The sequence below is a fragment of the Cucurbita pepo genome, chromosome 20 (genome assembly GCF_057944985.1).
Source record: "Cucurbita pepo subsp. pepo isolate OVF chromosome 20, ASM5794498v1, whole genome shotgun sequence".
NCBI lineage: Eukaryota > Viridiplantae > Streptophyta > Magnoliopsida > Cucurbitales > Cucurbitaceae > Cucurbita > Cucurbita pepo.
Genome location: NC_141817.1, coordinates 9,674,850 through 9,777,714, shown reverse-complemented (window position 1 = coordinate 9,777,714; position 102,865 = coordinate 9,674,850). Strand labels below are relative to the sequence as shown.

General features: G+C 36.9%; 11 protein-coding genes and 2 pseudogenes across 14 annotated transcripts in view; 3 read left to right on the top strand and 10 right to left on the bottom strand.

Moving 5' to 3' along the window:
* Positions 1-1,838: 1,838 nt before the first annotated feature.
* Positions 1,839-3,077, bottom strand: LOC111784525 (dof zinc finger protein DOF2.1-like). Its single transcript, XM_023665196.2, has 2 exons — positions 2,974-3,077; positions 1,839-2,843 (listed from the first exon to the last, which is right to left on the bottom strand). The coding sequence occupies exons 1-2, from the start codon at positions 2,998-3,000 to the stop codon at positions 2,064-2,066; spliced, it is 807 nt and encodes a 268-aa protein (XP_023520964.2). The 5' UTR covers positions 3,001-3,077; the 3' UTR covers positions 1,839-2,063.
* A 7,913-nt stretch (positions 3,078-10,990) lies between these two features.
* On the bottom strand, positions 10,991-14,977 carry RPL9 (ribosomal protein L9). Its single transcript, XM_087120361.1, has 6 exons — positions 14,737-14,977; positions 14,477-14,604; positions 13,068-13,113; positions 12,639-12,736; positions 12,515-12,562; positions 10,991-11,199 (listed from the first exon to the last, which is right to left on the bottom strand). Exons 1-6 carry the CDS (start codon positions 14,881-14,883, stop codon positions 11,079-11,081), a joined length of 588 nt encoding a protein of 195 aa, XP_086976487.1. The 5' UTR covers positions 14,884-14,977; the 3' UTR covers positions 10,991-11,078.
* Positions 14,978-16,357: 1,380 nt separating this feature from the next.
* On the bottom strand, positions 16,358-24,346 carry LOC111784515 (actin protein 2/3 complex subunit-like protein). Of its 3 annotated transcripts, none has more exons than XM_023665191.2 (12): positions 24,125-24,346; positions 23,699-23,870; positions 23,567-23,629; positions 23,354-23,459; positions 21,047-21,151; positions 20,883-20,959; positions 20,684-20,789; positions 19,541-19,613; positions 19,216-19,407; positions 18,143-18,263; positions 16,715-16,939; positions 16,358-16,630 (listed from the first exon to the last, which is right to left on the bottom strand). In XM_023665191.2, exons 1-12 carry the CDS (start codon positions 24,196-24,198, stop codon positions 16,583-16,585), a joined length of 1,362 nt encoding a protein of 453 aa, XP_023520959.1. In that variant the 5' UTR covers positions 24,199-24,346; the 3' UTR covers positions 16,358-16,582. The 3 variants fall into 3 exon arrangements, with proteins under 3 accessions (XP_023520959.1, XP_023520957.1, XP_086976488.1); XM_023665189.2 differs by having other exon boundaries at positions 20,684-20,801; positions 24,125-24,345; XM_087120362.1 differs by having other exon boundaries at positions 20,684-20,801; positions 20,883-21,151.
* Positions 24,347-26,055: 1,709 nt separating this feature from the next.
* On the bottom strand, positions 26,056-28,661 carry LOC111784522 (protein NUCLEAR FUSION DEFECTIVE 4-like). The gene is made up of 2 exons (XM_023665193.2): positions 28,232-28,661; positions 26,056-27,615 (listed from the first exon to the last, which is right to left on the bottom strand). Exons 1-2 carry the CDS (start codon positions 28,659-28,661, stop codon positions 26,330-26,332), a joined length of 1,716 nt encoding a protein of 571 aa, XP_023520961.2. The 3' UTR covers positions 26,056-26,329.
* Positions 28,662-31,125: 2,464 nt separating this feature from the next.
* LOC147786535 (protein NUCLEAR FUSION DEFECTIVE 4-like) lies at positions 31,126-32,921 on the top strand. The gene is made up of 2 exons (XM_087120501.1): positions 31,126-31,519; positions 31,594-32,921. Exons 1-2 carry the CDS (start codon positions 31,126-31,128, stop codon positions 32,919-32,921), a joined length of 1,722 nt encoding a protein of 573 aa, XP_086976627.1.
* A 17,131-nt stretch (positions 32,922-50,052) lies between these two features.
* LOC111784523 (protein NUCLEAR FUSION DEFECTIVE 4-like) lies at positions 50,053-51,848 on the bottom strand. Its single transcript, XM_023665194.2, has 2 exons — positions 51,455-51,848; positions 50,053-51,380 (listed from the first exon to the last, which is right to left on the bottom strand). Exons 1-2 carry the CDS (start codon positions 51,846-51,848, stop codon positions 50,053-50,055), a joined length of 1,722 nt encoding a protein of 573 aa, XP_023520962.2.
* Positions 51,849-54,802: 2,954 nt separating this feature from the next.
* Positions 54,803-57,281, bottom strand: LOC111784665 (protein NUCLEAR FUSION DEFECTIVE 4-like). Its single transcript, XM_023665298.2, has 2 exons — positions 56,969-57,281; positions 54,803-56,130 (listed from the first exon to the last, which is right to left on the bottom strand). The coding sequence occupies exons 1-2, from the start codon at positions 57,279-57,281 to the stop codon at positions 54,803-54,805; spliced, it is 1,641 nt and encodes a 546-aa protein (XP_023521066.2).
* A 5,328-nt stretch (positions 57,282-62,609) lies between these two features.
* Positions 62,610-64,540, top strand: LOC111784664 (tetrahydroberberine oxidase-like; annotated as a pseudogene).
* A 4,981-nt stretch (positions 64,541-69,521) lies between these two features.
* Positions 69,522-72,601, top strand: LOC111784663 (tetrahydroberberine oxidase pseudogene; annotated as a pseudogene). The gene is made up of 3 exons (XR_015414669.1): positions 69,522-70,383; positions 71,408-72,157; positions 72,453-72,601. The product of XR_015414669.1 is annotated as a tetrahydroberberine oxidase pseudogene (transcript).
* A 14,560-nt stretch (positions 72,602-87,161) lies between these two features.
* LOC147786534 (protein NUCLEAR FUSION DEFECTIVE 4-like) lies at positions 87,162-88,642 on the bottom strand. The gene is made up of 2 exons (XM_087120500.1): positions 88,067-88,642; positions 87,162-87,911 (listed from the first exon to the last, which is right to left on the bottom strand). The coding sequence occupies exons 1-2, from the start codon at positions 88,640-88,642 to the stop codon at positions 87,162-87,164; spliced, it is 1,326 nt and encodes a 441-aa protein (XP_086976626.1).
* Positions 88,643-91,200: 2,558 nt separating this feature from the next.
* On the bottom strand, positions 91,201-92,922 carry LOC147786533 (protein NUCLEAR FUSION DEFECTIVE 4-like). The gene has a single exon (XM_087120499.1). The coding sequence runs from the start codon at positions 92,920-92,922 to the stop codon at positions 91,201-91,203; it is 1,722 nt and encodes a 573-aa protein (XP_086976625.1).
* Positions 92,923-98,674: 5,752 nt separating this feature from the next.
* Positions 98,675-100,373, bottom strand: LOC111783612 (protein NUCLEAR FUSION DEFECTIVE 4-like). Its single transcript, XM_087120498.1, has 2 exons — positions 99,929-100,373; positions 98,675-99,699 (listed from the first exon to the last, which is right to left on the bottom strand). The coding sequence occupies exons 1-2, from the start codon at positions 100,371-100,373 to the stop codon at positions 98,675-98,677; spliced, it is 1,470 nt and encodes a 489-aa protein (XP_086976624.1).
* Positions 100,374-102,807: 2,434 nt separating this feature from the next.
* Positions 102,808-102,865, bottom strand: part of LOC147786532 (protein NUCLEAR FUSION DEFECTIVE 4-like) — a 1,314-nt gene continuing 1,256 nt past the window's right edge. Inside the window, exon 1 of the mRNA XM_087120497.1 lies at positions 102,808-102,865. This exon is cut by the window's right edge and continues 1,256 nt beyond it. Coding sequence (XP_086976623.1) covers positions 102,808-102,865 — 58 coding nt within the window.

Here is a 102,865-nt window from a genome sequence, read left to right as displayed (position 1 = left end):
AGACTCAAAATGAAACTACTAAAGACATTCCAAGAGTTGTAACCGTAACGGTAATTGTAATTGTAACCTAAAGTAAAAAAAAAAATATTAAAATACATTAATGAAATACAATAACTCTGAATTACTCTAAATTGTAATCCACCCAAAATTTATAACATGAAACTTTATTCTTCTTCGATATGGCATGAATTGAAATATCTTTTGATAATTTCAACAATACTTTCTTCACACCTTCATTGAAGTATTCATATCAGAACCGAACATCTTAGGATCCTTAATCCCTCCAAACCTATTAATTAATTAGTTTATTATTATTATAATTATAGTTAAAAGAAGACAATTAGATTGAAGGAGACAGTGAGAAGACAGAGGATATAATTTAGTTGGAGATAAGGTGAAATGTCAACATTGAGAGCTACTTATGTTTGGAATAAAACACAAACATCATTATTCCTTAGATTTAGTTCTCTCATTTACGACAAAATCTGAGATCTTCCAGGTTTGACCATCAATTGTTTCACATTTTTAGTTTGATCTAATTACTCGAGCCAAATTCAATTAATCTTCAAATTTTACGTCCAAATAAGTGCCACTAAATGACGAGTCAGAGTAGTCGAAATAAAAAATAACAACGACAAATACTTGTTCATCTCGAGGAAAAAAAGTTTGAATCTCAAACCTTTTGATCGTCGTACACATTTTATGCTAAATGAGTCGTCATACTGAATTTGACAATAATAAATTGTATTATAGGTAAAGTAATAGAGAACGTTGAGATTCGAACATAAGTGACAGTAGATATGTTCGTATGACTCGATAACTCTACCAACATAAGCAGTGTTCGAGAATTTAGATCAATAGTAAAAAAAAAAAAAAAAAAAAAAAAAAAAAAAAAAAAAAAAAAAAACTCCCCCGTCAATCTCGACGTTTCCTTGTAACTCATTCTTATAAAAAGCACAAATTTGCAGTGTACCAATTATTGGAATATTCATACATTTATTATTATTAGTATTATTATTATTATTTATAATGATTATTATATAATATAAATTATATATATATTTGTTCTGACAAATAGTTTCTGACAAAATCCTGAGTTGGATTTTGTGCTGCTGCTCATTCTCTTCACTCTAAATCCCAATGCCTTTCATTTTTTTTATTTTCTTTTATCAATTTCTATAATTTCACTATTTTTGTTATTATAATTTTTTTTTTTTTTTTTTTTTTGGTTTACTACCTTCCTAAATTATATAAAATATTTATAAACTTCTTACTTTATTTTATGTTTAAATGTTTAAAAATACACAAAAGTATCGATAAAGTTAATATTTTTACCGTTACGAGTGTTCGTGGGTTGAATTGGGTCGAATTGATAAATTTTTTAGACCCAACTCAATTGTTATTAAATAATGAACTCATCTAGATCCAACCATAGATTTTTTAAGTTTGAATGGTTCGGGTTGTTCGAGTCAATTTATTCAAATTTTTACTTTAAAAGTAAGACGTTATTTATTTTTAAATATTATTTATAGATCTCTCAAAGAATAATTATAAAATAAATATATGTATATATATAATTACTTAGGGAGACAATTAGACGACGAATTATCTACTTGGACATAAACAATCATGACTTAACATTTCCTTTGAACGAAAATATTTCATACACGGACATTATGTAACGACCCTAGTTTTCTATTAACCTAAAGTCATTGGATTGCGAGATCCCACCTCAATTGAAGAGAACAATATTTATAATTATCATAAAAAATTATAAAAGATAATTAAAGAAATTAAAGAAGCAGACATAAAAGAACAGAGATTTGAGACATTCTGACTAAACAACAAACAGAAGAAATATCACTCTTGTTGTCGATAACGATCTCAACGGTCAAGAGATGTCGGCTACAATAATCCGAAGGCCACACCACTAATTATAAAGTAATTAACAAAAATTAATTAAAACTAATAACACATAATTTTTTTTTTTAATACAAAACTTAATTCCCCAAAAAAAAAAAAAAAAAAAAAATTAAATAAAACCCACTAAAACTATTAGAGTATTACATGAGTGGCGTATTGAGAAGACCATGCCATGAAGAAACATTATTATTCCAGCTCTCACGAACACCTCCAGAATCAAAATCCATACCCATCATGTTTGAATCTGTTGAATTGTTGTTCATTTGCCAATTCGGGTACCCCCAAAGCATTCTACTTTCCTCGCCCCCGCCCCCGCCTCCTAATACCTCTTGCTTCGTTGTCGTCACCGTCGTCGCCGTCGCCGTCGTTGTAACATTGCCATATTGATGTTCGTACGAGTGTAATCTTTCGATTCCTCCTCCCATGTTATTGTTGTTGTCGTTGTCGTAGTACACAGGTTGAGAATTATATCCAAATCCGTTAAAAACGGAGAAATCAAAGTCGTTAAATGAAGAGGGTCCAGTCCCAGTCCCGGTCCCGGTTTTGTGAAGTCTGGCGAATGCGAGACTGAGATCATTGGCTTGGTGATCGTAAGCCAAGTGAGGTAGGGCGGGGACGGGAGAAGCAAAGGGATGGTCTTGGGGTTTCTTAGAGGAGGCAGCGATTGCGGAGGACGAGGAAGAGGAAGAGGAGGAGCGTTTGTTTTTACGACAGCCACCGCCGACGGGGACGTTGCGGAGGGTGCCGCCTTGAGTCCAGTAACGGCGGCAGGATTTGCAAAAGTATCTAGGTTGAGAGAGGCTGTAGTTGTTGTAGTAGCAAAATTTGGTGTTGGTTGAGTCACATCTTGGGCATTTCAAGGCTTGCTCTGGCTGTGGCCTTGGCTTTTTGGCTTGCTCCTTTGAATTTGTGTCAATTTGCTGTGAATAATTATGCATAGTGTTAGTACTCATAATCAAGGAAAGTTTGAATTTTGAAAACAACCCAGAAATTATAACAACACGAAGAACACGAAGAACATGAAGAACGCGAAGAACACGAAGCAATTACCTGGTGAGGAGCAGTGGGAAGATCCATGGATGAACTGAAGAAGAAGAAGAAGAAGAAGAAGAAGAAGAAGAAGAAGAGTAAAGGGAATGATGAGAGGAAGGGAAGAAGGGTAAATATATAAAGCAATGATAGGAATGGAAGAATCTTTTTTTATTATTATTTTATTATTTTTATTTAATTTGTTAATATTTTTATAAATTTGCAATTTGGTCCCCACTTTTGCACTATATTTTCCCAATGTCCCAAACATTCATTCCAATACAATCTCTTTCCCTCTCTCTCTAGGATCTTCTCAGTTGGTATTCTTTTGTTATTATTATTAAAAGACGAGAACAACAGACATTCTCCTTCCATGGAGGATTTAATATTCATTTTAATAAATAATATTATTAAATTACAACTATCCGTGTATACGCGCTTGGTTCGGTGAGCTTGGGTTCACAACTCAACCCGTAGAGAGTTGTGTTGTGTTGGGTTGTTGGATGCTTTTATTACTTATCTACGATACATGTTACATTAATAACTAAAATTTCATAAAATTCAAATATCACAACGCATCACTAACATTGATTTACAAACGTCAAATATTTTTATTCTCCATCTTAAAAATAGGGTTAGGTTGGGTTAGGTTGGATAGTAGCCTTATTTTCAGGTTGGTCGGGTTGACTCGACAAAGAATATATAGATCTATGAACTGATCCAAATTTTTTGATTTTTTAAAAATTCAACCTAACCCAAATCGAAAAAAAAATCTAACCCAACCTAGCACTTATGGTTTGGTTGGGTAGCATGAGTTAGTTGAGTTCTCGGGTCATATGAACATCCCTAATTACAACGTTAAATATTCATAATTTTACTAGACCACTCAACCATGATTACAAGTATTATGAAATGATGAAACAAACGAAATATATGAAATACATGCGAATTGGAAATCATGAATTAACTAAACTATCATGCTCGTTTAGATTATTACAAGACATTATTTAAGCAGAAAAAAAAATAGATCGATAAATTTGAAAAATTCATTAAATAGAAAATTTAAAAGGGAAGAATGAATTAAATATTTTTAAAATTAAAAAACAAATAAAATTATAATTTAGGGAGAAATATAAGATGAATAGGTCCCACATAGTATTATATTGAAATTGATTGATGAGAAGTTAAAATAGTTTGTTTGTTTGTTTGTTTGTTTTTATTATTATTGTTGTTGTTGTTTTATTGATTGAAAATGATGACGTGGAGGTCAGGTTAAAGACAAAGCAGCCAAACCATCTACATTGCCGCCAGGGTGGACATCCTTTGTCTTTCTATCCTCTATTTTTTTAATGCTAAAAATTATATTCATTTACCAAACTTATTCATCACATTTTTTTTAACATATAGTTACAATCTTATTTTAATAAAAAATAATTACAAGTGTTCAAATGACCCGACAATCTGACAAACTCGAATCACCTAATCCAAATCATAAAGATTGAGTTGGGTTAGATTTTTTTCGGTTTGAGTTGATTTGAACTTTTGAAAAATCAAAATTCCATACACGTGTTGACATTTTGTTTGGTCAAGTCAATCTAATCAATCAGAAAATAGGGTTATAATCCGATTCTATTTTGCCATATTTTTATAATTATTATAAAATTTCTAAATATTTGATATCTGAGTTTTATAATATTTTTTAGTTTTTAATATAATATATACATTTTTAAGATAATTAAAAAAAAATGAACCCAACTCGAAAATAGAGGGTTGGGTTGGGTTAGGTTGGGCTATGAACTCTATTCGAGTTGCTCGGATCATCAACTTAACCGTTCTGAACCCAACCCTACCCGTGTATACCCTTAAAAACAATGGTAACATAATTAACAAAGCCAAAAGATATTTAATTCGATAATTAACATATACTCCGTCCCTAAAGATGATGACGGTAAGCTTAGCCCCACAAGAGAAGTGATGGAGTTTGATTGGTGGGCTTTTTGTAAATTTTTTAAAACATTAATTATTTGAATATTTGGTAATATAAAAAAAGAAGTAGGACTGCATGCCTAAATAAAAAATTAAATGTTTACACCATAGTCCAAAATGTACTACAATCTCCCAATAATATATACTTCATTCCTTATTATAAAACTATATTATATACAAGCATGCATACTTTTGTACTTTCTGTTCCTATTAGTATCTTCCCACAAGATTTGATTTGAACTTATCTACCATCCGATATCAACTATTAATAAAATACTTTTTTTCTTTTCGTTTTTGAAAATCTAATGAGCAACCTTGCTCTGATACTAATTGTTGAATCGGGTTTTGCAAACTATCAGATGGGTATCGAACGGTACGTAGTAAAATATAAAATAATGTTATTTTTATATAAGAAAAAGAAGAACCGAACAGGTAGGAGATAAAGACGAGGAAGGGTATTGATATAAAGGAAGATGAAAATTGATGGGAGATAAAAAGGGGAATATATTCTTGATCATCTCTTTACGTTTAAAACTATGTGTGATATTATTGTTTGGACACACGATGAACCAAGGAATTTTCTTGGGAAATTCATTTTCAAAATGTGTTTGAGAGAAACAAAGTACGATTACTTTGGGAAAATGAATTGTACTTTCTACATATATTTAGGTTTTATATGATCAAATATTCACATAAATTATATAAAAAAAAAACTATATTATATTTTTATTTAATAAATATTTATTTTTTAAAAAGTAAATAGATGTTTTATAAATTAAGTCGGATTGGGTTCATTATTTAACCATGGTTAAGTTGGATTGATTTTGATTAAATTTAATGTTAATGTTTTTGGGAGATTAAAACTTTATAATATAAGATGAATAATATATGAGGCATGCAATCATGATAGATCTTGGTTATGATTACCATTTGAATCCCTATCATTTAATAAATATTATTGCTTTATTATTATATGCATATAATTAATTAATTTATACAAGATTTTCCATGTATGAATAGACAATCATGGGATTTGGGGAATGAAGATTCTCTTGGGTTTACAAAAATAAAAATTAAGATTAGATTGATTGTCTATTTTTATTTTTTATTTTTTATTTTTTGAAAAAAAATGGAATCTTTGAATTAACTAAGCTAGTTTAGTTTTGATTTTCATTCATTTAAAGACTAATTATGAAATAAAGAATGTTTTGTTCCCCTCTCAAACCAATGTGATAGTTACCTGCGCTCTTAACAGACCTGATCTTCTCTTGATCTATACTTGGAATATTGTACTATGGTTTCCAAATTTCGTGTGAATGACTATAAATGATTTGTCATCGAGGTTCTCTGCTACAAACGAGTTTTAAATTTTAAAAAATATTGTAATTTGGTTTAAAAATTTGTTGATGAAAATATTATTATATACTTTCAACCAATTATAAAATAAAAAAAGAAATTATAAAATTTGAAAGAAAATGAGATTAAAAAATTATAAAAAAAAATGGAATGAAAAGCAAAAATGAAAATAATGAATTAAATTTATAGTCTAATTTAATGAAATGAAAAAATTGGGGGAAAAAAAAAAGGAAATTACTAATTTGGAAATTGGAAAAGAAAAACAGAAAAAAGGGAAATGGAATGAAATAATGTAATAGGAAGTGTTGGAGATGGATAGGATGTGGTGGGGCCAGGTGGGGGAAAAAGAGAGGAGTGGGGCCCACACAATAGCACAGTTGACTGGTCAACAAACTTCCAGTCAAAGAAAACACAAATATAGATAAGAAAAAAAAAAAAGAAAAAAAAAATGATGGGGAAATGTGCAATAGGAGACAATCTCTATCCCTATCTCAGTCTCAAAATACATTATTCAATCTTCTGCCAAAAGCCAAGGAAGCTACCCTTTATGTAATTTCTCTACTCTCACAATTTTAAATCTAATTTTAAAAGAATACATAAATAAATAATATTATATATCACTGGGTTGGATTGATTGGTGACCCGAACCCCGACCCTAATAAAATTTACAATTCAACCCAATGCAATCCTGTATTTTTTGGTTGGAATGTTCGGTTGTTTTTTTTTTTTTTTTTATATATTTACTATATCTGTTACATTAATGACTAAAATATCAAACATACACTAATCACAAACACATCCGGCTGTAAATGTCAAATATTCTTAGTTTTTATAATGATTTTAGAATTAAGATTAGGTTGGGTTGTCACTCAATTTCGAGTATTTGACCGGAAGAAAGAAAGATATATCAACGTATGAACACAGTTATTTATACTCTCAAATTCTAAATATTTAAAAATTGGGTATTAATTTAAAGTTTTGAGAAATTTATTAAATATAAAAATGAAATTAAAAAGAATCAATTTAAAGGGCTAATAAACACCAAATTCTAATTTTGAGGACTTAAAATTAGAAAAATGGGTGGTTGATAAAAAGCATGTGTTTATTTAAAAGTTTAATATAATAATAATAATAATAAATAAATAAATAAATAAATAAATAAATAAATAAATAAATAATGAAATTTAGAATTAAGAAAGAAAAATAGGAATTTTGTGGGCGGGAAAAACGAGGAAGGAAGGAAGGAGGGGACAAAGGCTGAATGAATGGTCGGTGGGAGGTGGGGCCCACTAACTCACACGCATTACGTGGCATCACGAATATTTCATTTTACGAGGAATGGGAACACTCCATGGACCCCCTCCACACCTGATCTCACCCTCTTCTCCTCCCTCCACAAGCAACGTATCTCAAATATTATATTATTTTTAATTCCCATTTATTTTCGCCACGTGTTCTTTCTCTCTCTCTCTCTATGTGGACCATCACGTCAATCCACGTCATTCTTCCATTGCGTCTGGGTCCCACGCTCCATGCAGTTTCTTGTAACGGAACGGAACACCCGACTTTTCTGCGTAATCCGTTGTGGTTCCTTTTTTTTATTACGCAATTCCTGACACGGCGTCGTTTTATCTCTTACGGCTAACGGGTAAGTGGCAATCGTTGTGAAGACGTGATAGAGTGCATGTTATAATATTATAATTTTAAATTTAAACCTTAAAAAATTCGAGTAATTTTATGTTTTTTTATCCAAATATTTTTTAAAATTATTTTTATGTTAAGAAAAATGATAAAAATTAATCAAATTGATACAGCCAACTCGTTTAATAACTTAAGGTCTCAGTCGTAAGCTTTAAAACACGATGTTATACGACTCTCGGAGCTGATTTCAGCCCTCAAACTCATGTAACACTTTTCAATGATCGATCCTCAAGAACAAGCTTTACCAAGTTCCCTCATATCACAAGAGTCATGTAGTCAAGCTCTCCCCGAGCACATCTGGATGGAAGGAATCTCAAGGTTTAGGGATTTTCGTTATGCTCTCAATCATTCCTTTGTTGTCAATCGTATCATGATAAGATGAGGTGTGACCTCCACCATCATCCAACTCGATCTCGTTTCACAAGAAAATCCACTACCATGAAACTAGTTGACTATTCTTAATACCTCCTATATAGTCATATTAGCATGAGAGCGACTCCTCTGCCTCTCGACTATCGATATCATGTAGACTCCTACAATGAATTACCATAAGAGGAGCGACCCGTGCCTCTATTAACTACATGATATGCTATACGGTCCCTCGACCAATTTTTTAGTATGCTTAACCTTGTGGTTTAATAATGATAATAAAAAAAAGAGATTGAAAAAAATAAATTAGCATGCTTTACATTAAAATGAAAAATAATATTAAAGTGTATGAATGTCATTGATTAAATTCAAACTTTAAAAAAAGCATCACGAAAATATTGAACATTAATGTAACGTCAATTATAAAATATTTCAAAATTGACTAAGAGTAACTTTTAAAATATTTCAAAAAGCATAATATATTTTCCATACTATAATACATCCATTTCTTAACCTAGGACTTCTTTTATTTATTTATATTTTTTTTCTCTCAAAAGAATAAATATACGTTAATTATTGTTAAGCTCGGTTCATATAATAAAATAAACTTTTGACGCCATTCTATAGTTTAGATTCAAATTTAAAATTTTTAACGGTTAAACATTTTTTAAAAAACAAATTAGGGACTCAATTTATACAAATATAAAATTAAGGACTAAATTATTTATTTAACGAAAAAAAGGACCCTCATTGTTAGGGGTTTTCACATAACCCGATAACCGGATCAATCTAGACTATTCAATTCAAACTAGATTGAATTGGGTTAGACGGGTTGGGTTGGGTTGGCTTAACTAAACCACGTCTTGAAATTAAAAAAAAAATATATATTTTTATTTTTAAAATTTAACTAAAAGTTCAAATGTTTTTTTTAAGGGAAGATAAAAACCCAAATTAAAGAATTGGAAGGAAAACAAACATTAATTTCAAAAATAATTATTTGTTTTTTTTTTTAAATTATTTGTTTGGTTGTCGATTGTTTAGTCGGCTAAATTAATAAAAATACCCATAAACTATGTATTTTGTCGCAAAAATATTACTAAACTTTCAAAAGTTTCAATAATATCTTTAAACTTTAAAAAGTTAATTTTTTTAGAAATTTGAAAATATCCTTAATGTTTTAACGTTTATACTGTGTTTAAAAAAATACTCTAAAGTTTTAATAGTAACATTAACCTCCTTTACTATTATAAAAAAAAAAAATTAAAAAATATTCTTTTAGTCAACATAGGGACGAAAACTATCTATCGACATCTCATATAGATTATCTCCAAACTTTTTAATGTTACTTTTGAAAGTTCATGAGTATTTTTTTTAAACATGGTACTGATGGTAAGAATATTTTTGAACTTTTTAAAAAAACTTAGTTTTTAAAAAAAGTTTAAGGTTATTAATGAAAATATTGAAACTCACATTATTTTTGAAACATTTTTTGAAAGTTAAATGATATTTTTGAAACCTGTTTTAAAGTTCAAACGTATTTTTGAAACGAGGTACCGTCTCCTATTTTATTATTGTATATATATTTTTTTATTTTTTTTTTAAGTATAAGGGTTTTATTAAAAACTTTTGAAAGAAAGTGCAAAGGTATTTTTATTAATTTAACCTAATTTGTTTTAAAGTTATGGGAAGTTAGACAAATCCCGCTCAATCAGAAGTTTGAATAACTTGGTTATAAACCATCCACGATAATATGACATTGTCTATTTTAAACATAAACTTATAGTTTTGGTAGTTACCCAGTATGATAATTATCATCACTTATACACTAAGAATCCATTTCTTTCCCACGAACGTAGGACTTTGTTTGCACTTTTGATAACTACATAAAATTAGATCATTTCTTGCATTTTTTACTTTTATTTAATAAAGAATTGAGTAAAATGCACGATCTATAGGGTTTACTACTTCATGATGTGTGTCTGTTCACCAAAATCATGTCTATACCTGCAAAGGCTAAAATAGTAGTAACTTCTTCCTATTCAGGTTATATCTATCAAAGTCGTTGTTGCCTAATCGTTTTTAGCTTATAACATTGTTTTCTTCCAAAAGTTTTCAACATATTTCCTCGCTTACATTTTCCTAAAACACTTCTCTCAACCGTGACTCGAGACTCGAGCATACGCTGTCATTGTCCAGAAAGTCCAAATTTCTCACGACTAACTTGTTCGTTGAGTTAGAACAAGTGCTGCACAATCCTGTTCCGCTGCCACAAGTGTGCAATTGTGACACTTATGATCAAAGTGAATATTTATACCATTATGGAAATGCAGGAAGGATTGTTATCCCTAATAAAGTGTGAATCATATGAATGAAAACAAAATTCATGTCGAAAGAACCTGGGTTAATTTGTAGGAATAGTCTTTCATCTTAGAAGAAATATAAAAGAAATAGATAGCGTGACTACATCAAAAGAGATGAGTCACATCAAAAGAGATGTACGAAAGATTTCGAAGCCATCAGTTGGTGAATCCTAGACATAGGCCGTTATATTAGATGGGAAACCACCCGAAATCTCAAATGTCCTCTTAAAAAGACAACCATAATTGAACAGTTTATGAGAATATGATTGAAATGATGAACTGCAAAACGATACGATCATTTACCCTTCAAAAAATTGTGGCTGCTACATGAACTTCTAAAATCTGGAAATAATTTCAGTTGGCAAATACATTCACTCTAACTCGTGCAGTAACTTCAGGGTGAAGCTTCAGCTCTGCAACATATTCTCCTGTTTCCCTGATCTCTGGAAGATCAACGATTCGCTTGTCGATATCCCTGCACATAATTCAATACTTAAATCAGAGGGAAAACTTCATGAATTAGTTGAAGAGTTCGAGATACGGTGTGGATATATTCTCAAAACTTTTAGTTCGAAAAGATCGAGCTTTGATTCTATGGTGTCTCGAATGTGACTACCACGAAACGCCTCAGCTATTTCAGCAATTGTCACTGTCCAGCCATCTTAGAAATGAAAAGTGCATTTGATAGATAGATTAATTTCCTCTTATTTGCTTAGTTTGTTGTTCTATTGGGGATGGCTTGGATACTTATTTTGAAAGGATTGTTGGTGAGCAACAAGCTACTTTGCCATATGTTTCTTAGCTTGCATCATCTTTTAGCTGTGAGGTTGCATTTCGTGGCCTCCGTTTCACCATCCTTGGGTAACTTCCCTTCTGTCATCTTAGGTTTCCAAAGTTCATGGTCAAACTGTGCGATCCCACCGCACATCGGTTGGGGAGGAGAACGATGCATTCTTTTTGAGGGTGTGTAAACCTCTTCCTAGTAGACACGTTTCAAAAATCATGGGGGAAGCCCAAAAGGGAAAGCCCAAAGAGGACAATATCTACTAGCGATGGGCTTGGATTTTACAAATGGTATTAGAGTCAGACACCAGACGATGTGCCAACAAGGACGCTGAGCCCCGAAGAGGAGTGGACATGAGGTGGTGTGCCAGCAATGACGTTGGGTCCCGAAAGGGGTGGATTGGGGGGTCCCACATCGATTGGAGAAGGGAACGAGTGTCAGCGAAGATGCTAGGCCCCGAAGGGGGGTGGATTGTGAGATCCTACATCAGTTGGAGAGGGGAACGCAACATTCTTTATAAGGGTGTGTAAACCTCTTCCTAGTAGACACGTTTTAAAAATCTTGGGGGGAACCCCAAAAAGGAAAGCTCAAAGAGGACAATATCTGCTAGCAGTGGGCTTGGGTTTTACAAATAGTATTAGAGCCAGACACCAGATGATGTGCCAACAAGGAGGCTGAGCCCCGAAGAGGAGTGGACACGAGGCGGTGTGCTAGCAAGGACACTGGGCCCCAGAGGTGGATTGGGAGGTCCCACATCGATTGGAGAAAGGAACAAGTGTCAGCGAGGATGCTAGGCTCCGAAGGAGGGGTGGGTTGTGAGATCCCACATCGGTTTAGAAAGAGAATAAAACATTCTTTATAAGGGTGTGGAAACCTATCCCTAGCAAATGCATTTTAAAAACTTTGAGGAAAAGCCCAAAAAAGAAAGCCCAAAGAGAACAATATCGGTTAGTGGTAGGCTTGGGCGGTTACATTTCCGATCAACAAAAGTAAATAGATAAAGTACCTCTGAAGTTGTGCCTTGATGATATCAACAAGATCCTGTGCCGTGACTCTGCAAAAACAAATGCATTTGAGTAGGCATAATAAAAAGAAAAACGGCCTCATAATACAGCTAAAACCCGACTCACGTTCCGAATATCTGTTTTCCTTTTCCACCTTTTCGCTTCACCTTGAAAGCTCCAACAGTTTCGAAAATCAGAGCCAGTTGCTGAGCCTCCTCCATTACCTGACAAGTTCATTACCATTTGAATAAATCCCCATAGAAAAGGTAGAAACAGTCGAGAAAACAAAATCTCTCTTCTTCCTTATAGCATATGGGTATAGAATGCATCCAATGGACAGTCAAATTTTCAATAAATAAGCATGAGCATCGAGCACGCACTCGTTTGGAACGTATGGATAGTAGTAAAACATGTTCATAGAAAGCACTTAATTGGTCGTTCCAAAAATTGTTATAGAGGAAGTGTCTCGTTCGTTTAATCCTTCGTTGTTGATTCTAATAACAAAAACTATCTCGAAATGTCCGATCAAGAAACAAAAGGAACGGATTTGTTTACTCGTTTTTTCTCAGCTTCGATTCGTTCCTCTTCAATCCGCATTTCCCTGAGAAAAATAAAGATCAATCCCATCAAATTCAATGAATGTGCATTAAACAACATTACTAATCCATAATCATTAATCCTTTTGATAGATATCACCATGCTGTTTCGTTTGAAATGACAATTTTGTGAAGTGTTATTGCTATTCTCATTAAATAAGCAGTTAAAGCAGAGTGTCAATACACGTTAGATTTCAATAACTAGTTCAACACATTCAGCAACTAACAAATATGTTTTTTATTTACATCCTCGTTCAAATGATTAGCCGAAAAAGGCACGAGTTAATGGACCTCGAATAAGACAATTGATCCTGGGGTCTCCATAAGCATATCAGCTATCTGATATGTAGCAAAGATGGTCTTCAAAAGAATTTTCATTTCATACCATCCGTTCGAGAAGCTCAAGCAGTATAGTACGACTGTGAAAACGACAAGGCCGTATGGTCCCTGCCTAGAGACATTGAGCAATTTTACTACTAAATCTATCTTTACCAGCCTTACAAGTAGATCTACCTTCTTGAAGGTTACCTTGGAAGATCTGATTTGGAAGTTCAAATATCTTAAAAAGGTTGAACTGTTTTTTGTGGGTCTCTATCATATAGAAGCTTACTGCAAAATGAGGTAGGTAGCTTTCGGTAATTAGAGAACGGTTTAGAGATTTAGTCTCCTAATTCATGGATACTCAAGCTAAGCTTCAAAGGAAAATCCCTGAACGTTGCCCTGCTCGACCAACTGCTTTTGTTATAGGGTGAATGATACTCAAGATCACATTCCCTGTGAGATTAAGGGTGTGAAAATGAAACTCAAGATCACATTCCCTGTGAGATTAAGGGTGTGAAAATGAAACTCAAGATCACATTCCTTGAAGCCCTCTCGGGTTGGAGCTTAAAGTGTAAGGCAAGGGTTTCGTAGAGTTTGTGCATCATATAGTTTCGTAGAGTGGTCCTCTTTCGGGCTTCCCTTAAGGCTTTAAAATGTGCCTGCTAGGGGGAGGTTTCCACATCCTTAAAAAGAATGTTTCGTTCTCCTCCTCGACTGATGTGGGATCTCACATGAACAGATAAAGACCATTTGATACTTTGTCCTCGAAATACGATTTTTAGTCATAGTTACACACTCCATCGACCACAATGAAGCTACTAGACTCACACCATTCATCAGCTACACAAATTTAGTTCAAAACATTCAATCAACAACCACTCACCAACCCCTCCTGAGTAGCAAACATTTAATCGACCCTATAGCAGCTGAAACATTGAAATTACAGAACAGTTCGAAAATCCCTTTTGAAACTCAGTAAATTCATTTGCAATAGTATAACTTCAAGAACAGAAACCTAGAAATTAAAGGGATTATGTAACACATTACTTGAGCAAAACTGGAGTGACAATCTGAGCCTTCCCCATAGGAAACAGATAGTTTCTATAATACCCAGCCTTCACGTCAATAAGTTGCCCTTTCTTCCCCAGCTCCGGCACATCCTCCTTCAGAATAATCTGCCCCAATCCACACACAGCAGAACCAAATTACGATTGCAGCCATTCACAACCAACAGATAGAACGAAAGAGAAACGAAAGCAGCCATGGGATTGGGGAGGAATTTGAAAAGCTATTATTTGGATCATTACCTTTCGCGACTTCGTGGCTTTCTTTTGGGCGACAACCACCAGGGCGGTTCTTCCATGAGAGAACTTGGCGGTTTCTTCGAAGCTTGCAGCGAAATTTGGAAGACCCACGGAAGATCTCCATGAGAGAGCGGTTGTGAGAGAAGCCATTTCGAATTTTCAGGCAATGAAACGCCTCCCACCCACTTCGCAGTTGTTTCTTGTTTTTATATCGTTGCTGCTGCAATCTTATCTGTAGAGCGAACAGGTAAGGATGGCCACAGACGCAGACAATGTATCATATTTCATCATACAATTTGGGATAAATTTAAATTTTCATCTCATCTTTGGAAATTTGAAGCTGCGCTACTTTTCCCAATTACTCTTCCTTTTTGTTGATGAGTTATGTAAGCTCAATTATTCAACCATTTCACTTCTATCATATGCTTCAACATTCAACAACACAAACCTACTCTACTCATGTTTCTTGGAGTGTTTATAAAAATTTGATAACACCAATCCATCCCTCTAATTAGAATTGGGATTGGGCATTTCTAATTTCTTTAAAACTAGATTGGGATCAACTTAATCTCGAGTGGAATTTATTATTACCTTTAAAATATACATTTTTTTTACTTATTATACGCTTATAAACGTATATTTATTTTACTTTCTATTAATTTCATAATTACTTTTTTATTATTTATTTTCAAACCCGATAATTTTTCAAAACATATATTGGAATGGAGTTATAAATGATGAAAAAAATTTACTAGAGTTTTACATGTTCGGGGTTGAGTTGAGGGATTTTTTTTTTTACTCAACTCAAAAATTGGTGTTGGTTGAATTGGTAACCCAACCCAAACCAAAACTTGTCACAACCCAACAACCCAACCCAACCCTCTATTTTTTTACCCAACTCAAAATTTCGTGTTGGTTGAATTGGTAACCCAACCCAAACCAACCCAAACCAAAACTTGTCACAACCCAACCCAACCCTCTATTTTCAGGTTGGGTTCGGTTGTCAATTTTTTTTTTAAAATTTTATTATAAAATTTTATTAATCCCCAATTTGTAATTATTCGGACTCAATCTTAAATAAAATATATTACATAAATCAATAAAAAAAATTATTAATCCAACATTTATAATTATTCGGATTCTATCTTAGATATTACACAAATCAATCTATAATTATTCACACAAAAAAAAAAATGTAGTGTTAGTTCATTTTTGTAATTCTCTTCTACTTGAATGTCACGAAATACTTAAAATTTTCAATTGTGCGTCTAATAAATCTTGACCTATTAACATTTTTCAAAATTATCAAATTTATTAGATACAAATTAAAAGTTATCAAATTTATTAGATACAAATTAAAAGTTAAGTTACTACTAGACAAAAAAAATTAACACTCACGGTAACAAAAAGTTCATCGATACAACCCTACCTTGCTAAGGCCATTTTTACTTTGTTCTCAACAATTCTCACCTCTAGGGAAGGAGTTCGGGTTGTGTCTTAGTTCTAGTGTGGCTGATCATTCGAAAAGATCAACTAAGAATCATTGGCTAGGTCAGCTAATGACCTAATACTACACAAGTTAATCAAACAACGTTTTTAACTTGATTCAAGATTTGGCCCAAACTGTTCTCAATAATGTTTTTTATACGAATGATGATCCATTCCAAGAAAACAAACTCAGCAACTTAATGAAGTGGATATTTTAAGTGGAAAAAGGGACAAAAAGAGCATTCTGTAGGCTGTACAATCTAAACTAATTGGACCTGTTCATAAGTTCTTAGCAGTTCATGTGAGTCAGCAAGCAAAAGCAGAGCCAGAGATGATACTCAGAACACCTACCCATCAAACGCTATTCCTCAAAAGAGCTTTGCAAGATATATGAAGCTTTGTTACGAACCTGAAAGTGCAAAGAGGTGTTAACAATCAATCCTTCATTCATTTCAAGTCAATTTCAAGTCAAGATTGTGAGAGTTTTCCACACCTTTGATGCATACGACCTCAAATCCGTACTCGCGATTTGGCACGAGCATTTTCTGAGAAACAAACCCCACATTTCGCATATTAACGGCTTCCCGTCTAACATTCGACTACCGACGAGCCAGTTCTCCGTCAACACCAAGTAAATATACAGCTTAAATAGGTCACAACTTTTGTCTTTCACAGTCATGGAGGTAAGTACTCTCAAAACCTCTTCTTCATTAGTAGCCTGTTTAAATCATAACAACTAGTTTTAGCCTTCAACTTTAAAACCAAATATAGTAAGTTAAAGGTTGATTAAATGGTTGCAGGTTCTCACCATTTTCATTTTCTTTTTATATTCACGAGTAGTCGAGCTATACTTATGCACATCTCGAACTCTGGGGAATTGATCTAATAATCTTGTTGAAGAACAAGATCTTTAGATAATTCAAGAACCTCAAAAACGATATGGAATCAACCCAAGGAAAAGTTTTGGAACGGATTATCTTTGTAACAGACCAAGCACACTTATAAAGAATGTTTCCACACCCTTATAAAGAATGTTTCGTTCCCCTCTCAAACCGACGTGGGATCTCACAATCCACCCCCCTTTAGGGCCTAGCATCTTCGCTAGCACTCGTTCCCTTCTCCCATCGATGTGGGAACCCCCAATCCACCTCCTTCGAGACCTAGCGTCATTGCTGGCACACCGCCTCATGTCTACCCCCCTTCAAGGCTCAGCCTCCTCATTGGTACATCGTCCGGTGTCTAGCTCGGATATCATTTGTTATAGCTCACCGCTAGCAAATATTGTCCTCTTTGGACTTTCCCTTTTGGGCTTTCCCTCAACGTTTTTAAAACACATCTGCTAGGGAGAGGTTTCCACACCCTTATAAAGAATGCTTTGTTCCCATCTCCAACTGATGTGGGATCTCACAATCTTGATGATTAAGATCAAGATCAAGAATAAAGAAAACTCGTGATTCGAATCACTTCACAAGAGGTTTGATCAACACTACTTGAATGACTCTAGCATGCAAATCTAAATACAAGAAATGCAAAGGAACAAACTCATGGCTTAAGAAGCATAATATGCAACTTTCATTTTAATATCCAAAACCCTCGTACTAAAGCCAACATGAATGGTTATTTATAATCTTGAAATAAACCTTAAGTAACCTATGGTCGATTGAAAGGTTGTAACTCTCGTGCCCGTCAAACCATAATGACTTAAAACCTTAAAAATAATACTCTAAAATTGAAAAATAGAATGAAATCTCCCTAAATCCAAACATATAGGGTACAACCTTGTCGTCCACCATAAAGTGTTTGTGACATGATTAAAACACCTTATTTCGTATCAATGTGGTTGCTAAAAACTTAACGATATTAAATATTAGGTAGATGGCTATCATAACTTGAACATGCTAATTTTTAGAAAAAGGATCACCTCATTTTCAAAGAAAATAAGAAGAATTTGATAGGCAACTGTACTCCTCAGATATTTACTGCGCTGATCAACTCCAGAAATGCATTCCACAGCTCGCAAACAGTTTAAATCCATTGGAATTCTGCAAAACCAGAACAGAGGCAGCAAAAAGAGTAGTTATGATACGGTTGTAGTTCACATTTGCATCAGGGGTGCAGGGCCAAAACTGAAAAACTGACCAAAACTAACCGAACCGAGTCACACGGTCTCTTTGAAGTATACGTGTCAAACGGTTCAGTTTTCTGAAGTGTAAAACCAAAAAACACTCTGTAACAGCTCAAGCCTACCGCTAGTAGATATTGTCATCTTTGGGTTTTCCCTTTTGGGCTTCCTCTCAAGGTTTTTAAAACGCATCTACTACGGAGAGGTTTCCACACCCTTATAAGAAATGTTTCGTTCTCTTCTCCAACCGATGTGTGATCTCACAATCCACCCTCATTCGGGGCCCAGCGTCCTCGTTGGCATTCGTTTCCTTCTCCAATCAATGTGGGACCCCCTAATCCACCCCCCTTCGAGGCCCAGCGTCCTCGTTGGCACTCGTTTCCTTCTCCAATCGATGTGGGACCCCCTAATCCACCCCCCTTCAAGGCCCAGCATCCTTGCTGGTACACAGCTTCGTGTTCACCCCCCTTCGAGGCTCAGCCTCCTTGCTGGCACATCGTCCGGTATCTGGCTCTGATACTATTTGTAACAGACAAGCCCACCACTAGCAGATATTGTCCTCTTTGGGCTTTCCCTTTTGAACTTCCCCTTAAGGTTTTTAAACCGCGTATGCTAAGGAGAGGTTTCCACACCCTTATAAGGAATGTTTCGTTCTCCTCCCCAACCGATGTGGGATCTCACACACTCAATTGACTTGGATTACATAGATTTTGTTAGTTTTGGTCCGTTTTTGAATAATTGGTTTCGATGCCACTTTCAAATTTTTCTTAACCATACATGTCCGTTTTACCAAAAACCGAACCAAACAGATCGTCATAAGCCTTTAATTTGTATACCCTAGATTCTTTACATAGCAAGGACAAGTCTAATACCTGGAGACGAGAGTTTTGGCTATATTGTCACAACATGCCTTCCAATCTTCATCTGTGAAGTAACGGACGAGCGATTGCAGGCATTCACACAAGAGCACGGTTACCCCTCGAAACTGGCGGTCTAGAAATAAACAAAGAACGGCTTCAGCTAGCCGCTCGACTTCAGAGGATGTAAATATATGCTTTCTCATCCTGAAAAAAAAAAAAAAAAAACAGATACATTCATGGAACAATAGCCACATTATGTTACAAGATTCAAAATTTCAATGAACGCCAAAGGCACGAGTTAAAACTCGCAAACTTTTCCAAAAAAATACTGACTTACTTGGTTTGACAACAAACAGTAACAAATTTGATCCAAGCCCTTATATTCTGCGGTGGCCCTCCACGTCCAGAGCCTAACAATAGTCCATAACTTGTGTAAGGAAGACTAAGGAAACTATAACACAAATGGCAAAGGCTTGAGGGGTTCCTACATGACTTTTGAAGTATGCCTTTATATGACAATCCCAAAATATAGCAACTCATACACACATGGAAAAGAAGTTAAGACAAAGAGTACCATATGGAAGAACTTGTTCTAAAAAGTATGGTCCTTATGGCCCTGTTTGATAATGGTTTCGTTTTAAGTTTCTCGTTTTTGAAATTTATGCTTGTTTCTTCCTAATTGCCCGATTACGGTTTTAACCATTCTTAAAGAAAACTTGTATTTCTAAAATTCTAAAAGAAAAACAAGTTTTTGAAAACTACTTTAGCATGAGGTTGTTTCTTTATAATAGTGTGGAAACCTCTCCTTAATATATGTATTTTAAAACCATGAAGTTGACGACGATATGTAACGGACCAAAGTGGACAATATCTGTTAGCGGTGAGCTTGGGCTATTACAAATGGTATTAGAACAAGACACCGGGCGGTGCGCCAGCGAGGATGCTGGCCTCCAAGGAGGGTGGATTGTAAGATCCCACGTTGGTTGGAGAAGGGAATAAAGCATTATTTATTAGAGTGTGGAAACCTCTCCCTAACAGACGCGTTTTAAAATCATGAGACTGACGGCGATCCGTAACAGGCCATGTAGAGTTTGAATTCTTTTAACCTGGTTAACTTTGAGGTTAGTTCGAGTAATTCGGTCGTTGAACTTGGATTTAGGCATTTTTATGGTTGATTTTGGGTGTTTTGTTACAATCTCTTTTATCTCAAGTGGTACAAATGAAAAAAAGATCATACAGAAAATTCAAACATATTATCAATGCAGCAAGCAAAGGTAGTGCATCAGCAACCCAAAAACAAAGTATGACCATTACCAAAAAGATTGGTCATTCCAAGTTCTAAATATTTTTCTAAAGCATTAATAGCAATCTTGAGTTTTTATGGAACAAATACGAAAACTCGGAGCGAAAACAAACAACCCTTCATAATGTTTCATATTTTTTTCCCTTGGATATGAAGTTTGGTGTCAAAGAAGTTTACCATTGTGAACAAATCCAGGTTTTAATGAGCATTCAAATCTATATCCATAAGTCTCAAGAGCTTCTCCTAACTGAGCATAGGTTGGAAACCACTCGATTCGGAGATGCTGTTGATTTACCTTGTTAAGAATTATAGATAAGCCTCAAAATTGATAAACGAAAATAAATAAAAACCATGTGGTCAAAGGAAAAAGAGAGACCTCATTTGTTGTTAACATGATATCCCTCCAGAAATCACAAGCAGATGTACTTAGTTCTTCTCTTGATGAATATAACACTGAAATATCAAAATAAACATATAAAAAAGAAGTAATGATACTGTTTGGAGTTCCATAAACATGACTGAAACAATAGATGAACTCACTTAAATTGAAAGTCCATATGGCAAGAGGTTTTTCTACACGATTCGTCACAGAAACGAGCGTTGAAAGCCAACCGTTTACCAATAAACCTTCAAGGAAAGCTTCACCTGTAAGAACATATCAAATAAATATTATCAGTAACTTATTTAATTAGTTTTTGATAGGCTTTAGAGTTTAAGAAACATCATGGTTTTCCTTTCTTTTCTTCTATTTTGTATGAAAATGAATGAAATTCTATAAGAATGTATATAACTAAGGAGCATTACAAAAGTATTGGATAAATTATAGATGAGTGTTAATAAAAAGCAGAACTGCAAGACAATTACTCTATTTCCTCGACTTTTTCTACAACCCACCACCCACAAGCTGCTCGACCAAGGGGGAGAGGAGTGAACTCTCATTCATCTTGAGTCCCCCTTCAAACACTGTCAAGAAGAGGGGGGACTTCTTTATCATTTTTTCCTGTTCTTTCTAGAAAAAAAACGAAGGGCCAAAGATCATTCGAAATTTCTTTCAACCAAAAGTACGGCTCCCATGAGAATCTAAGCATCTCTTAAAAATTATCCCACGACTTCACTCTCAAAGGACAGTTATGAGATCTCACAGCGGTTGGAGAAGAGAATGAACCATTCTTTATAAGAGCGTCGAAATCTCTCCCTTGCAGACGCGTTTTAAAAACCTTGAAGGGAAGCCCGAAAGGAAAAGCCCAAAGAGGACAATATCTGCTAGCGGTGGACTTGAGCTATTACAAATGGTATTCGAGGCAGACATTGGGCGATGTGCCAGCGAGGTGGCTAAGCCCTGAGGGGGGGGTGGACATGAGGCAGTGTGCCAACAAGAACGTTGGACCTCGAAGGAGGTTGGATTGGGAGGTTCCACATTGATTGGAGAAGAGAACGGGTACCAACAAGGACGTTGGGCCCCGAAGGGGAATGGATTGTGAGATCCCACATCGGTTGGAAAGGAGAACGAAACATTTTTTTATAAGGGAGTGGAAACCTCTTCCTAGCAGACGCGTTTTAAAAACTTTGAAGGAAAGCGTGAAAAGAAAAATCCAAAAAGGACTATATCTATTAGCGGTGAGTTTGAGCAAAGTATCATAATACAGTGCAAGTCTTCTTGCCTTCTCTCAAAGGATGCACTTACGATAATAGAGACAAGGAAAGGTGGCTTCTTTGAATTCTATTTATAGATAATATAATGTAGCCTCCTAAGCAACAACTCTCATGCAAAGAAATGGACTTCTGAACCTCCACATCAGGCCCTCAAGTCCTTTATTGCATTAACTTTCAGAGTAAATCTACCAGAGAGCTTTAAGGAACCAAACAGAGTCCCCATTACCTGAAATAGTATGATACCATCTAAAGAAGGAAAAGGAAAATTCAACAAACATCCATATTATCTTAGCACTTATCTTTAAAACAATATTATCTTAGCACAAAGTTTTAGTGACAAAATCCAGAAATAGTTGCGAAAGGGAACTCCAAGAGCCGTAATTAATACATATGTTTATTTGTACTCTGCTCAACCAAACCAATTCAAGCTATATTTACTAACAACGATAGAGTCCTAGGCTTGTTAGAAACCACGACTCTCCACAATGGTATGATATTGTCCACTTTGAGCCTAAGCTCTCATGGCTTTCTTTTTTGTTTCCCCAAAAGGCCTCATACCAATGAAGATATATTCCTTACTTATGTCATGATCAACCCCTTAATTAGTCGATGTGGGACTTCTCACCCAACAATTCTCAACAATCCTCCCCTCGAACAAAATACAACATAGAGCTTCCCCTAAGACCTATGGAGCCCTCGAATAGCCTCCCCTTAATTGAGGCTTGACTCCTTCTCTGGAGCACTCAAAGAAAGGACACTTGAGTCACTTTTGACTACACCTTTGAGGCTCACAACTTTTCTGTTCGACATTTGAGGATTCTATTGACATAGCTAAGTTAAGGGCATGATTCTGATACCATGTTAGAAACCACAACTCTTCACAATGATATGATATTGTCGACTTTGAGCATAATCTCTCATGGCTTTGTTTTTTGTTTCCCCAAAAAGCCTCATACCAATGGAGATGTATTCCTTACTTATAAACCCATGATCAACCCCTTAGTCAACTATTTTTTATATAAAAAAGATGTGGAGGAAACAAAAATTGAACTCTATAACTTTAGTATTTATTATACAAGATCAAAATAGTGATGGGTATAAAATAACTCAATTAACAAAAACTATAAAAAAAAAAAAAAAATTAGTACATGATTGGAGAGATTAGGAGAACTCAAACATAAAGGAAATACACACCTTTCTCCACGGTGAGATTCACCAAAGAGTTAACTTCATTATTCAGGAATGTTTGCAAAAGGTAGCAATTTTTGAGTTCAGGACTTTGTAATGCTGGTGGGGGTTTCTGCAATTTACATGCATAGAAACTCAGCTTCACAAAGAAGACCTCTCATATGAAGATATTTTAGACAATCAAAAGCATATAAGAAGCTGTAATGTTGAACCGAAAACCTGTTCTCCAAAAACGTTTAAGCCCCATATGGATGTATCTTCCTCACCTCCCAATTGATTCATCTACACAAAACATTCTCCCATCATTAGTGAAAGAAGGCTGATAATTCTTGGTCGCCAGGCATAATTTACCTTATTTTGGCATTCATCAACAACTTGGGACACCACAGCCTCTTTGCCAAAGTCCTCATCGTCTGAATCGTACTTCTTTTTCTTCTTTGCCTGTTTAGATTCTTTCTCAACGAGTTTGCATTTATCCTTGTAATGATCAGTGAGAAGATCATCTAACCCGATAATCTTTTTCCTAATTGGTAAAAATATAGACATCAAAGGCCATTGGTGCTCAGAGAGCTAAGAACAATCAGCAGAACGGCTATTTCTTAGCTTCCTTTATAGAGTAAATATGCTACTATTGGAATTGCAACACAAATTTGAATGGAAAATAGTATGGAAACGAGAACCCAGATGAAATTAGAAATGAAAAGAGAAACCCATGTCAAAATTATGAAAAAGAAAACACGAACTAAAGGATTTGGGTGATTTCGGAGAGAATGAAACCTCTTCTTGAGAGAAACAGGGGAACTGAGGAGTGGGTCTTCCGACTCGAAGTCTAGCGGACCATCCATTTCCATGGCTTTCAACTAGTCGCTCGCTCTCCAGGCATTCAACGAGGCTCCGGAATTTGAAACAAAAGCGCCAAAATGGAAGCGAACAAGGCACTCCAATGGCGCGTCACAAGTTGAACATTGGCTTCGCCCAAGTGCCCGCTTTTTTTTTTTTTCTCTATTTATTTATTTTAGCTATTTTTTTCTCTCTAAATTTCGTGAGTTTCAAAATGGATTCCGTTGATTATTACATTTTTGGTATCCATTTCTAAAGTTAGAAGGCAAGGAAATTTGGAATTAGATAAAACCTTGGTTAGGGCCAACCAAGTAAGTGGTCTTATTATCGACATGATTAGAAGTTGATGCTTGTATGATGACATGTGGCTCGTGGTTTTGCACGTGTCATATGCTTGATATATGTAAAATGTTTGTAGATTATATGACTAAGATGTGTTTATGAAAAACTATGATATGTTTATAAAATGATATAACTATGATATTTCTGCGATATGATATGTTAATGTTATGAACGTGTTATGATGTGATGTGCTGATGATATGATATATGTTATGGTGTAACACGTTTGACGATATAATACATGTTGTGACATGCTTTATGAAATGATACGCGCTATGATATAATATGATATGTTGAAAGATATGTTATGTGCATGATATGAATGATACGACATTCAACCCCGATATATGTCTTAAAGGCTATGTGGTAAAATGATATGAAATAAAGGAAAATAGAAGAGGTTGTTATACATGATTCAATGAATAAGAATATTGGGACCCGTGCATCATTGTATATTACATGCATTGGGGAATCTCCCATTTTACGATGGTATGGACACGTACGTTATGAGACAGGAAAACGATCATTATTTTATCATAATGCTGCAATGATCACTATTCCTACTGTGTGTTTGATAACAGCACCAAAGAATGCTAATCCGACCAATCCGACCAGGAAAGAGGTCTAGGAGGTGTGCGAACCAACTGATAGGTCTATACTTGCACGTGTGGGGGCGTGTGTAGAATAGTAAATACACATCCAATTACCTGCTTAGGATAGTCGCCAAAGAGAATGCAGATTTAAATCACAAGTCCCACTCATGCATCTAACCCCAATTGTGGACCACTTATATTCCTTAAAATACTCAAGCTATGTATTATTTCTACTTTAGGTAAAGACAAGACACCCTTGAACGGTTGACGATGCCATCGCAAGTGGAGAGCATGACACATACATAAGCGACTTAAGGTAGGTTAGAATAGAGTGTTTTTACTTTTAATGTTTATTTATTTAGTATTTCATTATATTGTTTTAAAGACATTTTTGAACACGTAAGTTAATAACAATGTTTTATGATGAAGTTTCAAATAATTATTTTCGTATAAAATAATTACATTATATATACAGAAGCGACTTAAGGCTAGGTAAAATCTAGGTAAAATAATTATTTTCAAATAATCATTAATATCCTTAATTAAAAAAAAACATTAAAAAACCTTTAAACTTTTTAAAACACCAACATTTTAAAAAATTTCGAAAATACTTTTATTGTCAGTACCACATTTCAAAAATACTAATAAACTTGCCGAGATAATTTATGAGGTGTGATAGATAATTTTTATCCATATATTGTATTGATCGTAAGTGGTGTTTGCTATTTTTAAAATTTCATGAGTAAAGGGTATTTTAAAAATACTATTAAAAATTTAAAAATATTTTTAAAATAAAAAAAACGAACCGTAAACGTATTTTTTAGATTTGTTTAAGTTCAAGGATGTTACATAGAATTTTTTTGAAAATTTATGTGTAATTTTGAGAGAAAGTATAAACTTTGAAAATATTTTTATTAATTTAGCCTAATCCAAATATACAAGTTGAAGAGAAACTAAGATGAGATTCGTAAAAGGAAGAACCAATAATAAGAAGACGAGCTCTCGATATGAACAAAACTTAATTCACAAAATAACTTCAATGATCGTAGACTGAGATCACCGAGGCTATACATTTACATTTACATTTTCATTACGATACAGAGAAATGAGGTTGCCAAATTTGGAACGGGTGCATCCCACATTCTTCAGTTGAGTTCAAATCGAGTGCACGTTGAAAGAATTCGATATCCAACCCAACTTAACCCAAATCACGACTTGATATTAATGCTATGTTTGTCAACAAGTAAATTGCCAATCCTCGTCCTCTTCTCATCGAGAGTATAAAACTCCATTTTTGTCTTCAAAGACTCCATATCTTCTCTAAACTTCTTGTATATATCTCCTCTATAAAACTCCCTCGTCCTCTCCACCAAAATCAACGACACCAACGCTACAAAAAACGTCAACCCAGCTAAAATTACAAACGACTGTTCATAACAAGAATGGCCTTCGCAATGAAGCCCACCTATACCAGTGGAGGCCTTGGCCATCTCATCATAGAGCCTCCCAGTGACCATCACATTCAGAATATAAGACCCAATTGGGCAAAACAATTGGCCAAAATTAAACAACGTGGAGTAATGTTTCAGCCCAAAAAGCTCAGAAATCATGGCGAAATGCAATGGGACTTGAGCGCCCAATGAAAACCCAATAACAATGGATGCAATGTATAGCGAATCATTGAAGGGGAAGGCTACCAAAAGATGGCCAATGCAGGAAACCAAGAGGACAAGCGTGAGCATTAACGGCCTTGGGAATTTGAATTTCTCGAGTAAAATGTCAGAGACAAACCCAGAAAAGATTCTTCCGGCGAAGTTGAAAATACTAACCAGAACGATCAATGAGTTGATTGTTTCAGATGGGTAGCCATGGGATTCACCGATCTGGCGGAGATTGTCGATGGCGGTCAAGCTAGCGCCGACGCCGATTAGCATGGTGATGCATAAGATGAGCATATCGGCGCTGAAAATGGCTTGAGGAATGGTGTGGTCTTCTCCTCTGGAGGGTTTGTTGGAGGAAGAAGAAGGAGGATTTGGGGATGTTTGCGGCTGGTGAATCCCGATCGTCCGTTTGTTGAGATTCCATAGAACGATTTCTTCTCTAATGGCGATTAACAAGGGGAGAAGAAGCAGAGACGCGATGGCGGTGACGACGGCGGCGTGGGCGGATTGGTCGAATCGGATTCGTTTCTGGATGAAGATCAAGGCGGCGAGAAACAGAGCGAGAATGACGGAGACGCAGAGGAAGTGGACGAAGACTCTGAACTCGTTAGGGTGTTTGACGGCTTTGATTTCTCTGATGGTGGAGATGAAAATCAAAGAGATTAAAGAGGGGAGCCAGCCGAGTAGCAGAATTAGCGACCTGGTATCGTCGCCGTAAATGGCGGTGTAAATTTGTGTCATGATTGCTCCGCTTAGACCCACGAACCCCTTCGCAAGCCCCAACATTACCCCTCTTCTTTCCGGGAAGTTCTTCACGCACGTGACTAGCACGCCTGTTGCAGTTTCAACCAAAAACAAATTCCATTAAATTTTATACTTTCTCTCCAAAATATATTTCCATTTTTAAAAGTTTAAATCACATTTTATTTCAAAAATACTTAAATTTTATTAATTTTTTTTTTTAAATTTTTTAAAAATATGATTACTATTTAATAGCATTAACATTTTTTATTTTTATAAAACAAACTTAAATTAATGTTAATATCTGGGCGCCTAGCTCCATTTCCTCCCGACATTTTTTAAAAATTTAAAACTAAAGATTTTAAAAAGTTTAAGGATATTAATGAAATTTTTGAAATTTTAAATGTATTTTTTTAAAACAAAGTATTTCTTTAAAGGGTAATTTTTTAAAATATTTTTTAAAATTCATAGATTTATAGGAAGTAAAATTGAAAATTGAGTGTTGATTTTTTAAATCTCAAATATTTTAAATATTTATTACACAAAATTAAAAATTAAAAATTAAAAATTAAAAATTTTGAAAGTTAAAAAAAAAAAAAAATCAAATAATGGGGTATATTTATAATTTAATTATTAATTAATAAACTAATTAAAAGTTTATATTAATTTAATTTGTTTAATATTTTAATATTGATTCATAAGCGTTACCTGTATTGGCGAAATTCTGAGAGTTTGCACCGACCATAATGTAAAAACAAAAATACGCGACGGTGGGGTTGACAATTTTCCCGGTGACGCCTTGCCATATCTTGAAATAGCCGATGAAGTTTAAGGCGGCGCCGATGAGGAGAAGGACCCAAGTCGGCGCCACCTCCGCCAGAAGGCCGGCGACAATGCCAACATTGGATCCCAGGTCTTTGTAAAATCCAATCTTATTGAGCGTCGTTTGGTCGCATTGGAGCGTCGTTTTGATGTCTCTAGAGTAATAAGCAAACAAATAAACTCCGCCGGCGCCGGCCATAACAAGAAACGAAGCGAAAAGAGAAAACCACCGCCCCGCCACCACTTGTCGGACAAAACTGCCAAGCTCTCCACTCCCAATTCCGGCATTGGAGCTCGGCGTTGCTGATACAATCATTTTGTAAGGACGGTAATGATCAGTTCGAGATCTTTACAATGAAATTTAATTTGAATTTTACAATGAATTTAATTTGAATTTTACATTTCATGTTTATGTGTATATATATATATAAAGCTTATGAACTGTGATGAACACTAAATGGCTAATTTTAGTAGGAAAAAGAAGGCAAATGAAATAACAAAACATAGGTCGTTAGAAAAAAAACAACACCCTTTTCAAGAAACTACAACAATAATAGCTTAGAATTACTTAATGAAATAACGGTTCAAATAACCGACCCTGATTCAAAACGACGACGGTGTCAACCATAAAGATATAGATATCGAGATTTCAATTTAATAGATATAAGGGTAGATACATTGATATCAACGAATACTACTATAAATCAATCTTTTTTTTTAAAAAAAATATATTTAAATTAATAATTAAGATTTTTTAACATCCATATAGTGATACTTATTAATGTTTTTTGGGTATTTATAAAAAATATCGAAGACGTTTATTAATTCTTAATATAGATGTTCAACCTCGTAATGAAATAATCCTCAAATAATTGACCCTCAAAAGCTACAGTTATAAAGCTCTCGAATCAAAACGACGTCGGTATCAACTATGAAAATATTGATATCGAGATTTCAATTTAATAGATATAACGGTAGATACATTGATATCAATGGATACTACTACAAATCAATTTTTTATTTAAGCAATTATTGAAATTAATAATCAAGATGTAACATGCAAAAATAAAGGAAATTAGCTCACATAAAAATAAGCTGCCCAGGAAAGATCGAAAGGATCAAAAGGGAAGAAATTAAAGGATTAAGCAAGAAGAAGGGAGTTAATCAAGTCACTTCTATACCCTAACAAGTAATCTTAAGGAGTTAAAGACCTTTGAAAAAGGATCGGAAAGGAAAAAGTAAGTAAAAAGGGCAAAAATGTCATTTTTTTAATTATCAAGAATCTTTCTCGATTTTTAATTCCTTATCTGGAAGGAATTTCAAGAGTGAAAAATGAACAATTAACGAAGAACTTTTAGAAAAATTATGGATTTTTCGAAAAAAAAATAATAATAAAATATTCAAAAAGTGAAAAATTACCAAAATACCCCTAGAAGAATGGATAATTACACAAATGCAACTCTGATCAGAATCAAAGCATCTACTGTGACCATTGAATCTCTTCCAAAATTGAATAGGATCTTGAACATACATCATCACATCCAATGGCGGGTTCCTACATCAAAACAATACACCTATTCCCCATAAATCTTGAGAGACAAAGAATTACGTGAACTCAATTTAGTTACTTCACAAAAACGGTAGCTCATATATCATCACATCGAACGACTGGTTCTTTCATCAAGTCGGTAAAATTAAGCACCATCAATCTTAACTTACAAAAAAAAAAATCATATGAACTCAATTTGGTTCCTTTACCAAGACGGTAGAGTTATTCACGTATTAGAATAATCAAAGTTCCTTTACCAAGACGATAAGACTAGAATTAGATTACCTATTATGATCAAAGACCTAGAAGCAAGATTTGGAATCTAAATCGAGTCACTCCACAATCGAACTTTGATCAAAGCTTGATTGAATGCTCGGATGCAATCTACCATAAGAATTACTTGAAACTTAGAAACGGTAAAGTTGATGCTCGGATTTCTAAGAGGGAAAGTCTTAACTTGAGAGATCAATTTCATTCGTCACCCATCTGATTTTTACATAATAATTTGTGGATATTTATAGTCTGAAACACAAAAGTCATGATTTAATCTTGATCCCTCTAAATCTACATACAAAGCGAAGTCAATTCGATTATTTGATCCTTACAAACTTTATGAAATTAAAAATAATAAATAAAGTTTTCTAACCACTCATGAAACCGATGGTTGCAACTAATTTATCCTTTCAAATATTCACTTATAAAGCTACAAATGGTCATCATATGGTCATTTATGAATCGAATCAGCGTGTAACACATGAAATGATTGTTGAACCGAATCAATCCAATTTTGTAGACGAAGAATGAAGGGTCGTTGAATCTTGTTGGACTTGAATCATGTAGCAGATATAGTTGGAACATTAGTAACACCGTCATTCTTTGTGATTTGCCTGTAGGTGTTGTGATGAGAGTGTAGTGGTGGAGGAGTGAGAGTTGCCTTTTTTTGGGCAACTATCTGGTCCCTATCTTTTTGTGTACTAAAATTAGGCATGAGAGATGTCCCCAAGAAGCATCACAGTTCATAAGCCTTCTGTAATCATTTGAGTTTAGCTGTCCAACTAAGTATGGTTAAATTTATTACCCATTGTTCCACGTATATAAACATGAAAGAGCAGAAACCAAATGATTGTGCAAATCCCATGCTTACACTCCCTTCGCTTCCTTCTCCTCTTCTTAATTCTACGAAATCAAACAAATGGTTGTATCATCAACAATACCCATCTGCCATGGCAGAATGGAGAGCGCACAATTCTCCAACTTCGCTCGCCAGGTGGTGGTGGGGCGATGGTTCTCTCTCTTTGCCTCCTTCCTTGTAATGACGAGCGCCGGTGCATTTTACCTTTATGCTTACTTTCCCGAACACATTAAAGAAACGCTCCAATGTGACCAAACAACGCTCAACAAGATTAGCTTCTACAGAGACATTGGATCAAACACCGACATTGTCTCTGCCCTCCTGGTTTACATTGCGCCCTCTTGGATCCTTCTCCTCATCTCCTCCGCCCTCAACTTCATCGGCTACTTCAAGATATGGCAAGCCGTGGTCGGACAAATTGTGCACCCAACTGTTGAGTACTTCGGTGTTTACATTGCAATCGCCGGAAACTCTCAGATTTTAGCCAATACAGGTGAGAATTGAATTAAGCTTCAAAATAATGTCTCCTAATTAGCATACCTCATGATTCTTGTTCTGTTTCAACAGTGGTGCTAGTCATATGCGTGAGGAACTTCCCTGAAAGAAGAGGGGTGATATTGGGGCTTTTGAAGGGCTTCTTAGGCCTAGGAGCGGCTGTACTGACACAAGTATACCTCGCCATTTATGGCCATGATACCAAGTCTCTGATTCTGTTCATTGCCTGGTGCCCATCCTTGATTACTCTGTTTTTTGCCTTCTCAATCAGGGAAGTCAAAATTGTGAAACACCCACATGAGTTCAGAGTTTTCATTCAGATTCTATGCATCACCCTCGTTTTAGCTTTGTTTCTCACAGTGTTGACCATCGCTGAGCAAATGGTTCAATTCGATCAATTAGCCTACACTTTTGTGGTGGTTGCAATCATTGGTTTGCTTGTTCTTCCATTGCTCATAGCCATTAGAGAAGAAATGGTTCAGCTGAATCTTAACAACATGACCAAATTTGAAAAATCCCAATCAAAACCTCAAAGACCCATCCATGCAATTTCGCATAACCAAAATCATGGAAACTCACATTATTCAAACATTTTCAACAAACCCGAAAGAGGAGATGATTACACAATTCTTCAAGGATTTTTCAGCATTGACATGCTCCTCATATGCCTAACAATATCAATTGGGTTCGGCTCAAGCCTTACAGCCATGGACAACCTCGGCCAAATCGGAGAATCCCAAGGATACTCCACTCAATCCGTCAATGCAATGGTCTCCATCATCAGCATTTTTAACTTCGTTGGAAGAATCTTTTCTGGGTTTGTTTCAGAAATCCTGCTCGAGAAATACAAATTTCCCCGCCCGTTGATGCTGACTCTAACCCTTTTGGTGTCGTGCATTGGTTTCTTGTTGGTGGCCTTCCCCTTTCATAATTCGCTCTACATTGCATCAATCCTAATTGGGTTTTCTTTTGGGTCTCAAGTTCTATTGGATATCACCATGATTTCAGAGATTTTTGGTCTTGAACATTACGCCATGTTTTATAATATTGCGCAACTCTCTTGCCCGATTGGGACTTATGTTCTGAAGGTGTTAGTGGCTGGAAAGCTGTACGACGAGGAAATGAAGACATGGAGTGATTCAACAGAGTATATATGCCATGGGGAACAATGTTACAGAAGTTCTTTCACGTTTTTGACTGGGATATCGCTGTTGGGGGCTGCAATATCGTTGATTTTGGTGAAGAGAACGAGGGAGTTTTATAGAGAGGATATATACAAGAAGTTTAGGGAAGATATGGATTCTTTGAAGGAGGAAGTGGAACTTTACCCTCATGATGTGCGGCAGCCTGAAGTTGAAAGCATACATGTTCACCAAGAAGGTACCATTATCAAGAAGTGATGTATACATATATAACTCTATTGCTTCTTCAACTATGCCACTGTGCCCAAGATATAAGCCTCATCTTTTACCTTATTTACAAACATCTCTGGTTCATATGAGAAGGTGGGTTTCATCGAAACAGAGTTATCGGAGAAGAGGGCTGGTCGAATGAAATAAGGAGCTTGTTTTTCCACCTGGGGGAGATCAAATAGGTACTTAAATGACTGTTTGTGCATTCCATACTCTCCTGCTTTGTAAACATTGTTACATTTAATTATTGAATCTCTTTTGAAAGAATAGCTAAATGTTAAGGCGTTCTTGAATAACATTTCCTTTTTTTTGTATTTAGAGATTTGTGCTAGTTTTTCACGTTTATAAAATGTCACGACCCAATATTTTACTACAGACCATGGTTATAATGGTTATATATATATATAGTAAAGCTATATATGGTAAAGTTATATCCTATATATGGTAGATGGCTAAATCTGGTAAAGCTATATATAGTAAACTAAACCATATATATATGTCGTCCGTAGAGCTTTGAAAATGTACTTTCTATTCTCTGTATTCTCTCTTGTTGTACATACCTGAAGTCATCAATAAATACCTGAAATCATCAATAAAAAAAATCCTTTTAGCCAGAGTTCTCCTTGTAATTTTCTCTATCCCATTCTTTGTGTTCATCTAGATCGAGCATGTGCATTGTTGTGCGATCCTAACAACTGGTATCAGAGCTAACAACTGGTATCGATCCCAACAACCATGACTAATGACAACACACGAATGCACAAAATAATTTAAATATGCAATAGAAAAAATCTTTTAATTCCAATAAATTTTTCGAACGACAAACAAACAAAACACTTGACAGTTTGGAAACAAATTTCGAAAGAATGCAAATACAAAATAAGGATTGGACTAACGCCCCGGGACAAACCATTCCTCTGTGACAATCCCCGTCTCCATCACGCCTGCCCTTGACCGACGCCTCGCGCTCCTGAAAAAGGAAAACATAGCAAGGATAAGTATAAAAATTATACTAAGTAAGCCACCTACTTGTAGGCTCTCTTCGCATCCTAACTTAACAGGTTCCCACGGTCTCCTAATTCGGTTCTAGGACATATGGTTCTAATCTTAGTCCCTTGGGCTTCACCGGTTCATCGTCCTTTCATTAGATACCTAAAGGTTCCTTATGCCCAGCTGTTATGGTCGGTATCTCTTTGTGAAGCGCTACCTTTACATGGCTATCTGGGACTACATGGTATCTAGCCTAGGATTGTGATGTCCCACATTGGTTGAGAATGAGAACAAACCACCATTTATAAGGGTGTGGAAACCTTCCCCTAGTAGACGTGTTTTAAAGTCTTAAGGGGAAGCCCGAAAGGGAAAGCCCAAAGAGGACAATATCTGCTGGCGGTGGATCTGGGTCGTTACAAATGATATCATAGTAGACACGAGGCGGTGTGCCAGTAAGGACGCTGGGCCCCAAAGGAGGGTGGATTTGGGGGCGGTCCCACATCGATTGGAGGAAGGAAAGAGTGCCAGCGAGGATGCTGGGCCTTGAAGGGGGTGGATTGTGATGTCCCATATTGGTTGGGGAGGAGAACAAACCACCATTTACAAGGGTGTGGAAACCTTCCTCTAGCAAACGCATTTTAAAGCCTTGAGGGGAAGCCCAAAAGGGAAAATCCAAAGATATTAGAGCTAGACACCGGATGATGTGCCAGCCTTCTCGCTATTCCCCGAAGGCGGGTAGACATGAGACGGTGTGGCAGTAAGGACGCTGACCCCAAAGGGGGGTGGATTTGGGGGTGGTCCTACATCGATTGGAGGAAGGAAAGAGTGCTAGCGAGGACGCTGGGGCCCGAAGGGGGTGGATTGTGACGTCCCACATTGGTTGGGGAGGAGAACAAACCACCATTTATAAGGGTGTGGAAACCTTCCCCTAGCAGCGTGTCTTAAAACCTTGAGGGGAAGCCCGAAAGGGAAAGCCCAAAGATATCAGAGCCAGACACCGGACGATGTGCCAGCCTTCTCGTTGTTCTCCGAAAGGGGGTAGACATGAGGCGGTGTGCTAGTAAGGACACAGGGCCCCAAAGGGGGTAGATTTGGGGGCGGTCCCACATCGATTGGAGGAAGGAAAGAGTGCAAGCGAGGACGCTGGCCCCGAAGGGGGTGGCTGGGCCCCAAAGGGGGTGAATTTGGGGGCAATCCCACATCGATTGCAGGAAGGAAAGAGTGCTAGCGAGGACGCTAGGCCCTGAAGGGGGTGGATTGTGATGTCCCATATTGGTTGGGAGGAGAACAAACCACCATTTATAAGGGTGTGGAAACCTTCCCCTAGCAGACGCGTTTTAAAGCCTTGGGGGAAAGCCCAAAGATATCAGAGCCAGACACCAGACGATGTGCCAGCCTTCTCGTTGTTCCCCGAAGGGGGTAGACACGAGGCGGTGTGCCAGTAAGGACGCTGAACCCCAAAGGGGGGTGGATTTGAGGGCGGTCCCACATCGATTGGAGGAAGGAAAGAGTGCCAGCGAGGATGCTGAGCCCCAAAGGGGGTGGATTGTACATTGGTTGGGGAGGAGAATAAACCACCATTTACAAGGGTGTGGAAACTTTCCCCTAGCAGACGCTGGCCCCAAAGACGCTGGGCCCCGGGGTGGATTGTGATGTCCCACATTGGTTGGGGAGGAGAATAAACCACCATTTACAAGGGTGTGGAAACTTTCCCCTAGCAGACGCTTGCCCCAAAGGGGGGTGGATTTGGGGGCGGTCCCACATCGATTGGAGGAAGGAAAGAGTGCCAGCGAGGACACTGAGCCCCAAAGGGGGTGGATTGTACATTGGTTGGGGAGGAGAATAAACCACTATTTACAAGAGTGTGGAAACTTTCCCCTAGCAGACGCTTGCCCCAAAGGGGGGGTGGATTTGGGGGCGGTCCCACATCGATGGGAGGAAGGAAAGAGTGACAACGAGGACGCTGAGCCCCAAAGGAGGTGGATTGTGATGTCCCACATTGGTTGGGGAGGAGAATAAACCACCATTTACAAGGGTGTGGAAACTTTCCCCTAGCAGACGCGTTTTAAAGCCTTGAGGGGAAGCCCGAGAGAATAAACCACCATTTACAAGGGTGTGGAAACTTTCCCCTAGTAGACGCGTTTTAAAGTCTTGAGGAGAAGCTCGAAAGAGAATGTCCAAAGATGACAATATCTGCTAGCGGTAGACGCGTTTTAAATCCTTGAGGGGAAGCTCGAAAGAGAATGTCGAAAGAGGACAATATCTACTAGCGGTGGACGCGTTTTAAAGTCTTGAGGGGAAGCTTGAAAGAGAAAGTCTAAAGAGGACAATATCTGCTAGTGGTGGACGCGTTTTAAAGCCTTGAGGGGAAGCCCGAAAGAGAAAGTCCAAAGAGGACAATATCTGCTAACGGTGGACGCGTTTTAAAGCCTTGAGGGGAAGCCCAGAAGAGAAAATCCAAAGAGGACAATATCTGCTAGCGGTGGACGCGTTTTAAAGCCTTGAGGGGAAGCCCGAAAGGGAAAGTCTAAAGAGGACAATATCTTCTAGCGGTGATTTGTGCTGTTACTTAAAAAGTAAAAGGAAATAAAAAGAAAATATAATAAAATTTTGGGAGAGATTTAAAATCAAACAACACCCCAATTAATAAATAAAAAAAATCAATAGAAGTATGTTCGAGTTTATTACATACGGGAAATGAGTTTGAAATACAATTTCAAAATAAAATAGAAAAGACCCAATGAAATATAGATGGACTGACGGCCAGGATGACCCCCCCTGTGACTGCACTGCTCTCAAACACTCTCCACCCTGACCAGTAGTCATTGAATACCTAGAAAAAGAAACGTGGAATGGAGTGAGTATAAATATACTCAATATACAGACCCCATAAGGGTGTGAAAGTTGTTCACCGGGTTCTGACTCTAAATTGAAGGGTAAATTTTTCGCAAAATAAAACAAACCAAATTTAAAACATAACATACATTATATTTATATTATATCAAAATAAAGTTTATACAAAGTATTTAATACACAATACAAGAGTTAAAGTACAAAATAAGGAACGACACAAGACATTTTAAAACGAAAGGGTTGAGGACGATGGGTGAGGTTTGTCTATGGCACTTGCTTCAGAGTCCTCTCCCGACCTCGACTAGCTCCTTATTACCTGAAAATAAAAATGGAGAATAAGGAATGAGTACAAAGACTCAGTAAGCAGCCTACTCGTATGCTCTTAATCGTGTCCTTGATATGCTAGGGTACAACACTTTTTTTTATCTTGTTCTTGTCTTTAGTACTTTGACCCATCATGACCCTAGATTACTCTCCATGATAGACCATAAGGTCACATGATAGATGCATGCATGAATATGGCATCCTGCAAATCTTTGGGTACTCATAACATAGTGGATGGCATCTCATCTAGGTGAGGGAAAAATGAGGCAAAACATGACATCCTACAAAGTAAACATGGCGTAGAACATTCCACCTAGAAGAGGAAACATGACCTCTGAAAGCATCGCATGGTGGGAGGTTATTAGTCACAATTGGATATGCTTAGAGTATTACCTAGCATTCTTAAGTTTCTGAGTCTGAAGATCTTGGTCCCTTATCCTTGAATGGTACTTAGCATTCTTCTTGCCGATAGAGCTTATTTGATATTGTTCTTGGTTCTCAATCTTTTAAACTCCTAAGGTTCATAATTCCTTAAGGCATAAGCTGTTACATGCATTCGTAATCATAGAAACCTATCATAATAACTAGCATGAGTTATTCTAGAAAGTCATAGATTCATAATGAATTTCTTAGAGGGTTCTAGAAGGGTCTTGAATCTTGAGGTGTTTCCTTTAGGCGTTTCCTTTAGATGTTTCTTAAGTTCCATCTTGGTTTAGGTTCCAAACTTGCTCCAATCAACTTGAAATCTTGAACTTGGATTCATGTCATATAAAATAGGCCTTATAGAAAATAGTTGGTAATTTGGAGCATGTCTAGACCTTGAGCTGATATGACTACTTGTTTCGTTTTCAGGAACTAAACCTTAGAGGTTGTCATGTCATGCATCGTATTTTAGCCCTGAAAACTTTTCCAAAATAACCCTTAATTTTCTCGAGTGCATAGGTGGCATCATTATAATCTTGGCATCCTGCTGGCAAAGCATGATGCACTGACATCTCATTTAGGTGAGGAAAATAATATGTGCATCATGACATCCTACTCATGGTACATATAGCAGATATCCCACATAAAGAGGAATAGGGGCATCGTGGTACACTTCATGATCAGAGATAATGGTTACTTCGGACATAGGTCTTAGAAACTTGTTAAGCATGCTATTTGCATTAACCTATGTGTTTTCTTGGATTCTTAGTGATCCTAGGTTTTATGCATAATGTCTTGGGTTAAGCTTGGAACTTATAAGCTCTTCTTAGGAATAGCCCAACATGATCTTGTGCACGTAGAATCTTATTAGAGACCAAGGGTACATGTGGGAAATCTCTTATTTCATGGATACCTCGTTAGTCATCTTAGGAGGTAAAGTTGCATGGATCTTGATGAACGTTTTTCCCCATATCTTGGTTTTGCTACCTAACGTTTTCTAATGACTTCTAAACTTTATTACATCATCTAACATCATAAAATAAAATCTACTACCGAGTTCCATAGCATTTGGAGGTCATCTAAGTCATGAACCGAAGGTAAATTACCTTAGGGGCATTACGATCATTTTACACAATTTCTTAGTTTACCTACTTATTCTTATCCAATGACCACCAAATTTCATATATAATCTCAACATGCTATAATATGCTATCAAAGTTTCATAGGCAGCAGAGTTCATCTAATGGGTTATTTTAACGTTACTTAAATCCCAAGTAATTTGGTCGGTTTAGTGTCGTAACTCACGGTTCTGTGGGTTTCTCTTTCATATATCCTTAATTCATACTTGGTTTAGGGTTCATACGGAAACCCAAGCGATTCCTACTTAAGAAAAGTCCAAGATGGCTACTTACCTCGTCGCGACGTTTGGGACTTCAGTTCTTGAGCTCCTGGTATCCGAATTACTTCAAATTTCCTTCCACAAACTTCTTATTGTGTCTAGTTTCTGGAACCATAAAAATCTCCCATGAGAATCGGTCTGGAAGAGGGTTAAAATTGAGGAAAAATAAGGGATGGTCGGATTTTGGGTTGACTTGGCCAGTTCAATTAAACCGACCACGTCATCGTCTTCTTCCTCTGGACAGGAAGAAGATGCACGTCTTCATTGCACCGTTGTCTAAAACTCGAGCTCCACAGCTCCGATCACGCTATTTCTCCCCTTGATTTTTTCATAAAACTTAAAGATGGTGCTACAAGGAAGAGTTAGGGATCAATTTCATACCTTCTCGTGGATCGTAGCCTAAGATATTGGCCTCCAAAGTTCGTCCAAAAACTTATTTCTTGCTGGAGCTAAAACAGAGGATTTCTTATTGGGTAACCGATTCTATGGGTTTTCAAGGCCTGATTTATTCATGGAACCTCTTCCATATCCTTTCCTCAAGCTAAAGGAATTGGTTTGGAGGAACGTCTTTGAGTGTGGGACCTCAATTTCCAGAAATTGCTCTCGGTGTGCAACTCACCCGAAACACCAGATTTTCATTCTCTTGGGTAGCTTGTTCTACAACATTTCAGCTCTGGATTTCTTTATCAAAGTTACTCAAATTCTTCCTTTGAAACTAAAGGAATCCTTAATTTTAAGAAAAAGTGGTCGTAGATAGGAATTTGACATTTTCCCTCAAATTCTTACCCGAAACGAATTTCATTCAATTGGACATGTTCCTGAGGTTATTCCTCTTCATGGTCTTCTATGAAAACATTCCTTGGAGGTACAGAAACGGATTGGGATCGTTCTTGCTTGACGTATTATCGTGTATCCTCGGATTAGATTTTCAAGTTTTCCTTAAAACTCTTCAATGGCGGATTGGATTGGGGGAATGGTTTCTGGGCACTTTCAACACTCTATTCCTTCATAAAACTTGTGGGTAATCTTGTTTAAAAATTGTAGGAACAAGTTTGAAGGGAAATGATGGAGAATTTCTCTAGAAGTTGGAAGAAATTCGAGAGTAGGACACCAAAAATCTACCAGTGGGTGAGCCTTTTTTTTAATCCCGATTTGACTCTCGTTCGACTATTTTTCATTCTGGATTTGATATTGACCTGAATTTAACCTGATTCAGGATCTACCAGCAAGCTTTGAAGAGATTTGGTGCTCCTAACTAACTGAAAAGCTTGCTTCGAAGGGCACGCTTCATCCCGATAAGTAACCACCTGAAATTTAGGCAAGTAATACTTGTAGGGATCGCTAGGACAAGCTAGCATGTGAGCATGTTTGATCTTAGATGGTTAAAATATGTGTAAATAGAACCGAGAATGAAAAATTTTGGTGATTGTGACATGTGCATGATGAGATTACGAAATTGCCCTTAGAACAAGAGAATTGAGAAACTTGCTTAGTTTAATGTCTTCCACTGTGTATCATAGAGGATGAGATATTCTGATCGGTGCTCTGGGTGATTGATGGATGTTATCCCCCCATTGAACTTGTTTGATTGTTGATTATGTGTATGATTTATGACATGAATTTCATGCATTAAGACTTGGTAGGAATATCTTCTTATATGTGAATGAATAGACATGATTTATGTGCTAGAGATGCTTGATAGATATATTTTTTCCTAGTAGAGCATGCATCAAGATCACATTTAAGATTAGGGTGCTATAGCTAGTGTGATTACATGTAAAACCCGAGGATTGACCTATGTGCACCCAGGGATTGTGGTTAAGCTGAGAGACTAACATAGAATGATTTGGAATTGAGAAAATGGAGTTTAAACCGCATGTACGCCCTTAAAAACCTAGTAGGCCTCCACGGTGTATTGACATTATTTAAGCCGCTTACATGATCATGAAACTAGTTGAGCTAATTGAGTGTAGATTTGGGACAGGTTTGACGCCCTAATCTCGTTAAACCAGTTCTTGAGAAGAACTAGGGACTACATGGGTAGTTAGCTCAAGACATGAACCCCATGTTGAACGTAGAAACAGGTGAACCTGTAAACCAATCCTGATTGGACTAGGGACTACATGGGCAGGTAGAAAGCCCTATTGAGCATAGAAATAGGTGAACTTGTAAATCAGTCCTGGTTGGACTAAGGACTATGTGGGTAAGTGGAGAGCCCTATTAAGTGTAGAAACAGGGGAACCTATAAACCAGTCCTTGTTGGACTAGGGACTAGACGGGTAGGTGATAAGATAAGATCCCGTATTGAGCGTAGAAACAAGTCAAAGTCGATGCTGCGACCTCGTAAACCAGTCCTGGTTGGACTAGGGACTACGTGGGTAGGTGGTTTAGCATGAACAACTCCTATTGAGTGTAGAAACGAGTCAAGGCCGATGCTGCGACTTCGTAAATCGGTCTTGGAAGAGATCAAGGACTACGTGGGTAGGTGGTTTGTCATGAACAACTTCTATTGAGTGTAGAAATGGGTCAAGGTTGATGCTGCGACGCCGTAAACCACTCTTGACAAAGGACTAGGGACTGCACGGGTAGATGAACAATGAGGAATCACTTGGATCATCGTTTAGACCAAAGGAGAGCCGTGGAAACCTACTAGGAGAAGGAAGCGATGAGAGCCTACAAGTAGGTTGCTTACTGAGTATATTTTTATACTCATCTCATTTTTTCCTTTCTTTTTTACGTACCGGTCAAGGTGGGAGGTGTTGGAGAGTTGCACTATCACAGAGGGATGTCGTTCCAGAGCGTCAGTCTCTTTTCACATTTGGAGTCTTGTATTTTCTTTTGTATTTGCATTTCCCATTTGTAATATTTGGATTTAATTTAGCGTTGTTGACACTTCTTTTTCTTGTTTTAAAATTTATAGGATTTTTATCTTCTATTTTTCTTTCTTTTATTTTTATTTTCTTTCGATTTCGTCTTTTTAGTCTTGATTCGATTTTCGAAGTCGGGTCGTGACATAGAAAATTGCTTGTTGGGTATTGTCTAATCGAGAGGGGTCATGTTTTATAAAAGACTGCTAGACTGAAAAAACTCCTTACTTGAGTGACAGTGATTGGTCTAGACCATTTTAAAATTGCTTTAGTCTCAGCAGGATCCACGGTTATCCCCTGCTTGGATACTACGTGGCCAAGAAAGGCCACCTCCTGCAGCCAGAATTCGCACTTCGTGAATTAGGCATACAACTAGTGGGTTCTCAGTGGAGTTAAAACTTTCCTTAGGTGTTCCTTGTGCTCACCTCTGACTTAGAACACACCAGGATGTTATCAATGAACATAATCACAAAGTGTCTAGGAATTCCTTAAACACTCTGTTCATCAGTTTCATGAACACTTCATGAGTGTTAATTAAACTAGAAGACATGACTATGAACTCACGATGTTCATAGCGGCTTTTAAAGGCTGTTTTAGGTATGTCTTCCTCTCTGGTTCTCACTTGGTAATATCCTGACCTTATCGAGACGGTCTTTATTACTCCAAAATAGCCCCGTAGTTTCATCTCATTTAGCCAACTTTCTCCTCAGCGAGAAGCCCTGTTACGTGACTCGCTTAAGTACTAATACTCATCTGGGCTAGGTAAAAGCTCTTTTGGGAGTAAGGATTCTTGCATGAGTTCTCTCCGTTCACCTAGGTTAACCCTTGTAGTATCTTTTATGACTAAGCTAGTCACATTTTCTCTCATAGTGATATCTCATCATTGGCTTTTTCGAGCACATGAACCTTTCAAGTTCTTGTACAGGATCCTAGATAACTCTCTGAAAACTCTTGTTTGGTAGCTAGCCTCCCTCGAACTTCAAGGATGCTATGTCTAGTGTCTTCTCTGAGACATATCATGTTTCTGAGACATATCATGTTTCTGCTAATCCTTCAGGTAGTTTTCAAAATCATGTTGTTTAGAAGTTCTACCTCTACTTGAGAATGCTTCACAAGTCTGACATTACACTCGTGTGTAAAACTGGGGTTCTTGTAACGACCCGACTTATCATATAAGTAGCTGTTAGGGCCGTACCAAAAATAATATGATTTATTTAAAGATTAATGAAAACCATACAAAGATGATCATTTATTAGAAATCAGGTGCGGGGTACCCCTTTAAAAAAGTTTTTAAAAAATGTCACCTAAAGATATTCAAACAACGTAGAAAATTAAAATCAAAAGGAAATCTAGTGTGATCGCCTAGTTCTCATAAACTAGGCATCCACAACATTGTTTAAATTAATAACAAAAGTGTGGAAGCGTCTCTCCAACAAAAATGAGACTACAAAAACATAAAAATCCTTGAATCGCCCCATGACTGACTTTGGCATCCTACTCGTCACCTCAATGCCACAGTTTCGCCTCAAAGATCATCTTAAAAACAGGGGGAGTATTAAAATGCTCAATAAGGAACTCCCCTATTGGGGTCAAATATATAAATCGTCACAAGGCGATCAACCAAAACACGCAGTGGGTGATTATTGTCACCAGAACATCAACGCCACCTTTACTCCTTAAAATGGTTATCCCTGGCTGGTTACCCGAAACACACAGCATGTAACCATTACCACAAAGACATCAACATCCCTCCTTATTTCCTCAAAATGACAATCGAAGGCTGGTTACCCGAAACACATAGCGTGTAACCCTTACCTTGTTAGTCATTTTCTACAATCACCCCAAAGGTGACTATTGGTGGCTCGTTACCTGAAACACACAATGTGGAAACTATTACCACAAGCCCTTTAACCGTTATTACCTACAAGCACAATATGGATGCAATAGGCCATGCGTATGTTGTGTCATACAACTCGCATCGAACCCAATCACCAAATACCACTAACCATAGCAACACAACCTAACCAGATTACTATACAGCACACAACCTAACCAGATTACACAACAGCACATAACCTAATCAGATTACACAACAGCACACAACATAATCAGATTACACAACAGCACACAACCTAATCAGATCACACAACAGCACACAACCTAATCAGATTACACAACAGCACACAACCTAATCAGATTACACAACAACACACAACCTAATAAGATTACACAACAACACACAACCTAATCAGATTATACAGCCTAATCAGATTACACATCACACAACCTAATCAAATTACATAGCACACAGCAATCAGATTACATAGCACATAGCCATCTGTTCGACCCATTTTTCAAAAACAAAACGTTTAGTTTCAACAGGTGTGTCCCTTATTTGGGGAGCTGCTTTCTTAGCCTTTCCTAATCAACAATGGTCCAACTCCACTCAAACTGAGCCTTCTTCCTACGTAGGGATTGATTCCAATCCTACTATCCCAAGAGAAAACCGCGTTGAATCTTTGCTGCGTTTACTCCTCTTATTTTCGATTTTGGCGACGGCGATGGCGTTCCCTCGCAGCGACGATGTGGATGTTGGGCGGCGGTTTTCTGATGTGCGAAGGGCGTGGGGTGGCGTGGGAAATAGTTAGCTGTGGGACGGCGTGAGCGTTGGGTGGCAGTAGCCTAAGGAAGAAAATGACAAAAAATGAGGAAGAGCAGCGACTAACTAAGGGTTTGGCTCAAATGGCTGAACCCTAGGGCTTATTTTTACAATTATTATTTTGTATTGGGCCATGGGCCCAGAACGTGGGCCTTACAGTTCTACTCTTTGTAATCCGCAATGGTTTGTTCTTACCAACGCCCATCTGGACTTTCTTCCTTCAGAGGGCGAAGGCATGGTCATAGCTTGACCTCTTTTTCCTATTGTTCTTAACCCTGAGGATCAATGGACTATCTTGACAGTTCCACATCCTTCACCTTGTGAGCATGCATGTCTTGACCAAAGGATAGGTTAGAACAAGATTTTATGGTCTTGATAACCACGTGCTGCTTCTGGACTTGGTCCTCTCCACCAAGGTCCAAAGCGACTTATCATCTATTAAGTGATAGTTCAGTAGGAATATCCTACACCCCATGACGCATTAGTTGCATAAAAGCGCACATTTCACTTATGGAAGTCCATAAACCTGAACTATCTCGTGAAGACTCCAACCAACCTTGAAGCCATGACCTTCATAGCTTTACTCTCTATGTTGGTGAATCTTATTTCTCGACTTCCAACTTAACCAAACTCACTTGTGAAAATGGCTTGCTTGAGGGGTGCATAATTCCTATAGTGGTCGCCCATGTGTGTAAGAACTTTGTCTAGGTTTACTATGTGGTTTGCCCCAAGACATGCTTTATACTGTCTAGGCCTACTACGTGGTCTCCACGGAGACATGCTCTATACTGTCTAGGCCTACTACGTGGTCTCCACGGAGGCATGCTTGACATCTAGAATTATGGTCATGGGAAGCTGGGTCATAGGTATATCATCTTGTACTAGGCCTTAAAAAGTCTTATGTACATTTCTATGGGTTGGACGTCACATACTCTGCGGAGTCACATTTCTGTCTTCCTAAGGCCAGTACGCTATAACTTGACCCCTTTCGGCCTCCTCACAATAACTCGAATCTCGTATCAATCTATAGAGGGAATATTCACTTTTAACACTCTAAGGTGTTAACCCAAAACATACATCAAGTTCTTACCGGCGTTACCTAATATCATAACCTACTAAACAAGGTTAGACTGCATACCTAGTCGCGGCGAGATGTGTCGTCGAGCTGAGTCACAGAGATATACGACTCTTTATCCTAGGAAAAAGTCTACAGAATCAAAAACCCGACTGCTCTGATACCAATCTGTCACGTTCCGATTTTTTAGGCTTCTAAAAAATTGAATCGTGACTAAAAAGACAAAAGCGAAAACAAATAAAATTAAAAAGAAAATAAAATAGAAGATAAAAATCCAATAAAATTTAAAACAAGAAAAAAGAAGTCAAGAGCACCAAAATTAAATATAAAATCAAAGTCAAATGTTACAAATGGGAAATACAAATATAAAAGAAAATACAAAAGACTCCAAATATGAAAACATACTGACACTCCGGAACGACACATCTCTATGATAGTACAACTCTTGAACACCTCCCTGTATCGACTGTTACCTGGAAAAAAAAAAAAAGGAAAACGGGGTGAGACCGTGGATACCTACTCTTAGGAGGCTTGACCGAACTTATGCAGTGGAATGATCAATGTCCCGAGGTGAGACACGACCTCACAAGTAAATTTGAGGGATCGTATGGATGGATCTAAATAAGTAACTCTGTCTGAACATCATCTGTGGAGGTTAGCTGACAACCCTCCCACGGGACCATACATCCACTAAAATCGTGGGTTGCGATCCCCCTGGGCCGGTCAGCTACTAAGTTATCCTACGTGGTTCCACGTTCCCCAGCTCAGGGACAGGTTTCTACGGCCCAGGAGTCTTGTTCAGAAGACCCCTTAGCTATCACCACTAGGTCGGGGCACCTGTCACACTATCCGGATCTGTCTGGCTCAATGATCTTAGTATCAGAGCTCTATCTCGAAGGTACGGTATCGGAGCAGAGAGAGAAGTGTTGATTCTAGTGACACTATCCACACTACTCAACTCTAGCGGGCTACCTATAGTTACCGTGGTGTCCTACTAGTCTTTCTAGGGCAGACTCTTGGTGGCTTAGACCTGGATGCATTTATCTCTAGGATTCTCGTGCAAGGTCTCACAAACCTATCGTGTATTGAAATGCTGGGTTCTGGATCCGCTAGTAATCATTTCGCGGGTCTAAATGCACGGTATTCTAGAGGTATCCCAATCTAGGGTTCTGTCTAGCCTAAATAGTCTCAAGCGCCCTAGTCTAAGCTCGTAGTTCTTTCCTATTCAACAAGAAAGATAACACAACCAATCATGCATTGGAGTTAACATGCAACAGTTCATGCAATATTAATAAACATGCTCAACAGGAAGATAACATCCATCTTTACCCAGAGCGCAGATTTCACAAGTTTCCCTTCCTCCTCATGCATACATTCGTTATCACATTCTCAATCTAACAGATACATAATCGTTCATATCTAGATTCCATTTGTTTTCTTAATTATTTCATTTCCATGGTTTCATACTCATATGCTAGGTTCGGCTAGCTAGGTTTATCGGTATGGTAGCATGCATGCTTATTCCAAGCGGTTCCTACAAGTACTACTCATGGGAATCCAAATGTCTACTTACTTGGTTGACGCGTGCCTTCCCAAGCTCGAATTATTGGCCAGAAAGGTTCCAAAAATTATGGAATTTCCTTGATAGGTCCTAATTCACATAAAAATAGGATCAGAGTTGAAATCGGGGGGAAAAACAAGCAAACAGAGGCCGAGCGGAAGAAAAATAACTACTCACGCGCCTACACACGCCTACACGCGCCCTCGAGGGCTTCTAACATGCGGCTTCTACGTGTGACTTCCTGCACAGTCGTAGGGCAGCGGCTGGTCAGAGCGTTGGTTCGGTTCGTGCATTCTCGGGTCGTGTGCGGAGCGTCGGTTCAGACTCGGGCTGACTCGAATCCGCTTGCCTGATGCGTGTCGCCTAGCGTGCGGGGCACTGATAACTCTCCAAAAGTAGAGTTATAGTCTTTTTATAGTTAATTTTGCACTCATACTCACTATTTTCTCATTAATTTATCCATTTATTCTAATTAGTATACATGAAATAGTCCATTGTGGTTTAATATGAAAAGAAAATTAATTTGCATAAATCAAGCTTAATTGTATACTTAATGAGTTAATGCTATAGCAAATCTGGAATCAACACTGCTTGCATCTGGAAATAAATTGCTGACTTTAATTCTGAAGCAATTCGGAACACAAACTTTCCGGGGATGACATGGAAATTTAATCCACATCAGCAGTCCATGTGGGTAATTGACTACCAAATTAGAAACATCTAGGTGGACGATTTTATCCTTTCTCAGCCCTAAATGAGAATTGGGAAACAACCATTATAAAAGGAGAAGGATACCTAAAAAGGGGAGACACACTTTGGGAGAAAAATCAGGCTAGGAAAAGGATACTTAAAAAGGGGAGAACCACACGGAGAAAAATCAGCAGCAAGCTTTGCTGCAGTGATCTGCTGTGAAACTAGAGAAGAAGAAAACTCTAATCCAGCAGCTGTTGACAACGGAAGGAAAAGGAGACCAACAAGGATTGATAAGGGCAAAGAGGTGGACGTGAGAGCTCAAGAGAAGGGAACTTCCATTGATGAACGGCAACAAATCGAGATAACTCTCTATTTCCTTAATCTCTTTTCTTATTCCATCAATTTTACATGATTGAGATGCGGATTCCTCTGTTTAATTTAGTTTGTATGGAGAGCTAAACTTTAAATGGAAGGGGAGAGAGTTTTATATAGTTTAAGTATGTTGACGGTATGATTTTAGTTTATTAGAGAGTTGTTGTTAATGATTTACGTGTGTGTTTAATTAGCTACTTTACATACATAGTTGTTCTCTTATTCGGGAGAAGAGAGGTTACAATGAAATCCTTTTTAATACTCTAGTTCAATAGCAAGGAGACTTGGAGGATGATAGAAGGGTTATGAATAATTCTTCTCTTAGAGCCTTGTTAATAGAAATTACAACGATTATGGACACTCGTAAGTGGGCTTGGGAATCTATTAGAAGAAACTAAAATCTTCCACAAAACTCAACTTATCTTTTTAATGTCTCTTAGCCTATTTAATCTCTCTTATCAAAACCCCTTCTTCATTATAGTTGATTTTCTCATCATTTTTTATTATTTTTTTACAACAGTAACACTCTGTTTTAGCTTTGTTTAAGTAGTTAAAATCACCAACACCCACCAAAAAACTCACTTAATTTCCAGCAATAAAATTAACCAAGAAGATAGGTTCTCTATGGAATCGATAATTTACGCTACTTGTAAAATTAACAAAGAAGATAGGTTCTCTATGAAATCGATAATTTACTTATTACTTGCTACTTGTGATAGTGTATACTTGCACTTATTCTTGTGAATTTTACATCATTTTATTATATACATTCACAAGCGATCAAGCATGCCTCACCGGCCGGAATGCGCCATGTGTCTAACACCGATTTTGACACGCTCATTCGTACATCGGCCAACGAGTGACGGCGTTCTTCTCTTTCTCCTCCTGTGTTTTTTCAAATTTTCCAGAAACGTGAGTTTTTTGTGTTTTCGATCCATTTCTTCTACTTTTTATATCTTCCAATCAGTAATTCGAATCAACAAGTTTTCTTCACTAATATTGTAGATCTTATATTCTATTTCTACAATATATTTTTCTTATATCTATTTTTTTTTTTTTTTTTTTTTTTTTGGTAATCACAGGTCTTATTATTAGAGTTTGAATTTGGAGAAAAACACGAGTTCTTACCGAAAATTGTGTTTTTTTGAAACTCCGATTCAAACAGAAATCTCGACCGCCTTCACTCCAAAACTTGCGAGATCACACTCCTGAGGGTAAAAGTCCAAGCATCACTCAAAAATGCCACTAGCACATGAAAATCTCGATAAACATCTCGATCGCGGACTAACCTTGAGTTCTTGGACGTTTTTTATGAAATAGGAAGGTGCGATTCGTGAAAGCACCTTGCCTCTAACTACTGAAGGTCTAGGTCGAGGATTCTCAAATCTCCGACGTCGATTTTTTTATCAGACCTTCTCCTCCAACCTCAAAGCCCTACTCTCCTTTCTCTTTCTTTCTCCTCTCTCTCCCCTCTCTTCTTTCACTTTTTCTGATTATGACCTCAATCAAATCACGCCGTTCAAGTAATAGTAGGGCAAAATGACTATTCCTATATTGACCTTGACTATTCCTAATAGTAGGGCAAAAAGAAAATGTTATTCAAGAACGCCTTAACATTTAGCTATTCTTTCAAAAGAGATTCAATAATTAAATGTAACAATGTTTACAAAGCAGGAGAGTATGGAATGCACAAACAGTCATTTAAGTACCTATTTGATCTCCCCCAGGTGGAAAAACAAGCTCCTTATTTCATTCGACCAGCCCTCTTCTCCGATAACTCTGTTTCGATGAAACCCACCTTCTCATATGAACCAGAGATGTTTGTAAATAAGGTAAAAGATGAGGCTTATATCTTGGGCACAGTGGCATAGTTGAAGAAGCAATAGAGTTATATATGTATACATCACTTCTTGATAATGGTACCTTCTTGGTGAACATGTATGCTTTCAACTTCAGGCTGCCGCACATCATGAGGGTAAAGTTCCACTTCCTCCTTCAAAGAATCCATATCTTCCCTAAACTTCTTGTATATATCCTCTCTATAAAACTCCCTCGTTCTCTTCACCAAAATCAACGATATTGCAGCCCCCAACAGCGATATCCCAGTCAAAAACGTGAAAGAACTTCTGTAACATTGTTCCCCATGGCATATATACTCTGTTGAATCACTCCATGTCTTCATTTCCTCGTCGTACAGCTTTCCAGCCACTAACACCTTCAGAACATAAGTCCCAATCGGGCAAGAGAGTTGCGCAATATTATAAAACATGGCGTAATGTTCAAGACCAAAAATCTCTGAAATCATGGTGATATCCAATAGAACTTGAGACCCAAAAGAAAACCCAATTAGGATTGATGCAATGTAGAGCGAATTATGAAAGGGGAAGGCCACCAACAAGAAACCAATGCACGACACCAAAAGGGTTAGAGTCAGCATCAACGGGCGGGGAAATTTGTATTTCTCGAGCAGGATTTCTGAAACAAACCCAGAAAAGATTCTTCCAACGAAGTTAAAAATGCTGATGATGGAGACCATTGCATTGACGGATTGAGTGGAGTATCCTTGGGATTCTCCGATTTGGCCGAGGTTGTCCATGGCTGTAAGGCTTGAGCCGAACCCAATTGATATTGTTAGGCATATGAGGAGCATGTCAATGCTGAAAAATCCTTGAAGAATTGTGTAATCATCTCCTCTTTCGGGTTTGTTGAAAATGTTTGAATAATGTGAGTTTCCATGATTTTGGTTATGCGAAATTGCATGGATGGGTCTTTGAGGTTTTGATTGGGATTTTTCAAATTTGGTCATGTTGTTAAGATTCAGCTGAACCATTTCTTCTCTAATGGCTATGAGCAATGGAAGAACAAGCAAACCAATGATTGCAACCACCACAAAAGTGTAGGCTAATTGATCGAATTGAACCATTTGCTCAGCGATGGTCAACACTGTGAGAAACAAAGCTAAAACGAGGGTGATGCATAGAATCTGAATGAAAACTCTGAACTCATGTGGGTGTTTCACAATTTTGACTTCCCTGATTGAGAAGGCAAAAAACAGAGTAATCAAGGATGGGCACCAGGCAATGAACAGAATCAGAGACTTGGTATCATGGCCATAAATGGCGAGGTATACTTGTGTCAGTACAGCCGCTCCTAGGCCTAAGAAGCCCTTCAAAAGCCCCAATATCACCCCTCTTCTTTCAGGGAAGTTCCTCACGCATATGACTAGCACCACTGTTGAAACAGAACAAGAATCATGAGGTATGCTAATTAGGAGACATTATTTTGAAGCTTAATTCAATTCTCACCTGTATTGGCTAAAATCTGAGAGTTTCCGGCGATTGCAATGTAAACACCGAAGTACTCAACAGTTGGGTGCACAATTTGTCCGACCACGGCTTGCCATATCTTGAAGTAGCCGATGAAGTTGAGGGCGGAGGAGATGAGGAGAAGGATCCAAGAGGGCGCAATGTAAACCAGGAGGGCAGAGACAATGTCGGTGTTTGATCCAATGTCTCTGTAGAAGCTAATCTTGTTGAGCGTTGTTTGGTCACATTGGAGCGTTTCTTTAATGTGTTCGGGAAAGTAAGCATAAAGGTAAAATGCACCGGCGCTCGTCATTACAAGGAAGGAGGCAAAGAGAGAGAACCATCGCCCCACCACCACCTGGCGAGCGAAGTTGGAGAATTGTGCGCTCTCCATTCTGCCATGGCAGATGGGTATTGTTGATGATACAACCATTTGTTTGATTTCGTAGAATTAAGAAGAGGAGAAGGAAGCGAAGGGAGTGTAAGCATGGGATTTGCACAATCATTTGGTTTCTGCTCTTTCATGTTTATATACGTGGAACAATGGGTAATAAATTTAACCATACTTAGTTGGACAGCTAAACTCAAATGATTACAGAAGGCTTATGAACTGTGATGCTTCTTGGGGACATCTCTCATGCCTAATTTTAGTACACAAAAAGATAGGGACCAGATAGTTGCCCAAAAAAAGGCAACTCTCACTCCTCCACCACCACACTCTCATCACAACACCTACAGGCAAATCACAAAGAATAACCAAGAACATTCAACTATATCTATATGTAAAACCAAGAAAATTCAACAACAATTCATTCTTCATCTACAAAATTGGATAGGCTTGGTTCAACAATCATTTCATGTGTTACAATCTGATTCGATTGAGAAAAGACTCTTTGGAATTTAATATTTTCATAGATGAAGTTGCATCATTGCATGGTGGTTAGAAAACTTCATTTATTATTTTTAATTTTATAAAGTGTGTAAGGTCAAAGGGTGTCTTTTATTAAATTTAAGAGGATTGGGATTAAATCATGGCCACAAATATGTTTTGTGTAAATACTTATTATTTTTAATTTCATAAAGTTTGTAATGATCGAATGAGTCTTTTATTAAATTTAAGGGGATCGTGATTAAATCATGGCCACAAATGTTTTTGTGTAAATACCCACAAATTATTATGTAAAAATGAGATTGGTGATAAATGAAATTGATCTCTCAAGTTGACACTTTTTCCCTTGGACATCCGAGTTTCAAGCAATTCTTATGTAGATTACATCTGAGACATTCAATCAAGCCTTGATCAAGTTCGATTATGGAGTGACTCAATTTAGAACAAGATTCTAAATCTTTGCTTCTAGATCTTTGATCGTAAGAAGTAATCTAATTCTAGTCTTATCTCTGAGTTGATCAGAATTTTGTACAAGGAGGTGTTAATTTTTTTGATTCAAAGGTTCTTGCTTCAACAAAAGCTTAAATCGTTGGGCTGAGGATTAAGGTTGCGTTATCAACAAAGGTAGAGGTGCAATACTAACACACCCATTTCGTCCGATACTGTCCTTTAAAGACCCGTTCAAAGGAAGATGCCCGAGATGGTCATCCTACGATGCTTGCCCACGTTGCGACACACGTATGTGCCACATGATAGCTTGCTTAGGCCAGAGGGCCCAAGGGTGATGGAGGGTTGACATTATGTCTCCCCCTATAGTACATTTTGAGGCATTTCTAATCGTTCTCGAGTAGACGTCATTTTGGCGAGCAGTCATACAGGTCTATCCAGCCTCATTATGTAACTGTGACATAGTGCAACATGGTCCTATGACACAGACTACGTCGTAGGAAACACATGAAACCTAAGCATAGGTATTCAGACTATGTCACAAGAAATGCGTGAAGCCCTGGACATTGGCATGCAGATTATGTCGTAGGAAACACATGAAACCCTGGATGTAGGTATCAAACTATGTCGCTAGTAATGTATGAAGCCTCGGGCATATGTCAAGATTGAGTCATTCACGGACTATAGGACTCCACAGGTCTCTGAGAGGAGTGTCTTAGGGACAAGAACCAAGAACTTCGTTATCCCTAAAAAAGATGTTAAAGAAGAAAACAAGTCATCTTGAAAGCAGTGGAAAAGTTGGGAATAAGTAATTGAAATTTTCTAGCACTAGCATTAACACGAGATGCGGATTTTAGTTAAGAACCTGAGCCATGAACCCACTTCAAGTTGTTAATATTATAGACGGGAAATTGTGTAGAGTTTAGATAGACCAAGCGGTAGATATGCGAGCTAATAAGCTAGGACTTCAAACACCTTAGCATTTCCTATTGCACACATTACTTTTGGCTTCCATGTGGTATGATGCATAATACCTCTATATGATATGACATGCACACTATGTTATCACGATCACTTCAAGATTATGTAATACTGTTAAGCCACGTATGTATTCATGAAAGTTATGTTTAGGAAAGAATGAATCTATGATCTGCATCATACGTTTATGTCATGATTTAAGCTTTGGAAACCTCATGCATTTTTGTATGTCACGTGCATCAAGATGCTTTCCCATTATGATGAGTACAGACACCTACACTATGGTACACCATGATATTATGTGGGCTCCTTTCTCTCCGTTCCTCTAACAGCGTGAGCATGAGTTACCTGAAGGGCAACCCCGAGGGTACATATATCCCCACTTGGTGGGTCTATGTGCATGTACGTGGGCCATGTACTCTACAGAAGTACTACCCATCCAACTTTTGTTGTTTAGGCTGAAAAACAAAGCTACAAAGTCATGAAATATTTTTATGAAAGGATAGGTCTACCATGATTGTTTGTGTATGCATTTCCCAACCTCAACAGTGGGGTTACTTACCATGTATTTTTTAAAAAATACTCAAGTCACATTCTATTCTTATTTTTTTAGGTAAAGGTAAGCCACCTCTTATACAGATAACGGCGTCGCCATGGACACCATACAGTGGCGATCTTGTTTTTATTCGGAAAAAAAAATATGGTCTTTACATGATATGAAATAAATAAATAAATAAATAAATAAATAAATAAATAAATGGGAGCCTTTAACATTTAGCTATCCTTTCAAAAGTTTACAAAGTAGGAGAGTTTGGATTGTGCACATAGTCAATTTGGTTGGCCCTCTCAAACACTTCATTAGCCATTTGTCTCCCCCAAATTGAAAATACTTCCTTCTCACATTCGATGAAGCCTCTTATTTATCTCAAATCCAACTTCTCGTATGCACCATGGTCTTTGTAAACAAGAGAAATGGTGAACCTTCTCTTGGGGAAGTGCCCATCTTGAAGAACCAATAGAGTTGCATGCAAACATCATTTCTTGAAAATGGTAACTTCTTTATGAACATGTACGCTTTCAGCTTCATTCTGCCTCTCATCAAGAGAGTAAAGTTCCACTTCCTCCCTCAAAGAATCCATATCTTCCCTAAACTTCTGGTATATATCCCCTCTATAAAACTCCCTCGTTCTCTTCACCAAAATCAAAGATATTGCAGCTCCCAACAACGACATCCCAGTCAAAATCGTGAAAGAATCTCTGTAACACTGTTCCCCATGGCATTTATATTCACTTGAAGCAATCCATGTCTTCACTTCCTTGTCGTAGAGTTTCCCAGCCACCAACACGTTTAGAACATAAGTCCCAATTGGGCAAGAGAGTTGCGCAATGTTATAAAATATAGCGTAATGTTTAAGACCAAAAATCTCTGAAATTATGGTGATATCCAATAGAACTTGAGACCCAAAAGCAAACCCAATTAAGATTGATGCAATGTAGAGTGAATTATAAAAGGGGAAGGCCACCAATAAGTAACCAATGCACGACACCAAAAGGGTTAGTGTCAGCATCAAGGGTCGGGGAAATTTGTATTGTTCGAGCAAGATTTCTGAAACGAACCCGGAAAAGATTCTTCCAATGAAGTTAAAAATGCTGATGATGGAGACTATTGCATTGATGGATTGAGCTGAGTATCCTTGGGATTCTCCGATTTGGCCGAGGTTGTCCATGGCTGTAAGGCTTGAGCCGATACCAATTGACATTGTAAGGCATATGAGGAGCATGTCAATGCTGAAAATTCCTTGAAGAATTGTGTAATCATCTCCTCTTTCGGGTTTGTTGAAAATGTTTGAAAGATATGAATTTCTTGAATGTTGTAATGTGGAAGAGGAATATGAAATTATAGAGGCTGATGTTTGGCATTTTTCAAATTTGGTCATTTTGTTAAGATTCCAATGAACCATTTCTTCTCTAATGGCTATGAACAATGGAAGAATTAGCAAACCCATGATTGCAATCATCACTAATATGTGTGCTGATTGATCAAATTCAACTATTCTTTGAATGATGGTTAACACTATGAGAAATATAGCTAAAATGAGGGTGATGCATAGAAACTGAACGAAAACTCTGAACTCATGTGGGTGTTTCACAATTTTCACTTCCTTGATTGAAAAGGCAAAAATCAGAGTAATCAAGGATGGAAACCACGCAATGAACAGAATCAGAGATTTGGTATCATGACCATAAATGGCTAGGTAAATTTGGGACAGTACAGCCGCTCCTAGGCCTAAGAAGCCCTTTAAAAGCCCCAATATCACCCCTCTTCTTTCCGGGAAGTTCCTCACACATGTCACTAGCACCACTGTTGAAAGCAAACAAGAATTATAAGCTAATTATGAGACATTACGACTCTTCATAATCGTATATATGATGTGGTATTTTTTTTTGGACTTTCCTAAAAGACTTCAAGAAAAATTAGCCAACGTGGGATGCCCAAGCCGACAACTAACAATATTGATCTCTTTGGTCTTTGGGTTTTCTCTTCCAGGCTTCATTTCAAGGTTTTAAACGTGTCTACTTAGGGAGAGGTTTCCACATCCTTAAGAATGTTTTGTTCCCCTCTCCAACCAATGTGGGATCTCACAATCCACCACCTTTAGGGACTAGTGTCCTCGCTGACACAACGCTCAGTGTTTAGCTTTGATACCATGTTAGAAATCATGACTCTCCACAATGGTATGATATTGTCCACTTTGAGCCTAAGTTCTCATGGGTTTGGTTTTGTTTTGGGCTTCTCGAAAAGGCCTTAAGAAAATTAGTCAATGTAGGACGCCCAAACCAATCCGTAACAAATATTGTTCTCTTTGGTCTTTGGCCTTTCCCTTCTGGGCTTCCAAAACGCGTCCACTAGGGAGAGGTTTCCACATCCTTAAGAATGTTTCGTTCCCCTCTCCAATCAATGTGAGATCTCAGAATCCACCACCTTTAGAGGCCCAGCTTACTCGCTGGCACACCGCTCAATGTCTGGCTCTAATACCATGTTAGGAACCACGACTCTCTGGTATGTTATTGTCCCCTTTGAGCGTAACCTCTCATGGCTTTGTTTTGGGTTTCCCCAAAAAGCCTCCTACCATCATAAACTCATGATCATTTACTAAATTAGTCAACGTGAGACTCCCTCCCAACCATCCTCGCATTACCTGAATTGGCTAAAATTTGAGAGTTTCCCCCCATGGCCATGTAAAAGCAAAAGTACTCAACAGATGGTTGCACAATTTTTCCAACGACGCCTTGCCATATCTTGAAGTAGCCAATGAAGTTAACCGCAGAGCAAATGACGAGAAGGATCCAAGATGGCGCGATTTCAACAAGAAGAACAGAGAAAATGTCGATGTTTGATCCAATATCTTTGTAAAACCCAATCTTGTTGAGTGTTGTTTGGTCACATTTGAGCGTTTCTTTAATGTCTTTGGAGAAATGAGAATACAAATAAAACGCACCGGCGCTTGTCATTACAAGAAACGAAGCAAATAGAGAAAACCACCGCCCACCCAACACTTGCCGAGTGAAGCTGGAGAACTCTACGGTCCCAATTCGGCCATGGTAGATGGGTATCGTCGATACAACCATTTTCTTTATTCAGTGAATGTAAGGAAGGGATTTGTATGATTATTTCATTTCTGCTTTTTCATGTTTATATACTCTTATGGGTAACAAATTTAACCAAATATTGTTTGACAACTAAAATCAAATGATAGCAATATGGCCTATGAACTGTGATGCTCATTCGTGACATCTCTGATGTTTAATTTTAGTAAGGTAAAAGATAGGCCAGATGCTTAGCTAGACTGGTGTTAAAATTGGAGAGTTTTTTTGATGAAGTAATTCAATGGTTTTTCCGAGCAAATTATTCTTCATAAGTCCATTACAAGTCATTTCTAGATCAATCCATGTAATGTCTCACATTTAGTCGGGGAGGGGAACAAAACACCCTTCATAAGGACAATATCTGCTAGTGGTGGTCTGGGCCATTACAATTGATACCAGAGTCAGACACAGGACGATGTGTCAGTCTTCTCGTTGTTCCCCGAAGAGTGGTAGACACGAGGCGGTATGCCAGTAAAGACACTGGGCCCCAAAGGAGATGGATTTGGTACGGTAGTCACATCGACTAGAGAAAGAAACGAGTGCCAATGAGGACACTGGACTCCAAAGGGGGGTGGATTGTGATGTCTCACATTGGTTGGGGTGGAGAACAAAATACCCTTTGTAAGGGTGTGAGCTTTTAAAGGCTTGAGGAGAAAACCCAAAGAAGACAATATGTGCTAGCGGTGGTCTGGGCCGTTACAATCCAGTTCTCATTAATGGGAGAAAAAAACATCAAGAAAAATGACATAAATTTTGTGGTAGTGAATTTTGGACCGTATTTGTTATATCTATTGTGCATCTACGACTAGGTAGAGCGTCTGCTGTTTGTTTGATGTATGAATGCATGATGTTTTTAATTATGAATTATTGAAATGAACGATTAGGTGATGAATGCACATTTGTGAATGATTAATCATAACTATGTGTAAGGCACATGCTACCATAATATAGAGAATGAACGGGCGTGTGTTATGCATGGATAATGGAATAGTTAACTGTTGCACCAAAGTATTTGTGTTAGTGGAACCTCATGCATATTGTGTGATCATTTAGTCACGGAGTACTTCCGTAGTCATACATTGTGCGGACGTGTACATTTATGATATTTTATTTGCATTCACTTTCTTTCTACCGGTTTCAGTCACGTGAGTATGCACATGTGTAAAGTCAGACCTAGAGAATACGGTAATGGTGATTGCCTAGTTCGTCCATGTATATGTGATAAGGTAACCTTAATCCTCAGCCCAACGATCCAAGCTTTTGTTGAAGCAATAACCCTTGAATCAAAGTAATTAACACCTCCTTATACGAAATTTGGATCAACCAAGAGATAAGGCTAGAATTAGATTACCTCTTACGATCGAAGATCTAGAAGCAAGATTTGGAAACCTTGTTCTAAATTGAGTCACTCCACAATCTAACTTGATCAAGGCTTGATTGAATGACTCGGGTGCAATTCTACCACAAGAATTGCTTGAAACTTAGAAATGGCAAATATGATGCTCGGATTTCTAAGGGAAACGTCTCAATTTGAGATCTGAATTACATTCATCCACGAATCTGAATTTTACATAACATATCGTTGGTATCTATAGTCTCCCGACAAAAGACATTTGTGGACGGGATTTATTCGAGATGTTTGTGGACGGGATTTATTCCCGATCCCCTTTAATCTCCACAAAGAATAAGTCAAATTGACCATTTACAAAGGCTGATGTGTGCTTGGCTCTAGACTTGCTCTCCTCTAGCGTGTGGCACATGTAGCTTGAGGACGGCTCAATGGCTCACGATCTAGGTTTAGTGGCTCGTGGCGACTTCAATCGCGACTCATTGACTCATTGAATTAATGAACTATAATAAGTGAAATTGAATTGTGATCAAGTCAAACTTAAGAACGATCAACCAGGTGAGTTTAGGAGCACCAAGTTGAGCTTGAAAGATTAAGTGGACTCGTTTTTGGAATGCCTACAGGCTAGTTGGATGAAATGTTGTGTAGCACAATTAACTCGTACTTTGTGTTTGTTTACTGCATGTTATATTTATATGACTATACATGCTTTATTTGATGTATCGTGCTTCCATGTATGTAAATTTCATGACTATAACGATATAACTATATGTATGATTCCCGAGACACTAATATGAAATGTGTCATAAAATATGACTAAAATACTATGATTATGTATATTAGCCTGGTAAAGAATATATGTCATGATATTCTTTTGGAAGTAATGTATGCATCATCATACAAAATCATGATTTTTAGGTGAGACTTCATGCATGTGGTGTATACATTAAGGGATTTTCTCCTCGTATGCTTGTCCAAATATGTAACTATAAGAATGATTTTGAGTTCTATTTGTTTCCATAGTTCAGTTGCACGTGTGTGCATAAGCCTATATGAAAGCCCAGGATTTACAAAAATGACTGAATTCATGATATTGTCTACTTTGAGCATAAACTGTTGTGCCTTTATTTTTTATTTTTTGAGAAGACCTCGTACTAACAGAAATATTGTTCATTACTTGTACATTTATGATCTTTCTCTTAATTAGTGAAAGTGGGAATACATCTTTTAATAATCATGGACAACTAAATTATTCCAAACTAAAACTCAATCATATTACTTCTTTCGAAATTTCGAGAGTGTTTTAATCAAAGTTTTTTATGAAATTGATTTCGATGTTCATCCTCTATCTCTAAAAAGGAAAACAATTACTCTCTCTTAGTAACATTAATGATGATAATAATAACTAAATTAATTTGTTTATTAAAACACATTTACTTAATTTAAAATTTTAAAAGAACATATTAATGTCGTTAATTTCTCAATTATGAACATAATTAAAAATTTTGTCACTAACAATTTTTTTCGTTGCGCTAAGAGATCTTAAAAAGAAAATAGGTTTTGCAAAACTTATTTTTGTTTTTTAAATTAGTTAAGAATTCAATTTATGCTTTCGTTCATTCCACACATAACTTGTACACGTCATGTCATCTCATAATGTAGTGTATGATATGCAATACAACACTTTCCATAGCATAAACATGTCGACGTGATATTCCGTAACATAACATATCTCGTAATTACATCATAATATAACATAACAAACTTCATCACATAACATACTCACATCACACAAATAAAGTTATAAACATGCATTAAACAATCACAAAGACATGTATGCGAGGGGCCACAGGGCACGCATCGTTCGTACTTCAAACAATAGATCCAACCAAGCTAGTAGAAAAGCCACTTACATGGTCGGCCTAGCCCGGAATTACTAATTTATTCTTGGTACTAGCCTAAATTTGTCCCTTACAGTCCAGTTCAACCTTAGATCCATCATCTTGATGATATTCGTAAAACAAGACGACTACAAGGATCAGATACCTTATAGCCCAATTATTGAAAATAAAAAAATATCTTGACGTATATACTCTTTCTTTCCCAAAGTCACGGATAGTTCGTTTAATTTTGATTCTTAGCTCTTTTTTTATGACGGATTCGTAGGGTAAATCCATAAAACACGACAATCAATTTCGACATTTATTTTTATAGTTATTATAATTTTTCCTAACATCAAATAGAAAGAACAGTGAAAAAAAAAAAAAAATTGAATAGAAGGACATAAAACGAACGAGTTGGAAATTGACTTACCGTGACAATCACTTTCACGAGCTTGTTCTTCGATATCACAGTTTCTCGAGGACCTAGCTATCCTCTTTTTTGGACATGCCATGAGCTATCAAACTATTAGCCCTATAACCATATTAATGATATAATAAAAATAATAACGAGGGCAATTACTTCCATGTTTAAGTTGGCAATTAATACATTAGAGTTCTCAATTCCGCATTATAATGTTATATCATATTGGTGGAATTAAAAGTTTGGTAAATATTTCTCGAACATTTTCTCTTTCATTATCATACAACAACCAACAACCGCTATCATATCATAATCATATTATTTCTGTGAACGTTTCATATCATATTATGCACATATATATCATATGTCGTGTCACAACATGTGTTGTATCGTCAATCATACTACATCATAACATATATCATAACATTCACATATTATATCACGAGCATGTCGTCAAGCATATCATATCTTAACATATCGTATTGTAAAGATATCATGTCATCACATATATCATCTCATTCACATATCATATGTACACATATATTTCATAACCTTTCACATATAACGAGCATATGACACGTGCGAAGCCACGAGCACATGTCAACATATAACATACAATTATAACCAAACTAATAGTAAGGCCACTACTTGGTTGGCCTAGGTCGAAGCTACTACCACCCCTTGATGCTTGATGATGCTTGTTGATACTTGATACTAGCTTAACGATACTCTATGAAATTTAATTATACCTAAGGAGTCCCACAATCATCGATTAGAATTCCAATGTGGTAATTGGCTCACCTAATTTTACATAAAATAATTTAAACTTGTAATACTTTAAACTACTAAGCCTATGCATAAAAACTTACTCCTTAGAGTTTAAACTAGTTAAGCCTAATTGTGCATAAAAACTTACTCCGGGTAATTTACACTACCTAAGCCTAATTGTTCATAAATAATTTAAACTAGCTAGATGGTAGTCATACTAATCTTAAAAGTTTCTGAAAAGTTGAAACTAGAAAGCCAAAAAGTTGAAACTAAAAGGAAAGGGTCCGAGCGTACCACACTAAAGGCCGAATCAACCAAAATGCTGGCCTAGAGTTGTAAGAAATGCATTATCCGACGGGCTTCAAACTGTTCAAGTGGGATGCTAAAATGGAGTGAGGGACCTCTCTTTTACCGTCAAGGCCAACTCCCCACTTCTCATCTGGGAAAAATTTCTCTTCCTTCATTTTTTTTTTCTAATTTTTTTAGATTATTACACAATATGTCACTTTCAAATATTCTTAATTTTCATAATAGACTCAAGGTAAGACAGGGTTGGATTTGATTGTGACCCTATTTCGATGGGTCGAGTTAATCCAACCAAAAAAATATATCAACCAGTAAACCGACTCAAAATTTTGTTTTCTAAAAAATCTAACCCTAAATTGAATTAAGTAGTTTGAGTTGGTCGGATATGAACCCTCAAGTTAAATATTCTATTAAATACACATTACATACTATTATAAATAATTAACAACTTGTTTGCACAAGATCTACAAGAAGGAAATAGAAATGAAAATTTATTGGAGCAATTTTAGTTTCATCTCTCTTCTTCTTCTATCATTTGCATCATGGGGTTGTGGAAGTGACAATCTTGAAGATTTTCTTCACTGTATTTCTCTTCATTCCTCAAACCATCATTCAAATTCAACTCTAATTCACACTCCATCTTCTTCCTCTTACCCTTACGTTCTAAATTTCTCGATTCGAAACCTCAGATTTGCCGAATCCCATACGCCCAAACCGGTCGCCATCGTCACACCATGGCAAGCTTCCCAAGTCCAAGCCACAGTCATTTGCTGCAAAACTCATGGCCTCCAAATCCGAACTCGCAGCGGCGGCCATGACTTCGAAGGTCGTTCTTACGTCTCTAATGTCCCATTTGTGTTGATTGATTTGATCAACCTTAATTCAATTACTATCGACGTTGACGACGAGACTGCATGGGCTCAATCCGGGGCGACCGTGGGCGAATTGTATTACAAAATCGGTGAGAAAAGTCGAACCCTTGCATTTCCGGCCGGGTTCACGGCTAGCATAGGGCTTGGTGGGTTCTTCAGCGGCGGTGGGTTAGGGATGCTGGTTAGAAAATATGGTCTGGCCGTGGACAATATGGTGGATGCATATCTTGTTGATGCAAATGGGAAGCTTCTTGATAGAGATTCAATGGGAGAGGATTTGTTTTGGGCTATTAGAGGAGGTGGTGGAGGAAGCTTTGGGATTGTTTTGGCATGGAAGTTGAAGTTGGTTCGAGTTCCTCCAACGGTTACGTCGTTTGCTGTTCATAAAAGTTGGGACCTCAACGCAGCTAAGTTAATCCATCGGTGGCAATACGTTGCACCCGAGGTAGATGAAGATCTGTTCATCACCGCTTGGGTCACAGGTTTGCTTAATTCTTTCGTCACATATTCGAGTTGACATTTCTTTGGTTGAGTCAACTTAACTAACTCGAAAATATCTTACCAGCTTCAAATTCAAGCGATGGTGGTGGAAGAAGAGTTATGAAGGCTTCATTCTTCTCCTTATTTCTTGGAAAGGCAGCGGAGCTTGTTTCTCTTATGGAGAAGGCTTTTCCAGAGCTGGAGCTCAAGAAAGAAGACTGTCTCGAAATAAGTTGGGTTGAAGCAATGGCCTTTTCAGCAAGTAAGTATGTTTCTCCTGAAAACTTGGAGCTGTTGCTCGATAGAACCCCACTCATCACTGGCAGATACAAAATGAAATCTGATTACGCCACCAAACCCATCTCAGAAACCTCCCTCAATGGCATATGGGAAAGGTTCAAAATTGAAGAACTAGAAACAGTGCAGCTCATACTGATCCCTTTCGGAGGTAAAATGAATGAGATTTCTATAACAGATACCCCCAACCCACATCGAGCTAGCCATCCCATACACATTGGCTACTACGTTACATGGCACCAACCCGATGCTGATTCGAGACACTTGGAATGGACCCGTGAGCTCCATGATTACATGACTCCTTTTGTGTCGAGATCGCCGAGAGCTGCGTATATGAATTACAAAGACCTTGACATTGGAAGAAACAACGAGGACGGGATCCCGACTAGCTATGACGAAGCAAGCGTTTGGGGGTATCGATATTTTGGGATTAATTTTGAAAGGTTAGTGGAAGTGAAGACGAAGATCGATCCTTTTAACTTCTTCCGGCATGAGCAAAGCATACCACCGGTAGCATCGATGGGAGGAATCCAAGCAAAGATGGCTTCTTGCCCGGATGCGTCTTACTAGACCATGCCTAGTGCAATGCAATATCTCTAGCTAAAGATTACTATGCCTACTGTATTTGCTTTGGGATAATAATGTAATTTCGTTTAATTTTCTTATGCATCTTTCATAAAATTTGGGTTTTATATGTATGATGGTGTAAGATTGGACGTGGTAATGGAAATAAATTAGTAGATGAACGAGTCCACCGTGACGCAATACCTACCACTCAAAAGTGTGAGTAGATATGAAAATATTATTACTCAACCAAAGAATACAAATTTAAGAATGAGAAAAAGAATTGGGATGGAATGTTCAATATTCATTGATATTCACAACCTTTTAAATAGGATACAAGATACTAAAAAATATGTACAAACAAAAAATATAAACTAACTAAATCTTGATAATAAAATAAAATATACTACTATTCAAATTCAACTTATTACAAATATCTAATATATATTTCCTAACTAATATATTTTTCAAGATTACGAATATTATATATTCTATAACTAATTCAAACTAAAATAAGTTGCACTAAATTGTGACATCCTCTCTTAGTGCAAGCTTATTTCTCAATAACTCCGAGAGCCTTTACGAAAAACTTCAAATTTCACTTTGGCAAGTGTCTTAGTCAATATGTCTGCAACTTGCTCATTAGTATGTATTTCCTGCAATTCAACATCCTGCTTAACATTTTCTCTCGAACAAAATAATCTACGAAGAATTTCTTCCAGCTAGGCTTGCGTATGGACTTCTTAGACATGCCACCACCTAAATAAGACATTGACACATCATGTTCAATGATTTCCTTCTTAATAAGTTCCACATCACAACGATTCAATCGGGTAATCTTCTGAAAAGATTTAATTTTGAGAGCATTTGACAGTTCCGGTCTCAAAACAGTCTTCTCTCCAATGGTCTTAAACTTTGAGGCTTCAACAATTATAAAAGCTCCTTCACCATTTGAGTCCACGTAAAGTCCACCCAAAATATACAAAGCATCTACATGGCCGAGCTTCAAGTCGATTGCCTTCTGAAACACCTCAATTGCTCGCTCATCTTCCCTCATTGCATGCAAAGCGGATGCCAAATCACAGTGAGCATCAACATAATCTGGTTTCATGAATATGACCTCTTCCAAGGCCTTAACGGCAGGATCCAAATTACTGATATGACCCTCTAATGATTGAATCTGAGCTTTTGATTGCTCCAATTCTAATGACAAAGAGTGATAATTCATCTCAACTTATGCAGACTCAGCATAATCCATACACCGGTGAATTACATCACTGGCAGACTGCAAAAACTCTTGATCTTCTGATTCTTTTTTACCACTCAATATATCTGTCGGAGCTTTATATCCTTGGTCAAGGTCCAAGTCATCCTTACTAGGATCACCAAGGGCATGCTTGAGCTTCTGAGCAAGAGACTCATCTTCTTCAGCTACCCAACCATCATGCTCATCACAAGCACGGTCACTGTTGTCACTAGATACATAGTCCTGACTTAAGAGGGTGTCGAATCGATCATCCAAAAGCCGCCAAGTTCGTGGCTTATCAACATCATCTTCCACATGGTCAACATCTGCATCCTCAAAAATGTTGTCGCACAAAGATTTGTTATTAACAATATTCTGGCTTCTTGTCGCTCTCTCAGAATCCTTAGCCACACTAAACTTATTATCCGTTGAACCATCCTCCCCTTCTTCACACAAATTTGCCTGAACTACGAAATCCTCCTCCAAGTCCTCAACATCACAACCAAATCGTGATAAATCATCATCATCAAGCAGTGCAGCTATTTCTGGGTCAGGCTGGGGCGGAGCATCAGTAGCCGAATCCTGCGAATTGGTAGTTTGATCTAAATTCTCCAAGATGAGGAAATCGTCAGCCTCAGAGGGGAGGTAAAGACCGTCAAGATCGTCAAACGTTAGCTCGACAACTTCATTTTCGTCAAACCTCAAATCCAAGGCCGTGGAGTAAACAGAAGGGTCATCAGGGGCAATAGAATTGACATCGGAGAAAAAGAGAGAGTCCAGATGCGAAATTTGGAGAGAATCAAACTCAGAAGCGTAAGTAGTGGAATTAGAATTTTGATCACCTATAGAGACACCATCTTGATATACGGCTGAAGTCACGTTTGTTGGCTGGTCAAGAACCTCAGTGGTTAAGCAATATTCCCAAATTGGATCTGGAGAACTTTTATTTTCATGTACCGCATTTTCTTCTGATTCCTACATCTTAACTCGGCAATTTGGTTTAATATGGCCTGGCTTTCCGCAATGATCACACACCACTTTCGCTTGACAATCTCGTTTAAAGTGGCCTGGTTTTCCACACCTATAACAAGCTTTAAATGGCTTCTTTGACGACTCCTCACTTCTTAATTGATTCCCATTGCTAGATGAAGGCTTTGAATGAAAATTATGTCTCCTTTGATCTTTGACATACAACACATCTTCTGACTTTCGGGAAGACTCGTTGCTGCTAGTCATTTGCTTAATCAAGGCTTCCTGATTGGAAAGAAGATTCTCCAGTTTAATGACTGTAGGCTGATTTGCCCACCCTTGTATTGAGGAAACAAAGGGCATAAACTCTTTTCGTAATCCACGAATAAGATAACGACGTAATCGGGCATCACTCACTGGCTCCTCAACATCTAATTCTAAAATTTCAGAACACAGATTTTTCACTTTCAAAAAATATTCTTCAACAGAAAAATTACCTTGAGTTACCATAGCTAGTTCATTCTCTAAAAATTGTAATCGAGCAGTATTTTTCTTGGTGAACAACTTTTGAAGTGTATCCCATACTTGCTTTGGTGACTTTAAATCACGAACATGATCAATATACTCCTTGCTAATCGAAGTTCGCAAGGTAAATAAGGCTTTTTCGCATTTGATCTTCCATTGTCGGCATAATTCTGCATTTTGTGTAGTATCTGCTGGAATGTCTGTGTCATCACCTTCAATTAAATCCCACAAATCTTGCCCTTGTAGATAAGCTTCCATGCATAACTTCCAATAAGTATAGTTATTGCCAACCAGTTTTTCCATAGCTATACCCATAGAAGCATTCCCACTATTCATCTCGTTGAGTAATAATATTAAACCGTACCAACTTGGCTCTGATACCAACTGACGCAATATCTACCACTCAAAAGTGTGAGTAGATATGAAAATATTATTACTCAACGAAGGAATATAAATTTAAGAATGAGAAAAAGAATTGGGATCGAATGTTCAATCTTCATTGATATTCACAACCTTTAAATAGGATACAAGATACTAAATAATATGTACAAAAAAAAATATAAACTAACTAAATCTTGATAATAAAATTAAATATACCTACTATTCAAATTCAACTTCTTACGAATATCTAATATATATTTCCTAACTAATATATTTTTCAAGATTACGAATATCATATATTCCATAACTAATTCAAACTAAAATAAGTTGCACTAAATTCTGACACACCGTAATGGTCTTATTTGAATCGATGCAAATGACAGTCATCAAAGAAGGAAAATGGTAGTCATTAAATTACTTAGTTCCACCAACCGAAGAACCAATTGTAGCTCAGTTTACTTTAGGGGTGTACATTGAACTCGACAACCCGAATTACAGAGGTTGAGTTGGATTGTATTAGCATTTTGGGTTGGATTAATTTTTTTATGTTAATTTTTTTAGATTCTTTTAATCTATTTTATTATTTTGTTTAGTTTTTGCTCCAAATACATTTTAAATATTTTATTTTATCCAACGTTGTCTAGAAATATTTTAACTATTGTATTAAATGTGGATCCAGAAGCCACCGTACACATGTGTGAGGATTTTTTATTATCTTAGGAGTCACACCTCTAAAAAAAACTACTAAAACAGTACCCGCTGCTTGCTTGCATAATGAGTGAGTCGGGAAGGGGGAAGAGCTATAGCTGACAATTCAACATTTTTTTGAATAAAGAGAAATTGCTCGGGAACCTGCCCGCCCCTGAACCTCTATTACTTGTCCCTTCTTTCACCCTAAACAAGGTGACACAAAATTGGAGATATTTCTCAATAATCGGTAAGATTTTAAGTCCTTTCAACTCTTTTAAGTCTTTTTCTATGTAATTTTATGTAATAAATATTTTTTTATAATATTTATTATTTTGGTAGGCATATTTCTTCAAACTAATTACTTTTATTAATTTTATAATTTTAATATCTATTCTGGTATTTTTCTTATTTTTAGAGTAACCAACCGTAGAAATGTCGATATTTAGTTCTTTAATTTTATAATAATGTTGAACTATTATTATTATTAGTTCTTATTTTAAGTCCTCGTTTATTATTATTTAATAAAATTTATTTTGGAAGATATATTTTATTTAAAATAATGAATAAAAAAATAGATTCAGGTTGTTACATATTATCGTGTAGTCAGGTTGTTACATATTATCCTATATTTAAATGTGTGATCATAACTTTTCCCATGTGACGGCGCTTTCTCAAATGGGTTAATTATTAATTACATTAAAGCCCTTCCACCCTGTGTCGTATTAAAAAATCTCGAGTAAAAAATAAACAATTTAATTTATTTTGACTCAGATTGAATGCTAACAAATTACGAGTAATTTTAAAGCATATTACTCTTATTTTACGGATTTTTTTGTGTGATTTTTATCTTTGTGCTTGTTGGTAAGCGATCGTGAATGTATTTTAGGATTCTAAATATTAATGTTTTTTTTTCAAAAGTTGTCTAAAAATGTTTTAACAGTTCGTGTGTCTACGGTAGCTTTTGAATTAACGTTTGTTTAGGACCATAAGAGGATTCTTTATTATTTTAGGAGTATGACAATGTTGAACTATGTTATGATGTTACAATTATACTCTGTTGTTATTTAGAAAGAATTTATTATTATTATTGGATGATTACGGATTAATTTGTGTTTTGTTTATAAATTTGATATAAAAAAAAACAAAATGAATAAATAAATATATTGGAAACATTTTGGATGATTACACTTGTTTAATGAAGGGGAGAATCATTTCAAACCAAAAATGTATATATAAATAACCACGTGCAGTACGTGTTTGCTTGTTCCATGGACTGTAATCCTTGCACGTGAATTACGTGTTTGCTTGTTCATCATATTTAAGCAACTCCATGGACTGTAATTGTTGCATGAGAAATGGATAATATCATAAACTATTTGAATGGGGTAACTCTTCTTTTATTTTTTGCAATATCGGATTCTTTCGGTGGAAATCTCGATGATTTTCTTCGTTGTGTTTCTAACGACGACGACTCGAATCCAATTCTCATAAACACTCCATCTTCTTCCACGTACTCTTCGGTTCTAAATTTCACGGTTCGAAACCTTAGATTCTCGGGCCCTAATACCCCTAAACCATTTGCCATAATTAACCCATCTCAAGCTTCCCATGTTCAAGCGGGGGTCATTTGCGCCAAGAATCATGGCGTGCACATCAGAGTGCGTAGCGGAGGTCATGACTTCGAGGGTTTGTCTTACGTTGCGCATGGCGTGCCGTTTGTGCTGATTGATATGGCGAAGCTTAATTCGGTGAGTGTTGACACAGACGACAACACTGCATGGGTTGAATCCGGGGCGAGCATGGGGGAGCTGTATTACAAACTTGGGTTGGAAACGTCAGGCTTTGGGTTTCCTGGTGGTGTGCAGCCGAATGTGGGCGTTGGTGGGTTTCTTAGCGGTGGTGGGTACGGGCTGATGGTTAGGAAATATGGGCTGGCGGTGGACAATGTGGTGGATGCTCAAGTTGTGGATGCAAATGGGAGGCTTGTTGATAGGGATTCAATGGGGGAGGATTTGTTTTGGGCCATTAGAGGGGGTGGTGGAGGAAGCTTTGGGGTTGTTGTGGCATGGAAGTTGAAGTTGGTTCCTGTTCCATCCATTGTTACTTCCTTTACGGCTTTTAGGATTTGGGACCAAAACTCCACCAACTTGGTTCATAAATGGCAGCTTGTAGCACCTGAGATTGATGAACGACTCTTCATTGGCGCCATGGTTACAGGTTGTGTTGACTTTCCCTCTTTAAAATATATGTTTTTGGTTTTCAATTTTCTTTTTTTTTTTTAATTTTCTTAATGCATCTAATCATAAAATCTTATAAAACCAATAAAACTCAAATGATTATTGTATCTAATAAGTTCTTAAATTCTAAATTTTATTACTTGTTAACAAGTTCTTTAACGAATCCAACATATTTTTTAAAAAAATTAAACTTACATTTTGTAACCCTCAGTGTTCATGATTTGGATTAAGATTTGAAATCTACCTGTGTGCCGTGTTGACTTTTGAAGAGAAACAATGGACGGAGTAAAAATAGGTCAACTAAATTTGTGGGAAGAAAATGAAAACAGAAAAGAAAAAGAGAAATCTTCTGATGAAAAAAAAAGGTTTTATTTGTGATCAGATTCACTTATTTAAATAATTATCTTATCTTAAAATGCAGACCAACTAAATTTGTGACACTCCCAAACGGAATAAAAACGTATATAAAATTTACTAGAAGGTCATCTAACATTGAATAAATTTCGTTATGATTGACATGCTTCCTATGAAATTTACTAGAAGGTCATCCAACATTGAATAGATCCAAGTAGAGCACGTTTAAGTTTGAAGTTTATATGATAGAGCCACGGAATAGGAAGGTTCACTATCAAGATACTAACTTTCAATTCTTTTAATTATTTTTAATTATCCTATCCTCAAAATTACTCTCATTCAAATATGTTTACCGTTCATTCATGTATTCTTCCTTTACTCGAGTGTCGCATGCTCATCAACTTTTGCCTTGATTCATCCCAAAACCACATCTTACTAGAAACAGTGTCGCTATGTTACCATTGTAATACCTTGATCTGGATCAGAATTTAGAATCCTACCACATAAAATTCTTAACTTTACTTTAATACATCAATTACTTTTTAAAAATTTTTATCTTTGATTTCCTCCATGTATTGAATATTGTTCAAGAAATTCTTAGACACTTTTGAAAATCGAGATACTAATTATATTTTGTAATCTCGACCCAGCTGCAAATTCAGGCGGAGGAGGAGGAGGAAGAATAATGGGAGTATTTTTGTACTCCCTCTTTCTAGGAAGAGCAGAAGAGGTTATTTCCATAATGGAGAACAATTTTCCAGAGGTTGGATTGAGAATGGAAGATTGTGTAGAATCCAACTGGGTTGAATCAATGGCATATCCAGCAAGTGGGTTCGTGACAGCAAAGGACATGAATTTCTTACTAGACCGAACCCCACTCACCAATGGCAGATACAAAACCAAATCCGATTATGCCACTGAACCCATCTCACAAACCGCCCTCCACGGCATATGGGAAAGGTTCAATGCCAAAGGCATTCAGACAGTGCAGCTCGTACTCATCCCTTATGGTGGCAAAATGAACAAGTTTTCGGAAACCGACACTCCCTCCCCACACCGAGCTAGATATCCCATCAAAATCGCCTATTACGTCACATGGGATACGCCCGAAGGTGACTCGAGACACTTGGAATGGACCCGAGAGCTCTACGATTACATGACTCCGTTCGTGTCGAAATCGCCCAGGGCGGCGTATGTCAATTATAGAGACCTTGACATTGGAAGAAACAACGAGGAGGGGATTCCGACGAGCTACGAGGAAGCGAGCGTTTGGGGTTTGAAGTATTTTGGAGATAATTTTGAGAGGCTTGTGGAAGTGAAAACTAAGGTGGATCCCTATAATTTATTCCGGCATGAACAAAGCATACCGCCGGTTGCAGCCCAAGTAAAGATATCTTCAGGCAATGATGTGGCTTGTGATAAAATGGAGTATCTCCCAAATTTAATTGGTTTGGCCATGTGATCAAAGATAATTTTATTGGAGTACCCGACACAAGTGTGTTGTTGTTTTTTTTTTTTTTTTTTTTTATTTCAGAACCTGTCAGGATGTGTCTTGCAATAAAGTAGAGTATCTCCAAATTTTAATTGGTTTGGCCTGCCATCTGATTAACTTTTGAATTTTATTTCAGTACCCGACAACAGAAGTGTGATGCTTTTTATTTCAGTACTCAAGACTGACACATGTCTTGTCTGCAGCCACCGTCTCCCTCGGTTCGGTTCGGCTTGGCTTCACTCGACTCCTCATCTCAAAAACAACTTATCCAGCTCAAGTTGGCATTTTCGACATCAATTCTAACCTTTTCGAACCTCCCAAAACTGAATTTGACTTTATTCAAGGCAACTAGGAAATTAGAATTGCTAAAGAATTAGGTGAATGTTCTAATAGGGTGAAACACTCGACGATACTTGGAACAATTTCGAGAGACAAAATCAAATGTATTCGAGTTTAGGGAGAACGTCGGCTAAGGTCATCAAAGTAAGTGGCCTTACTATCAGTTCGGTTGGAAGACTTGATTTATGCCCTATGGTCCTTGCATGTGTAATGTAGTCTTATATAATCTGATGATGATGAAATTTTATGATATGACGAGGTATTACGATGATGTTATGATGCTATGATGATGTGGATTTATATGATATAATGATGTATTATGATGACGTTATGATGATATGATGATATGAATTGATACGATATGTTGATGATTCATTATGACATGATGACATAAGATGTATGATAACGATATGACACAATATGATGATATCTCATATTATGATGATGTGCATGTACAAGATGCCATGTTGCATTATGATGAAGAGTTTTCCTAACACCTAACTCTAAATGATGCTATTGATGATGAATGTATGAAGGCCTATGCATGCATATTACCTAGAGCGATATGTGCACGATCTACAGGGTTGTGACATAAGAATAATTTCAGATTACAATTATAGGAATCTTATGTGTATTGTGTGTTCATTTACATCAACTTACTTCCTTATTTATGATGATGAGTACAGAGGTGTACACTATGATGATGATGATCATCATCATGCTTTGCATGATATTCGAGGGTTTGTTGTACCTCCGGACAGTCAACTAGCCCGACTATGATGGGCCCAGGGAGTGTGCGAACCGCCTGGTGGGTTCATGCTAGCACGTGTGGGCCGTGTGTAGGAAAGTACTACACATCCAATATGTCCGGACTGGAGTCCACCTCTATGATGATTTGAAAGATAGGTCTCTAATCATGAGTTGCATGTGTTTGCATTCCCGAACTCCAATAGTGGGGTCACTTACTGAGTATTTTTTTAAATACTCAAGCCGTGTGCTAGTTCTATTTTTTAGGTAAAGGCAAGACACCCTTGTAGGACTGACGACGACATCGCAAGTAAAGACCACGACACATGCGTAGGATAGTTACATTTAAATTCTTAGACCTTATATTAGTATAGTGTGTTGTCATTTTAATATTTATTTTGTTTTATTTAATCTTTCGTTTGTATTTCTTAAAAGACTTTTTCTTAAATAGGTAAGTTCATGACATTGTTTTATGATAATGTTTTAAATGACTATTTTCGTATAAGAGGTTATGTTATAAATGATATGGTTATTTCTTGATACACCTTGTAGATATGAAAGTTGTGCATCAAGAATCTCACTTTGTTTGAATTTGGTATGGATAAAAGATCTTCCTATATTTCACTATTCAATTCTGAACGATGAATCAATTTGATAGTTTCGATTTTATTATTAATGATATGCGCTTGCTGCAGTTCTCCTTCCCCCTTCTATTTTATGCTTCGTTGATGACTTTCTTGTGTCGCTTGCTCAAGATTTCTTCAGAAAAACTACTCAAAATATTAATTGGTACAAGTTTGGCTAATTAAAGAGAATTTAATTGAAGAAAGACTTATCCAAGAACCCTAATGTTAACTAAAGAGTTGATCTATGCACTCTAAAGTTTAAAATGGACCTATAAATCTAGGGATCATGTCACGACTCAGTTTTTGAGACTTCGAAAATTCGAACCCTAAAAAGAAGAAGACAAAAACAAACAAAAATAAAATAAAAGGTAAATATTCAATAAAATTAAAATAAAAGAAAAAGAGGAATATTACAATGGGGATATAAATATTAAAGGAAATTAAAAAAAAAAAAAAAAAAAAAAAAGACTCCAAAACGACTGAAAATGGATTGACGCTCCGAAACGACCTTTTCTGTGACCGCACAGCACTCATACGCTCCTTCACCTCGACCGACAACATAAAAGAACCTGAAAAGGAAAGAAGAACAGGAGTGAGCATCAAAGTTACTCACTTAGTAAATAACTTAAACAATAAGTTTTTTTTTGTATTGTTTCTTGTTTTGAATTTTGAGTACGATGTTGTATGACATTGAATCACCTGAAATTTTATTGTGTTTTTATAATTTTATTTAACAATTGACTTAAAATAATAATTATTTAAAAAACCATAAAATTGTTCATTATAAAGGTCAAGCAACTTGAATAATTTTACCTCTCTCCACAAACCAAAAAAAAAAAAATGTTTGGACAGAAATCTTAAATCTTCACCCTTCACCTCTCATACAAATCAGCTCATTTGCTTCATCAAAATTAAGTTAAACTAAACTAAATTAAATGAATCCGAATACAAAATCTTATCACGAGATCTTACATGATTTTACGTTATAAATCAATGATAGAAATCCTAGTATATGTTAATACATTCATACTCAACGGGGCAATAACATCCCTCGACACACGGAGCGCAGAGTTCACAAATTCTCATCTTCCTTTCAAAATGAAATGAACATATACATACACACACACATATAGCGGAAACATAACACATAAATACATTCTCATAACACTACACATTATGCATTCACATTCATATTACCTAAAATCATTTCCTAGAAAAGCTACCACCTAGGGTGAACATACTAGCATGCATGTATCCAAGCGATCCTTACAAGTATTTCTTCATAAATATTCGTACGATGACTTACATGGTTGACGCGTGCCCTTTCGCTTAGCGTTTCTACGCATATAAGGTGTCCAAAAATATTAGTTTTCTTTAATTAGGTCTTAATTCACATAAAAATATGGTTAGACCTCGAACCAGGATGAGAATTGGGCAAACATAAGTCGAACGGGTCGAAAGCTAACCCTAACGCATGCAGCAAGCGCTTCCATGCGCCAAAGAAATGTCCACGCGCACGTACGGACGCGCCTGAGGGAGAAGGACGAGTGCATGGGTTTGAATCTGGAGGTACGTGCTGGAATTCTGGATTTCCTTACGTTGACGCGTGGCACACATGGTTCAGGTTGGAGCGTCCATCGGGTTGAACTGGGTCGGACATGGGTGCGGGTCGAATCGAGTGTGCAGAGGTCGCATGTCATCGATCGGGTAGAGTCGCGTTGCTCCACGCGGCGTCCGACGTGTTTCTCCACTTTGCTGTCAACACATGTTGCCTTGGTTTCCAAGCCATTTATCTCCTCTTGCCGGTTGACACGTGGCTCACCAGAAAATTTTCTCTCTCCTCCTTGCAGTCCCATAAACAATAGATTAGGTTTTTCCACTTTTCTCATTTTCATATCATTTAATCTTTTACTCAAATCCATTCAACTTCTTCAGTAAAGTTGTAGATCCTAATCTCGATTACATTCTAGTATATATTTTTTTTTTTTTTTGAATTTTACTTCTGACATAAATTAAGTTATGGACGTTGAAAGTAGGTATGTTTTCTTTCTTACTATTTTTGGATAAACTCTCCGAAGTTCCACTCTGAGTCCAAGATTTCAACCAAGCTCATTCACGAAACTCGTGGAGCTCCCTCCCTAGATAAACACATCAAAATATTGGATCTCCATTCGCAAGATAAAGGTTCAAATATGAGGAAAACGCTCAAGATCTTATCTCACGGTTTCTCTATTTTCTTGACGGAAAAAGGGAGCTCCAGCCACCCCAATTTCCTTCTTCCTTCCTAGGTGGAGTTCTTGCAACAAATTCTTGGCTAGAAACGAACTCCGGCAGTGGTCCGGTAAGTTTTCTGGCGGTTCTTTCTTTCATCTCTCTTCAAATTCTCTCAACTCTTTCTCTCTCACTTTTTTTCTTTTGCAGGACTTTTGGTACGGTTCGACCCCATCATGGCAAAGTGTCATTTTTTCCCCTCTGTTGATTTTGACCATTTTTCTATTATTATTATTTTTAATATATATTTGAGTGCTACATATGGACACCATTGACAATATAAGACTTTAAAGGGTATCTCATAAATAGTTGACTGATAATTATTATTATAGGAAAACTTGATCAAGTGCAAGAGTATATCCTAGCTCACTGGAAAGTCTAACACATATGCACGTACTATATCTTCAATGATTTGATTAAGTTGCTCAGTTTGTGTTAGGATCGCGCAACAACGCACACACTCGATCAAGATTAACACAAAGAATATGAGAGAAAATAATTCAAGGAGGAATATTGGCTAAAGGTTTTATTGATGACTTCAGTATGTACACTAAGAAAGAATACAGAGAATGAAAAAAAGTACATTTTGAAAGCTTATATATGCCAGTCAACCCCAACTATCTCTTACTTGGAGACTGATCCAGTCAACAAGAGTTTCATAATCAATTTTCACTTCACCGTACCAATTGAGGCTTTACACAACTTCAATATTCCAACATCAACACATTTTGTCATGTTTGTTGGATTCTTTGCACCCTCTATCTCCTCCTAACACATCACCATCTTCCACTAACCTGCGAGTGAAATGGTATCGCTTTCTGTGTTTCGTCTTTGAATGATAAATCGGGTTCCTCACCAACTGTATGACACACTAACTATCTGTATAAAGAATATTCTCGTGCTTCTTCTTGCCCAATTCATCTAGATAGTCTGTCATCCGTATCATCTTCTTTCCAGCTTCAACTATTGTCACGTACTAAGCCTCAGTAGATGAAAGAGCAATACATTTCTGAAGTGTAGACATCCCATCATCCATAGTTTGCTTCCACTTGGTTGTATCCTCCAACTTTAGGCCTCATCAGAGGGCCTTGGTTCCCCTTCATCAGCAACAAATAATGTAATGAAGGGACATCCCTATTTGGTTCTCTGATTGCTCTGTTCTCTGATTGCTCTTGATCTTTTCAACACCTGCTCAAGCGTCGCTACCTCTCCTACACCATATATCTTTTTAGATATGTTCACAAGAATATAATTTCACAACAATATAATTTCATGAAATATACCATTTATACCATGATTTTTGCTTCTCCATCTTCCTTTTTAAACTCGTCCTAATCTCCCTGATTTATGCACAATTTTTATCTTTCTTGAATTCTATACTTTTTAAAAGTTCCTTAATCTCTCCAAACTTTCACTTTTTATTTTTTAATCTTATTCTTTAGAGAGAGTTGTATTGTATTTTGAGGATATTGTTTTGAGTATTCAAATTGTAAATCTACTCTTCAACTCAGCTGTGTTGTATTCTTCAAAATTTCAATATTTATAACGGTTTGATTTTGAGTCATAGAAAGCATTGAGTTTGCTTCTAAACTTGTAAAAAGAGTTTGTAGTAGTTTTACTCTGATGTGTGAAAAGAGTCAAGAAAAATTATTTTCAAAGTTCTCAATCGGTACTTATTGAGTGGAGTAAGTCGAGTTTGATTGAACCACTATAAAGCTACAGTGTTATATTCTCTTATAACACTATTGAAGTGAAATTAATATTTTGATTTATTCCTTATTCTAAGTCTTTTCATAATTATTTATTGTTTTGAATAGAACTATTATTTTTATACTTGATGTGTTAATTATTAATTGTGATTTTTAATTGATCTAAATAATTCGAAAAATTAAGCATATTTAAATACTTTTTTTTAGAACCCTATTCACCCTCTAGGTTGCCATATCGATCAAATAGATGTGACATTTGACCACAAAGTTCCTTAGAGCACATCTAATCCTTAGGGTTGAGTACAGGATCCTTAAGATAAATTAGTTAGTCACTTTATTTATGTCTATGTCGTGATCCTGTGTATCTTATAATTATGAGGCGCTACCTCGTTTTAGTTCCAATATTGAATGATTTGCTAGTGTCATCGTGGAATAAATTTGATCAATACCGAATTTTTATCTACAAAAGATTACTTGGTGAACAGATTCATAATGTCGTATCAAGTTTTAAGAGGGAACGACCCTTGTGTCTACGAACTACTAAGTACTCATATGACTTCTCTTCGAACTTGCAGGCGAAAAAGTGGAGCTCTATTGGGAGACCCATGTCTATTTTAACATATGATACTAGCACATATCAAGTTCTATTCTTTACCTTCTTATTAAAGTTCAGTTCTTCCCATTTTCATATGTTTTCCACCTAACTCATTTTAACTTTGTCCTCCATCAAAGTGGAAAAGTTTTTCACAAAGAATCTATAAAAATTAAGTTCATACCATTTAATTAATTATGAAAATCTTGGCTCAAATAACTATGAAAAACATGGCTTTTCGAAAGTTATTTCCCTTCGATTTTATTAAAAGAATTGTCTCTTTAAATGTAACAGCCCAAACTCACCGCTAGCTAATATTGTCCTCATTTTGCTTTTCTTTTCGAGATTCGCCTCAAGGTTTTTAAAATGCGTCTGCTAGTTTATGAACAATAATTGTATGATGTATTGAACAATCATTTTTTCCAATACTTCATGTTCTGTTCATCAGAAGGTCTTCTAATAAAGTTTTATCTTAAAAGATCATAACTAGTTAGACCATGAGTTCACTATTTAGAAGTTTCTCTAAGAAGTTTTAGATATTTATATATATTTTGGAATAATATAGAAAAAGACAAATATTTGGTCAACCTTTAATAATGAAATGAATAATCACATTAAAATGAAATTTTAAAAAATTTAGGGATACAAACATTTTAAAAATATCTTTTTCAAAGGACCCTTAGGTGTCCTCAGAGTGAGCATGAGAGGTTTGAAAGATTAATGGTTTGAATTTAATCCTCAATGTTCTTCTGGTTATCTAAGCGATAGAACTCCATTTCGGTTTGTGGAATCCATATCTCCTCGTTAAAGTTCTTATACACATCCCTTTTGTAGAATTCTCGAGTCCTGTAAGCCAACACAAACATAACCACGGCTCCAAACAATGTCGTTGCAGCCAATATTGTGAAAGACCCACCAAAGCAATGAGCTCCAGTGCAAGTTAACCCCTTCCCCACAATCTACTTATCTTCACGTGAAGCTTCCATATCGTACAGCTTCCCGACAACATCCACATTCAGTATGTAAGACCCAAGTGGGACTGCCAATTGCCCACAATTGAACAGCGTCGAGTAACGTTTAAGACCAAACATCTCAGATATTACGTCAAATAGCATTGGATTTTGAGCTCCAAATCAAAACCCAATAATTATGCAGCTAAGTAGACGGAGCCTGGGAAAGGGTAGGCGATGAAAAGCTGATCAATGCAAGTGATGAGAAAGGCAAAAGCAAAGGTTAGAGGACGAGGCAACTTGAATTTGGTCATCAGGGTTTCTGAGATGAAGCCAGAGAAAACTCGGCCGAAGAAATTGAATATGGAAACCCAAGAAACAAGGATGCCTATGGCTCGTTGTGGGTTGCCAAGTGATTCCCCAACTTGACCTAGATTATCTATAGCGGATAGAGAGGACCCACATCCAGAAAATGTAGCTAAGCAAATAAGAGCCATATCTTTGCTGAACACGACTTGCAAGATGGTGAAATTCTCCCCTCTTTCAGGCTTGTTCCATATGTTTTGTCAACACGAGGGCGAAACCTCGGGGACTTTCGAACTGGCAGAGGTAGTGAGGATGGGAGGGTTTTGGTGAAGCATGGAGACTGGGACATAAGGACCAGCGGTTGTTGAGTTTGTAGAGCAACAACTCTTCTCTACATGTGATTAAAATGGGTACGCATAGTAAGCAAACCACAAAAGATGTGCCACCTACGTACCCAGCTTGAGAGAAAACCACTTGTTTTTGTGCAATGGTTAAAAACAAGATGAAAATGACCACTTGTTTTTGTGCAAGGGTTAAAAACAAGATGAAAATAGCCAAAAGAATTGAGACGTAAAGTAACTGGTAAAACACTTTGAGTTCATCGAGATGCTTACGGATACGGATTGGTCGAATTGAGGGGAAAATGATGAGGATTAGGAGAGAGGGGAGCCATGTGAAAAGAAGAACCAGATTGGATGGATCATTGTGGCCGTAAATGGCTAAATAAAGTTGGCTTATGTTGGCACCTCCAATACCCACGTACCCTTTAAGAAGACCCAAAATGATCCCTCGTCGGTCGGGGAAGTTTCTCACGATCGTCACCATAATGGCAGTGTTGGCCCAATTTGAAGAATTAGTACCGAAGCAACTAGAATGAACATTTGCCAGAATTTTGGCTTGGCGATCCAGGCATTTATGGAGAGCCAAATCAAGAAGAAGCCGGTGAAGTTTTGAAATGCCCCAATTATGAAGAGAACCCACGTCGGAGTCACCTCCGCCAGAAGCCCCGTGATAATTTCGATGTTCGACCCGAGATCTTTGGCAAATCCCAATGTGTTAATTTGGGTTTGACTGTAATCAAATTGGGTTTTTATGACTTTGGAATATGTTGGAAACACGTAAGTGGTGCCGTTGCCGATCATCATTATCAGTCCCGCGAATACACTAAACCATCGTCCTGCTACCACTTGTTTGATGAAAGCCCAAGCTTCTGATCCTCCCTTGTTGCCCATATCTTTTCTTGGTGCCAAGCAATTCAGTGCATCACTCTTTTAAAACCAATTCAGTTCGATAGTTTGATGCCTTTGGTAAATTTTAATGGACAACAAACTAAACTTAAACTTCCTCATCTTCATCATTATTGTTAGTGTAACCATTTTCTTTTTGTTACCCTAAAATAACCCAAAGCATAACTGTATGCTCCCACCAAAATAACACATTCATTCATTTGTAGGTTTCAAGTTTAGTCTGTTCTACTTTAATAAACATTTCATCAAAACTAAGCATCAATTTTTCTTAACCCACATTTAATTTCTAATTAATTTAATTGAATGTGATGACACATACTCTAGACAATGTTGAATTATCATGTTTGTGGTTTGAAGAAAAATCTTGCTTTCTGTATCACAAATAACAGATTCAGGAGAGTATGTTCTTTTTGGTCCTAAAGATATTCAAATTCTTTCTAATGTGAAACATGTTGCTGTTGATATCCTGTTCTTTGAAAAAAAGAAAAGAATCCTTGTATGTTTTATCGGCTAGGGATGAATATATCAAGAAAATTGGTCATAATGCAAGCTCAACGTTTTGGCATGCTCGTTTGTGTTAGGTGAGTTTTTCAGTTGTTGCAGAAAATATTCACAAAACAACATCTTGATGGTGTTCCTATTTTTAAAGATATTCAGCATGATGAGATTTGTCTAGGCTGCCAATATAGCAAGTCTCATCGTCTTCCTTTCTCAAGCTCAAGGAGTAGAGCTTCAACAGTATTGGAATTGATCCATTATGATCTTTTGGGTCCAACACAAACAGCAAGCTATACCGGCCTTCAGTACGTGATGGTGCTTGTGGATGATTTTTCTCGTTTCAGTTGGGCATACTTCTTAAAACACAAAAGTGAAGCTTTTTCAAAGTTTATTCAGTTTTGTTAAAGATGACGTATTTGTTTAGATTGTTGTATATGATTAAATCTCCTTAAAACAAGAATGTAAGTTATAAACCGTTAAGATGCCCTTAAGTACCTAGTTTACAATTATAGCATTTAGGAGAAATTGGATAGCTTATCATGCCTATTAACAGTGGTGAATGATATCATTAGAGCCGAGACCCCTTCATATTCCCTCTAAGAAATTATTAGTGCTTTTAGGGACATAAATAGACCTAAAAATGTCCTGTAGCTTCATGATTAGTGCTATTGAGTTTGACTCATTTTGGTCATATAGGTAGTGCATGGAGGTTGTTTGTGTTAATGCTCTTATCATGTGTGGAAACTATTAAGAGTCTCTAAATAGAATTTTGTTCCATAAACCCATCTCAAGACGGACAACGGACAACACAGGGTAGACTTGGTAGTTTGTCTACACACGAGGTCTTTCCTCCATTTTAGTGTCACGTTATGGTTTGTGGAGGGTTACCAGCTATCCTTTTCATGAATATGTTCAAGATTCATTATACTATATCGGCCTTCATGTTATTATGTTTGATGAGGTTGCTCCTCTTCAATTTAGGATACCGATAATTTACTACCTAAGCAATGTGATAAGGCAACCCTAATCCTCAGCCCAACGATCAAAGTTTTTGTTTTAGCAAGAACACTCGAATCAAAGTAATTAACACCTCCTTATACTAAATTTGTATCAACCAAGAGATAAGGCTAGAATTAGATTACCTCTTATGAAAGATCTAGAAGCAAGATTTGGAACCTTGTTCTAAATTGAGTCACTCCACAATTTAACTTGATCAAGGCTTGATTGAATGGCTCGGGTGCAATTCTACCACAAGAATTGCTTGAAACTTAGAAAGGGCAAATATGATGCTCGGATTTCTAAGGGAAACGTCTCAATTTGAGATCTGAATTACATTCATCCACGAATCTGAATTTTACATAACATATTGTGGGTATTTATAGTCTCCCGAAAAAAGACGTTTGTGGACGGGATTTATTCCCGATCCCCTTTAATCTCCATAAAGAATAAGTCAAATTGACCATTTGACTTTTACATAATTTATGAAATTAAACATAGTTTTTTCTAACAAATGTTGATGTGATTGAGTGGCTAATGCGACATGTTTGAAATTAATTGAGCTCTTATAGGTCCATTTGGAACACCGTGATTCTTATCATCTTCCCCCTCTTCAGAAGGATTCGTCCTCTAATCAGAAAAAATCATCTTTCCGTCACCTCCTTTTGAAATGTTTTGATCAAATCTGCATGCTTCACTCACAAAAAATATTAGAAGGAAATTAGTAGGAATAGGAAGCAAATGAAGTGTATTAAATCCATAAACTACTTTCTTAAAGAATAAGTCTCAGCAACATGCTTTGCATCATCCATAAATCTATCTGCCACATGCTTCATCTTTGGCCAACAAAAGTGTTTATACAACATCTTATAAACTTTATTAATCCTAAGATGTCCCATTAAGGCACCACCATATGCTTCTCTCAAAAACAAATCTTTTATAGAGCATTTAGGAATACAAAGCATATTCTTAGTAATTAAAAATTTATGAAACACATAATAATCATCCACCACTTTTTTTTTTTTTTTGCAAGACAAGATGCATAAATAGTTCTAAAGTATTGGTCATCTGTCTATAATTCAATAATATGCTCAACTCCAATAATTTTTGCACTAAGAGAAGTAAAGAGATCATACCTTTTAGATAACACATGAGCTACTGTATTATCTTTACCTTGCTTATACTTGATGACATACGAAAATGTTTCAATAAATTCCACCCACTTTGCATGTCTACGGTTCAGTTTGCTTTGACCCTTCACATACTTCAAATTTTTATGATCAAAGTGGATCACAAATTCTCTAGGTCATAAGTAGTGTTGCCGCACATGCAATATATGAACTACAACCAATTCTTTATCATAGGTAGGGTATTTCAATGTTGCCCCATTTAGTTTTTCACTAAAATACACTAACGGCTTTTCATCTTGAATTAAAACAACACTTATGACCAAACCACATGCATCACATCCAATTTCAAAAGTTTCATAAAAGCTACGCAAAACAAATAGTGATGCATTGCTTAATTTGTTCCTAAGCAAATTGAATGCATCATCTTTCATTCCTCCCCATTTAAAAACAACATTCTTTTTTACTAAGTCGTTCAATAGTGTTCCGTTATGGTTCTAAAATCATTTATAGATCTCTTATAGAGGTTAGCTAACTCATGAAAACTCGAGCTTTACGTGCACTCTTTTGTGTTGGCAAATCCATAATGAATTTAACTTTGTCTCTATCTAATGCTATTCTACTTTTATCAACTATGAAGCCAATAGAGTGAACTTTTTCCATGCAAAAACTACCCTTATTAAAATTAAATTTCTCTTTTCTATGTGTAATCAAAACTAATTTAACATGCTCCACATGCTCAAGCAAAATCTTCAAATAAATTATAATATCATCAATATAAACAATAACATGTTTTCTCATATATTTTCTCAAAACATTATATATTAAGCGCATCGGTGTACTAGGAGCATTAGTTAACCTAAAAGGCATAAGAAGCCATTCATACAATTCAAACTTAATATTGAAAGTTGTTTTCCATTCATCTCCTATGTGCATTCTAATTTGATGATATCCAGATTTCAAAATAATTTTTATAAATAGACCCGAATCATGCAATGAATCATGCAATAAATCAAGCATGTCGTCTAACCTAGGAATAGGATGTCGATACTTTACCGTGATTTTGTTGATTACTCTATTATCCATGCATATGCGCCAAGTTTCATCTTTCTTTGGCACCAATAAGTCTCGTATAGAACATGGACTCAAACTTTCTCGTACATAGCCCTTCTCCATGAGCTCCTCCACTTGCCTTTGAATTTCTTTTGTCTCGGTTGGATTGACCTGATAAGCTGGCTTATAAGGAATGACAGTCCTTGGAATGAAGTCTATTTTATGTTCAGTACCTCTAATGGGAGGTATTTCTTTATCTTGAAACATGTCTTCAAATTCCTGTAAAAGAAATTGAAAAATACTAGGCAAAGCCAAGTTGTTATAGTTAGAGACCAAAAATCTTCCATTGTACATAAGTACAAAGATCGATTTTTGTGAAAACCTTCTCACCTCTCCAACTGTAGCCAAATAAAGCCAAATAACTCTCTCTCTTCCTTTTTTCTTCAATTTCATCTCTTTCTTCCTTCTTCTTTTTTTCTCTTTGATTTTTCTCTCTTTTTTCACTCAACTCTTGTTTTTCTTTTAACTCTTTTTCCTCAAACTCTTTCTTTCCTCCAACTTTAATTGATCAGCAAATACATTTGCAGAACTCAAAGGTACAAGATTGGTTTTTCTACCATCTTTGACAAAAGAATATCTATTCAAATAGCCATCATACATAACCCTCCTGTCAAATTGCCATGGTCGCCCAAGCAATATGTCTCCAGCATGCATTGGCAACACATCTCAAAGAACTTCATCTTTATATTTTCCCGAAGTAAAAGATATTAAAGCTTGGGAAATTACCTTCATTGTTCCATTATCATTGAGCCATTGGAGCTTGTAAGGTTTAGGATGATCTTGAGTTGAAATTTGCAACCTTTTGATCAACATAGTACTTACTACATTGATGCAACTTCCACTATCAATGATAAGACTACAAGCAGTCCCCTTGACTAAACACCGCGTGTGAAATAGGTTGTCTCTTTGATCATCAACATCATTCTCCATAACTTGAGTTTTAAGAAGTCTTCTTGTAATAAGTGCAAAATGAATACCATCTTCTAGTTTTCCTCATTCTTCTGGACTTCTTCAACTAGATCATTGATCTCCCCTCCATTTTTCTCGTCTTGGTTCATGATTGTACGAACAATAGTTTTATATGATTAGGACCTCACACACTCAACTCACTGATTTTACACTCAGGAACACTCGTGTTTAACACACAAAGGTAGGCTATTTAGGAAAGTGACTAATTTATGATCAAGGTAGGTAATATGGATAAAGCAATTTTGATAGTAGCGAGCTATTCAAGACAATCAAGACAAGGTAATTATGTAGTAACAACAAAATAAAACAAGAAATGAACAAATAAATAAGGGACAAAGAATGATCATGAAGATCGAACACAACAATTCCAGATTTATATGCTTTATGGAAAAAATGAGAATTGAAATTTATTTGATCTTCAAATAAATGTGCAAATGGTCTAATGATAAGGATTTATTAAGAACAATATGATAAGGATTTTTTTTTTCTTTCATGATCTAAATATGATCTTTAACAGGACACTAAGAACAAAGTAGGAAGATAATGAAGAATGTTGGAAATGACAGTAAGAAAATAAATGACAGATTTAAAGAGACGATAAACAATAGAAGAAATTAAAGATAAAATCAATTCTAGAGTCGGCCACAAAGATGCAACCTACGCTCTGATACCAAACTGATAAGGCAACCCTAATCCTCAGCTGAACGATCCAAGCTTTTGTTTTAGCAAGAGCCCTCGAATCAAAGTAATTAACACCTCCTTATACGAAATTTGGATCAACCAAGAGATAAGGCTAGAATTAGATTACCTCTTATGATCGAAGATCTAGAAGCAAGATTTGGAACCTTGTTCTAAATTGAGTCACTCCACAATCTAACTTGATCAAGGCTTGATTGAATGGCTTGGGTGCAATTCTACCACAAGAATTGCTTGAAACTTAGAAATGGCAAATATGATGCTCGGATTTCTAAGGGAAACGTCTCAATTTGAGATCTGAGTTACATTCATCCACGAATCTGAATTTTACATAACATATTGTGGGTATTTATAGTCTCCCGACAAAAGACGTTTGTGGACGGGATTTATTCGAGATGTTTGTGGACGAGATTTATTCCCGATCCCCTTTAATCTCCACAAAGAATAAGTCAAATTGACCATTTGACTTTTACATAATTTATGTAATTAAACATAGTTTTTTCTAACAATAAGTCAAATTGACCATTTGACTTTTACATAATTTATGAAATTAAACATAGTTTTTTCTAACAAATGTTGATGTGCTTGAGTGGCTAATGTGACAGGTTTGAAATCAATTGAGCTCTTCGCGCGTAGGTTCAAATTTAGGCCATTCAAGAGATCCTGCGGCCCCAGGTTACGTGAACTTCCTCTAAACCACATTTTGGTTTATGATATGCATGAAAACTACCTTAGGTACCTCAGGAACTCCCAAAAGCTTAGATAGTCGTAAAACCTCCCTATTACTTCCACGTTCATTATATAAGATCCAAGTGGGACAGTTAGTTGCCCACAGTTGAGCAGTGTTGAGTAATGTTTGAGGCCGAAGAGATCAGAGATTATGGCGAATATCAATGGAGTTTGGGCTCCAAGGCCAAACCCAATGATCAACGAAGCTACATAGACTGAATTTATATAAGGGAATGCGATGGAGAGCAAGCCGGTGCAGATGAAAAGTTGGGTAAGACCGAACATGAAAGGGTGAGGTAATTTGTATTTGGTCAAAAGGGTTTCAGAGATGAAACCGGAGAAGACCCAACCAAAGAAATTGAATATGGAAATCCATGAAACCAAAATACTTATGGAATGATTTGGATATTTAAGTGACTCGGCGATCTGCCCAAGATTGTCAATGGCTGCAACGGACGACCCACATGCAGACACCGTTGCTATGAAAATAAGAGTCATGTCTTTGCTTAGAAGAGCTTGCAAGATGCTGAAATCTTCTCCTCTTTGCAGCTCCTTAGATACATTTGAGACCCTCGGCAAAGAAGTTTTTGAAATTTTCTCAAGTTGTTCAGGGGGAATCGAAACAACAACCGAAGGATTCATGGTTTGTTTACCGAGTTTGAAGAGAAAAAGTTCTTCTTGAATAGCTATCAGAAGAGGTAGAAAGATTAAGACGACGATGACCATGACGCCACCGGCATAGCCAGCCTGAGAGAAAGCAATGTTTCTCTGGGTTATGGTGAGAAACAAGAGGAACACTGCTATCGCTATGGACACGTAAAGCAAGTGAAGAACACTTTGAGCTCCTGTGGATGCTTCCGAGCTTTGATTGAACGAATTGGAAGAAAACACAAGAAACATACAATGGATGGTAGCCATGAAAGAAGGAGGAGAAGATCGATAGAATTTTGGTTGCCGTGGATTGCTAAATTAATCTGAGTTAGGATGGCACCCCCGAGGCCAATGAAACCCTTGAGAAGGCCCAAAATGATACCGCGTTGATCAGGAAAATTTCCAACGCTAGTGACCATAACGGCGGTGTTGGGGAAGTTCTGTGAATTAGAAGTAATATAGATGTAAACAAACATTAGCCATAAATGGGGTTTTGGGACGTAGCTAGAAATGGAGAGCCAAATCATAAAGTAGTTGAAGAAATTGGAGGATATCCCTACAAGGAAAAGCATCCACGGAGGAGCCACCTCGACGAAAAGCCCAGCAAAAACTCCGAGGTTGGAGCCGAGATCTTTAGCAAATCCCAAGGTATTAAGTTGGGTTTGATTGTAGTCAAATTTTGTTTTTAAGAGTTTGGAGTATGTTCCGAACAAGTAAGGTGAACCACAACCGATCATGATCGGAAAAGAAGTGAACACTGAAAACCATCGTCCTTCAACAACTTGTTTCACAAATAGCCAACTTTCTGTTTCACGGTTGTCGCCCATGGTCACTAACTGGACTAATGGGCGCTAGAAATTGATTATTATTTAGGAATAAGAGGTGTCAGCATTGGCTGAAAATGAGAACGAGAATTGGCTGAAAATGAGAACGAGAATGAGGAATAAAGAATGAGTAATAAAGAATGAAGAATCAAGAATCAAGAATGAAGAATGAAAATTGGGAATGAAATTTTGAGTCCCAATTTGGTGCCCTATAAAGGAAATTCAGTTCCAAACATCTTACCCAACGCAACATAGATAGAGTTTAATGATGGAAAATGGTTTCGCAAGCGGAAACAAACACTAACTTCCTCTCCTACACCATATATCTTTTTAGATATGTTCACAACAACATAATTTCATGAAATATACCATTTATACGATGAGTTTTGCTACTCAATCTTCCTTTTTAAACTCGTCTTAATCTCCCTAATTTATGCAAAATTTTAACCTTTCTTGAATTCTATACTTTTTTATTTTTTAATCTTCTTGAGAGAGAGTAATATTATATTTTGAGTATATTGTTTTGAGTATTCAAATGGTAAATCTACTCTTGACCTCAGCTGTGTTGTATTCTTTAAAATTTCAACAACTATAACGGTTTGATCTTGAATCCTAGAAAGGATTGAGTTTGCTTTTAAACTCGTAAAAAGAGTTTGTAGCAATTTTACTCTGATCGATGGAAGGAGTCAAGTAAGATTCTTTTCAAAATTCTTAATAAGTACTTGGTGAGTGGAGTAAGTCCAGTTTGATCGAACCAAGGTAAGGAATACAATGTTAAATTTTCTTACTCTTTCCTATTTAACTGTCAAATTAATATTTTGATTTATTCCATATTCTAAGCCTTTCATAATTATTTATTGTTTTGAATAGAATTATAATTGGTCTAAAAAACTTGATAATTCTGAAAATTAAGGCATATTTAAATACTTTTTTTATTTAAAACCCTATTCACCCTCTAGGATTGCCATATCATCCAATAGATGTGACATTTGACCACAAAGTTGGTACATCTGATACTTAGGGTTGAGTATAGGATCCTTAAGGTAAATTAGTTAACCACTTTATTTACGCCTATGTTGTGATCCTGTGTATCTTAGAATTATGAGGCGCTATCACATTTTAGTTCTAATACTGAATGATTTGCTAGGGTCATCGTGGAATAAATTTGATCAATACCGAATTTTTATCCACAAAAAATTATTGGTGAACAGATCCATAACGTCGTGTCAAGTTCTAAGAGGGAGCGACTCTTGTGTCTGCCAACTACTAAGTATTCATATGGCCTCGAAAAAGTAGGAGCTCTATTGGGAGACCCATATTTATTTTAACATATGATACTAGCACATATCAAGTTCTATTATTGAGCATAACTCATCCCATTTTCATATATTCCACGTAACTCATTTCAACTTTGATGAACAAAGTTGAAAAGTTTTTCTCAAAGAATCTATAAAAATTAAATTCATACCATTTAATTATGAAAAACATGGCTAAACTTGGGTTTCCAAAAGTTATTTTCCTTCTATTTTCTTAAAAGAATGGCCCTTTGAAAAGGGGTTTGAAAATGCGTCTCCTAAGAAGAGGTTTGCCCAAGTCTACCACTAAGATTTATTGTCTTTTGGACTTTCCTTTTCGGGCGTCTGATCAAGGTTTTTAAAACATGTTTGTTAGGCAGAGGTTTCCACACCCTTCTAAAGGGTGTTTCGTTCTCCTCCCCAACCGATGTGGGATCTTACAATCCACTCCCCTTAATGGCCAAGCGTACTCGCTATCACTCGTTCCCTTCTCTAATCAATGTGGGACTCCCTATCAATCCCCCATTGTTGCCCAACATCCTTGCAGGCACACCGCCACGCGTCCACCCCCCTTCGGGGCTCAACCTCCTCGATGGCACATCGCGTGCACTCCTGCCCCGACTCAGTTCTACAACTCGCGTGAACTCTTATCCTAAAAATCGACCCACAAACAGAACTCGATCACAGTTTTGACCTGTATGCGCCACTGTCTTTAGCTCGGCTTAGCTTCAACATGACTCAGTGCTCCACGACTTCTAATGTTCTTATTCGGGTTGGATTAGGGTTTTTGGACTCCTTCCCTATGCTTTTGGCCCTGGGCCCTTCTAGAGCTATTTTTTACCTTATTGAGGCATTTAAGGTTAGTATGACTTATAAATGGTCAATTTAAATTATATTTTAAGCTAAAATGAAATTACGAGGTACTATCCCGTAGGTTATGTATGTTATATGTCTTAATATGTTGACGTTAGTTAACAGTCATGTGATGCATGTAGTAGCAGCTCTATTTCAAAAGAAAAATATGGTCATTACAATTAGCAGAAAGGTCATTTTTTCCGATATTTCATGTTCTGCCGACAAAAAAGTCTTATAATAAAGTTTTATGTTAATAATAAAATGTATAATCATATTAAAATAAAATTTTAAAAAATTTAGGGATACAAAGATTTGAATCTTCCCTCTCAGAAAATATCTTTTTTCAAAGGACCCTTAGGGCGTCCTCAAATTGAGTGAGCATGGGAGGTTTGAAAGATTAATGGTTTGAATTTAATCCTCAATGTTCTTCTTGTTATCTAAGCGATAGAACTCCATTTCGGTTTGGGGAATCCATATCTCCTCGTTAAAGTTCTTATACACATCCCTTTTGTAGAATTCTCGAGTCTGGTAAGCCAACACAAACATAACCACAGCTCCAAACAATGTCGCTACAGCCAATATTGTGAAAGTACCACCAAAGCAATGAGCTCCAGTGCAAGTTAACCCCTTCCCCGCAATCTGCTTATGTTCACGTGAAGCTTCCATATCGTACAGCTTCCCGACAACATCCACGTTCAATATGTAAGACCCAAGTGGGACTGCCAATTGCCCACAATTGAACAGCGTCGAGTAACGTTTTAGACCAAACATCTCGGATGTTACGGCAAATAGCATTGGATTTTGAGCTCCAAATCCAAACCCAATAATTATGGCAGCTAAGTAGACGGAGCCTCGGAAAGGGTAGGCGATGAAAAGCTGGCCAATGCAAGTGATGAGAAAGGCAAAAGCAAAGGTTAAAGGACGAGGTAACTTGTATTTGGTCATCAGGGTTTCTGAGATGAAGCCAGAGAAAACTCGGCCGAAGAAATTGAATATGGAAACCCAGGAAACAAGGATGCCTATGGCACGTTGTGGGTAGCCAAGTGATTCCCCAACTTGACCTAGATTATCTATAGCGGCTAGAGAGGACCCACATCCAGAAAATGTAGCTAAGCAAATAAGAGTCATATCTTTGCTGAACACGACTTGCAAGATGGTGAAATCCTCCCCTCTTTCAGGCTTGTTCCATATGTTTTGGCAACACGAGGGCGAAACCTCGGGGACTTCCGAACTGACAGAGGTAGCGAGGGTGGGAGGGTTTTGGTGAAGCATGGAGACTGGGACAGAAAGACCAGCGGTTTGCTTGTTGAGTTTGTAGAGCAACAACTCTTCTCTACATGCGATTAAAATGGGTACGCATAGTAAGCAAACTACAAAGGATGCGCCACCTACGTACCCAGCTTGAGAGAAAACCACTTGTTTTTGTGTAATGGTTAAAAACAAGATGAAAATTGCCAAAAGAATTGAGACGTAAAGTAACTGGTAAAACACTTTGAGTTCATCGGGATGCTTACGGATACGGATTGGTCGAATTGAGGGGAAAAGGATGAGGATTAGGAGAGAGGGGAGCCATGCGAAAAGAAGAACCAGATTGGATGAATCATTGTGGCCGTAAATGGCTAAATAAAGTTGGCTTATGATGGCACCTCCAATACCCACATACCCTTTAAGAAGACCCAAAATGATCCCTCGTCTGTCGGGAAAGTTTCTCACGCTCGTCATCATAATGGCAGTGTTGGCCCAATTTGAAGAATTAGTATCGAAGCAAACCAGAATGAACATTTGCCAGAATTTTGGCTTGGCGATTCGGGCAGTTATGGAGAGCCAAATCAAGAAGAAGCCGGTGAAGTTTTGAAATGCCCCAATTATGAAGAGAACCCACGTCAGAGTCACCTTCGCCAGAAGCCCCGCGATAATTCCGATGTTCGACCCGAGATCTTTGGCGAATCCCAATGTGTTAATTTGGGTTTGGCTGTAATCAAATTGGGTTTTTATGACTTTGGAATATGTTGGAAACACGTAAGTGGTGCCGTTGCCGATCATCATTATCAGTCCCGCGAATACACTAAACCATCGTCCTGCTAACACTTGTTTGATGAAAGCCCAAACTTCTGATCTTCCCTTGTTGTCCATATCTTTTCTTGGTGCCAAGAAATTCAGTGCCTCACTCTTTTAAAACCAATTCAGTTCGATAGTTTGGTGCGCTTTGGTAAATTTTAATGGACAACAAACCAAACTCAAATTTCCTCATCTTCATCATTATTGTCTGTGTAACCATTTTCTTTTTGTTACCCTAAAATAACCCAAAGCATAACTACATGCTCTCACCAAACTAAGACATTCATTCATTTGTAGGTTTCAAGTTTAGTCCCTTCTACTTTAATAAACATTTCATCTATCAATTTCTTTCTAATGTGAAACATTTTGCTGTTAATATCTTGTTCTTTGGAAAAAGAAAAGAATCCTTATATGTTTTATCGGCTAGGGATGAATATATCAAGAAAATTGGTCATAATGCAAGCTCAACGCTTTGGCATGCTCGTTTGGGTTAGGTGAGTTTTTCAGTTGTTGCAGAAAATATCCACAAAACAACATCTTGATGTGTTCCTATTTTTAAAGATATTCAGCATGATGAGATTTGTCTAGGCTGTCAATTTGGCAAGTCTCATTGTCTTCCTTTCCCAAGCTCAAGGAGTAGAGCTTCTACAATATTGGAATTGATCCATTATGATCTTTTGGGACCAACGCGAACAGCAAGCTATACCGACCTTCAGTGCGTGATGGTGTTTGTGGATGATTTCTCTCATTTTAGTTGGGCATACTTCTTAGAACACAAAAGTGGAGCTTTTTGAAAGTTTATTCAGTTTTGTTAAAGATGACGTATTTGTTTAGATTGTTGCATCTGATTGAATCTCCTCATTTATAGTTAAGAGTTAGATTTAATTTTAATTTGATTTAATTAGATTTAATTTTAATTTGATTTAATTTGGATTTGATTTAGTTTTTTATTAGTTTACTTGTTTGTTACCCGATTTTTTGCAGATTTTTAAGAAGATTCTCTAAATATCTTTTTGTATTGTTTATATATATACATAGAGCATTCTTGCTCTTCATAATATAATCTTCTTATCAACCATTCAATCACATATTCTTTCACTAACAATTGGTATTAGAGCTATTTTCTTAAGGGATCGGTGAGATCAAAATGGAAGGAGAATCCAGTTTTTCAGCTGTTGCACCACCAGTCTTCGATGGAGATAATTATCAAATGTTGGCAGTTCGTATGGAGACTTATCTAGAGGCTTTGGATCTTTGGGAAGTAATAGAAGAGGATTACGAGGTCCCACCGCTTCCAGCAAATCCTATTGTAGCAGAAATCAAAGTATAGAAGGAAAAGAAAACAAGAAAATCAAAGGCAAAAGCTTGCCTATTTGCCGTATCTCAAATCATCTTCATGCAAATAATGTCCTCAAAACAGGAAAGAAAATCTGGGATTATATTAAGGATGAAAATGAAGGAGATGAGAGGATTCGTAGAATGAAAGTACTGAATTTGATTAGGGATTTCGAGTTGCGAAAGATGAAGGAGTCGGAATCGGTGAAAGAGTACTCTAACAGACTTCTCAGCATTGCCAACAAGGTGAGATTGCTTGGTTCTGTGTTAAATGATTCCAAGATCGTTGAAAAGCTGCTAATCACTATTCGAGAGAAGTTTGAAGCCACCATTACTACTCTGGAGAACACCAAAGACTTGTCAAAGATTTCTCTTACAGAGCTCTTGAATGCTTTACAGGCACAAGAGCATAGGAGGTCTATGAGGCAAGAAGGGGTGATTGAAGGTGCCTTACATGTCAAGCATCAAGACAACAGGTATAAAACAAGAAAAATTCAAAAACCAATCGAGGAATGGAGATCCATCTGCCAATTATCAGAAGATAAAAGGAGAAGGTATCGAAAAATCCTATCCACCTTGCCGCTATTGTGAGAAGAAAGGTCATCCACCATACAAGTATTGGAGAAGACCTAACGCCTTTTGCTCCAAATGCAATCAACTTGGACATGAAGCTGTGATCTGCAAAGCCAATGATCAGGTGAAAGAAGTAGATGCACATGTAGTTGATCAAGAAGAAGAAGAAGATCAATTGTTTATGGTCACTTCTTCCTCAGGCAAAGAATCAAGCGAGAGTTGGTTGATTGACAGTGGGTGCACAAATCACATGACATATGACAAGGAGTTTTTTAAGGAATTAAGAGACACTGAAGTCAAGAGAGTGAGGATTGGCAATGGTGAACACTTGAAAGTCAGGGGAAAAGGCACAGTAGCTATAACAAGCTATGAAGGTACAAAATTTATTCGAGATATTTTATTTGTGCCTAAAATTGATCAAATTCTCTTAAGTGTTGGTCAGTTACTTGATAAAGGCTATAAAGCATTGTTTGAGAATAAGAAGTGCTTGATCAGAGATGATAGTGGCAAAGACTTGTTCAATGTCAAAATGAAAGGAAAAAGCTTTGCTCTAAATCCGACGACCTTTATATCCAGAGTTAGTGCCACTGAGATTTGACACAAAAGACTTGGGCACTTTCATCATCGAGGTTTGCTTCATATGCAGTCAAAGAAACTGGCAGGACTCGCTGACATTATTGATGACATGCCTCTTTGCCGTGCTTGTAATTTTTGGAAGCAACATAGGTAACGCTTTCCTAAAAAGGTATGGAGAGCCTTGAAAAAACTACAGCTCGTTCATATTGATCTTTGTGGTCCTCAGCGAACACCATCATTAAATGGTAATCTTTATTACATTATTTTTATTGATGATCTAACAAGAATGTGCTGGATCTTCTTTATGAAGCAAAAGTCAGAAGTTGCGGGTGTATTTTGGAAATTCAATGCCAGAGTTGAGACTAAAAGTGCATGCTTGATTCAGACTGTAAGATCAGATAATGGCAAGGAGTACACTTCGGAAACTTTTAACAGGTTTTGTGAAGAGGCTGGAATTGAACATCAATTGACAGCACCATACACTCCTCAACAGAATGGCGTCAGTGAAAGGAGGAATAGATTCATAATGGAGATGACGAGATGCATGCTTCATGAGAAGAATCTTCCAAAACGTTTTTGGGGAGAAGCAGCAAACACTGTTGTGTACTTGCAAAATCGAATATCAACAAAATCTGTGAAGGACCTGACACCATTTGAAGCTTGATATGGTTACAAACCTTCTTGCTCTTCTTATCAACCATTCAATCCTCATTCTTTCACTAACAAGTTTAATCATGTTGTAGAAAAAGAATTTGAATTGAAAATCAAGTGATGCGATTGATAATGGAGGGAAATTTCTTTCAAATGATTTTATGGAATACTCCAAGGAGCATGGGATTCAGGTCATCTGACTTGTCCAGAAACCCCGCAACAAAATGGGGAGGCTGAGCACAAGTTAGCTCATCTTACATCAGTTTGCTTGTCTTGGCTGCATGCGAGGAGTTTTCTAAGAGAGTTATGGGCATCGGCTTTTCAAATAGCTTGTCATGTTGTAAAGGGCTGCCTCCAGGGCTAGGGACATAATCATCACCATTCGAACTAATTTATCATCGTAAACCCAATGTGAGTTATTTTCGTAATTTTGGGTCTATTTGTTATGTTCTTGTACTGAAACATAATTGAACTAAACTTGAACCCAAAGAACAAGAAATGCATTTTTGTTGGCTATGATACTCATAGAAAGCGTTGGTGGTGTATGGATTTGGAAACAAAGAAGGTTATTGTATCTCGTGATGTGGTGTTTGATGAAATTTCATGTTACAAAGACGATGCAGATGGCAGCAAAAGTACAACTACTATTGCACACTTTCCTAATGATTCTACATTAGGGAGAAAGAAAATTTTCAATTGCGACAGACATTCAAGCTGAGGAGAATACAGAAGCCACTACAAATATTGAGGTTGGCACAAGAAAAAATCCTTAAAGACAGAAAAAGTTACGAGATCATTTGTCCGATTTTGTAGTTGACATTAATCAATTTTCTGTTCTATCTTATTTTTTTTATGGGAGATACAAGGAAAAATAAGCCGAAGTTGGATGGTGAAGCTAAAAGGATTTAAGAATGGAAAAATGCAATGATGGAACAAATTTCAGCACTTGAAAAAAATGACACCTGTGAGCTTGTACCAAAGTCTCATGATGCTGATTTAATTACTTGTAAGAGGGTTTACAAGTTGAAGAAAAAAGCTGATGATAGAATTGATAGACACAAAGCTCGTCTTGTTGCTCGTAGGTTCTCTCAACAATATGGTCAAGACTATGATGAGGCTTTTAGTTCGGTCGCAAGGATGACATCACGGACAATCATCTCTTTAGCTGCTAGTAAAGGCTGAAAGTTATGGCAGCTTGATGTGAAAAATGCTTTCCTTTACGGAGAGTTGAATCGTGATATTTTTATGGAGCAACCGCAAGGATTTACCTCTAAGGAATATCCTGATTATGGTGCAGACTTAATAAGGCATTGTACGGACTCAAGCAAGATCCTCGTGCTTGGTTTGGTAAGATTGCTCAGTATCTTAATTTTTGTTGTTTTAAGTCTTCATGTGCTGATCTGAGTTTATATGTTAAGAAAACAACAACTGTATGCACCCTGCCCTTACTTTATGTTGATGACAAGATTATTACTGGTGATGATATTGTTGAAATCAGTAGTCTCAAAGATGTCTTGTCTGTTCGTTTTGATATGACAACATTAGGTGAAGTTGATTGTTTTTCTGGGTTTGGAAACTAAGAGCTGTGATGGTTATTTTCTCTCTAAAAAAGGATATGGAGTAAGTTTATTGCAGCGGTTTCGTACAGAAAATTCAAGAGATAAAATTACTCCTATGGAACCAAATCTCAAATTAGATAGAAACGAAGGGAAGTCATCAGAAGATGCTACATTCTTTCTGCAACTTGTTGGTAGTTTATTCTATTTAACTATCACGAGGCCAGACATTGCTTTTTCAGTAGGAGTTGTGTGTCAATTTATGGATAAGCCACATGAGACTCATTTAATTGCAGCAAAAAGAATTATTTGTTACATCGATGGCATTCTAAATTATGGATTAATGTATGAGAAATCAAAGTCATTTTTCTTAAGTAGTTTTGTGGATGCTGATTGGGCTGGTGACGTGAACGACAGATGCTCCACAACAAGTTCTTGTTTTACAGCAGGCTCAACTGCAATTTCATGGTGCAGTAAAAAGTAAAGCATTGTTGCTTTATCTAGTTGTGAAGCAAAATATGTAGCTGCTACAATGACTACTCAAGAATGTTTGTGGCTCAGGAGGCTTATTCAAGAAATCGTGACTACTCTCAATCATCCAACTCAAATTAATTTTAGAAAACAAGTCACAGTAGAATATAGATATAAGTCATTGTTTAGATAGTTTATGTTTTGAATGTATACTTTGTTTTTGATATGTTCGTTAATGATTTCCACAACCTACTTTTTGTAAATTTTTGTTGAATTATATAAAAATCTATTTGATTAACTATTATTTTTTAAATTATAGAAATTATCGAGTCGATTTTCATTCTAAATCAAGAGTGACCGTCTCTATTTTGTATATGACATATCAAATGTAAACTATGTCAATGGTTAGAAATAAAAAGACAGGTGCCACTAATGTTCCAAAAACATCAAATTTCAAACTCCCTTCTCCCATGTCCACAAATTGTTTTACTAGTCATTTAACTTTCTTGATAATAAATTTATAAATGGTCACCTATTAAAGCAATCCTTACAAAAGAATGAAACATCAACAACACAAAATCAAAAGGTTAAAGCTAAAGTAGAATGTCCTAAAGTAAGTATGCTTTTGTTGAGTAGTTTATCTTATTTACTATGATCATCAGTTTTTATTTTGTGTTCATGTTCTTATCATCGGAAGAATATAATTCCACATTCGAATGCTTAACCTCCATGTCATCTCTGTATTTCTTATACACGTCTCCTTTGTAGAAGTCTCGAGTTCTATAAACTAGCACAAATGAAGCCATCGCTCCAAACAACGTCACTGCAGCCAAAATCATGAACGATTCACTAAAGCAATGAGTTCCAGTACAAGTCAGGCCCTTCCCGTTCTTCACATTTCCAATTTTAATGGCTTCTGCATCATAAAACCTCCCTATTACTTCTATGTTCATTATATAAGATCCAAGTGGGACAGCCAGTTGCCCACAGTTGAGTAGTGTCGAGTAATGTTTGAGGCCGAAGAGATCAGAGATTATAGCGAATACCAATGGAGTTTGGGCTCCAAGGCCAAACCCAATGATCAAGGAAGCTACATAGACTGAATTTATATAAGGGAATGCGATGGAGAGCAAGCCGATGCAGGTGAAAACTTGGGTAAGACCGAATAGGAAAGGGCGGGGTAATTTGTATTTGGTCATAAGGGTTTCAGAGATGAAATCGGAGAAGACCCGACCAAAGAAATTGAATATGGAAATCCATGAAACCAAAATACTTATGGAATGATTTGGATATTTAAGTGACTCGGCGATCTGCCCAAGATTGTCAATGGCTGCAACGGACGACCCACATGCAGAAACCGTCGCTATGAAAATAAGAGCCATGTCTTTGCTTAGAAGAGCTTGCAAGATGCTGAAATCTTCTCCTCTTTGCGGCTCCTTACATACATTTGAGACACTCGGCAAAGAATTTTTTGAAATTTCCTTAAGTTCTTCACGGGGAATCGAAACAACAACATAAGGATTCATGGTTTGTTTACCGAGTTTGAAAAGAAAAAGTTCTTCTTTAATAGCTATTAGAAGGGGCAGACAGATTAAGACGACGATGACCGCGACGCCACGGGCATAGCCAGCCTGAGAGAAAGCAATGTTTCTCTGGGTTATGGTGAGAAACAAGAGGAACACAGCTATCGCTATGGACATGTAAAGCAAGTTGTAGAACACTTTGAGCTCCTGTGGATGCTTTCGAGCTTTGATTGTCCGAATTGGAAGAAAACACAAGAAACATACAATGGAGGGTAGCCATGAAAGAAGGAGGAGAAGATCGATAGAATTTTGGTTGCCGTGGATTGCTAAATTAATCTGAGTTAGGATGGCACCCCCCGAGGCCAACGAAACCCTTGAGAAGGCCCAAAATGATACCGCGTTGATGAGGAAAATTTCCAACACTAGTGACCATAACGGCGGTGTTGGGGAAGTTCTGTGAATTAGAAGTAATATAGATGTAAACAAACATTAGCCATAAATGGGGTTTTGGGACGTAGCTAGAAACGGAGAGCCAAATCATAAAGTAGCTGAAGAAATTGAAGGATATCCCCACAAGGAAAAGCATCCACGGAGGAGCCACCTCGGCGAAAAGCCCAGCAAGAACTCCGAGGTTGGAGCCGAGATCTTTAGCAAATCCCAAGGTATTAAGTTGGGTTTGATTGTAGTCAAATTTTGTTTTTAAGAGTTTGGAGTATGTTCCGAACAAGTAAGGTGAACCACAACCGATCATGATCGGAAAAGAGGTGAACACTGAAAACCATCGTCCTTCAACAACTTGTTTCACAAATAGCCAACTTTTTGTTTCACGGTTGTCGCCCATGGTCACTAACTGGACTAATGGACACTAGAAATTGATTATTATTTAGGAATAAGAGGTGTCAGCATTGGCTGAAAATGAGAACGAGAATTGGCTGAAAATGAGAACGAGAATGAGGAATAAAGAATGAGTAATAAAGAATGAAGAATGAAGAATCAAGAATGAAGAATGAAAATTGGGAATGAGATTTTGAGTCCCCAATTTGGTGCCCTATAAAGGAAATTCAGTTCCAAACATCTTACCTAAGGCAACATAGATAGAGTTTAATGATGGAAAATGGTTTCGCAAGCGGAAACAAACACTAACTTCCTCTCCTACACCCTATATCTTTTTAGATATGTTCACAACAACATAATTTCATTAAATATACCATTTATACGATGAGTTTTGCTACTCCATCTTCCTTTTTAAACTCGTCTTAATCAACCTAATTTATGAAAAATTTTAACCTTTCTTGAATTCTATACTTTTTATTTTTTAATCTTCTTGAGAGAGAGTTATATTATATTTTGTGTATATTGTTTTGAGTATTCAAATGGTAAATCTACTCTTGATCTCAGTTGTGTCGTATTCTTTAAAATTTCAACAACTAATAACGGTTTGATCTTGAGTCCTAGAAAGGATTGAGTTTGCTTTTAAACTCGTAAAAAGAGTTTGTAGCAATTTTACTCTGATCGGTGGAAGGAGTCAAGTAAGATTCTTTTCAAAATTCTCAATAGGTACTTGGTGAGTGGAGTAAGTCGAGTTTGATCGAACCAATGTAAGGAATACAATGTTAAATTTTCTTACTCTTCCCTATTTAACTGTTAAATTAATATTGTGATTTATTACATATTCTAAACCTTTCATAATTATTTATTGTTTTGAGTAGAATTATAATCAATCTAAAAAGCTTGATAATTCTAAAAATTAAGCATATTTAAATACTTTTTTATTTAAAACCCTATTCACCCTCTAGAGTTGCCATATAGATCCAATCGATGTGACATTTGACCACAAAGTTACTTAGAGTAAATTAGTTAACCACTTTATTTACGCCTATGTCGTGATCCTGTGTATCTTAGAATTATGAGGCGCTATCTCATTTTAGTTCTAATACTGAATGATTTGCTAGTGTCATCGTGGAATAAATTTGATCAATACCGAATTTTTATCCACAAAAGATTATTGGTGAACAGATCCATAACGTTGTGTCAAGTTCTAAGAGGGAGCGACCCTTGTGTCAGACAACTACTAAGTACTCATATGGCCTCGAAAATGTAGGAGCTCTATTGGAAGACCCATATTTATTTTAACATATGATACTAGCACATCTCAAGTTCTATTATTGAGCATAATTCATACCATTTAATTATGAAAAACTTGGCTAAACTTTGTTTCCAAAAGTTATTTTCCTTATATTTTCTTAAAAGAATGGTCCCTTTGAAAAGGGGTTTGAAAATGCGTCTCCTAAGAAGAGGTTTGCCTAAGTCTACCACTAGGAGATATTGTCCTTTGGACTTTCCTTTTTGAGCGTCCGATCAAGGTTTTTAAAACATGTTTGCTAGGGAGAGATTTCCACACCCTTCTAAAGGGTGTTTCGTTCTCCTCCCCAACCGATGTGGGATCTTACAATCCACTCTCCTTCAGGACCAAGCGTACTCGCTATCACTCGTTCCCTTCTCCAATCAATGTGGGACCCCCTATAAATCCCCCATTGTTGCCCAACATCCTTGCAAGCACACCGCCACGCGTCCACTCCCCTTCGGGGCTCAACCTCCTTGATGGCACATCGCGTGCACTCCTACCCCGACTCAGTTCTACAACTCGCGTGAACTCCTATCCTAAAAATCGACCCACAAACGGAACTCGATCACAGTTTTGACCTGTACGCGCCACTGTCTTTAGCTCGGCTTAGCTTCAACATGACTCAGTGCTCCACAACTTCTAATGTGCTTATTCGGGTTGGATTAGGGTTTTTGGACTCCTTCCCTACGCTTTTGGCCCTGGGCCCTTCTAGAGCTATTTTTTACCTTATTGAGGCATTTAAGGTTAGTATGACTTAAAATGGTCAATTTAAATTATATTTTAAGCTAAAAATGAAATTACGAGGTACTATCCCGTAGGTTATGTATGTTATATGTCTTAATATGTTGACGTGAGTTAACAGTCATGTGATGCATGTAGTAGCAGCTCTATTTCAAAAGAAAAATATGGTCATTACAATTAGCAGAAAGGTCATTTTTTTCGATCTTTCATGTTCTGTCGACAAAAAAGTCTTATAATAAAGTTTTATGTTAATAATAAAATGAATAATCATATTAAAATGAAATTTTAAAAAATTTAGGGATACAAAGATTTGAATCTTCCCTCTCAAAAAATATCTTTTTTCAAAGGACCCTTAGGGCGTCCTCAAATTGAGTGAGCATGGGAGGTTTGAAAGATTAATGGTTTGAATTTAATCCTCAATGTTCTTCTTGTTATCTAAGCGATAGAACTCCATTTCGGTTTGTGGA

Excerpts from the sequence above, each read along its gene's own strand:
- LOC147786535 (XM_087120501.1), top strand. The coding sequence starts at position 31,126 with ATGGAGAGCGCACAATTCTCCAACTTCGCTCGCCAGGTGGTGGTGGGG. Across the intron at positions 31,520-31,593 it reads TCAGATTTTAGCCAATACAG|TGGTGCTAGTCATATGCGTG; the intron begins GTGAGAATTGAA and ends CTGTTTCAACAG.
- LOC111784665 (XM_023665298.2), bottom strand. The coding sequence starts at position 57,281 with ATGACAAGCGCCGGTGCGTTTTATTTGTATTCTCATTTCTCCAAAGAC. Across the intron at positions 56,131-56,968 it reads TCAAATTTTAGCCAATTCAG|TGGTGCTAGTGACATGTGTG; the intron begins GTAATGCGAGGA and ends TGCTTTCAACAG.
- LOC111783612 (XM_087120498.1), bottom strand. The coding sequence starts at position 100,373 with ATGGGCGACAACCGTGAAACAAAAAGTTGGCTATTTGTGAAACAAGTT. Across the intron at positions 99,700-99,928 it reads AAATTTTCCTCATCAACGCG|CGATAGCTGTGTTCCTCTTG; the intron begins GTATCATTTTGG and ends ACATGTCCATAG.
- LOC111784525 (XM_023665196.2), bottom strand. The coding sequence starts at position 3,000 with ATGGATCTTCCCACTGCTCCTCACCAG. Across the intron at positions 2,844-2,973 it reads TTCCCACTGCTCCTCACCAG|CAAATTGACACAAATTCAAA; the intron begins GTAATTGCTTCG and ends AATTATTCACAG.
- LOC111784523 (XM_023665194.2), bottom strand. The coding sequence starts at position 51,848 with ATGGAGAGCGCACAATTCTCCAACTTCGCTCGCCAGGTGGTGGTGGGG. Across the intron at positions 51,381-51,454 it reads TCAGATTTTAGCCAATACAG|TGGTGCTAGTCATATGCGTG; the intron begins GTGAGAATTGAA and ends CTGTTTCAACAG.
- LOC147786534 (XM_087120500.1), bottom strand. The coding sequence starts at position 88,642 with ATGGGCGACAACCGTGAAACAGAAAGTTGGCTATTTGTGAAACAAGTT. Across the intron at positions 87,912-88,066 it reads TTTCATGGCTACCATCCATT|GCTGGCTATGCCGGTGGCGT; the intron begins GTATGTTTCTTG and ends GCTTTCTCTCAG.
- RPL9 (XM_087120361.1), bottom strand. The coding sequence starts at position 14,883 with ATGGCTTCTCTCACAACCGCTCTCTCATGGAGATCTTCCGTGGGTCTT. Across the intron at positions 14,605-14,736 it reads AAGCCACGAAGTCGCGAAAG|ATTATTCTGAAGGAGGATGT; the intron begins GTAATGATCCAA and ends GGATTGGGGCAG. Across the intron at positions 11,200-12,514 it reads ATCAAGGCACAACTTCAGAG|GGATATCGACAAGCGAATCG; the intron begins GTACTTTATCTA and ends AATTATGTGCAG.
- LOC111784522 (XM_023665193.2), bottom strand. The coding sequence starts at position 28,661 with ATGATTGTATCAGCAACGCCGAGCTCCAATGCCGGAATTGGGAGTGGA. Across the intron at positions 27,616-28,231 it reads TCAGAATTTCGCCAATACAG|GCGTGCTAGTCACGTGCGTG; the intron begins GTAACGCTTATG and ends AAACTGCAACAG.
- LOC111784515 (XM_087120362.1), bottom strand. The coding sequence starts at position 24,198 with ATGGAAATGGATGGTCCGCTAGACTTCGAGTCGGAAGACCCACTCCTC. Across the intron at positions 23,871-24,124 it reads CCTGTTTCTCTCAAGAAGAG|GAAAAAGATTATCGGGTTAG; the intron begins GTTTCATTCTCT and ends TTTACCAATTAG. Across the intron at positions 16,631-16,714 it reads TGAGGTCGTATGCATCAAAG|GTTCGTAACAAAGCTTCATA; the intron begins GTGTGGAAAACT and ends TTGCACTTTCAG.
- LOC147786533 (XM_087120499.1), bottom strand. The coding sequence starts at position 92,922 with ATGGACAACAAGGGAAGATCAGAAGTTTGGGCTTTCATCAAACAAGTG.